Here is a 144179-nt window from a genome sequence, read left to right as displayed (position 1 = left end):
AATAACTTTCTCGGGTTCGTACAGTTAGTAAGTGGCCCAGCCACTCCAGTGCAGACATGCTTTTTAGACACTCTAGTCGTTTCTTTATTGGGAGACTCTCCTTATTACAAGACTACAGGGAACTCTCAAACTCAATGTTAAGGCTCAAAGAAAATAAAGGAAGACCGAAGGGATGAGGGTGAGATCTGGGAACCATTCCTAAAATTGTATCCCCGAGCTTCAATCCCAGCCAGCAGATGCAGGAAGTGACCAGATGTGGGGTTCGCCCAGCTCTTGGCCACCCAGTGGGACCTCGGGAGAGCCAAAGCTCTCAAAACCAGGGGAAAGGGTATGCTTCGGAAAGCATTTGAGTTAATGAGAATGGGGCAGAAGTTCTCCTTCCCATCAGCCTGAGGCTTGCCTGCTTTGTGCCATTTACCTGGACCTAGAGCCTGAGAGAAGCCCCCTGCAGTTGGGCATTGGCTTTCTCTTTTTTATTCATCTCAGCATCATGGGAAATTCGGAGCATCTGAGCTTGAGTGCTCAGAAATCCTCCTGGAAAGCCAGGGGAGCTGGGAGCAGGGATGTGTATGCTCCATCTCCTTTTAACAGAAGACGCGTATTTCTTAAGTCCCCTTCGGCTAAAGGAGAAAGCACAGCTCCCATATATTGAGTCCTCTGATATGTCTGGTAGTATGCCGAGTGGTCTTCGTTACAGCTTTGTGAGATGGAAAGTCCACACGTTTCATGGACGAGGATCCCGGCCATCAGATCTTTGGGTAACTGTCTAGAGGACGGAGCACTGAAAGAGTGGGCGTGGGATCAGGCCTTCACCTGCTGACTCCAAAGCCCATGCTTTTGCCCATGCTGTTCTCTGCTCTAGGCTTGGAAGTGAAATAGACAGACAACTGTCACCAGGCTGGCCACAATTAAGTCCACTAGCCACCCTGTCTTTTCTGGACATTTCTAGTCTTAAAACTAATGATCTCTTTGTTTAATTAGTGTCTTCTGATTACTCAGAAACATTTGACATGCTTGACTTCTTAGGATGAATTTTTTTTTAAATTCTGAAATCTGAGCTTATATTGGAATGTAAATAAGCAATCATTTACCTGGTGGCAGAGGCTTACTGGAATCAGTGTCTTTCAAACTATGAATTCATCAGTTAGGAAATCACTTTAGTGGGTCATGACCAGCATTTTAAAGACTAGGATAGGAGCAGATAGCAGAGAACAAGAAACTATCAGTGCGCAGCACACAGCCAGGATGAGTATGTTTCGTGTGTGTGTGTGATTTTTATTTCTGTGATATACATGTACGTGTGCACTAATGTAAAATGCATTGCTTACTCCAGGTCAGTTTTTTTTTTAAAGTGAGCTTTGAAAAGAGAAATGTGAAGAGATGTGTAATTCATTAAATTGTTTGTTGCTGTTTTCTGGGCATAGCTTGCCCTGTAGTTACTGACAAAGCACCCTTAGGCCATTGGCACAGACGGATTGCAAGTTGAGCTTTCTGGACGTATCTGTGTGTTAATCTTTCCCCAGATCCTTGATTAGATGGATGTGCCTGCCAGATTCAAAACATGTTTTGGACACTCGGGGAGGGCAAAGTGACATTTCCCAAAGCTGTAGTGAGTTAGTAGCAGAAGTGGGACCAGAATTAGATTATTTATGGATTCTTTGCAGACTGGAAAAAAAAAAAAAGAGGGCTGAGCAATGGCTGTCATACTGAGGTCAGTGAGCAGCTGTTCCTTCATTGATGGAGCTAGAAAACAAGGGAAATGGACTTTGATTGCAGCAGCAGGGATTGGGCTAGACCTGGGGAGGGATTTCCTCACCGTAAAAAGTAGGGTGTGTGTGTATCACCCCTCCTCCAGAGGTCTTGAGAAAAGCAAGATAAATTCCCTTCTGCCGTGGGGTTTTGGGGGGACAGCAGTAGGGTGGGCGAGCCTGAGTTTTTTTCCACCCAAATGTCCTTATTCCCTTGGCCATACCCGCCCTCTCTCCCATGAGCAGGCGTGGTCTGGAGCTGGCTGTGTTTCTGTCCTCAGCTGAGGATGGTGAGGATGAGCCCCATGGTGTTTAGCTGGGTTGCAGTTAGCTTTGCATTTCTTCCGGATGACAAACCAGGCCTGCAGCAGCTGTGATCAGCTGTTGGAAGAGAGGAACCGGGTGGGGGGGGCAGCTCCTGGCCTCTTGCCCAGCCCTAGTCCAGCGCTCAGCACCCACCTCTCCGCTTGCCTCTTTCTGCGGCTGGCTCTTCCCACTATGACTTCTTCTGCCTTTTCCCCTGCATCTCTTTTCATCTTCCTCTGTTTTTTTCTCTTCTCCCCTTATCTCTTCTTGGGCCATCAAAAGCCACGGTGCTTCTACGTGGATCTTTTAGAGCAGCGGGTTCATTCAGCACAGGGGAAGGTTCAGAGAGCACCCACTGCTGAATCCCCTCCCCCGAACAGCAGCTGGTAGTCAGGAGCTTTCCGACAATAGGAGAAAAGCCCAGATTCAGGCAGACTTGGATCCTCACCTTGACTCCACCCCTTGCTGGCCAATCATTGAACTTCTCTGAGCCTCAGTTTCCTCCTGGGTTATACAGGGATATCCATGCCTTCTTGAGGATCTTGTTGTGAAATGAGGAAACCTCCAGAAGAGCCCCTTGCTTGGGGATGGACGCACACTGCACGTTCAGTCTATGCTTGTTTTCCTTCTGGGCCCCTCCTGAGACAGAGTTCCCTCCCCACCTTCCTCAGCAGCCGTGCACCCCGCTTGGTGGCCTGATGCCACCCCACCTCTTGCTTTAGCCCAGGACTTGTTTTGCTTTTACTGAGCATCGAAGATTGGTTGAATTCCATGGAGAAAACAGTTCCGTGAAGGGGCATAATTCTTCTGTACCAACTCTTGTTATTTTTCCAGGATTAGAAAAAAAGGGAGTCTGAGAAAATAAGCTGTTTTTAACATGAGTCATCCCAAGATGGGGGGAAAAGGCAACAGCTCGGACAAGCCCTGGACCTCACCATGGTCTGAGCTTACGTCAGGCACTGACATTTTATTTCTTAAACCACATGGGCAGGTGATAAAGATGGTTAGTGAAAGGGGATATTGCCCAACCGAGACTCTTACCACTGCCCTCCTCCCAAAATTCACTCAGCCTTCAGCTTGCTCTGAATCAGCCATCAAGCGAGGCTGGCCCCTCTCATAGCCGTGGTCCCAGAGCAGCCGGCTGGGGAGGACACCCTTGACCGTCTGCTGGCACCTGCGTCTTCACTGAGCCCTGGGCTGCGGAGCAATGTACGTGGTGTCCGGGGGTCTCCCCGCCCCTCAGAGCCCACAGGCTAGTGGAGCCAGGATGGCTTCCTAGTCCTGGGTTCCTCTCATGATTCCTGGGCTCCTCTGGAAGGAGGATCCAGAGGAAGCTTCTGGGGATGTTGGAGAGAGTAAGAAAGCCACTTCTAGGCTGATGTTGACTTTTTTGGACGTTGTTGGCTGGGCCGTGGACTCCTCATCTCTGCCTCCTACGCCCCCAAGTCTGAGAGCCAGGGCTTTGCCTGCTGCTTTGACCTTTGAGGCTGCACCAGAGAAGGAGCTCCTTCTCTCCATTTCCTCCCAGTCTTCACGTGGCCTTTCTTTCTGGACAGGTTTAAGGATTACCGGGAGCCGCCCTGGGCCCCGAACCCATATGAGTTTTCCAAGCAGTACTGGTCCGTTCTGTCTGCCCGTCTGGCTTTTGTCATCATCTTCCAGGTGAGTTGTTCAGATAAGGCACAGCGGGTCAGGATCCGGGCTGCAGGGGTACCGATGGCCCCGTCTCCGGGTTTTCAGGGCGCTCTGTGACTCAGGGGCCTACGCGTGCGGCCGGCAGCCCTGAGACCCTTCCCTGGGTGAAGGCTTTCATTAGCGGCTGGATTTGCAGAAGGAGGATAAAGCATAGAGTAAGGTTACAAGACAGGTGTGGAGTCAGGTGCAGGGTGGAGACTGATTCCCATTTAAACTGAAGACCAGAAAGTGGGGAACAGCATGGGAGACCATAGCCTCACCTCGAAGGCAGACAGACCGTCCCGCCTGGTCTCTGCACCCAAGAAAGGCCTTGAGTTCTGACCCTTTCTTCCAGCTCTCGCCTCTCCTTTATTGTGTTGTTTCGGCCCCTGAGACACCTGGTGGGAAAGGCCCCCAGAGCCCCCCGGCTGCCCCGGGTGAATAGCAAACCTGAGCTGACGATTCCTATCTCCCACAATAGCTGAAGCTACAATTGCGTCGCCGAGATTCTCCAGGCTCGAGGGCCCCGTTCCCACTGGGGTCCTGCCAGCCTTGGAGCAGGGCTGGGGCACCAGTCCAGATCCCTTTCCGGTCACCACCCCTACCCCCAGGCTTTTGTAGTCCCTGAAGGCAGGTCCCTGGAGGGCTCTAAGGTATCCTGCCCCCGGCCCCCAGCCCAGGAAGTAAAGAAGCTCCCCAGCTAGTCTTTCACCTGGAGAAGCAGGCATTCTTCCTCTTGGAGAGATGAGGCAATATGTGTGCCCAATCCTCACCTGTCCCCTGGCTGCCCCGCCTGCAGAAGCCCTCCTTACTTTACCACGTGTCACGTGTCACTTTCACTCCCCGAGAGGACTTGGTTTAAAAGGCCAGCGTCTGACTTGACCAAGCAGCTCCAGATCGCTTATGGCACCCGGCAGCCTCTGGGAGCAGCCCTTGGTTCCCAAGTCTTCCCTGGGCCCTGGGAGCACGCAGGGTTCAAGGTTGAGCTGGGGGTGCGTTCAGAGCGTGGAAGACAGATGGCAGGGCTCTGATATCTCTTGGGCTGTCACTATCCTCCAGGTCTAAGGAGAGGGGGCGTGCGAGCCTAAGATGGGCAGGCAGAGGAAGCTACAGCTGGAGGGTGAGGGACAGCCTGCAGAAAGCCTGGGATCCAGAGCATACGGGGAGCTGCCCTTTAAAGGGCGGTGCTGGCACTGCCGAAGTATTCACCCACTTAAATAGGAAACGCCCCCAGGAAGGGAGGGTCTTATCCTACCCTACGGGAGGGGAGTGGCTTACTGGGGGGAAGGAAGGCACTTACAGATGTGCACAGAACCTCAGAACCGATGCAGGCCTTTTGAGGCAGGGCCCAGGCAGGCAGTGACACCAGAACGTGGGGTTGGCTGAGGTCGGAAGTCAGTGCAGAAACCAAGGGTCCACCTCCGATATGGGGACGGAGGGACAGCTGGGAAGAAGAGAGGGGCGGTTGGTTCAGAGATAGCCCTGCAGGGGCCGTTGGGCGTTACGGCTGCTTTCTGAAAAGCTCTGGAGCCCGGATCCTGGAGGCAAGAACAGGACACACGGGGGCAGGGGGGGCGGAGGGGAAGAAGCCGGTGAACACTGTCTGGCCGTGCGTGGGAGGGGCGCTCGGGGAGATGGGCGCTGTCCCTACTCCACTTTCACCCGGGGACCCCAAGGGACAGTGATGCTCGTTGGCTGAGGTCACCCACTAGTCGGCCGAGGAGCCAGAGGAACCCAGAGGCCCCCTGCCCCCCCGGGTCTGGGGTCTGTGCCCTCACCACTGCCCACCCCGCCTGCCCCGGGGCGGTGGAGCCCTCCCGCCCAGCCTCTCCTCTCACCACCCCCCTTCTGGTTCTCAAAGAACCTGGTGATGGTCCTGAGCGTCCTTGTGGACTGGATGATCCCTGACATCTCCACCGACATCAGTGACCAGATCAAGAGGGAGAAGAGCCTGTTCGTGGACTTCTTCCTGAAAGAGGAGCATGAGAAGCTCAGGCCGAAGGAGGAACCTGCCTGGAGGAGCCAGGGCACCAGCCGTCGCAGTGCGGGGAGCCCGGCAGCCAGCCCAGTGCCCTCGGGCTGGAGCCAGCTGGGCAGCAGCACGTCCCCAGGGTCCCAGCACACCAGTGTGTGACCAGCTGAGACCAGCACGGGGCTGCGCACCCGCATGGGTGTGGTGTCCGTCCTTCTGCAGGATCTGGCCTGAGGGGCTCTTGAAAAGGGCGTGTGTGTGTGTGTGTGTGTGTGTGTGTACAGAGATTGGAGACAGGAGGCAGAGAATGGGTGCAGGAGGGAAGAGAATGATGCTGCTTCTCAGAAACTTCAAGCTTGGGTTTCTTTTAGGTCCTCTTTTGAGCTGTATCCTTTGGGCGATTGGTACCCCCTTTTGCATCTATTGGTGAAAGAACTGGGTCTCTCCAGCCCAGAGTCCCAGGCACCTCGAGCCTTGCCCTGTGCCCCCTCAGATACCATCCCCGAATTTCGGTGGCCACGGGCCATGAGAAGCACAGTCCGGGCCCTGTTTCAGCCCCATCATAAGTGATCACCACCCCCTTTCCCACCATCACCCTGAGAAAACCCTCTGCATCGCTGTCACAGCCTCAGTGGATGCAAATTAAGTTCCGTGGCTGATTGCTGTGGCCTCTGGACCCAGTGGTGAGGGGCAAAGGTCCAGACCTGGGCTTGTCTCCAGTTCATGTCATGGGGATGCTTTGAGCTAAATGCAACTAGCCATCATTTTATGCAGGTTTAGGTTTAAAATAATAAATTGAAACATTCTTTATAAAGATGCATCTCCTTGTCTTCGGTTCTCTCTCTCCTACTTCCTACTGATATTTATGGAGCCCCTACTGGGTGCCAGGCATTGTTCTCAGACTAGAGATACAGCAGAGGACAAAAGACAAAATCCCACTGCACGGAGTTGTGTTCTGGGGACAGTTACATCAGACAGTGAGCTGATGAATGCACAGCATTTCAGACGATCATAAGAAATATGAAATAGGATAAGGGAGACAGGAAATGTGAGGGCATGGGGGGAGGGGGTTGCCATTTTATACATGAATTAATGACAAACCCAGGATGGTTCGGAGATCACCTCTTGCAAAGCTAATGTCATTGATTGGTAGCAGCCTCCCGAGCTCTGTGGGGAGATTTTCTAGTTGGAAGCAAAGGCCAAACGTCATTTATCATTGCCTTTCACACACCTCCACCCACCTGCTGACCAGAACCAGTGCACTGGCCCTTCCCTTGGGACCTGGCCCCAGTTCCCTGCAGGTCAGTCTGACTAGCGTACAACTTGGTCACAATGGAAGCTGCCAGGAGGGCCACACCCCAGAGGAGGTGTTGGTTACTTTAAGGACACGCTGAAGTTTTAGGTTGGTTTTCCAGTTTTTGATTTTCATGCCCACCATCTTTTCTCAACATTTTACCTCCTTGTCCAAATCCTTTAAACTTTAGGAACATGCTCTTCCCAGAATAATATGCTACTCTCCCCCCACCCCTCCATCCATTTATAATCTACGGTATATGAATCCAGCAGCTTCTAAACTCTTATATGAATCTGTCACGGATAATCTGGAAGAGAGGTGAAGGCTCCCCCCAGCCCCCTGTAACCTTACTCTCTTGCATTTCCTGTGCTGCCGAAGGCTGTACCTTTTTCTGCAGTGTGTGTTTCCTGAGATAAATTTCTTGCTAGTAACTGAGGTCGGACTCGTCCATTCCTCTCCTGACAAGTACAGTTCTGCAGCTCCCAACAGCATGGCACAAATGAAGAGTACGGCTCAGTGTGGATGACTGAGCTTACCTTCCACGGATCCATTCTACTCACCTTTTACAACCCCCGGCCCTGGGCAACCGTGTCTCGGACTCCTAAACCCCTTCAGCCCAGGTAAGCAGTGTCCAAATTTCCACTCCTGCCCCGACCCACGGGGGTATCCGCTCTGCTCAGCCACAGCAGAGGGCGCCAGAGAGCAGAGCCCACCCTTCAAGGCTGAGCCACGCGTTCTGGAAAACAAAGCAGATGTTTCTTACACACGCAGCCCTGTTTGCACATCTGGCTCCCCTCCTACTCCCCTCCCTCCTCTGCCCTGTCCCCTGCACAGCAGCAGATGGCAGTGCCCGCAAAGCCACCTCCCATCAGGACCAGCCGAGAAGACGTTCTGCCCGGGACTCTCACCCAGACACAGTGGATCCCACCAACCCTTCTGGCCTCCCCGGGGCTCCTGCAGTTTTACCTGCAGAAAGGAAGTGCAAGGCGAAAGCCAGATGGGAATTCCAAAAGGCAGCTCCGCATACGAGTTCAGGAACCTTCATGTTTCATGAAGCTTCTTTCTCTCCCTTCCTCACAGAGGCCCGAGGCTTCCCAGCCAGGATGTCTTCGTCAGTTAGGGGGATGAAGCCACAGGCCATAAGGGAAAGAGGCAGACTTTTGATATGGATCCCACATCATAACCCGCTCTTCGTTTTCCCCCAGCACAATGGACTCTGGTTGGCCTGTCTCAAGTTCCTCGGAGAGTATGTGTCATCTTCTATCAAGAACCACATCTGCCTGGTCTGAGTGAGGCTGCTTGTTGGGAAACAGGTGAGGCCCCTAAAATAGGCCCCGTCAACCCTATTCCCCGGGCCACTTTCCTGCTACGCTCTCAAGAACTTTGCTGGGTGTCTCCCTTATCAACTTCAAACTTGGTTTTCTCAGCTGTCAACCCCAGACTTTACTCCACCTGCCTCTTTTGATTCTTTTCTACTTGCTTCCATTTATTGCCCACTGCCTTTTCACGAGGCTGAGTTTTTCCATTTTATCTGTCTTCTCAGTGGCCCCTATCTCTTTTCAGAAAGCCCTCGGAAGCTCCCCTCCACGTAGCTGGGCAACATATGTAGAGTACTTTTCCATATCATTATGTCAAAAGCAGGTGGTGTTATTAACATGGGCAGATCCTGGCTTTGTGGGACCAGACGCTTCTACAATTTTAGGGACCCTCTTTAAGAAAAAAGTATCCCAGATTATGAAATAAAATTAGGTACAAAGGTGAATATTTATCTAGCATGAAGAGAGAAATCATAACAAAATATACATTTTAGGCTAACACCAGGAACACCACAAAAGGGACTTCCCTGGGAGCCCAGTGGTTGAGACTTTGCCTTCCAGTGCAGGGGGTACGGGTTCGATCCCTGGTCCTGGAGCTAAGATCCCACATGCCTCGTGGCCAAAAAACCGAAACATAAAACAGAAACAATATTGTAACAAATTCAATAAAGACTTTAATAAAATGGTCCACATCAAAGAATCTTAAAAAAAATTCTTAAAAAAACTGAAAACACCACAAAAGCCGTAAAAAATAACTTCATGTTTTATTAATTAACCAACTTGCTCACCCTTGTAATAATACTGCTCCCTCCACACCATGGGCTGCAGGCTCTTTAATTGCCTTTTCATACCAATATTTCCAATAAGAAGAGAAAGGAATCCAGTCTTTTCCTCTAGCAAGTTTGATCTACATTTACTTTCTATTTTGATTAGAAACTTAAAAATTTTCTTTCAGTTCCACAACTCACTGTTGATTATCTCATGTGAATTTTAAGATTACGGTCCAATTTGGGAAAGCGTCTATCAAGTTCCTTTCATCGATAAGCTCTAAGATTGAAAAAATGTTCCAGACATTTTGAAAGCAATTCCACCTCTATTCTCTGTATATCCTTCTAGGGCTGGGCACCCTTGGAAGGAGCCTTGCAGCTAAAATTGCATTAGCTTTAATGTCAGTGTCCGTCTCATCATTAGCCCTGTTTTGATAGCCACTGAAACTGAAGCCTGGAGTTCACACAGCTGTAAGGACTTCAGTGCCAGGGTACAGGCTTCTGTTTTGTTGAGTTCCCTGCTGATGCAGGCATGTAGGGGATCATTGGTCCAGGGGATATTTTTTCATGCGTGTTAGAATCTCATCTTGCTAACCTATTAGTTGACAAGTCTGCACTGAGCATCTGCTCTGTGCGTGGTTTGGAACAAAGTGTTAAGGGGGTACAGAGGCATGAAGGTACTGGAATTTAGATGGGCCATTAGACAGATGCATTTGAGAAGGCAACATTATCAGGAAGCAACACCAAGTGCTAAATTTGTGAACAAGGAAAATCTTGGTGGGCAAGGAAAGCTTAGCTGTTGAGGTGCCATTTGAACTGAGCCAAGGAGGGTGACTGGATTTTGGAAAAGTGGTGGGAAGTTTCCAGTTGCCCATCCAGCTAGCTGGGCCGGGTGGGACAGTAACTGTGGAGGCAGAGAGGGAGCTGTAGATAGACAGTGAATAAGATATGAATTAGGGCTTGGTGCTTTGTAAAACTCTAGAAATCTCCGAGAAAGGGCTGTGAATCAATCAACCAATGAATCGGCGTTTACAGAGTTCCCACCATGTGCTAGTTGCTGGTGGTTCTGAAATGTGTAAGACGTGGTGTGGGCTCTGATATGAAAAATAGAGTAGCTGGTGGGACTTCCCTGGTGGCGCAGTGGTTGAGAGTCCGCCTGCCCATGCAGGGGACATGGGTTCATGCCCCGGTCCGGGAAGTTCCCACATGCCACGGAGCGGCTAGGCCCGTGAGCCATGGCCACTGAGCCTGTGCGTCCGGAGCCTGTGCTCTGCCACGGGAGAGGCCACAACAGTGAGAGGCCCGCATACCGCAAAAAAAAAAAAAAATAGAGTAGTTGTTGAAGAGAACATTTTGCATAATGAAGCAAATCTGGATAAATCAAATGGGAAGCTGTGAGTCTTGGTGTAGAAATGTCTGTGGTAGACCAAGCCATGCTCCGCCGCCCACCCCACCTGCAGTCAGGTGTGGCTAAATAACAAATTTTCCTTAGTGGATTAATGTGAGTGACTCCCAGGTCAAGGTTTTAAAAGGAGGGTGTGCCTCCTCCACTTGGATGTAGAGCCACAAGTAGAAGGAGGCTGAGTCCCTGAGTTGGAGTCCTGCCATAACCAGGAGCGCCTTCGCTGGACTGTTAAGAGACTCAGAGATATGCTTCTATTGTGTCCAGCGACTGAAGTCTTAGGGTTGATTTATTAGAGCAGCTAGTACTTTCTTAGCTCTTTTCATTACGCATCCCCTGCAAGGAGATCAGATAATCCCTTCGCAGCATTTTCTGGGACCCTGTTCTAGGGCTGAGGACACACAGATGGGCTTACATGACAAGTGTGTGGAGAATCAGAGCTTAGGTTGAAATGACTGCATCTGTCTCTCAGGGTGTTCTGACTCTTCCCTGCTCCCTCCCGTGTGCCCAGGGGGGAACGCACACTCCTGCCCATCTCTTCCCCCTTAGCGCTCAGAATAACCCAGACAGATCGCGTGTTCCTCCTCCTGTTTCCCACAGACCTGCTCATGGGAGAGTCTGTAATCTTGTATTTTCTGCCAGTTGACTATTAGAAGATCCTTCATTATGTATAAATTTACTACTGGGTCATAAATACATTGAATACAGTTTCATAATTTAAGATGCTACTTGCACTATGCAGCTTTCCGAAACGATTTGCACCATTTCCCAAAAAAGGCATAATGAATGAATTGTGGTGATTAATTATTACTAATTATTCATAATTAATGAACCAGAAGTAGACCACAAGGAGAAGGGAAATAAAGGATGTGAGTGAGTGAGCAGAGGATGAGTATGCTCAGGCTTGAAGGGCCTCCCTACCCCACAGGCAGAGGGTCTGCGGGCCTCTCTGCAGGGCCAGCCTTGGTGGAATGGAGCAGCATGTCTCTGGTACCCTTTCCCTTCCTCATCCCAAGCAACCCTCTGGACCATTCCTGGTCCAGCTGCTCCCCACTGCTACTCGGAGCCCATAATATCCTATTCCTGGTCCCAGGTAAGCATGCTGATGATGGTAACTGTCCCAGGCTTAAATTATTTCTCTTCTCAAGATGAAAAAAGTTGTGTATAAAAGGGCCTTGTGAATTCTGAAAAATAATTAAGGCTCAAAAGAAGGAATTACTGTATAATTCAACAGTATAATTTAATACAACATAAAATGGTGTAACCGCTTTAGAAAATTGTGCGCTGTTGGTTCCAAAGCTAAAATACACATTCCCTAGGGGTCACTCCTAAGACTCCACTCCTCAGAATATACCCAACAGATATGCATATATTTGTGCAACAAAAGACAGTTAAAAGAACGCTCATACCAGCACGATTCATAATAACCCTGAACTGGAAACAAACCTTGTGTCCATCAACAGTACATGGATAAATAAACTGTGGTAAATTCACCAATGGAATACTATACAGCAAAGAAAAATACAAGCTCTGGTACATGCAACAACAGGAATGAATCTCTTGGACGTGACACTGAGCCAAACAAGCCAGACATTCTAGATATTGACAGTATAATTCCATTTACAACAAGATCAAAGATGGTAAAAAAAAAAAAGAAGTATTTTTATGAAAAACAAGAGTCCTGGCTATTTTTGGAGGTCAGTGACTGGGAGAGCAGGAGGGATACTTCTGAGGGCATGAGGTGTATCCTCGGGACCCAGAATATTCTATGCCTCTGACTTGGGGGGTGGTTTCATGTGCTTCAGATTAATGTACCTTATTGTATATATGTTGTATGTACTATAATTTTTCAATGTTAGGATAAAAGAAAGCTTTGATAGCAGGGTTGCAGTCACTGTGGCAGGGGGCGGCTGAGGTATCTTAGGGCTGGGGGTCACCAGTGGAGCAGCAGGCACTGGTCTGTATGTTGAACTCTGGGCCCATGGAGCAGTCGGGGGCTCCATCATCCTAGTCTTCAAGGAGCTTTGGACACCACGTGAGAAGCTCTGTGCTTTACCCTCTGTTCCTCCTGTGTGAGAACTCACCACATCTCCAAAGGAACCAGATGTGTGAAGACTTGGACCACCCCATCCTGGACAGGGTGGCTGTGCTGTTTGCCTGATGTATTCTCCTGGTCCGTTCACTCTCCCACTTTGCTGAGTAACTATTTTATTTTCTCTTTTTTCCGCTCAAACCTTCAGTGGCTGCTCCCTCATCCTCACCCTCCTCCACTGAGAAGGTAGGAGCCATTGGAGGACAACCTCTACCCCACTCCTGCCCCACATCCTCCAGCCCCGGGCCTCCAGCACTCTCCCAGCTGGTCACATCCCTTCATACCAGGCCCCACCCTCTCTTCTGCTCAAGTGGGCAGCCAGCCCCTCCTGCAACTCCGGTTTTCCCCTCTTGGGTCATTCCCATCAGCACACAGACAAGGTGTAATACCTCCTATCTTACAATAAAAATATAAAACGTCCTCCCTCCAATATTGTCCCATTTATCTGCTCCCCTTTAGAGCAAAATCCCTTCAAAGATTTGTAACTTAATTATCTCCACTGGGAAGAATTTTCTCCTTTCTCTCTTGAACTCTCCGCATCTGGCCCTTATCCCCACTACTTGTCAAGGTCACTCCATCCAATGATGGCTCTCAGTCTTCACCTTAGTTCATAACCAGCAGCATCAGTCGTTTCCCCCTCCTCCTCCTTGATGTATGTTCTTTATCTGGGTGCAGGGCATCCCTTTCTCTTGATTTTCTCCCTTCTTCACTGATGACTGTTGCTCCAATTCCTTTCCGCCCCCCCCCCCTTTTTTTTTGGTTTTGTTTTATTGCTTACATCCACCCCCAGGCTTATTCCTTGGATCTTTTCATTTCTCTCCCTCCCCTTACTCCATTATTTCTCATCCAGTGTCAGGGTTTTAAATACAAACTCCAAACATTTATCTCTAACTGCCCACTGGGCGTGATATAAATATCTAGTTTTGTCTCAAATTTAGTATCTCCCAAACCGAATTTCTCTTGCTGGATTCCCATCACAGTATGTAGTGAACCTGCCCTGCAATTGCTTAGGTGAAAAGCCTTTCCTTGTCTCAACCCTCGAGTGCCTTTCTCAGTCCAAAGAGTCCGTCTTTTATCCAAATGCCGGGCCAAGACTGAAAGGCCACCCACAGCCTTTCTGATCTCTGCTGATGGAAACTCCATCTTCCCAGTTACTCAGGTCAAACACTTTGGCCTCACCCTTACCTCCTCTCTTTCTTTCGTGATCCACATTTGCACCATCAGCAAATACCGTCAGCTCTGCTTTCCAGACTCCGCTCGCGTCTTGCCAGCTCCGCCACTTCTAAACCGTTGTCACCTCTGCAGGATTATGAAAACAGCCTCTCAGCCTCCCTGCTTTGCTGCGTTGTCCCCCTCGCAGCTGGATCAGGCATTTAAACCTGGAAACTGTCCGTGCCTTTCCTCTGCTCAGAACCTCCAAGGGGCCTCCCTTCTTGTTCAAAGTGAAGAACCAAGCAAGTCCTTACCACCCGATCTGGAACCTGCTTCCTCTCTGACTTTGTCTGCTGCACAGGGTGATATTCAGAATGTTAAATAGCACAAAAGATGCCACGTGGGCACTAACCTGAACAGGTGCCCACCACAGGGCTGGAAGAAGGACCAGAAGGTGTCCTGCTCTGCCAGCCCCCATAGCGGCTGGATATGGGCATTCCAAGGGGGAGGGCTTTGTATCTAAGGTCGTGGTGGGTGGTATTTAAGAGTTTGAAAAGTGGCCATTTACCCAACCAGTTTGGAAGGTTTTCAATATTTCAATGATCAGGACTCCTGTATATAGGTGCCCGTTGGCTGAGTATCAGCTTTGCTGCTCCATTTTCTTCTCTTCGCTCTGCGCCTGCCCTGCTGGCTTCCTTCCTGCCATGGGCCAAGCATCTGTGTGTGGGATGCGCTTCTCCACGTGTCTCTCCCCTCAGTCCTGCAGACCTCTGCTCAAATTTCATCTTCTCAGAGAAGTCCCAGCCCCTCCATCTCCCTGATCAGTATCGTTCTCCAGAGTTTTCTCAACAACCTGATCTGCCCTCTATCTATTTGCTTATTTTTTATTTTCTGTCTTCTGCCCTGGAATGTGGATTTCTGGAGGGAAGGAGCTTTGTCTTTCTGCTGCAGCTCTAGTGCCTGCTCCATAGGAGGTACTCAATAAAATTGTTGAAGAATGAATAAATGATCACTCTGTCATTAAATAAGACGAATCATCAGTACCAACTGTCCCTCTTGCTAGGTAGGCTAAAGCTCAGAACAAGGAAGAACTTGAGAGTTGGAGCTACCCACAGGTGGCACGAGCAGTTTCAAAGAGATGGTGTGCTTACGGTTTGGGGAATCTGTGCGTTAATTTGGGAAATCAGGCTCCACCCATCTGGGCTTCAAGTGATGCAGCTTAAACTCTCAGGGCCTCTGTGGCCACATTTGCAAGATGGGGTAATAACCCCTGCCAAAGGGTTGCGGTGACAGGGTGTGCTAAGTCCATATCATAACGTTGCACACGTATTAGATGTATACAGTTTGTTCCTTTCCTCTTCCTTCTCCAATCCTTGCAGGGGTGTGGCGGTCCTCGGGTGGACATATCCTTGCTTCAAGGATGCAAGGGTAGGTGGGGGAAGTGGAGTCAGGCAGGGGCTGGAGACGGGGGTGGGAGCAGGGGTTGGTACCATTGCTCCTGCTGGGATGGCTCCCAGGCCTGCTGATTTGGAGGACACAGAGCCTTCTGTGGTGATCTGGGAGAAGTGACAAGCACGAACCCAGATCACGCACATTCAAAGCCCAGTCTGGTTCCTTGGCACAACAGGGCAGAACAACCCAGCAGGTAACAGCTTGCCTCCTTGACTCAAGCACAGAGTAACTGGGTCATTTAGGTCTGAACTGATGGGGCGGGATGGGATCCCAAACACTACATCTTTTCTTTGAATTCAGGTGAACTGTCTCTAAACAAAGGTTTCTTATCCAAGATTCCATGACTCCCAAGGTATGTTTGAATAGAACTCACCCAAGAACTTGGATGGGAAAAGTACTTCTTTCTTTTACTAACCTCTAACTGAATTGGAGCACATCCTTCTATTCTGAGTCCAGGCAACAATCCACATTACTGTTTGTGGTACTGGTGACTGTGTCACCAACAGAAGTCACAGTTTCATGTCACACTCTAGTTGTTGCAACTGTGACAAAATATCAACATACTCATCATTACTTTGAAACAATGATAGTTTTTAGAACTGGTATTTAATGCATTACTAAAGACATTGTTTATCATATTTTTTCATCATATCTTGGTAACTGTGTTTCAATATCTTTGGTTTCATTTGTAATCCTTTGTGTTTCATTATATTCCTTGTTTTGTTAAAGGTCTACTCTGAGAAGTGTCTATGGATTTCAAGACACTGCCAGAATGATCTATAGCTCAGAACCCTTCTCTAAACCATCTGGAAGAGACAGACATTTGTTGTGCCGTGTCGTGTGTGGGGGTGTCCATGTACCACGTTCACACATAGATGTGTTTGTGTTCCTGACTCAGAATCAACCTTCAATCTAATTTCAGAACTTTGATCCTTTCCTTCTGACACAAAAACAGGTTGCCCTGACAGCAGGCCTGGAGAAGAGCTACCTGGTCTTCCCCTCACCACGATGAAGTCACCTGGAGCCATCTCCTCTTGCAGGTGATTGGCTGGGTCAATGGACCCCTTATTCCTGAGCCCCATTTCCCTGCCATCATCCATCCACCCAGGACCCAGCTGGCACTGATGATCTTCCTGAGCTGTCTCCTCTTTCCCCATCTGTTATTCACAGAAGGCTTGAACTTCTTTTTAGGTCCAAAAACTTCATTCTACTAAGAAAAACAGAACACAGTACCCTTAGCTGAGAATTAGTGAATTGTCAGGTCCCATATAAAGAGGCAGGGGCTTCAGAGGAGCCCAGGAAACTGCTGATGTCAGCATCCCGGTCCTCTGTTTCCACCCCTACTTCTCCAGTGACATTGGCAAGACTCCTTGGTCTGAAGCTACCGGAGGAGTCGCCTTTGCTCTTTCTTCATTTTAATGAGGTAGGTTAGGTCAGTGGAGATAGGAAAGAAAGAGGGCAGAGTGGGATGTTCAGAATTGACCAAGGACACCCCTAATTTGGAGCTACTGAAGGCCAAGAAGTTCCCTCCCCTGTCTCTGTCTTGAGTGGCTTGACTCTAGAGGCAGGAATGAAGAAATAAAAATACAGACGTGCAATGAGCAGATACTTTCCTTGGCCCTGAGGATGCAACGATGAATAAGAGGATGACTCTCCTCAGACTCTGGAGAGGAAGATGAAATGTAACGAATGAAGAGAGAACAACATGAAAGAGTATATTAATGATAACCTTTTAAGTTGCACATGACAGAAACCTAATTCAAACTAGTTCAAGGAAAAAGTCATTTTTTGGCTTCTTCATTAACTTAACAAGTGGGTTAGCTTTCCCTAGATTTTGTTGCAGTAACAACCAAAATCTCAGCATCTTATACTTACGAAGGTTTATTTCTTACCCATGGTATATGACCTCCAGTAGGGTAAGAAGGACCCAGACTTTATTACTGGACCAGATTGAGAGAGCAGTCTTTTTCTTGGTCTTGTGAAAGAGGAACAAAGCAATAGTGAAACCAGGGAAGTCTTCTTCAAGCTTCTGCTCAATAGCAGCATGTATCACTTGAGCTTGCATTGGTCAAATACCACAATGGTCAAACCTGGTATCTGTGGTCAGGGGACATATCCTCCTCCTACAGGACAGAGCCTCATGGAGGGACCTGTCAGAAAGGGGCCAGCCCCAAAGGGCAACAATATTTTAGAGAACACTATTGTCTACCACAGTGAACATGTGTCAAGCATCTATTTTGTGCCAGGCACAGTTTTAGGTGCTGGATATACAGCAGTGAAAAATACAAACAAGGCCCCTGCTTTCATGAAGTTAACTAAATTCTTCATGGTGGTGGGGGTTGTGAGATGATGTAAAAAGAGACTGGTAAACAAGCAAAAGAATCAGATCATGGTAAGAATCATGAAGAAAATAAAGCAGTTTGATGAGATACAGGGCTTGGTGGGCTACTTTGGCTTGAGCTATCAGAGAAGGTGATATTTCATATCAGATCTAAATGAAAGGAAATACTTAGTCATGTGAAGACCCTTAGGTCTTTCCTAAAATTCTGGGGGGCTGGGGAGAGAGAGTTTGACCTTCTCCCTCCTAGCTCACGTAACAATTCCTGCAAAGGACTCTGAGTGGCCAGATGTGGGTCACATGCTCACCCCCAAACAAACTGTTCAGAGTAAGAATGCAGTCTTATTGGTCAGCATGGGTTGTATGTTTACCCCTCTGAGAGTCCCCCTAGATTGACAGCCCATCAAAATCACATGGAGTGGGGTGAGGAGCAAATCACAATAAAGAAGGAACTTGGGGCAGGAAAAAATACCAGGTGTCTCCTACAGGGGACTGTGACAAATGCTGGTTGGTCAGTCACAGATAAAATGACTGTGATTCCAGACAGGAGACCTGGATGCCAGCCACTGCTCTGACAGGAATTAGCATGGACCCTGGTCTCAGTTTCCTTACATGGAAAGTCTTGCATTAGACACTTAGTTCTTTTCCACTACACGACTGTGATTTTTTTTTTTTTTTTTTTTTGTGGTACGCGGGCCTCCCACTGTTGTGGCCTCTCCCGTTGCAGAGCACAGGCTCCGGACGCGCAGGCTCAGCGGCCACGGCCCACAGGCCCAGCCGCTCCGCGGCATGCAGGATCCTCCCAGACTGGGGCACGAACCCACGTCCCCTGCATCGGCAGGCAGACTCTCGACCATTGAGCCACCAGGGAAGCCCCCACGACTGTGATTTTGAAGTACTCCCTCCTACTCTGATTCCACTAGGATGTTTTGGTTACACGTTACAACCTTGACTCAAAATTTTTAAGCAATAAAGTCATTTATTTCTCATGGGAGAAGTCACAGCAGAGCCAGCTCTGTCGGTCAGGTACATAAACTATTATTTCATTCATACAGGTTTGAAAGCATGAAGAATTGAATGATTTACTATGTAGGGACACATAGATATGTGAAAACAAGGAAAAGTGAAGAAATATTAGACAACGTTTTAGATTACCTTTGGGTGTTAAAGGAGCATAATGGATCAGGGTGGCTAATGTTCTACTGTTTGAGCTGAGTAGTGGCTTCATGAGTATATTTATTGATTTTGACACCATTTTCTTTGTGTTAGAAATATCCTTTATATATACTCCAAATATAAAAATAAAGGTATGGAAATATATATCTCAAGCAAATATATATCAAAAACATAGCTAGGGTGTTAGTTTCTTTCAGACAAAATTGATTTTGAGGTGAACTTCAGCCAAAGGAACAAAGAGAGATTATATTCTATATCAGTAAAATGAAAAAGATAATACAATGATCACTAACATATATGCATCTAATAACAAAGCATTGAAATATATAAGTTAAAAAACTGAGACATAACTATTGAATAGATAAATCATTTATTGTAGTTGTTAATTTTAACACATTCCTCCATGAAACTAATCAAACTGACAAAAAAATTTAAAAAAGAAAGATATGGTAGATTTGAATTATACAACTATGCAATTAATAAACCTGAGCTAATACGTATGTATTTCACACCTAATAAATACAGAATTCATATCTTTTCAAGAACACTTGGAACATTCACAAAAGTGAGTATTAAACTTGAATGACAAAGGAAGCCTCAATAAATTCCAAAGAACCCACATTGCACAAACTACAGTCTGACCAGAATGCTGTAAAATTAGGACTCGATAACAAAAGGATAGTTTTTAAAATTCCTATATGCTTGGAAACTAAAAAGCACACTACCAATAACTCTGGTTAAAGAGGAAATCACAGGGGAAATTATGAAGTACTTAAAAACAAAACGAAAGTACCATATGTCAAAATATGTGGGACACAATTTCTTTGAGAGAAATTTATAGCTTTAAACACATTTATCACAAAGCAAGAAAGAACAAAAACAAATGAGCTAAGCTTGCAACTCAAGAATTTAGAAAAAGAGCAATTGTGTAAACCCAAAGGACTGAGAAGGAAATAGAACATTAAAATGAGGGCAGAAATCAACAAAATGATGAACTAAAAAAAGTAGAAAAATTAACCAAACTAAAAGCTGGTTTTGTGAAAAACTTATGTTTCTGAAAAGACATCAAAATTTTAAGAAAGGAGACAAGGGAATTCCCTGGTGGTCCAACACCAATTCCCTTGGCGCTTTCCCTGCCAGGCAGGGTTCGATCCCTGGTTGGGGAACTAAGATCCTGCAAGGCACACAGCACGGCCAAAAAAAAAAAAGAAAGAAAGGAGACAAGACACAAATTTTAAAATAGAGAATGAATGAAAAAATAACTTAGACACAACTGAGATTTTAAAACAATAAAAGAACTACCATGAAAGATTTCAGAAAAATATTTGAAAATGTAGGTATAATGAATGAAGTTCTGAAAATAGCAAAACCAGCAGAAGAAAAAAATCAGAAAAATTGAATGAATCGATTGTTCTTTTAAATGTTTAAATATCTAATGCTCCCCCCCAAATTCACACATGTGCCAACAAAGCCCCAAACTCAAAAAGTTTTATAGGAGAGTGCTATTAAGCTCTGAAGCTATATATAAAATCAGTTATGTATACTAGTTCAGAAAAGAGAGAGAGAGAAAAAAAAAAAAAAACTTCAACTTTTTATGAGGCTGCTATAACCTTGATTACAAAGCCAGCAAATGACCATTCAAAAGACTCATTTCATTTCTGGACATATATATGACTATTCAAACAAAGAAAAAGAAGTGTTTGTTAACTGGATCCAACTGTGTATTTAAAATAATATATCATGATCGAAGTGAATATTTTCAAGAAGAAGTAACAATATAAAAACTCTTTCAAAGTAATTCACTGAAATAAAGGACTAAAGGAGAATCAAATGTTATGATTATCTTGATAAATGCAGAAAAGGCATAAATAAATCTCAATGCCTTTTTAGAAAAATAGTAATAATTCTCACAAAACCAGGAATAGAAGTCTTTTTATTTGATTAAGAACAGACACCGGGCTTCCCTGGTGGCGCTGTGGTTGAGGGTCCGCCTGCCAATGCAGGGGACACGGGTTCGTGCCCCGGTCCAGGAGGATCCCGCATGCCGCGGAGCGGCTGGGCATGTGACCCATGGCCGCTGAGCCTGCGCGTCTGGAGCCTGTGCTCTGCAACAGGAGAGGCCACAGCAGTGAGAGGCCCACATACCGCAAAAAAAAAAAAAAAAGAATCAATACCAAATTCTCACAGTGAACATTATTCCCAAGAAAGAAATTTAAGACTTATTCTGTTTAAGCTGTGATTCAGTATAAGAAATGCTCCTTATGACCACTTCTCTTTGATGTAGTACTGGAATACTGGCAATCCAATAAGACAAGAAAAATAAACATTAGAAATAGTGATAGAAAAAGGAGATAAATTATATTATTGGCAAATGGTAGAATTATCCACATAGAGAAATCAGTAGAGTTATCAGCCTACCTATCAGAACTAACATGAATTCACCAACATTGACAGATGTAAGATCGATTTATAAAAATCAGTAGCATTACATTTCTGCAAAAACTTTTTAATATTATATATATTTTTACATATTAAAAATATGTAAAAATAAATGACTTTATCAAAATTGCAGCAAAAACTAGAATTAGCTTTAAGTAAAGATTCATAAGATCTTTATGTAGATAAGTTAAAAACTCAAATAATAAGAAAACGTTGAAATAAATGAAGAAATGTATTTTATTCATGAATGATCAACCTAACTTTGTAAATATGTCAATTCTCTCTAAAATAATCTATAAATTTACTGCAATCCCAGTTTAAATGTCATAAGGATTTTTTTGAGGAGCATAATCTTATTCCAAATGTGTATCAAATAAGATAGACCCACAAATAGCTAATTAAATTTTGTGTAAGAAAAATAACTCAGGAGAGTCATTTTACTCAATAGGAAAATATGAAAATACTACAAACCCACAGTAATGTAATATTAAAAGAAATATAGTTTTGGTTCAGAGATAGGCAATGAGACCAACACAATAGAATTCAATTCTAAAAAAGCCTGATCACATCCATATTGTATATTCTTTTCCTAAATATATAGGTATGAATCACCACAAAATCTTAAAAAAAAAAAATTGGAGAAAAATAAAATTGTATGCCTATCTCACCAAGAGTAAATGTGAACTTTTGAAAGATTGATATATATTTGAAAAGCAAAATTATAACACCATAAAAGAAATATATAATATATTTATTCTTTTATTTTTTTAATTTTTAATTAATGTTATTGGCGTATAGATGTAGAGTTGCTTTATAATGTAGTGATAATATATTTATAGTTTTGGGGTAGGGAAGGATATATTAAATAACACTTCCAAAGCACAAAGTACAAGGAAATAAGAAAAGGCAAAATTGACTTTGTCAGAATTTTTGTTTAATCCAAGGCATCATTGTCAAAGACAATAAACCAGTAACAGACTGGGAGGAGATATTTGAAACAATAAAAAAATAAACATGAGATTAGTATCTAGGTTGTTCAAAAAAACACAAATCAGCAACAAGAACATGGGTGCCCAATGGAATAATGGGAAAAAGATATGAATAAGCAACCCACAATGGGGAAAACCCAAATGGCCAACGAGTATATGAAGAGATGTTAGACCTCAGTAGAAGTAGTACTAGTAGCTGCAGCAGCAAGTAATACTATTACTAGTAGTAATAGTAGTAGAAGTAATTACTAAACAAATATGCACCACACCTCATTAGTTCATTTACTCCTCATGATAACCCCATGAGGTAATTATATTATTACTCCCATTTTATAAATGCAAAAACAGGCACAGAGAAGTGTCTTACCCAAGGTCATATAGCTAGTAAGTGATGGAGTGAAGATCTGAACCCACAAGCTTAACTACCACAAAACCCAAAACTTTGCTTTCATCAGATTGTCAAGGATGCTGGTGAGGACCAGGGAACAGAAAGCTTTGACACTTCATGCACTGATGGCAGGCGGGTAGACTGGGGCAGAGGTTCTGGAAAGAAATCTGGGAATAGTGAGCACAAAGTATGCTTTTACCCAATGACTCAAGCCCTGGTCACAGGAGGACATGAACAGAGTTGGATGGAGACCAGGTCTACATCCCCAGGGGCCTGGACCAGTGAAAAGGGTGGGGCACCATGGAACACCAGGCCGTGGTAGTCAGAACCAAGACTTCAAAGGACATACAGCATCCCGGGCAGACCTTAAAAACAATTTTAAGTTATAAAAAAAAATAAGAAACAAAGTCCACAGTACACTGCCATTTATATAGATTATACATACACACTTACACAATGTATTTAAAATGTATACGTTCCTATTCAAGGATTTATACCTAACACAGCAGGGGTGGGTCAGAGGACTGGGGCTCAAGGATTAAAAGGAGAAAGATTAATAAAACAAAGCCAAGGAGAGTTTTGCATGTGCATAGCTTGCCACGGTCTGAGGAGGATGAGTCATGTGGCCTCCCCCATCTCCCAGGCAAGTCCTCGTTTCCAGATGCTGCCTGACCTCAAAGCGCCAGTCTTATGGGTTCTGCTTGGTTACTGTGGCCAGAACTCAGATTTGCCTCTGTGAGACCATGACTTCCCTCTGCTGTGTACTCCCTGGAGCATGGAGTTTTGGCCAATTCCAAGGTCTCATGCCCCGAGGCCGGCATCTGGTGCTCAAAGGCCAGTACAGATACGGAACTCGGTTCCAGCCAGTGCGATGCTTCAGGGGAGCCTGGGTCCTCCTCCCAAGGCCCACCCTACTCCATCCCACCCAGTGCTGAGCTCAGCAGGGCCTCCTACCAGAACGCCTGCCCTGTCACTGCTGCCAGGCTCAAAGGACCACAGTATCCCGACACGGAACCTCCTTTACCCTTTGCCTCCCCAATATGAAGGGAGACTCCTTCCCGTTCCTTTGCCCTGGTGACACTTCTCCCAGACAGCCCAACCCTGCTCCCATCCCCTGTGCACCCAAGGCACCCTGTGCCTTGGGCCTTGATGGTGTCAGGGTCAGACTTCCAGGGAGAGCCCAGTGTCCTTTCCCTGTGCTGCAGTTGTGTGGGCTTTCAGCATTTGCATTTCTTTCTAATAAGGTCATCTCCCATGTATGCCTTTAGTATTCCCTGCTAGAAGGATGGTTCTCGAGGGACAAGGCTGTCCACCCTCCAATTTCCCAGAAGGGTGTAATGTGGGCCTTGGATTAATGTTAGTTTTGCTCTTTTCCTGTAGCAGATGCCCTGGCTCTGAGTCAGGCGTACCTTGGTGTCACACCAAGCCCACCAGACAGGGATGTAGTAGGACCTGATTAGGAAAACCAACACAGCAAAGCAGGTAGAAATAACAACCCCTGCAAGGGACCTTACTGCTTACGAAAGCCCTTTCACATACATTTTCGCTTTTTTTTTTTTTAACATCTTTATTGGAGTATAATTGCTTTACAATTGTGCGTTAGTTTCTGCTTTATAACAAAGTGAAGGGAATAAAGACACTTTCGCTTTTAACTGTTAAACCTCCACGAAGCCCAGGCCTCCAAAGACACACAGCTATGGGTGCTGAGGCAGGGTGGAGGTCTCATCTCCTTGCATCCATCTTCAGGATTCTTCCAGATGAGCTGAGGCCACCTGACTGTTGCCTTTTTGTCATGCGTGGGATCCCAGTGGAGTTGGGCCCAGGCCTCCAGCCAGTCCTGCGGGGCAGAAACAGGACATTTTCAGGGCCACCTCACCAGGGGGGAGGAAGTGACCAGCTTCAACAGTGCTTTCCCCAAATGGCCTTTCTCCTAATCAACCACAGAAACTCCCCCTTGGGCTGCAGGAGATGCTGACCTGGACACCCAAGAGCTCAGGGCCAGACGGCAGCAGCTTCAGCTGTAAATACCCCAGACTAGGTTTAGACATCACTAAAGGCTGGGTAGCAGCAGGAAGCCGGTCTGGGTCCTGACTCCATCCTGGTCTCGCTGGCTCTCTCCTCGCACGCACAGGACAGAATGAACACGTTTCCTGTGGCTTCTCCCTCGATGGCCCATTCCATGTCCCCCAACTAGTGCCTCTCTATCCTTTGGGACATAGCATCCTAAAGTAAGGAAAATATTTTCTGCATCTGATTTCATAGTAAAGAAGACAATATGTCCCCATAGCTTTTATGTAGTTTTCTGTTTGGAGGCTGAAATAAGCACCAGCCCTCCCACTCCAAGTAAAAAATGAACAAGTTTCATAGTTTACAAAGTGCTTTCACATACATTATCTCTCTCGGCCCTCAAAATCCTGCGAGATAGGCACTGTCCAATCACCATCAGACTCTGCAGACAAGGAAACTGAGGCTGGGTTTAAGGGGCTAGAGGTCCTTTCTTCCACCGCTTTTCCTCTGAAGGCAGAGCCGGCCCTCCTGGGGTCAGACCTGCCACGTTGGTCCTATGTGGTCTCAGGACCCTGCTCACCCCCTCCCTGATCTGTAAGTCCCTTGCTCTGCTGCCAGCAGCAGTTACTTTCATTTCAGCTGTAGTATTGGCTCAAGTTTGGGGAATGCCTACTGTACCTTGTTCAGTTTACACACATTGCCCTATTTTCCTCATACAGAAACTTTGCTTTTTTTGAGTAAATCCACTGAGACCTAGAGGACATTCCGTAGCTTTTCCATTTGTTCCTACAGATATTTTCTCCACCCTTCTTCACCCTGCTCTGGGCTGCAAGGCTGCGCCCCATGAACCCACATGGATGACACCAATGGGCTCCCTTGCCCACTGCCATGCAGATGGGTCCAGCCCATGCAGAACTACTGCAGGAGATGTGAGGTCAGGATGCTCCCTCCCAGCCCCTCCCTGTGGAGTCCCAGCCCCTGTCAATCAGCCCTCTCCACATCACACTCTCTGTCTGCAGCTTCCAGTAAACAGCCCCAAGCCTTCAGGCCAAGTGGTGGTCATGGCAGTAACCTGCAAAGCCATATTGGAGTCCAAGGCAACAGGAAAACTGGGTGCCCCTGTATACCTGTTTTTATATTGTTTTTACTGGCTACATTTTCTATAACTTTAGCTGAAAAAATATTGAAAAATAGAGAAGTGGGTATATAAAAAAAACTCACATTATTTTAAATTTAAATATTTTATTTATACTCCAGCTGAAGGTATTATAATTTTATTTCTGGCTCTAAAGGAAGCAAATTTATCATTAGCACTTTCAAAATCTATTTCTTTGCTTATCTTATTTTCAGTTGAGTATTGTGAGAACAAATGAGGGAAATAACTTTGAAAATATGTTTGAGGAATATAAATCTTTATCAAGAGATAGGAGTATACTTTCTGAATTTAGAAAGAAATGAAAGAAAAAGGGAATTAGAAACATATGAATCATGGACAAGAGTATTAATTAGGATGAGACCAGTACATATCAAACAGAAATTAAGATTTTAGACGTCCTCATTTTGTATTTGAAATGGAGATATAAAAATTAAAGTAACTTTGGATTTTGAATTTTTAACTGTAAAAAGTTATTTTCCATGAATAGATCTGATATACAAAAAGAAGCCACTGACTTAGCTCTTAAATATATTGATGTAGAGATTTCATCTGAAATAGTTAAAACTAACACACAATATCAGTCATTTACAATGTAAAATCAGTATTGTATTTGCGTCTTCTAAAATTAATTCATACATTTTGCTTAGTGCAATCTTGTCCAAATTTAGACATAGGCTTCAGAATTTTTTGTAAACAATACCAGTAGTTGCAAAATAAGTTTTGGTGAGCTGAAGTTAATAAAAAATTATTTAAGATAGTCACTTGGTCAAGAGATATTGTCAAATGTGGCAATTCTCTCAACTGATACTGACATAAATCAACACGTGGATACTAAAAACATTACTGATGAGTTTGCTTCCATTTTAAGCCAGGAAAATAAAATTATAGTACAGTCTGGTTTTGATGTAAAGAAAACATTTAAACTTAAAATAATGCTGTGAGTTTTATACACATACTTTTAATTTTCAATATCTTAAAAACTCCTTGTATGTTCTGGAAAATAATTAACCATTAAAACTGCACAGAAACATGTATATATAGGGATGCACCCTTTCCCCTTTTGTTTAAGATTTCTCCAAAATCTTAAATAAAAATAGGCATTGCAGGAGCCTATTTTTATTTAAGATTTTGATATTTTGTTCACCATGGATTTTTGTTAATTTTAATTTGAAAATACTGCTTTGAAGTATTTTTTAAAAATCTTGATTGTGGCATTTTTTGACGTCCCCTTAAATTTTTTAAAATTTATTTATTTATTTTTGGCTGCATTGGGTCTTCCTTGCTGTGCAAGGGGTTTCTCTAGTTGCCGCGAGCAGGGGCTACTCTTTGTTGTGGTGCTTCTCATTGCGGTGGCTTCTTTTATTGCAGAGCATGGGCTCTAGAGCGCAGGCTCAGTAGTTGGGGCGCACGGGCTTAGTTGCTCTGTGGCATGAGGGATCTTCCCCGACCAGGGCTCGAACCCGTGTCCCCAGCATTGGCAGGTGGATTCTTAACCACTGTGCCACCAGGGAAGCCCAGATATTGGTTTTTAAGAGACCAATGCAAGCTGGTTTTTAAGAGACCCTGAAAAATAAAATTACATCATGTAGGTACTTGCATGTGTGCCATGATGCATACTTAGAAGAGGGAGGTTGTATTTTTAAGAAATAATTAGGCAGTGCAGAGTTAGGAAGGGCAGGCCATGGGCAAGGGTGCTCCAGGGTGCAAAATAAGGGAGGGCCGGGATGCCATGGGGGAAGATGCAGGGAATTTCATCAGTCAGCTACTGCTGCATAACAAGCAACCCAGAAACAACCACTTAGCATCCCTCACAAGTTTGTGGGGCAATGCACTGTTCTGCTGGTCTGATCCAGGCTTGACTGATCTTGGCTGAGCTGTTGGTTCACTTGTGTGTCTGGTGCTCAGCTGGCTGTTGGCTGATCTAGAATGGCCTTGGCTGGCCCGCTCGCACTGTGCCATGTGTCCCATCCTCCAACAGGCTAGCCTAGGACTACCTTCGTGTCAGTGACAGGGACCTAAGAAGGAGAAAGGATTGTGCAAGGCCTTTTGTAACTCGGGCTCCAGATTCACACGCTGATACTTCAAGAGCATCCTTTTGACCAAAGGCACCACCAAGCCAGTCCAAATTTAAGGATTAGGAGGCTAGGCTCCACCTCTTGAAATAGGTGTGTGAATTTACAGTACATTGCAAAGGACTTGGATACAGGATTGGGTGAACTGGGGCTGTTTTTGCAGTCAATCTACCTTGGGCGGTAACTCTGCTTTTCCTCACTTGTCAAACAGGGTCCTCATGATGTGTTGTAGCAACAGGGGATGGACTAGCCTCAGGGGACACCAGGGGCCTGGACACCCTCTGCTTCCTGTAATTCCTGAGGATGCTGGGTCCTGGGGCTTCTCCTCCCTTTGTGGATGTTCCCTGGGCGTGGGCATCAGAAACTCACAGCCCTCTGGATGGACCCTGAACACCAGCCAGCAGCATCTCCTCGCTTTACAGAAAACTGAGGCCCAGAGAAGGGAAGTGACTTGATCAAGGTCACACAGCTACTGTTCCCTGCAGGAGAATCTAGAGATTTTTGGAGGGATGGGAAGTCTCTTCTTTTTGACTTTTAAAATGTAAAATGACCCCCCCTTCCAAAGTGAGGAAGGAAGTCAAACTTACTAGGCTGTAGGAAAACATTTTAGAAATGAGACACAGATTTCAGGACTGCATAGGGTATGGATGTGATTTACAAAGAGAGAGAAAACTAAGGTCACGGATGTTGGGAGGCCACCCCAGTGTCTCCGAGCTGCCTGCCTGGCAGGAGCCCTAACAGCATCTGATCTCAAAGTACTTATTTTTCAGAAGGTTATACTTGAAGGAAAAAAAATGGCATTTTTCTTTCCTGATTCAGGTCCCTTCCATAAGGCCCCACTCCACTCCACCATGTTACATTTTCTCCATCTCTTCATCAAAGAAAATGCACACCCCAGGTCTTCAACACCATTCATTTGTTCAACATAATAAAACGTATTTATTGAATGCCTGCGATGTGCTGGATAGTCTTCAAGGTGCTGGTAATAATGCAGCCAAATGAGCAGATACAGTCCCTGTTCCCAAAGTGCCTGCATTGTCACCGGCAGAAAGATATCGGAAGGGGGAACAGCGGGATGGTGGCAGTGACACTGGGTGGTCAGGGAAGCCCCCTGGGGGAGGTGACCTTGAAAGTTGCAATCTGAAAGACAAGAAGGAGATGGCTCCGTGGAAATCGAGGAGAGAGATTCCAGGTGGACAGACCAGCCAGCGCGAGCCTCCCTAACAAACCCAGGAGGGAAAGACTCCATCCGCCTCTCAGGCTAACCTGTCACCTCTAACACGGAGCAGGTTTTGCTCTCCAAACAAAGAGGTGTTTTTTTCTTTAAACTTTGTTCTATATGAAAACAGACTGTCAGAGTTGGCTCCGAACCCATTTGCTAGGCTGATGGGGATCAAACAGAAGGCCCTGGTGTCCTGATGACCGTGAGTGGAGCCAACACCCTGGTGTGTGGGGCAAGAAAGGGTTGGGACCTGGGACCGCATCTAATTTCCCCTCCACCCCAGTAACAAGATCTCAGCTACTTGACAAGCGGTCCCTCTCCCCGCCCCATCGTCCCTGCCCCCTGGAATTCTTGGGCAGAACAGCTGCGCTGGGGTCTCAGTTTTCAATGAAACCGTAAAATACTCCTGCGGGTCCTTAAGAGGATGGCATTTATGACTGGGGTGGGCCAGCTTCCATGCTCAGACACCCCCTCCCCAATTCCCAGGCTCACCAGATGCCCACAAGTCCCCCAGCCTGCTCTTAAACCTCTGGGAATGGCAGCATGGGTGCCTCAGAAAGTCCAAGCCCAGAGCACGCTGGTGGAGGAAAATGACAGGCAGATCCAGGGAACAGGAGGACCTTTGCCAAGAAGCACAAGAAGCCATCCAGCAGGGCACCCGCTTTTGTCCTGCACCTCAACTAGAACACCCACCACCTAGCCCAGGCACACAGCTGCCTCGGGGAGACTGCTCTCTGGCTTGAGGACAGGAAAGCCTTCACTGGCTCTGAGAGGGGCAGCGGGTGTGACCCACATTCCTCTCACCCTCCCTGCCCCTGCCCTGGGCTCTTCTTTTAACGGAGTCTTCAACCTTGGCCAGGGCCGATTTACCAGGAAGCTAAGAAGCTTCAAATCCCCTCACTTGCTCCAGCCTCTTCCAAAGGCTGGGAGGGGCCTTAGCAAATTATTCACGTGTTCCATGGTTTCAAAAACCTTGTAAAAGTAAGATTAAAATTATTCTGATATTAAGAAACAAATAGTAACAAAAAATTTCAGATCACACTAAAGTATTAATTCATTAAGAGGAAGAAATAAATTTCCAATAGAAATGATATTTCCTATAGAAGTGATGAGTAGGCTCCTAGATTGTTATATAATCCAATTAAAGGAAAGGAATTAGTTACATGTTCATATTGGAAAAAGGATTTTCCTTCCTTTGCTGATTCAACATAAACTGCTCTCGCTGATAAAGATAACATAATCTTACCGTAGGAACAATGATGGCAGACTGGTTAAAATGAGTGTTTAAGATTAATCACCACATTAAAAAAAATAGAGACATCTTGACATTTTTTTTTTTTTTTTTTTTTTTTGGTACACGGGCCTCTCATTGTTGTGGGCTCTCCCGTTGCGGAGCACAGGCTCCAGACGCGCAGGCTCAGCGGCCATGGCTCACGGGGCCAGCCGCTCTGCGGCATGTGGGATCTTCCCGGACCGGGGCACGAACCCATGTCCCCCTGCATCGGCAGGCGGACTCTCAACCACTGTGCCACCAGGGAAGCCCCATCTTGACATTTTTCAGCTGCTATGTGGAAGAACCTTAAGAGAGGTTTTCCTAAATTTGGTAACAATTCTGAAAATGTACTGTTACTACCAAGGATACAACCTGAAAATAACTTTCCTGAAATATTAATATTAAAAAACAAATTTTGATCAGTCATGTTACAGGAGAAGCTCAATTCTCTTTCTGTCTATAGAAAATAATATTATAAAACTTTGTCAGATACAAAGAATATGCAGACAAAAAGTAGGGAAAATAAAGTATTATAGACGTATTGCCAGGCAGTTAATGAAACTCTTAGTATTCGGTTTTCTATATTTTCTGATTTTTTAATTGTACCTGTAAGATTTTAACATTTATAATTTACTGTGATTTATTTTTCTTCTTTAAGTACCTGTATTCATTTGCTAGGGCTGCCATAACAAAGGGCTTGACTTGGGGGCTTAATTTAGGGAATGTATTGTTTTATAATCCTGGAGGCTAGAAGCCCAAGATCAAGGTGTCGGCCGGGTTGGTTTCTTCTAAGGGCCATGAGGGAAGGATGAGGCCTTTCTCCTTGGCTTGTAGATGGCTGCTTTTCCCCCATGTCTTTAAATGGTTCATTCCCTCTCTCTCTCTCTCTCCCTCTCTCTCTCTCTCCTAACTTCCTCTTCTTATAAGGGTACAAGTCAGATTGGATTAGGGCCCACCCTAATAACCTCATTTTAACTAAATCACTTCTTTAAAGACCCTATGTCCAAACACAGTCTCATCCTGAAGTACAGGGGTTAGGACTTCAACACTTGAATTAGAGGAGGGGGCACAGTTCAGTCCAGAACGGTAATCCCATCTTGTGTTATTTATTCAGGGGAATCCACATATTTTTATAAAGTTTTAAGCACCAGAAAAATCTGGATCCAGGCACATGGGTATCTCTTTTGTTCTTAGAATCACCTCTTCTGAAGTTCATAACCTCTTGCATACGAGAAGTCTTTGCAATTCAACAGACATTGTTGAGGACCTACTGTGTGCCGACCACTGCTCACACTATGACCTCAGCAAGGATGGCCACGCCCTGCTTCCCCAATGCGCAGGTGTGCTGAGTGCTGGGAGGGGAGGCACCAGGTGCTCTGGAGCCCAGAGCAGGAGCAGGGTCAGCTTCACAGGAGCGGGACCTGGGCGGTGACACCAGGCCCTGCATGCAGGAGGGCTCTGTACTTGGGGTTTAATGTTTGCTGTCACCATCTTGAAATTCTTAATTATTTGCCTTTTGCATGGGTCCTTGCAAATTCTGCAGCCAATCCTGGGGCAGGAAATTTATGCAGCTTCTGGTTACGGCCAGATTAGCTCTAGAAAGCTGGTTAGGGTTTTCCCTTGCAAAAAAGTAGGAGATGAGCACCCTAGGAAGGAGATTCAGCATGTGCCAAGACGTGAGCAAGAGGCAGGGAGCACTGCGTGTGTAATCTAGAATTCTCCCTCCTCGTGAGTCAGAGGAAACGAGCTGTGTGTGGAGAGCGTTCTGGTTTGAGTGCCTGCGTTCACTCTCCCCAGGGTTCAGCATCTTCATCTGCCAAAGGGGGAAACTCACAAATCCAAGAGTCCAGACGTCACACACATGCCTCCTCTTCTTTTCTGGCATCACTTTCGAGTCAGAGCAGGGAGAGATCCTGTGTGGGATGAAGGTTGTGGTCAGGGAAGGATCCAGAAGGACAGGGGAGCAGAAGTGCCACGCCAGGTCGTGGAGGTGAGCAGGTCTGAGAGATAGGAATTCAATCAGTGGGGCCGTTCTCAGTGTTCCTGAGAGAGGGACATGGCCAGAAAAGGGGCTGGGCGACACCGTCAATGACCCCAAGTACCCAGCCAGAGGGCTTGGGACTCTGAACAGTGGGGGCTCCTGGAAGCGTCTGGGTGGGACCTGATGAAAGTGGCATCTGATGAAAATTCGTGTCTGGGAGAAATCCCACACAGCTCCTTTCCAGGTTGGATCACAGAGAGGAAAGCCAGCTCTGCTGAGGGCTCCTTAGGGTGGGGTGAGACCCGGCCTCGTCTGCCCCTCAGCACAGGACACACCATGCAGAGGAATCCACGGGGTAGCCAGGAGCCTCATGCTCCCAAGGCCTCCAGAGCTGAGCTCTGTCTTCTTCCCCCTGCCCTCCGGAGGAATTGCAGCCCGGCTGCCCTGGGGTGAGAAGGGAAGCCGAGGTTGCCAGCCCGGAACAGGGCCTGTGCGTTCCAGAGGCTGAGCGAGGTTGCACAGCCCACCCCAAGGAGGCTGACTCCACTGTGCTGACGGTCACACGGACACACACGAAGTAGGGTTATGTCAAAAGTTCAGGAGGAAGCATGACAGGATGAGGAGGAGAGGAAGCAACGCGGACAGCGCAACTATCCCGGGACTGAGACCCAGCATCCAGACTTCCAGCTGCAGGAAACCAGGAAGGGTAGGGACTAGAGCTGGCCCTCCTGCCCGGCCAAGGGGACCAGGGAGTGTGCAGAGTGATGCTGAGTGACGGGTCAAGCCCAGATGAGGGATGGAGTGGCCCCACTGCGTCCCGAGTCTCTCAACTTCCTGCTCCAAACCTGGCTCTCAGCCTGCCAGGATGCCCCCACCCCATGTCTTCCCCTTGGTGACTCCAAGCAAGTCCATCCTCCAGAGAGGATGTACCAGAGCATCCTCGGATCTGCAGTGGGACCACTGCAGGGCTGTTCCCACTCCAGGCAGGCCTGGGTCTGCACAGATGCAGCGGGGCAGCCAGTGCCGGTGGTCCAGGGGAGCAGGGCACCAAAGGGTGGAGAGACGAAGCTTGGGGTCCTTCCTGACAGATGAGACACATCTGTTGAAGGCCCTTCCCCTGATTAACTCCCACAGGACACAGGAGCTCCTCTTCTGTACGACTAGGTCCAAGCTGCCATGGCTTGGCCCTGGATGTCCTCAACCTTTATATCCCAACAACACGAACCTACCAGTTGGCTTGAGGCAAAGAGCCCTTTATTTGTGCCCTAATGACAAGCTGTCATGGAAGCTGTTGGAACCCTGATCAACTCCCACAGGACACAGGAGCTCCTCTTCTGTAGGACTAGGTGCAAGCTGCCACGGCTTGGCCCTGGATGTCCTCAATCTTTATATCCCAACAACACAAACCTATCAGTTGGCTTGAGGCAAAGAGCCCTTTATCTGTGCCCTAATGACAAGCTGTCATGGAAGCTGTTGGAACCCTGATCACATTGCATCACGGCTGTATGTGTCCATCTCTCCAGGAGGCTGCGCTGCATCTGTATCCCCAGGCGGGGTTCCAACATGGAGCTGGTGCTGGGGAGGACGGAAGGGACATGGCTCATCTGAGGCTGTGCAGTGGGACCGGGGTTCCAGGGTTCATACCCGCAGCTCCTGACGGGCATGCTGGGCTCTGCTTTTCTGCTCTCCGTCTGTCTCGCTTCTTGCTAAACTGAAAGCACCAGGCTGGGGCAGTGCCTCGCCAGCAGCTGGAGCACGGGCAGAGGAAGGGGGATGCAGCAAAAGAAGCCCTGGGACATCAGGACTTCTTTGCTTCATGACCTCCTTACCCATCCCATTGGACTGCGCTTTCAGAGCCTAGGGTATTTTTATAAGGGCTTTAGTAAGCTTCCAGATTCGGTCTGCACTTAAAAATCAGAAGTGCTAGAAGATTGACTTAGACTGCAGCGTGAAGGATCTGGGCAAGAGAAAGAGAGACTTTTCCCTCAAATGAGGGTGGAGATGAGCAGCCAGGCGTGTGCGTCTGCGTGTTGGGGCCAGCTGGCTGGGTCCCATCTCTCCGGGGGTTGGGTCGGGGGAGCCAGTGTCAGGGGAGCTTCCGGGATGCCACGTGGGCCGCCAAGTGCCTTGCGTGTGTGTTTGCCTTCCATCCTGACGACACCCAGTGAGGTGGGCAGAGCAGGTGTCGTAAACTGAGCAGGAGGCAGCCAAAGGGAGCGGAGGACAGACGACCAGCACCCAGGCAGAGGGAGTGGCGTGTCTGGAAGCCCCGGAGCAGAGTGGAGCTTGGCTCCTTCCAGGATTCTCCTAAGAGAGAAGGATCTTTTCTTTTCCTGATTGACCAATAAGCTTTCAAGGAGCCCAGCCAACAACTGGCAAAGGTTCTAGCCCGGAAAATAGAACCCCGCTGGGTCCTTTTGGGCCAGAATCTTCAGAGTTTGGCTTCCCAACATCTGATTTTTCCTTTAAAATGTAACCTGACATGTCTCCAACAGCCGCATCCTAGAGCTGACCACTGAGCAACACTGCCATGGAGTGATGCTGGTGATGCATATTATTTCCATCTTCTGTGTCATCTCCAGTGGAGGTCCTTCCACAGACCCCTAGAGGAGTCCGGATTCCACAACCCGATTTGCTTCCACTAAGCTTAGGCTAGACCCATTTGTAAATGGAGAGGCTCACCTGTGCTGGATTATTTCGAGATGAGTAAGAGATGTTCTTTGATAATTTCAAGCATGCTTCTGTCTTGACAATGAGTTGTCTATTGTATATCTCTACTTTACTATCCCATGGGTACCTCAAACTCCTTACCTGTCATTCCTGTCTTCAAACCCACTCGTCTTGCAGTCTTGTTGACTTTGATCTAGAATCATCATGCTTCCAGAAAATAGTGGTCATAGTGGTCGTCCTCCTTATGTCTTCCCCTCTCATCTTCCACATCCAACTGGTTACCAAATCCGACTGATGCCATCTGAAAAGTGCTCCTCTCATCCCAAGTCTCTCCCTGCTCCCTCTGCCTTGTCCTAGTCCAGATCCTCCCTTTTATAATTCATTGCTGATCTTCCAGCTCTCACTCCATCAATCTGCCTCCAGTCCATCCGTCAGTTATTCTACCACCAAAATCATCTTAAAAAATCAAGGAAAAAGCTCTTGTTGATTCCTCATTACTTAATAAACTAGTGATTCTCAAAGTGCACAAAAACATCTCCTGGGAACTTGTTAGAAATGCAAAATCTCAGGCCCCACCCAGACCTCATCAGTCAGAGGCTCAGGTGATGGACCCTTCAGGTGATTCTGACGCTAAAGTCGAGGGTCCTCAAGCAATCAAATCCAAACTTTATAGCCTTTCACACATGGCCTTGAGTTATTTGGTCCCAACTTCTCTCTCCAGCTTCCTACCGTCATAAAATTCTCCTTACCCCAAACCTTTTACTTTTCTCTACATGTGTTAGACCCCTTCACCACCCTGCACTTTTGAAGGCTGTTCCTCCATCTGGAATATCTTTCCCCTCAATCGTCCCTGTCAAACTCCTACTCATCCCTAAGAGCCAGCTCAGAGTTGCCTCCTCAGGGAAGCCTTCCGTGACTGTTCCCAGCAACATTTTGTTGCTCATTTTGTGGGTTCCTGGAATGCTTTTGCTGACAATCTAGTTATATCTGTTTTATCTGTAGATTTGGCTTCACCATAGGGAGTGAATTTCTATCAGATTATTAGAGCTGTTATAAAATAGCACCAACTCCTGGTGAGCAAGTGCTTATGGAGAGGATGTGAACGGTATCAAGGGTACTCTCAGTGGCTATACCTGAAGGTCGCATCTTTTCTACTCACTGTTCTTCCAGGAGGGATGACATCTCTCGTGCTGAGTCCATACAGTTGAGCTGGGTGCCAGACACCTAATAGGCATTCAATGGATTAAAGAATGTATTGAATGGGTAAAAGATGGATCTCTGATATAAGAGAGGATGAAAAGTTCCATCCAAATGTGAAATTCCTGTCTTCTATCCTTTTGCAAAAGCCCCCAAAGGAGATTACAGCCACATTGATCTTTATGTTTCAGGGCAAAACTACAACCACCAATCCAGCGAGTACAGCAGTTGATAAGTTACTGGGTGTGGGATGGATGGTTTGGGGGGTTTGGGTGGGAGACCCGCTCCTCTTTCCCACCTCCTGAAAGTCCCTGCTGCAGGGAGCCTCTGTGCTGGTGAGTCTGGCATCTCCCCCAGGTAGGTCGATTGCTGTGAGTCCCTGCTGTGTTGACCCTTTAATTGTTCCTTGTACCCCATGCCTGCCACCCTCCTCACTCCCCCACCTCACTGAGATTCAGGTCAAGGTCCCCTGAGGCACTCAGCATCCTCCCCATTGCTGTCTTCCTCAAAGAGTGCAGAGCATGTGCTTCCAGACCACCCAGACCTCCCGGGCTCCCATCTGGACACGTCCCCTTACCAGCTGTACCACCTTGGGTAAGTTACTTAACTTTCCTTGACCAGTGTCCTCAACGGCACAGAAGAGAACTACTGGGGTGTACACGGAGCCTTACAGGGAAGCAGCAGCCAGTACATGATAACCATTACTATGATTATTTATTCTTCAGTCTGACCTTACCTTCCCACCCCTCACCCCAGCACCAGCTTCCAGCACTTTCCTGCCCAACCAGAAGGCCCACACCTTCAGCCCCTGCTGTTTTGGCTGCTGGAATCTGCCTGATGCCTTTTCTTCCTGTAAATCCTCAACCCCGACCAGCCTGTTTTCCAGCCCCAAGAGTGTTCGTGTTCCATATGCTCCCCAGCTGGCTCCCCAGCTCTGAAAGGTTAAACTAGTGTTCTAGAACATTCTTTTCAAGCATGACCTTTCCTTAAAAAAAGGCAATACATCCATGGTTGGGAAATCAAAGCAGCTACACACACACACACACACACACACACACACACGACTACGTGCAAACACGCTCATGGGCGCCCACCCACCTCCCTACAACTCCATGTGAAAAGCCATCTAACTCATTAAGCTGTGCTTCACCATTTCCCAGTAAACTTTTCTGTTTTCCTGCCACGGAGGTTTCTGTCACAGCACACGCAATGTCATTACTGACCCCTGCACCAAGTCAACTCAGCCAAACTCCTCAGAGGTAGCCCGCCTCTAGAAAATTCTCTCGATATGCTTGGGCCTTCGCCTCTCCACATCGTGGGCCCTCCCCACCCCTGGCCCCCACCTCAGCCCATCTGTGCTCATTTTGTCGGCCTTTTGTACCAAATACAGGTCCAGGATGGAAGGAAACAAACCCGTGGTCCTTCAGAGCGCTTGCGTGCTTGCCATGGTTCTGCTCGTCCGAGCCGGGACACCTTCCATCTGGAGCCAAACAAAAGCCCCGGGGGTCCCCGTCAACCCAGAGGCGCTTGCCTTTCAGCCTGTGGTGAAACACGTGTGCCTCGTGAGCAGCCCACTGGCCTGCTGTAACCTGAGAAGTGAGTGCAAGGAGTTTGGGAGGTCTCCTTAGATCTGGGGCTGGGAACCTGGAGGACGAAGGTTAGGCTGAAGAAGAAGGCTCCAGGTCAGAGAATCAGTCCTCGGGGGCTGCGGCTCTTCCTGGGTTTGTGGAAAAAGAGCAAGGCCAGGCCTCACGGGGCAGCCGGCATGGCTTTGCACGGCCGGGGCCATCCGAGTTCAAAGCCTGGGGGATGAGTCTTCCTGGTGAAGTCAGACAAATCTCCAGGTAGCTGGGAGGTGTCGAGACGAATTTCATTCCTGCACACATGTTCGGAGGTGATAACATACACGCATATGGTTTCTCCAAGCCCTGGTGGAGGGTTTCCACGCCGAGTAAATGAACTAAAAAGCAGACGTACACACACAGACATGCTCATGCATGGATGGGGAGGGAAAAACAATCAAGATCTTCAAAAATGCCAAACCCTAAACACCAACCTGGAGAAAGCATTGTTGGACATGAGAGACAGACAGACAGACAGACCTATAATACAAGAACAAAGCTGTCCCATAAATTTGCAAGAAGGAACAAACCCCATAGCCACCCATACACACACTCTTCAGAAAATCACGTGCGTTGCCAGTAGTTTTGCTGAGAAGGGTTCAAGAGATCTGTGGAAGGGAAGTGGGTGAACAGGGGACTGCCTCCCATGGGGTAGGTGATTAAGACTCTTTAATTAGGATCAATCCTCCACTGTGAAGTTGGGAAATTCCTACCGGAATTCCAGAGTGAAGGCTCCTGAAAATTTCCCCAAACCTAACCACCAGAGGTAACCCAAAAGGGGCTTCTGATGGGCCAGGAACTGGATATTTTCATTACATTGCAAAATGATCTTATGAAGTAGGCACTATCCTCATTTTATAGACAAGGAAATAAAGGCTCAGAGAGGTTAAGTAACTTGGTCAAGTTCACACAGCCTGTAGAGGGGGGCGTCCTTATGAAAGGGCAGAGAGAAGCCCCCACCAATGGCCAACAGAGCTTCTGAACGTGGCATCCATCCAGGAAGAGAGGACTGGCAGCCTGGATACTGCCCCTTTCTGCAGTAGGAGCTCGGGATGCTGAAATGCCCACTTTGGGACAGGTGAGTTAGCCAAGGTCATGCCACCACTGGCAACAAAGTCGGGCCAGAACGGGCCTTCCCTCCAGCCAGGCTCCTCTCCCTGCAACACACTTCTCTGTTTAGCGAAGCTCCAGCAAGAAACCAGGCAACAAGGGAAGGTGACAGAGAGCAAGTACAACTCCAGGAGCCAGACACCTGCCCTCCAAGGCCCTCCTGTCTCAGAGATGAGTTGAACTGCCAATCATCTCAATGGCAAATGTGTGCATCAGATGCAAAAGGCCTCCTGCGGACCTTGTGGAAGGCTCTGCCCTGGCCCGTGAGTCTAACACGTTGGCTTTGGCAGACCTTGGATGCCCTCTTATGCCAGTATAGCTGCTGAAAGGGAACTGTGTTCCCCAGCATGGGGACGGAAACAGAGCTGCCCCACAGCCTGAAGCCCGGAGCTCCTTTCAGGCCTGTTTTCATCATCCCCAGGTTCAGCTCTCCCCTGAGCTGCACTTACCCCGGAAGCAAGCAGCTCCAGACTCGCTCTCCACATGTAGGCAAACTCCTTCCATTCCAGGTGGGGTCCAGGACTCAGCCCTGCTGTTTAGGAACTATGCCTTCCCAGGCTGGACTCTGGGGTCTCCGTCACCCAAGCCTGTCTCCCCAGGCAGCCAGACCTTCCAGACAGGCCCTAAACCCATTGGGAGTAGAAGTTCCAGAAGAGGAACATAAAGGCTCCTTACCTCCAACCTGAGAGCTGGGCTTGGGTCAATCATAAGACTCCCAGTATCCTACTGGCATGTTTACTGTGTTCTTGACATAGGCTCATGAAGCAGGAGCTTCCAAAGGTTTCCACACAGAGAACGAAGCTTTCCATTTCCCTAGGCCTGTGTGGTTCATTCTGGAATGCGAGGATGCAGGAAGGGGACGGGAAGGTTTTAGAGATGAGGAGACAGGACAGCGTCAGCACTCAAACAGGGATTTCCACCCTCCTTCTGCTACTTACCTGCTCAGTGGCCACGGGCAGGTTAAATCCTCAACCCTCAGTTTCGCCACCTGTAAACCGAAGATGGCAAGTGCTACCTCAAAGGATTTGTGACAACTTACGGTGGGTGGCAGCATTTGAAAGTGCCCAGCATGGGGTGGGTACATGGTAAATTCCGCATTTCCTGCCCTCATGTTTTGGTCATCCAGAATCGAGTGCGATCTGACGATGCTCATCCCCAAAGCCATGGCTGTTTGCTGAGTCTGCTTCAAAAGGGTCCTATCCCATAAGGGACACATACGCTATTAGACATGTGTGTCTTTTATGGGAGGCCAGATCTCGGGGCACAGGCTGCTCCAGATATCGAGGGCACACACGGGCCTTGGACGGAGGCAAGGCAATCCAGGGAAGAGAACAGACAGGGTTTCAGGGCAGTAATGCAGGGTCCATAGTGGTATGGTGGGTACCTCGTGTCTCCGACCAGATGGGAGATGGGAGTCCTTAGGCGCCACACCCTGGAGGGTGAACTGCTTCCCAGGGGGAAAAGCACTTGGAGGGCATCACTAGTGTCTTCCTTGGCAGGACAGGTGTGGTCATCATCAAGTGACCCCTTGGCTGTTGTGGACCCCTCCTGGGATCAGTAGGCACCCGGAAATTTCCCTCCAATTGGGGTTTTTACATCTAAGGGGATGAATCAACCAAAAATGATACAGAGCTCATGTATAGTAGACTCTAAAAAAGCTGAACTCACAGAAGCAAAGAGTAGAACTCTGGTTGCCAGGCGCTGGGGATGGGGGAAGAGAAGATGCTGGTCAAGAGTACAGGTTTCAAATTTTAAGAGGAATAGGTTTGGGGGAGCCAATGTACAGCATGGGGGCTATAGGCAAAAGTTGCCATGAGGGTAGCTTCTAAATGTTCTCACAATAACAACAATGACACTTGTGTGAGGTGAAGGATGTGCTAACTAACCTTATTGCGATAAACATTTCGCAATATATACGTGTGTCAAATCATCACACTGTACACCTTGAACTTATGCAATGTTATATGTCAATTATATCTTAATAAAGCTGGGTGGCGGGAGAACAAAAAAAACCCCACCAAAACCCAAAAATGATACAGAGGAACACAATACCTAAGTAAGGAGAGGGAGGGAAGGGATAAGGAACTTCCATTCTTGAATATCTACCCTCTGTTGGGACGCCTACCGCAGTAATATAGCTGAATCACGGCAACCTGTGGGGTAGGCAAGACCCATACCTACATCTGAATCTCTGACTCCAGGAAACCTGGGCTCAGGGAGCCTTCAAAACCCTGCCCACAGTCACAGGGGGTAGCTGGAATTTGAACCTAGGTCTGACTCCAAAGCACCAGCTTTTTTCAGTTCCCCCTGCAGCACCAAGAGGGAACAGCAGAGGAAAGGGAGGCGGGGCTCCAAGAGAATCTCTTAGGAGCACATTTCTCTTCTGTGTGCCGATGACTCATGATCCATTTCTGCTTCTGGGTAACCATACAATTCTTTCTTTTTTTTTTTGTTTGTTTTTTGTTTTTGCGGTACGCGCGCCTCTCACTGTTGTGGCCTCTCCCGTTGCGGAGCACAGGCTCCGGACGCGCAGGCTCAGTGGCCATGGGTCACGGGCCCAGCCGCTCCGCAGCATGTGGGATCTTCCCGGACCGGGACACGAACCTGCGTCCCCTGCATCGGCAGGCGGACTCTCAACCACTGCGCCACCAGGGAAGCCCCCATACAATTACTTCTGTTACAAATAGTTAAAAAATGTTTCCTATGTGCGTCAGAAAGCCACTTACAAAAAACAAAACAGGGCCTCCCTGGTGGCGCAGTGGTTGAGAGTCCGCCTGCCGATGCAGGGGATACGGGTTCGTGCCCCGGTCTGGGAGGATCCCATATGCCGCGGAGCGGCTGGGCCCGTGAGCCATGGCCGCTGGGCCTGCGCGTCCGGAGCCTGTGCTCCGCAACGGGAGAGGCCACAACAGTGAGAGGCCCGCATACCGCAAAAAGAAAAAAAAAAAAAAAAACAAAACAAAAACCGAAGCCAAAAAAAAAAAAAAAATTCAACCCTTAACAATCTCAAACCCCCAAACAACAAATGTGCTGAAAAGAAACTTCCAAAACGAAAATTGCCAGGTTCAATGTTATTGTTTCGGGACTGTAACATTGTAACTCTAATTGGCAAAACTGACAGCAGAGAAAGGCAAGTAGGTTCTGGGCAGTGAGCTTGTTGGTCAGAATGAAGGGTGCGGCTCCGAGCTGCCCAGCATCACTGCAACAGAGGTGGTAACAGTTCTTTTAGTTAATGAGTCAACCAGGAGGCATCCCGGAAGGGGGGATATAACTGTGTCTACACACAACTCTGACATCAGCCGATTTTAACAAGTTTACTAAAACGACAGTCATGGCCTTGACAATACTGAATGCAAAATACTGGTGTACACAGATTTTACAGGGCGGTGGCTCCCAAGAGCCAGGTTACAAGGATCAGGTTTAACAGATGGGAGAGGCCTGAGGGGAGGCAAGCACACGGATTTTATTGAGAAAAAAAGCTTATATACTGTAGGGTTGCTGAAGTTTAATAAATAAAGGTCAACTTATAATATATAAAAACAATATAAACATTTATATGCTACGTGCATATTGTATAATTTAAAGTAATAATTTATATATGGGGAGAGATGCCAATTTATGTTCTTCCGATTTTTCTCGACAAGGCACACACACAGGATGTGTCTATCCGTATCCACCGCCAGCCGACCAGCTTGTTGTTTTCTGACGTCAGTGCCCGGACGTAGGTTTGGGAGGTTTTGCACTGTGAGTTCCAGTGTTTGTCGTCAATGCCTCTGCAACCGTTCTTGACAGGCCTGGCCTCTTTACATCTCGTCTCATAAAAATATTGTTTGACGGGAGAGTTTCCGGTTTTGATCTCCCCCAGCACCGTGACCTGGTGTCCCCGAATGTCGATGGCCGATGACTTGTCGGTCACCCACAAGCTCTCGCTGTCACACACGGAGTACTCCCCTCGGTGACTCTTGTGCTCCGCATACCTCTTCCTCCGCGCCGTCCTGTTGGTCGCCACGGGGTTGCCCACGTCATCCTCCATGAGGTACAGGGGAGGGGGCTCCAAGGGGGCGCTGTCACTCAGCAGGACCCGGGGGGAGTTGTAGCGTCTCTGATGCCGCAGCAGTTCGGGGCCCATGGCCGTCATGGGCTGGAATTCCGACTTGGCGGGCTCCCGGGGGGCCTCTGCTTTGGGCAGGGTGCTCTGGTAGTTTTCCTTCACGTCCACCATCTGCTTGGAGAGCTTGTTTTTTAAGATATCTGCCTGGATCAGCTTAATAATCAGGGAATTGAGCGAGTCTTCCGGCAGACTCCTTTGATCCATGCTGTTACCTTGGATGCCACGGAGATAAGCGAGAAATATCACATAAAACAAGATGGACATCACCTTGTTCACCTGTAAGATCTGAAAAGGAAACATAGGTGTTAACAGAAGGTGGTGGCCGCTGGGTCTGTGTCATCCTGAACCAGAGGCTGAGGATCCCTGTGAGGCAAGAGAGAGAGCAGGGTACCACCAACCTAGGGGAGCATCAAAGCGCCCCTGTACTGGCCAGATACAGAGGCTGTCTAGTTCTCTCCCCTTCCCCTGGAAATACTGCCTTTTACGAGCCCTCCTTTCTCTCCTAGATGTCCAAGTGCCTTCACCACAACAATCTTTCCTCCAGCATCGTGGCTGTGTGAGAGGGAAAGAGGTGTGTGTGTGTGTGTGTGTCTGTGTACGTAAGAGAGAGAGGGCAAAATCATCTCTTTCACAAGGAAACCAAGAACATCACTGGAAGCCTACAGCCTAGAAGAGTCAGGTCTTTCCCGAAGACCCGGGTCACAAAGAGGCAGGTGTGCTTGACTCCAGGCTTTCAACCTCCATCTCTTTGCTGGACAGATACCGCCTGTCACCTTTGCACCTGATGTCTACCATCTGCAGCCTTCTGCTGTGTGTAGATGACGTCCTGCCACTTCTTTATTTTATTTATTTATTAAAAATTTTTTTCTTGGCTGTGCCATGCAGCATGTGGACTCCTAGTTCCCTAACCAGAGATGGAACCCGTGTCCCCTGCAGTGGAAGCAGTGGAAGCGTGGAGTCTTAACCACTGGACCGCCAGGGAAGTCTCCTGCCACTCCTTTAAAGGTCCCTTGAACCAGAAAAGATCACATCCCGCTCCACCTCGGCAAAATACAAAGAAATGGAACCTGAAAATTATAAATGCGTACATACATTTTTAATTAAAACAATATCGGTGGCCGTAGCTTTGCAATTGCCTCAAGAATCATAGTTCTCTTGCCCCCTCCAGTGCAGCGCCTGAGATCTCTCAAAGGAACAGATACCCCAAGGCTGGGGGTTGGGCCCGTTGCTTCTACATCCATAGCATCAGAGACGGCTGGTTCTTGGCCAGCCTGGCAGAGCTGTTCTCTTGCCCTTGTAAATGACCATGTGGGCTGCGACCTATGCTGTGAGAGGGCCTGAGTGTCCGGTGCTCTGCCGACCTCTCCAACGGACATGCTTGCCAAGGTGCCCACCTGATCCCCAGAGACCCTCTTCACAAGACAGCAGCCCCCCCAAAGCACCACCTGTAGAAGATGGAGACACAGCTCAAATTAATGGGCTACACTTGCCCTGAAGTGCAAGATTCCCTGTTAATTTTTCATGTTTGACTTTTTAAGTTTCCACTATGAACTGTTTCTTTCTTTCTTTTTTTGCAGTACGTGGGCCTCTCACTGTTGTGGCCTCTCCCGTTGCGGAGCACAGGCTCCGGACGCACAGGCTCAGTGGCCATGGCTCACGGGCCCAGCTCCTCCGTGGCATGTGGGATCTTCCCTGACCGGGGCACGAACCTGTGTCCCCTGCATTGGCAAGCGGACTCTCAACCCCTGTGCCACCAGGGAAGCCCCTGAAATGTTCCCTTTAATGGTTCTGTTTCTAATTCAGCTGTCTCCTTGTTTCAATGGCATATTAACCTATCAATGCTCTCATTCTGCTGCCCTAGTAGAACCTCGACTTGGGGTTTCTGCTGAGTCCTTGTGGAATTAGAGGGCTGATCCTGACATACCTTCATTGCTGGTCTCTCCCTCACTAGAGCACAGCCCTGATTTTCCGAGGGTTGGCACGGGAAGGAGATTTTTCCAGTGGGGAGGGCTGGCTGCACTAATGACCCCTCCTGTGCCCCGTGCTTCACACCACTCGCCTCGAGGTGCTCATTCTGTAATCACCATTGAAGCCAACTTACTGTCCCCAGGCCTTTCTCGTTTCCTCTTTAAAGCTCTAAACACGGAAAATAAAATCCTTCCCTTGGTTCACCTTTGGTATTTCGATAAACCCAGGGGGAGAAGAGAAGGGAAATAAACACATGTGGAACAAGACATAGAAAATCAGCCCTGCTTACCAAGTACCCGTGTCTGAGCCTGCCCGAGCTAACTCGCTCCCGGGACTCAGAGGCATCCTCTTTCCCCATCTTGCTGGAAGAACTGCGCTCTCGTCCCCAGAGGCCAACAGCACTGCTCTCACTGTCTTCCAACTTCCTCCTCCTGGCGCCCAGCCTGTCTCTCTGATAAGGGGACCTTCTTCCTTGCATGGGAACCACTCTCTGGACAACTGACTCCTTCAAGGTCAAGGCTGAGAGAAGGATTCTAGCTGTGCTGCTCACCTCTAGAGGTTGCCTCCAGGAATTCCATTATCCTGGGAAAACGGTTCCCACAAGATAACTGATCTCCCCTCCAACTCTGCATAAGAGTGACATCCCCTTCAGTCTTGCAGGCCCAACAAAATCAAGCTTGAACACAAAAAGTGTGGTGTACATGCAACTAGAATTACACCCACTTCTCCCTTCCAAAATAGAATACAGCTGCAATAAAATAATTTGGGATGGAGAGGCTATCGAAAAACAATTTATGAAACCCCCCAAAAGCCCAGCCACTATTAACTAAGAATAAGCAGGCTACCTGCTCACAGGGAACTCAGTCAAGTGTGGGGAGTGGAGGGAGGTCCCAGGTCCAGTAAGAGTCATGCCTAGATGAGTAAGGTCATTGCAAGGGTGAGTTGGTAGGAAGAACGTTGATGGCTTGGGCTGCTATATGGGAGGTGGCCTGGATATGGAACCAAAGGATGTAAGAAGGAGAAGGGTATTTAATCCAACTCCTTCATTTTATAGATGAGGAAAACCCAAACTGCAGTTTCAAGAAGAGGAGAGGCACACAAGGGCCAAGAAGGGGGCTCCGCACTCTGGGCCCAGCATTCCTTTTCATCACATCATGATCGGGCTCCCACGCCCCACCCTTCAGCCCTGCTCACTCTTCACGAGCCGCTTGAATAAGTTTACAGCCCTTGTGACCCTTCACCTTGTACACTTTCATAGCCTCCTCTCCTGCTGAAAATTTGCTCATTCTTCAGTGCCTGGTTCAGAAGCTAACTTTTCCACGATGCTCCCCTGAGAGCGGCAGCCCGGCCTCCTTTGCATCTCCGTGGCACGGTGGCAGGTGTCACAGCCCTCAGGGCATGACGTGGTTTACTCCCTAGACTCTCTCCTCCAAGGCCAGGAGCCCCTTCCTTCCTGTTTGTGTCTGCCTCTCCCCTGAGTCCACACCACAGTGAATACAAAGTGGGTGCAGTGAGTCAGAGATGGACCGAGGGTGGCTGGAACGCCTGCCCTCCACGCACAGAACTGGCTACCTAGTCTGCAGGGTCTAAGGCAAACATTTCTCACAGGCAGGATGGAGGCAGGAGGCGTGACCACATTTGAGGCAAGGCTTGGAGCCCCCAGGTGCCTGCTCCATGGTCCTATGGGACCTCGCTTAGAAAACCCACAGTCAGGGCTTCCCTGGTGGCACAGTGGTTGAGTCTGCCTGCCGATGCAGGGGACACGGGTTCGTGCCCCGGTCCGGGAGGATCCCACATGCCGCGGAGCGGCTGGGCCCGTGAGCCATGGCCGCTGAGCCTGCGCGTCCGGAGCCTGCGCTCCGCAATGGGAGAGGCCACAACGGTGAGAGGCCCACGTACAGGAAAAAAAAAAAAAAAAAACAACAAACCACAGTCAAAAATAAAATTCCTCCAAATTTCAAGATGGTAACCACAGAGCGTTACACCTTGAGTTTGAGGTCCCCTCTCTGAGCGCCAGACTCTGTGTGATGCCCCGGCTGCAGGAACTAAGACAGTTCGTCCTGGTGAAGTTGTTTGAAAGTAAGGGCGGGAAGTTATCGTTGGTCAAAAGGGATGTGCAAAGCCCACAGGGTGCTGCGAGGCAGGGTGCAGCGTGCAGGGCCATGGACGGGAGCTGTGACTTTAGTGCAACCCGGCAGGGAGGGCCCGGGGTTGTGGACAATGAGAAAGGCTCCTGAGACCGCCTTCCTTGCTCCCCTGGGCAGCGGGGGATTGGGGGAGAGGTCAGGATCATCAGAGAGGAAGACTTCATCACTGATATTGCGAAGAATCGCCAAAGCACAGTGATCAGATCATACAAAACAGACTGACTTGTAGTTGATTTATTATTATTTTTCAATTCTCTACGGAGAATTGTAGAGGTTGGACTGTTCCTACCATCCCATCTACCTGTGGGAGCCCCAAGGCAAACCCCAGTACCCCCTCGGGCCCCAAGCACACAAATTCAGCACAGAGACATCAGGCCAGCACTGCTGGTGGTAGGGTGGGACAAATGAACAAAATGAATTATATAAAAATTCCCAAATGCCCCTTAGCATGGGTCCTACCCATTTCTGGATCTGGATGGTTGCTTACCATCAAGTCGAAAAACTCGTCATGATACTTTGGAATAAGTCCTGGGAGTAAATCATCTGAAGGCTGGTAAGTGTTTCTAGATATCTGCAAGGCTGCGTTAAAACCCAGCAGGCTTCCTGCGGACTCCACTTTGATAATCTGCTTTCAGGTTTTTTGCGGAGAGCCAGTCCAAGAATGTCGCTAATAAAATTCGCCCAAACACAGATGTTGAAGTTGGAAGGGGCCATAGGGAACCACCTCATTTTTACCATGAAGGGCACTGAAACCCGGAGCAGTGTAAAGTGAGCTGTGTGAGGTCTGACTGCTACATGACACAGAGAGGGACAGGGGACCCTTGGTGATTAAGTGTGAGAGAGATCGCCTGGCCGGTGCATAATCAAGGTCATTGTCAGGGGTGAAAAGTGACATCGTTATGAAAGCACTTAGCACCGTGCCTGGCACACAGTGATCCACTGGACAGGTTCGATGAACATGAACCTCAGTTATCTGAAGCAGCAGAAGACACCGCACGCCTGCCCTCCGTGCACACACACCAGGTAGCAAGAGGACTAGTTCCCTGGAGTGGGGAGTGGAAGAGGAAAGGCAGTACCAGGAAGGCGCATCAGTGAATGTTTCAATTTAGAGAGACTTCTATGCTCCTTCGCTAGTGGTGACTGCAGTTTATAGAGACCCCCGTTTAAGCAATGATCCTACTGAGTTATCATTGTCTGAATGGCTCCTCCTGGATGACTAGGCCACGTCTTTCTCATCCCCCCGTCTCTGACGTCCGGCACGGGGCTGCACTGTTGTTGACTCTCCAGGTCCATTTACTGAATGAGCACCTACTACAAGCAAGATCTACCAAGACACAGCTTCCTGGCCTCGGATTCTGTTTGGGTTTCTGCCAAGCCTGGTTTGGAAGCCAATCAACTCTGCCTTCTTCTCCCAAAGAAAATACAGGCCTGGCTCTGAAGCAGGCCAGGGTCCCCAGGCTCTTCTCGGCTATAATTGGAAAAAGACCTGTTAAAAACCTCCGTTGGACCCCTTCCTGCACTCTCCCCAGTGCCCGCTTTCCCCGCTCAGAGTTTTCCAAGATTCTGACCAGCTTGCAGATGCTATTTTGCTCGCTTAGAAATGCTTTCCCACATATGGTGCTTTCCCAGTCCCTGGAGCAACATTCCTACAAGGTTTCACCATCCCTCAAAATACTCAAAAGAGAGCAATTTCTGATTCCTCCTCTTTGGCTCAGTATACAATACACACAGAGGGGTTGGGGTCTGGGAGGAGCAGCTGAAATGGAAGAGAAGCCAGTGAGGACGGTGGTACAGGGTCTGAGGCCACAGCAACCAGGGTCTGTCCTGCCACATGCGGGAGATGGGGGCCATCACCGCTGAGTTCCAAGTCACCTCTCTAGGACTAGCTCCCTGGCACGTGCGAGCCACCGCCTGGCCGTGAACCCCCAGCCCTTGCTTGTTGCACGTGTACCGAGTGAATTCTGTAGCCTGGGCAGAGTGGGGTCACCAAGCACAGAAATGTTCTTGCCGGGAAATGACATACGTTGCATCTTTCATCTTGGTAACAACCCCTCGAAGGTAGGTAGTTACACTTCCCATTTCAGATGGGGAAACCGAGGCATGGGGAGGTTTAATAATTAGCTAACAAGCAGCAGAGCCCCGACTGGATGGCCGTCTGCCCCTGGAGCAGATGCCCTGTGCTGTCTCTCTGTCCCGGCTCTCACACAGTCCAGAGGAAACTCAGTTTCCAAGCCTGGAGCCAGGACAGCTCAACCCGGCAGGCTGAGCATCCCCGCAAGAAGCCTCTAGGCACCTCTCAGCAGTTTCCAGGGGCTTGAGGCCACCACTCCTGCTTCCTCCTCTCAGATTCCCCATGAAAGGAAACACAATTCAGTTTCCTCCCGTTCTTCCTGGGCCTGATGCCCTCCAAGGTCAGGCCCCATGCAGGTGCCTGTCCCACGCGTTGCTTCATACAGAGCACAGAATGTACCACCTCAGACCCATGGGTTTGGCCCCAGCGCTGGAAAATGGGGTGAATAGCACAGAAGGCATAAAGGCTCTGTTCTAGCTTTCCTAAGGGAGGAGGTGTGAGAGCAAAGGTGGAAGCACTTTTTAATTTGCCAAGTGTTGAATATGCAAATTCTAGAGATTTCATTATGTCCAGGGCAGCCACATCGGCTGGAGGCAAGTGCACTTTCTGGCAAGTGCACCGAGGACACTGGCCAGTTGTAGCCATAAGGACCAAATTCTCTGGAGAACTTCTGCAGCGATGACCTGGTCTCTGATGAAGGCTACGAGGTCCGAAGACCACCTCCTGCCAGATAACCCTAACATCTTGTTCAGGGAGTGGAAAGAGAGAGAGGTGGGGAGGCGATAGAGTCAAAGCAGAATGACCAAAAGGAAAGGAATGTGATGGAAACATTAAACTAAGGCCATATAAAAGGACTGGCCAGGCTTGTTCTTCTGCCTTAATTGCAAAATTAATTCAAATTGGCTTTGTTCTGAACACGGGTCCTGAGTCAGCTGGGGCCACATGAAGATGTTCTGACCCCTGACAAGGCTGGGAGCTGGGAGAGACAGGTCCCGGTGGAGCCTCCGCTGGGGACTGGTCTGGTCTTGGTTAATCTCTTTAATAATGATCGGGAAGCAGGGGAGAGGAAAAAGTGGCAGATTAATTGAAACGCACAGATGACGCTTGAAGGGAAGGCGCTACAAACACTGATGAGGACAAACCAACTATTCCCCAGCCCCCGTGTGGGCGGGCAGCCTGGAAGAAGCAGGATGAGATTAGACTGGAACCACGTAGGTTAACTCACTGGGGGCAAGGTGCATCCAAAACCAACAAGGGAGGGAAACGCTTGTGAAAGGATGGAGGGAAGGAGAGACTTGGGGTGCCTGGAAGGAGCGGGTTAGAAATGAACTCACGAGAACTGGGCTGTGTGGGTGTTCATGGCGCTCTTCCCCCGACGGCCCTGCATGCATCCCTCAAACACACCTCTCTCACTCTTATTGCACCTCTGAGGGTGGCCACTCTTCCCCGTCATAGGGGGAACAAGAGCACATACACTGAGCTTTAGAGAGGGTAAGAAATCGAGCCGAGATCAGAGAACCAGTCAACGACTGTCATCAGAGATGCTGGTGAGCGTGGTCTAAATCCCCGCCCCCAACCAAAAAGCATCACCTCTCTGCTGTATTTGGTGAGACCTCATCTGAGGCCCCTGATCCCTGGGCAGGTCTGCATCACATAGCGTCCATACACGTGACAGCAGAGGCAGGGAGATGGATTCCTTCCCTGTTCTCTAAAAGCCCCGCATTCAGCATAGCTCCTCTTAGTGAAACTTACTTCACTCAGGGCTCTGAAACTGACTGACACAGACAACGCTTGGCCCAAGATCTGAAATAGGACCAGGTCCTTGGTTTTCAGGGGATGCTGGCTTCCCAGTGGAAACAAGACAACCTATCAACAAGGAAGCTGTGTTCTAGGATGAAACAAAATGAAATAGAGACCTCAGAAGGGTGACTCACCTCCCTCAGAAAGGAACTGCTGAAACTGGTTCCTCTTGGAGGCCAGAAAATGAAGACAAGAGACCCCTGAAAGGGCAAGGAGCCGGTCTCCCAAAAGCAAGCTAAACACCCTGAGCTGGAAGTTAAAAGCTGGGAGTTTCTTTTTCACAGCTGTTGGAAGAGGAATTTTACATTGTTCAAAGCATCCACTCATCGGGCCCCAAGGTAGTGAGAGACAGAAGGTATGGCACATGTCAAAACAATGTGCACCACAGCTCCGAGAAGAAGGTAGTGCCGTTATTCCCCAGGCCAGGGAACCCTCTGGCTTGGCCTCATCTTGGCAGAGAGATCTGAAAGGAGCTTGGTGTGCCGACACAAGCCCCAGGAAACCCAGATTTACTTTATCCTTTACATACTATCAAGTGTCATTTCATGGCCAGAGGGTGGACAAGGAACAATCTGCAGAGAAAATCTGAGTCAATCCAGCTACTGGCCATAACTGTGTTTACCTAGTAAATTCCATTTTCTTTGTGGCTCATTCACTGACGCTCATTCACCACTGTGCTTGAAGATGTACAGGTATGGGTTTGTGGTGGGCTTGTGTGTGCATGCGTGCACGCACACACACACCTCACACACCCTGTAGCCTCCCAAACGAGGATGGGTTACAGTCGAGTTATTTCCAAATTATTATATCATTGAATATTCTGAGACATCTTGATTTTGGTTTCATTTTCTGCATCTGGGTTAACTCCATTTTTCCAAGTGTGGAAACACACAAGGGAAGGTTGCTTCCATTATACAGACAGTTGCGGGTACGGCTGGCGTTCAACTCTTAGCGTCAGAGAATAACCTCCCCAAGCAAATGAAACTTCTTGTCCTAGATGTACTCCTCCTGTTTGAGTTGGCTTGATGGGTCAAGCATATGTATTACCTGTAAAGTGCCACCCAGCTGTAAGCTAATTGTATCAGAAGGCTGCTGACCTCCAGTCTTTAATAATTATAATAAATAATGATGAGGATGATCAATTATCTACATTGTCTACCCAGCCAAGGATGGGTCTCAAAATGGCAGGATAAGGAAGCTGGCTTTATCTTGAGAGCTGGGAGCGAAGGGGAATCCCAGATGAGGACTCCCATTCACTCTCCAGATGCCTCTTCCAAAGCAAGACCACAGCTGGCTTGGCAACGCCCAGGCCTGCGACTGCACCCGCCAGGGCAGCGGCAGCGAGGCCGGGGTCAACCCAAACCACCCTGGTTTGGCCTCACGAGGACTTGGCCACAGTGAGTGTGGTCAGATGGCAGCCTTTCTCCTCCAGGCTTGGCAATGGGGCCTGTGTCTCCCGCTCACGCTTCCCCTAGACCACAGCCAGCCTCCTTCCACGAGGATGAGGGACTGGCAAATGGTCCATGGCTGCCTTTGGTCTGGACACCCTCTCCAGGAAACCACGCTGTCTGGGGACTTGGAGGGCCAAAGCCTCCTTCCACGGCTCACCCAGCCACCGTCCTTCACCTGAATCCCTGCCAGACCAGGAAAGTAAGGCAGGAGAGGCGTCTGCACGGGAGATTTCCTGAGCCTCTTTGCACCCCCCTGCAAAGGGAGGCTGGAATGGACACACAGAAAGCAAATCCATCTTCCACCCGAACCCAAGTGTGTGGAAGGCACTTCATAAACATTATGATCCAATCCCAAACCATCTACCGACTCTCGCTCTGGGCAGCTGAGCAAGACTAGAAACCAACCCAGAGTCTGTCCTCTGAATTTTGGCACCAACATTGTGGACCCAAAGCTGTCATTCATCACAGACACAGTCATCATAACCACTTGTAATAACAGCTAGTATTTACTGAGCCGCACCATATGCTGAGGACTTCTCCAGACTTTACATGGATTGTCTCAATTAATCTTCATGGATACAATTTTCATGCCCACTTGTCAGCTCAGGAAACTGAGGCTCAGAGGATTAAGTTATTTTGTCTGAGATCATGCATCATTTGAGAGGTGGAGCTAGGATGCAGCCCCCTGTGTGACCCCCAGGCTGTACTTTTAGCCAGTACTGCAGACCACCTCCCAACTCGTTCCAGAGAGTTGAAGGCACCTGCCACTTGCTTGCAGGGAGTGAGGCACCAAGCCCCACATTGATACATTAATGCTTCTTTCCTTGTTCTGAGAAAGCGATCTCCAAGACAGGAGCTCTGAAGTGCAAAGGGAACATTTCACCATCCGAGGCTGAGCATCGCCAATTCACGGTGGCTGAGAAGCATATCTATGCAACACGGGGCTGATGGGCTCACTTATCTATGCCTTAGTTTCCCCAAGTGTCACACATTCCTTTCCTCTGACCTTATTGGATGGTAAAGAAGACCAAGAACCCAGGGATTCTTTTTGAAATTTGCTGGAATTTTGAAGGCGAGACAGATTTCTGATTATTTGGTTTTCATAGATTTTTAGCGTATTGACAAGGAGAAATAAAATAATGCGGACTCTCAGCACATCTCCCACTTTGATTTAAGAATGAAAAGCATCTCTGCCACTGATCAGCTTTGTGGCTATGGGGGAATTACTGCTCGTCTTGGGGTCTCAATTCCTAACGGGCTTTCTCCATAGGGCTGATGCTGGTATTTTGGGCAGGAGAGTTAGTTCTTCATTATTCAGCTTTGTCTCCCACACATGAAGCTCTGCCCCCAACCTACTAAATGTCAATCATGTCCCCAGTCATGGTGACGACCAAAAAAAGGCACTCACACTTTTCCAAATACCATCTGGGGAGGCCTTATCCCTCCTGGTTAAGAATCACATAACATAATGCTGGTGGACTAAAGTGGTTCTCAGCCGTTTTTGACCCTTTTTAGAATGTGATAAAAACTAAAGAAAGTTTCCCCTAAAAAAATGCATGTGCACATATCGGAAACAGTTTGCAAAAAAATTGGAGGCAGTTCACCAGCTCCCCAAAGCCTAACCCAGAGACCCATAGATCCTCGGCGAGGAGCTCTTGAACTAAACAGTTTTTCACAGCTTCTTTCCAGCTTTAATATCCTGTGCTTCTATGACCCTCTGCTAACCCTGGGCCATTTCTTCACCAGACAAATGATCCTCGATACTGGTCTCGTTTTCTGGTCCTTCCTACTTTTCTGTGTCCTTTTGAAGGACACAGAGCCAGGCACTGGCATCCTAATCTACTAGAATTCTCATACAATGGGAAGGTTACAGCAGGAAAGTGGCCTGCCCCAAATGCAACAATCAACTAATGGAAGAGCCAGAACCAGAAGCCAGCTCTCCAGAGGCGCAGAGCCATGCTGCCCATCTGGAACCAACACAGAACCATAAATATAAGGACACCCAGAGGGAAACCTGCCCACGAGGTTGCAGAAGGGCTTCTCCGGGAGGTGCGGCGGAATCGGGACCGGCACAGCATGTGGAACGCTACACTGTGAGAGGGCTGGAGCCCTCGCAGCCTGACTCGGCTCAGAAGGTGGCCCATGAGGCAGAACCCTTCCCTTCCTTTTACAAATATTTGTGTGGCATCAGCACCCTTGTCTAGTGACATCTGCACCCCTCAAGAGCTTTGGAATGTCAGGTCTTTTCTCTTCCATCTCTGGTCCCGCCACCATTCTGGATGACTTCACCTCCAACCTGATGGCTTTTCCATCCCTTTGGTTTCCCTGTTCCTCAGCGTGCTCAAGACCAATGCTCTCCCTTGGCTTTGAAAACCTTGCTGTTTCTGAAGAGCTTCTCTGCGTTCTAGCTGACTGGCCTTATGAGTGTGAGCGTGGCTGCACACTGTCTCAGGAGGAGAAGCTGGAGGAGGGAGGGGTGCAGGACAATCACAGAACATGGCCCGGGGGACACCCCAGAATCCTGAGAGAGGAGGCTTAAGCACCAATAGAGGCTCTCGTTTATATCAGATGGCAAAAGTGGATAAGTTCATTGCTCTGGAAGAGACTGTAGCCAGAAGATACATTGGGATCAAATACTGTGCACAAGCAGGTTGCTAGTTTAAAACATGCTGATTTCTGACACTCCTCCCACCTAGTGGTGGGTCCATGTGCCTTTCTCTTGTAGGTGGGTGGCCTGTGCCCATTTTGATCAATACAGTATAGAGGAAGTAACATTACGTGACTTCCAAGGCTAGGCTGTAAGCGGCTGTGTGGCTTCTGCCTGTTCTTGGGGCCCCAAGCTCCCATGGGAGGCACTGACATTCAAGGCCACCATGCTGGAGACCCCCCTCACCACGGTCTTCCAGCCAGTGCTGCCAAGGCACTCGTCTTGCGGGTGAACTGGCCTGGGTGACCCATGCCAGCCCATCAGTCCACTGAAAACCACCAAGGACCTCTGTCAAGGCCACCTGACACAGAAGAATCAACCCAGCTCGACTCAATTCCCTGAGCCACAACACCATGAGAAATGAGAAAACAGTGTTTTCTTTTTATGCCACCAAGTTTGGGGGAGTTTGTTACACAGTGAAAGATGGAAGAAGCACCCAGAGCTGGAAAAAGTACAGAGGATGAGAGGTGTCACCTTTTAGTGCCAGTGATGACATTTCACTAAGTTTGCTCAGAAGAGTCTGAGTACATTCCTGGAGGATGGTCTAAAATGGACCTCGGGGATCATGACTGAAACCACGAAGAATAGGGCCGTCCCCACGGAAGAGGCAAGCCATCAGACACCTGAGGCCCTGCAGCCAAGGGTCTGACTGCAAAGGGGTGACACAGAGCCACCTCTGCTCCTGGGGACCTCAGGGCAAGTGACTGTGGGGGGCTGGGGAGGAGGAGGGAGGGAGGGAGACACAGAGAGAAAGAGAGGATGGAGGGAGGAAGGCAGACAAGGCTTTCTTGAACAGGGTTTCAGTTGACTCCAAGGTCCCTGCATGGTGGCTTTTGCCCTGGCTAGGGAAAAACAGGAGAGGAGAGACTGTCCCCCAAAACCACCACGACTGCCGCCCAGAGGGTGTCTGAATCCAGATCCACCCGTGTTAGGAGCCGCTCCACCCCGCCAGCACCCAGAGTTGGATAACCCCACCCCAGGTGACATTTTCTTCCTAGCAGCCAAGGACATGAACACAAGCAGGAATGTATGAGCACTCAGGGTCAAAAAGGGCTCCCTGGTGGTGACACAGAACAGGCCACGCTCCTGCGGCCACTGGGACCTTGTCCCAGAGTGGCCGGGGCAGTGCCTACAGCTCTCTGCCATCAGAGCAGAGCAGACAGAGGAGGAATTCCAACCTGTACACGAGCTGCTGGGAAACAGGCCAGCAGAGCGTGTGTGTGTGAGGATATCTGTGAGTGTGCCTGTGTGTGTGTCCGTGTGAGTACGTGTGCATGTATGTCTGTGTGTGAGTGTATAACATGTTTATTTGTGTGTGTGGTGTATGTGTGAATATCTGTGAGTGTGCCTGTGTGTGAATGTGTATGTCTGTGTGTGAATGAGTATATTTCTGTCTGTGTGTGTATGTATGTCTGTGTGTGTATGTCTGTGTGTGCAAGTGTATATAGCTGTGTCTGTGTGTATATGTATGTCTGTGTGTGACTGTGTGTGTCTGTGTCTGAGTGTGTGTCTGTGCGTGTGTCCATGTTTATCTGTGTGTGTGTCTGTATGTGTGTATGTCTGAGTGTGTGTGTGTATGTCTGTGTGTCCGCGTCTTAGTGTGTATGTCTGTGCGTGTGTCTATGTGTATCTGTGTGCGCGTGTGTGCAGTGTGTTGGGAGAGGGATGCTGAGGAGGGGAGACATCCCTAGGGTTGGAGGAACACAGGCTGGATGTGCCTTGCAGCTTTCCCAGTCAGTCTCCATGGGACCTCGGACAAGCCTTGTTTCCACCTCCCAGGCGTCAGTTTGCTCTTCTACAAAGTGAGGGAATCCAGGTAAATCATCCTAAGATCTTCGCAGTGTCTGCAGTCTGCCTCCCCACAGATGGGCGGAGACAAGGCTCTGGGCTCCCTGCTCTCTCTCTCTCTCTCTCTCTCTCTCTCTCTCTCTCTCTCTCTGATCCCCAGGGACAAGGGGGTGGGTGGGTGGGAGACGCCTCTGGGGTCCTGCTGACCCCGCTCCCACCCCCCGCCAGCTCTGCCCATGTAAGGAGGAAGGCACATGGGCCCAGTGGCCCTCTCGGGTCCCCAGGAATTGGAAACATGTAAGGACAGGCTGGGGAGAAGCCCGGGAGATAGAAAGAGAAACTCTGGGTCAAGTTTGCATTTCTCATTATTCCTCCAACCCTTCTCAAATTCCTTTTGTTTAGAAACCTCCTTGGGTTTCTGAAGGCTGTTCCCTCCCCCATCCCACCCCTGAAAAAGTCTAGGAGCTCCTCCAGCCTGTAACCCTTCCGGATAACATGTTCCATATGTCGGTCACTCTCTGCATGAGATGTGAGCATTCCCTTTCCTGGTCACCTCCTCTTTGGTCTCCCCACAAGCCTCTCCCTAGAACAAGAGGCAGCGAGGGTTTCCATCAGGTTGGAGCCTGCTGAACCTGGGGATTCCTGCAGCTTTGCCTCCGAGTGCCTGGAGCGTGCCTGCCTTGGCCCCAGCCTGCCCACCACCGACAGCTGCACCAGACCCTCCTTTAAGCTCTGGGGCCAACTGAGCAGCGCTGACCCAGCTTGCCATGTTAGTTGCTGAGAGCGTGCTTCTGCAGCAAAGCAAACAGCCCTCTATTGTTTTCCTTTCCCACCCACCTCCCCCTCCTCCTGTGGCTACCCACTGCGGTAAATAAAGGCTGAGGATTTTTCCAGCACAACTTCCAATGCTTTTTGAGGGGGATGTGAGCACACCTTCCATACCTCTCCCCTGACGTCTACCCCACACCCCCCGCCCCCTCTGATGCATCTTTTGGTGATTGATTGAGTTTGACTCTTGAAAAATACAATGCATGGCTTCACACTAGTTCTGGTGGATTTCCCAACAGACAGAACAAGGTGGGTCTTCACCCCTCTGGAGGGGTTGAGTTGGAAAGGCTGAAGATGACCTCAAGTAAGCACCAGGGAGCCTGAGAACTGTGTGGAGCTCCTCTTCCTCAAAAGCACAATTGTACTTAAAGGCTCCAGGCCCCTGTGGGTGTCCTGGAGAGCAAGCAGAGGCTACCCTGAGACAGGCAGTGAGGCAACCCTTTAATCTAACAAACACAGCCAGGAGAAGTGGGCAAAGCATCCATGAAGAGGCTCAAGGCTTTCACAGACACAGGTCACAGGCAGAAAACATCTGGGGACATAGCAGAACCCCCTGATCTCTTAAAGGAAGGAAGGATGCTACACTAAGCACCTACTATACGCCAAGGACTGCAATTTAAAACTTACATCCTACTGCCTTTAGCTTTTTGGGTGGACATGAAGTTAGGAAAATTATAAAGAGAGGGTATTGCTATTTTAAAGCTGAGAAATTTAGGGCATAGCGTAAGTGAGTGATATGCTCAAAGCTGTCACTGCCAGAACCAGAACCGTGCTTCCTGACTCCTGATCCAGCACTCTTCCTAGAAGATAACCGCTATTCTCAAAGCCCTGAAGGGCTTCCCTGGTGGCGTAGTGGTTTCGAGTCCGCCTGCTGATGCAGGGGACACGGGTTCGTGCCCCGGTCCGGGAAGATCCCACATGCTGCGGAGCAGCTGGGCCCGTGAGCCATGGCCGCTGAGCCTGCGCGTCCGGAGTCTGTGCTCCGCAATGGGAGAGGCCACAACAGTGAGAGGCCCGAGTACCGCAAAAAAAAGCTCTGAAGAATCCAGAGGACAGACCATATGCCTGGGACCACCCAGGAAGTAGAGATCCCCTAGCTCTCTGTGAATTTGGGGAGAGTCTCTAGAGCTACAAAATGCAGACTGCACTTTTCTCTAGGCCCACTGCCTCTTTGATGCACCAATTCATACAAAGTGGATCATTTCCAAAGATGGGCCACCTCTGGCTGCAGGAGCCTCTTCCTGTGCAGGGAGATGGGTGGGGCCAGTCCTTGGCTCAAGTTCTGCACCTAGTTCTTTCTAAGCCTCCCCCAGTCCCCCCTCCCCCATTCCTGGCTCTATTTCGCCTGAAGATTTATTGTATTCTGGAGATCAAACAACTGGTTAAGCAAAAGCCTGTGTTAAAAACAATCTTTCTCAACAATACCTGTTTTAAGAAAATGACAACAATCGTGAAGGAAAATGTGTTTGATGATGGACATGCGACTAATGAGACAACTGAACTAATATAATTGGGGGAATCTCACTTCAGAAGCTCCAATTACGCTTGATGGGCTCTGGCAAGGAACCCTGCAATTTGGTGCTAATGAATGCGTTAACATAGAGGGTACGTTGGAACCCAAGAATGTGCAGGAATGTGTCCTGACACTGCACTGGGCTCGCAGTAGGAGGGCCACCGAGGACCTGATGAGCTGAAGTGGAAAAGGGTAGGAGACCTCAGGACAGGCAGTCATTTCTAGTCAACAGACCAACTCTTCTGCCTCTGGACCAATTGGCAGAGTTTGCGTCATCTACTTCAGGGAGATCTATTTGGGTTTACTAGAAAGAAGGCTCTAGTGAGTTTCCAGGCATGCCGTCGAAATGGCCAGATTCACTGGATTTAATAGAGAGGATTGCAAAACAGTTCTTTCCGGACCTGAGGCTCTGTGATTCTATGTAAAGGCAAAACACTCCACCATGGGGACGCTGATGGGGCCATAGCGATGTGGGGGAACAGTCAATGACCTCCACCCTGAAGTGGGTGAGTCACATGGTGGAGAGGAGGGGATGGCTGCAGACTGTAGTCACACTGAAGGGTCTGGAAATATACTGGCATTGATTCAGAATGTGGAACTTTTGATCCTATAACATTTTACATTTTAATTCCCCTTGGTGATGTTAATAACGCAGTTGGCTAGTGCCACACTGACAGAATTTATGAAGCAAAACTCATCCAAGAACAGGAAGGAATGACCTCAGTTTATACCCTACTTATGCCTCTGAAAATGCTGAGTGCAAATCACATTTCTGTGAATTGATTTGTGTTTTAAAGATACTAGGAGGGTTTGCAACAAAAAATCTTACTGGGAATTCCTATGGAAAGCAGTAAATAACCACTCTTCCATTAAAATATATATACATCAGACTAGTTTTAGCTTAAAGCAAAGCACATCTTTAAATGTAGAGCAACTATGCTGTGAATATATATCACAATTCCACAACGAACACATGTGCTTTGACATTAAATTCTTCACCAAGAGAATAAGACTTAATCCTTTGATGAGCTCTTCAACTATCTGGGTGCCCTGTTACCATGCATTATTCCTTATGGCTTATTCTTCAGGAAACTAGAAACTGGGAGGAAGGAAAGAGGCAGGAGAATTTTCTGCTGGCAGGTCCCATTGTGTCCACTCCCGTGTCCTAAACAATGTCAACCTAAGTGCCCATAAAAAATGACACGTCTGTCTTCTTCTCAAAGAGCCCGATAAGGAAAGGAACAGGAGGAAGAGAAAACAAGCAGAAAGAGAGCATTCGGTACGTAGCGAAGGCTCAAGAATAATTATATCAGTAATGATGATAGCATTTGTTCCTGCCTGGAACTTCGCTAAGATTTAATTCTGCAACAACCCTCTGAGGCAGGTCCCACAGTCGACAGTCACTTATCCGAAACCCTGTGTATTACTGTACATTACCTAACACTCTCCACGGGTCTTGGGGCAGCCCCCGTGATTAAACAAGGTAATATTTCTATTGCAAAATTATAAATACTCACTAAAGAGAGATAAAGATTATGTCAATTCAGGTCATATTGTGCAGCCAAATAAATCTTCTGAAACTTTAAGAAGGGACTCTGGGTTTCCGGAGCTTTGTGGGTTTTGGAATTGTAAAGAAGAGACTGCGGGAGTGCGTTATGCTCTCTACTTCGTAAATAAAGAAATAGGGCCCCAGAGAAAACAACTTGCCTCAGATCACACCACTGCTATACTAGAGCTGGGGTTCAAACCCAGGTGTGTCTGACACCAAAACTTATTTCTCAAACACCGTGCTATCTGTGTGATGTTTCCCATCTAAGAGGTCAAGAGGATACGGAGGCCAAATTAACCCGTGATTGCATACACCCTTTTTATGTTTAAAGAATTTTAAATAAATTTCTCTAGAGATTCTTTTTCCATGTTATAAAAGTAATAAGAGCGTATTGGAGGGCATTCTAAAAACACAAAAATACAGAAAGAAATCTATCAACTCCCACAAGTACCCAGACTTTTCTAAACACGTGCAAAGTTTTTCTATGCATTACAAAATTGAGATTGTTGAATACACATCCTCCTTCGACTGACTTACTTAATCTTATAATCTAAGCATTCTCCCATCATATTAAAATTGTACATAAACAAAGTTTTGATGGCTACATATTTAATATTCCATCCCAGGAAAGTGCCATAATTTACTGGATTACACCCCCTTTGTAGGAAATGTATTATTTCCAATTCTCCATTGTCATAAATAATGCTGCAATAAACATCTTCCTGTGCAGAGGTGACTGTGGGTCTGAGTTATTCCCGTGGTCCTTTGCTTCAGCCCTTCTTTTACCCCACCCCCACCCCCACCCCCCGCCCTGGTCACATCTGCCCTGCACTTCCCCAGCCTCAGGTCAATCAAGCATCCATTTCTCCGGCTGATACTCAGGCTGCAGAGACGGGGAAGGGTGGCATGGGCATTGTTTGGTGCCAAGCAAATTTATGTTCTCAAGTTTGTCTCAGCCCTTGCTGTAGATCAATTTTTTGCTATTCTTCCTATGTGAGGTCTTTCTTCTGTTCCTCACAACAGCTCTCTCAAAACCACATTTATCTCCTGAAGTCTCAGAGCGCAGAAAGCTTGCTTCCTACTTCAGAGAAAAAAAAAGAGAGGGTCCCCCAGGTGAGAACTCCTCACTCTGTAGACACATCTCCTTGAATGCACACAGCTGAAGTGGCCAGATGCTTTATCACCCTAACCAGTAAACTTGTGAAAGTGAAAGGGGGTGCTATTGATCGTTTGGTTGGGGTAATGGTTACAAGGCAGGCCTGCCCTGGATCAACCAGGACTCCACACTCACACGGAGTCCAGCCATAATTTCCTCTGAGTGTCTGGGTTGTCCTGGTCACATTCTCTCTGCAATAGCATCTACAGTGACACGCTGGCCCCACCGCCTCCCATTCACTGAGAAGCCTCCATCCATCAGGGCCTCCATCCCAATCCTGTCTTCAAGCTGCCCCTCTCTGCAGGTTTCCTTTCCTCAGTAGACCCAGGCAGAACTCAGAGATTGCTTGCCCTGCGGGTTCAGTTCCAGACCACTTGCAATAAAGCAAATACCATGATAAAGCAAGTCACATGAATCTTTTGCCTCCCCAAGACATATAAAATTTATGTTCAGGGCTTCCCTGGTGGCGCAGTGGTTGAGAGTCCGCCTGCCGATACAGGGGACACGGGTTCATGCCCCAGTCCGGGAGGATCCCACATGCCGCGGAGTGGCTGGGCCCATGAGCCATGGCCGCTAAGCCTACGCGTCTGGAGCCTGTGCTCCGCAACGGGAGAGGCCACAACCGTGAGAGGCCCGCGTACCACAAAAAAAAAAAAAAAAAAAAAAAAAAATTATGTTTACAGTATACTGTAACCCATGAAATATGCAGTAGCATTGTGTCTAAAAAATGTACATGCTTTAATTAGAAAATACCTTCTGGCTAAAAAATGTTAACCATCATCTGAGCCTTCAGCGAGCTGTAATGTTTTGCAATCGTCAAATCAAAAATCACTGATCACAGATCACCATCACCAATAATAATGAGAAAGTTTGAAATGCTGCCAGAATTACCCAAATGTGACACAGAGACATAAATTGAACAAATGTGGATAGAAAAATGGCACCGATGGACTTGCTCAAGGCAGGGTTGCCACAAACCTTCAAATGTAAAAAAGGCAATGTCTGGGAAGTGTGATAAAGTGAAGCCCAGTAAAACGAGGTGTGCCCGTGATGTTAGCATGTTACCAACCCTAAACAAGGAAAAGAAAATAGTTCTCCCCTAAGGACGACTAGCTGGTCCCAGGCCAGCTTCATATAAAAGCACCTGCACTGGTTACTTCCACTTCCTCCACCCCCTCGAAAAGGGCAGAATTGCCTCCATCCATCCTCACCACCAGCACCGGGCCCTCCCGAAGCAACCCTCCCAGAACAGCCCTGGGTCCCTCATTTGAAAATCAGGTAAATGCCTTGCAGCCCTTTCTTCCTTAGCCTCCTGGCCCGCCTCCTTCAGCTTCTGTGGCTCTCCCACCGTTTTCGTCTAGCCGTTACTAAATGGGATCTTAGTTCCCAGACCAGGGATTGAGCCTGCGACCCCTGCATTGGAAGCATGGAGTCTTAACCACTGGACCGCCAGGGAAGTCCCATTAAATTCCAGTTGATTCTGCCTCCTACTTCTCACAATGCACGCCCCTCTTCCCTACGGCCCGTACTACCTCTCCTGCCGGGATTACTCCCGGGGACCCTTAGATGGTCTCTGAGACCCCACTTTCACCCTCTCCCAGACTCCCTCGCATTTCCTCTCCACACTGGAACTGAAGGATCTTCTAAAGTGGAGCCTAACTGCATCGCTCCCCAGCTGGAGAAATTTCTGTTCTTTTCTAAAACCTTCGAGGTGAAGCCCAAATTCCTCAGCCTGGCATGAGGCCCTTCCCAGTCTGGGCCTGGGTGCGTGCCTCACCAGGAAGGGGTGCAGTTCTGCAAACCCGCCAAGCGCTCTCACCTCTTCAAGGATCTCTTGTGATGAGAACTTTTTTTTTTTGCGATACACGGGCCTCTCACTGCTGTGGCCTCTCCCGTTGCGGAGCACAGGCTCCAGACGCGCAGGCTCAGTGGCCATGGCTCACGGGCCCAGCCACTCCACGGCATGTGGGATCTTCCCGGACCGGGGCACGAACCCGCGTCCCCTGAATCAGCAGGCGGACTCTCAACCACTGCGCCACCAGGGAAGCCCCTCTTCAAGGATCTCTGATGACCCCCTTTGCCGGCAGTATCCCTCCCACCCCCACTCTTTACCTGGTTGATTCCTATGTGTCCCTCCGACCCTACTCCTACACCACCTCCCTAAAGACACTGCCTTTCAGCACATTCTTTTATAACCCTCCTTTTCCTTGTCTTTCTCCCGCACCGGACTGCAAGCTCTCCTTCTAAGTCTGATGTCCTGAGTATCTATAATGGTGCCAGCCTCACAGTCAGTGTTCAGTAAAAGGTTCTGAGAAACATAGTCAATGGATCAAAGGGATGGACCTCTTAAGAAGCGTGATCATTGATGGTTTTGTCCTGGTATAATTATTATTCGTTCTCCCTTTCATGCTCACTTGTCTCCAAAGGCCCTTAACGTGGACTAACTGCACCCTCTAAAGATACTTATTGAGTCAGGAGCAACAGAATGGCTAGTACGACTCAGCTGAGGATGCCGTGAGGGTGGTGAGAGGAGTTCCTGGGCGTCCTGGGAGCTGATGACGACACGGGTGACCTCTCACACAACCCGTGTGCCAGCCGCTGCAGAGGAAGGATTCGGGTGCCGAAGAGGAAAACCAAAGTTTCCTTTCCAGCAGTCCTGGCCCACTGCCCAGAAGCAGCAGTGCCGCCTCTCGTTAGGAAGGAGAGGTGAGCAGGAAGGCAGCTCCCCCGGGGGTACAGAGAAGGACTCCTGCACCAAGACGGGAAGGGACACAAGTCCGAAGCCCCTCTGGACCTGCGTCTCCTCTCTCACTCTCCACCTACAGTTCTGGCAGGATCAGGATTAGATTGGGAATTCCTGGGGCTTGGAGAGAATGCACAAGACTAGAGAACCTGCAAATAAAAGTACGTGGGAACCAGCATCCAACAGGACTCATGAAGGTGAGACTAGGGCTGGCCCCAATTACCCCTACGCTGCGGCCACGGAGGCCAAGTCCAGGGTGGGGCAAGGCTCTGGGAGGCCCTCCAACCAGGTCAGGGGGCCCCGTGGGGCTCTACATGACCACTGGCTTGCATTGTGCCGGAGGGCAGGGCCCATCTCATTCAGCTCTGCAGCTCCAGCCCCTAACACAGTGCCTGGAACAATGTGGGCTACAGGATGACATGTGTGGATCAGAAAGAACTTACTCCCAAAAGACATATAAGGATCTGGGAAGAGCTGGCCAAGCAAAAGGTAAAGAGGAAGCAGGCTTGACTCCGTCACAGTGACAAAAAGAAGGTTCAGGGTCACGTCTTTAGCAAGAGCTCTGAGGGGAGGGGAGGCTGTTTTTGAACTCAGCAGGACAGGAACTCTGCTGGACCCTCCCAGGAATACATACACCTGATAAGTGAACCTCAGAGAGGGTGCTCTCGTCACCCAGAGAAAAACAAGACTGGAGAACTTTTTTTGACAGTTCACTGAATAACAGCTCTGGGGGTAAATTAACACAGGCATCAACATAGAAACCTGAGGTCACTGATCCTCTAGAACAGAAAGCAAAAGCCTACTTCTGAGACCAACTCCTGGTCTCTGATCCCACCCCTTCCCACTGCCGTGGCTCTCTCCCTCAACATCAGCTTCCCAGGAACCCTGGGACCAGCGGGGAAAAGACAGGTACAAATGGGAAAAGAGACCAGCCATGATGGTCACGCTGGCCTTGAAAAACTGCCCAGTCGCCAGGCATCATGGGAGAGCGGCACCTCCCCTCTCCAACCCCAGGCAGGTTCAAATGATAGTCACAGAAGAACTGACTAGAAAGAGGGGCAGAGAGTAAGTAACCACTAAAGGGAAAAAGTGAGGACGTTGGCATTGGTGGCTCCAGATGTCACAATAATAATTCCGAACATATACACTGTTCTGTATATTTTCGAATTGATTATTACCGTAGCTCAATGAGATATAAGGAGCAATATTTTCTTTATTTTCCGTTGAAGAAAGCTGAATCTTAGGAAGATGAAATGATGTGTCCAAAGGCGAACGGCCACTAAGTGACAGAGCTAGGCCTCCATCCACATCCTCTGACATTTATTCTTTTTCCTAAATGCTTACACGCACTCTGTGCCTGATCGTGTGTTGCCTTCAGACCACACCAACCCCCAGCTCTCTTTCCGTCAACACAGTCCTGGGATTCTTACCTATTACACGATATTAAAAAATACTTTCAAGTTATCCCCTCTTTAGAGCCCGATTACATATAGATGGCAACCTGACCCTTAGCTAAATCACATACCTCTTGCGAGGTGATGCTTTCTGGACAGGATCGCAGAGATCACATTTATCAAAATGAAACCAGGTGAACATTGACACTATGCAGACAAAGGTCCAGGCCCCCAGCTCGGTTTTCTGTCTTGTACATAACGCTTTCTTGCACCAGACTTGCAGTGTTCATGTGAAGCACTGGAGAAAGTGTTTCCCCATCTCTCCGACCCTCCTACCGACGACCAAGACATACCCTGCAGGATGCCTAATGCTCACTTTTTTCTTTCCACTAAGAGGCAGAGACTTTCCCACCAGGAGATCCATCCTGGAATTCTATAGAGATCCAGAGATCTATCCCCAGGGAGCAAATCCAAGTCTCATGCAACACTATTCCCCTCTCTACAATGCCTCTTCGTGCAGACTTCCTACCCTCTTCACCAGCCTCCACCAGACGCTCTTCCACGTCTCCAAGAAAAGCTCCCGAGCAGTCCGGCCACAGAAGGAAACACACGTAACAAAGAGCCGATACCGAAGCTGACTCTTCTGAAAGGCCCCTGGAAAGGGCCACGGCTACCATCAGCCATCCATGCCCCTGTGCACCAAGGTTTCCCCCATCCTCTATCCCAAATCTTCCTACTGCAACTTTTAGTCCCTTTTCTTTCGGTACGGTCTTGGTGGGAAAAGAGTACCCACACGATCATGCTTCTGTATTTCAGTGTTAGTTTCTAATTTCAATACACTATTTTATGAGTTTCCCAAACTCACATAGGTCCTCTGGGCGAGAGATGAGGAAGCCCAATGAGAAAGTGACCTACTTAAGGTCCCTCCCCAGTTGATGAATCCAGGTGTCCTGAGCCCTTGTGAATTGCTGTTTCCGAAGGCCGTCTGCTGCACATTAATAGCCTGTGAAACAGTCTATAAAAACCAGAGGAAGTTTAAGTGCCTTCAAGTCAGTGAGTCTCGACACAGACTATACCGGTGGCTGAATAACTATTTAATTGTCGATTGCAGGACACAGTCACAGGGCGGAGAGGAGCCTGGGGATGGAGGAAATGAACTGCAACTCATGTTGCCAGAAGGAAGGGTGGGGACGGAAGCGGCTCCAAGCAGGTGTTGACAACATGCCCAGCTCCTGTGAACACCAGCAGCCAGAGACTCGCACTCTGCACCTCCAAATAGCAGCCTTTATCAGAAGTCATCTGGGCGACATGCTCATCTTACAGCCAGACTTGCTGGGGGAGAGGCCTCCAGGCTGGGTGGATGTCTGGGGCTTCGCCTGGGAGGGGAAGATGAGGCTTCTGGTCTCACAGCGCGGCTGGTCCGGTGGGGGTGGGCAGAGGCAGGGGAAGGAAGGATGGTGTCGAGAGGAATCTCTGGCCCCCGGTTCCCCCTTCTCCAGCCATTGCACCAGGGACCCTGGAGAAGGCAGGGCGTGCTCTCCAGGACGGGAGTAAAGAGGAGGGCACAGCCGCTGCCCTGCAGCTAAGGGAGGGTGGGTGGTGATGGAGGTTTATCCACTGCACAAATGGCCACTCAGGCTCCAAGCAGAATGCCCCAGGAACAGGGATGACCCTGCTTCCACCTGGGCATCCAGACGTGACACGGGATTCAGCAATTAAACTTCAGGCTGAGGGGGTGTTTTCCGGCTGCAAAGCTTGAATGTACTATAGCTACTCACTCTTGGAGCCCGTGACCGTTAATCCAGTTTCCTGCTCACAGTAGAAACAAGAAAGAGCTCTTGGACCCGTATCAGAGGAGAGGAAGAATCCCAGCCATGTGATTCTTCCCCATGAAAACCTCTACAAGTCAGCCCTTAAAATGAACTTGTGAACAAGTAACAACACCAAAGGGAAATGGGGTTCCTCTCATTCTGGTTTTTAAATATGGGGGGGGTCTCAATAAATCAAAGATAGGGATAATTTAAAAAATAATCGATGGCACAGGTCTAAAATTATCTCAACATTTAAAAAGAAATTAAATGCACGGTTTCAAAATTATTTTTATATTATTTTGGAATGTGAAAGAGACACACATTCAGCAAGCTCTGTGACCTTCAAGGTAAGTTTGGCCAATGTCTCTACATTTTGCCTTGTTGGTCAGGGTTAGTTCTAGATTAATTGTAGAATCCCATTCTATGTTCATGCCTAAGCCAGCGAAGAAGTGCAAGCTTCCCCTTTGTCCCGTGCACTCTAAGATGATCGCTGCACCCGGAAGCATCCCTGACTCCACCACCGTGAAGCCTCCCTCTCCCTAGGACTCTGCAGACTCCAGGCCCTCCCCGTCTAAGCCGTGCCCCTTCCCCTCCAAACCCTCCCCTCCCAGCCTGCTGTCTTGGAAAATGGCTCTGATGTCCTTATGCTCTGAATCTTCTAAACTGTGGCTCTAAGAGGGTAAAGTTAAACTTTCAGTATTCACAAAAACTTTTCTCCCTTGAGTGGCTACTCTGGCAATGAAAAGCTATGGCTTGCCATTACTGTCTGTTATGGATTTACAACATTGATTCAGCGATTCAATAGACTTCTCTTTTCTATGTGGCCTCCACCCTCCTCTCTGAGGTTAATGACCCAATAGGTTTTGTTTTGTTTTGTTTCGGGGAGGGGGGCTTCACCATGACCCAGACTGGTGTCCTGTTTCATTGCCTCCTGGAGTAAAGAGGGCAGTGTAATTAGCAGGCTAGCAGAATTCAGTATGTGAGGGGTACTGAGGCTCTACCACTGAGCTACCAGTTCTGAGCTCCTATCTGTGTTGTTTCCTACCGTCTCCGTGCGTCACGCCTTCCCAGGGCTTCCTCACCTCTCTTCCTCCAGATACAGAAAGGACTTAGAACAGACACATGAATGAAGACTTAGGAGAAAATGCTCCGTGGTACCGGGGAGGTGTGTGTCAAACGGACAAGCAAATCTCCCACCTCACTCTTCACGACTCCGTTATGCGGATGCGATTTACACTGGCAGATAAAAGAAGTCTGCCCTCAGTTTGTAACTCGTTTGTGACCCAGATGTACATGGCTGTTCTTAAAAAATAAAAAAGAGCCCCTAGGGTTCTCACAGTGAGTCCAGTTGAGGTGACGTGCATTAAGATATTGACCTGGAGAAGGATGAAAAGAAATTACAGGCCTGATGGAAAATGTATCCCTCTTTCAATACACGATATCCATACATTATATGTAATATATACATATATATATATATGCATTTGAGTGTGTGTATATAAAACAGCTCGAGGGGTGGAGGCCAGAGCGTGAATTACATGAACAAATCAAGGCAGAGTTGATATCACCGAACAGACTGTGATTATGTTGATTGAAACCAGATTTAAAGAACCAGGGGAATTTGTTTGGGAACAGAGAACGGGACCAAAATATTCCCTCAGAGAGGAAATCTCATCAGAGGAGACTGTGGCTGGGGGGTGGGGAGCAGGCTTGGGAGGAGGGGGCGGTGGCTTCGTGGCAGAGTTTGGGAAAGTAGAAAGGAAAGGGCGCATCTCTCCACTTTCACGGTGTACAGCGTACCCGGCATGATGGAGCCAGCAGAGAGGGTGGTGGACAAAGGAAATCTGGGCAGGGAGGGAGGGGGAGGGGAGGAAAGGCAGCCAATAAGGACCGGCCAGTCTATCCCTCTGCAGCCGCGTGCTGGGAAATAAATTCACTCCAATTTGGTGATTGAACAGAGAAACATAGCTCATCTCAAACTGTCAGAATTCAAGGACGGACATTCATCACATGGAGGTTTGAAAGGAGCAAGATTAATAGACAGGTCTAGCAGGAAGCATCAAAAGAATCTTCTTTGGAGGAGGGGTGAGAGAGGGAAGAGTCTGGCATCTGGCCAATCCCTTGAAGAATTCAGAATTCTATCTTCTGAATGAGCCAAGGGCCTTGTAGCAGCAGGTGACCACAGCCCAACCCAATGACAGACCCCTTCAGATATAACACAAGGCCATGCTCACCTGGGGGACCTCCCCAAATACATGCGTTGAAATGATGGTGACATTTTAAAAAAGTCCTCAAGAGCAGGATTTTAGCATTCGGAGGAACTTGGAAATCATCTAAGCCCTCAGGCTTCATTTCACAGATGAAAAAAACCAAGGCCAAGGAGTTATGAGCTGCCCAAGGCTCCACAGCCAGTTAATGGTGGAGCCGGAACTGGGGTATGTGCCCCCAACTATAAGATTCTACGGGTTTTTTTAGGGTTTTTTTTCCCCAAATTTTGTGCTGCTCTTGTGACAACTTTGCAACCCTCGATAGATCGATTAAACCATGGAAGACACTAAAGGGAATATGGCCTAAGAATAGGGGAGTTAAATACGGAGGAGGACCCACCAGCACATGAAAGGCCTCTTCCTCCCAGGCACTAGGACGCTGACACTTGGAGAACAAAACTCTTCTCTTTGGCTACAATGCTCTTATTCCCATCACAGGGAAGGATAAGTGACATGATCTGAGGAAGATCACAGAACCCAAATCCAGGACCAACTCTTCCTAACACTTCCCAATGCTCCAAAAAGGGAGCCTGGTGGACAACACCCCATGCCTGGCTCCCACCCCATTCAAGGGCACAGAGGAAAAGTGCAGTCCTGCTGCTCTCTCCCTTCCCCCATTCTTCCCATGAACAAAACAAACAAGTACAGAGAGCTCAAGTTCCCTGTTCTGTCCCAGGGCAGACAGCTGCCAGTCCTCCTGGGAAATCCCAACCTGCAGGCTTTCTCCCCTGTTCATTTTGAAGTGGAGGAATTCCATGTTCAAGTTTGAACAAGAGACTACTCCGAAAACAAAAAAAGGCAAATAACATTCTGGTGAGCAGTCAGAACTCTCGGGATAGGTTTCTCTACCACATTTGAGCAGATTTAGAGTCCCTGTTTCTCCTCTTATCCCCTTTCCTGGATCTCCCTCAAGCATGTGTGCATACACGTCACTTCTGGAATGAACTGATGGCTAAAAAAGTCTGGATCAAAAGGAGCATTTGTCAGAAGAATTACGAGGGAACCAGAAGTTGTTGTAAAAGACTCTCCTGGGGCTGGCAGTACATTTTTCTGGCATTATCCTTGCAGGCTGGGCTTTGAAGCACAGGGAGGGCAGTGGGAAAGAATACCCAGAGCTGGCCTCACCACGTGCACCTCACCACTGGCCAGCCAGGACAGAGCTGGGCTGGCCTCTCAGAAGAACTCACTTCAAGACGTATAAAGCTCTAGTATCAACCCCTGCCTGGGGTAGGCTAGAGGCGGCTCGGCCTGGAGACTGGGGCACGGTCCCCATGGTGCTCACAGATCCCTGCCAGGCCCTGCTTCTGGCTACCTTGGCTGGGAGACAGCCTGGGATGCTCAGCATCCTTTAGGCAGACTGAGCTGCATATGGTGGGCCAACAGCTGAGTCAGGGACCTGCCTTTTAATCCCAGCCGTGCCACTTACAGGTCAGATGGTCTTGAGCAATTCCTGTCACCTCAACAGGGAGCCAAGTTTCCTGTGACAATGCTTCTTGAGCAGCCCCACCTGGTGCACAGTTCCTAATAGATAAGTAGGGACGCTGGTCTGAGCGACATGGCCGGTGTACCACGAGGGTTCCCTTGATGGAGAAGTTTAGTGGGCCCACTGGTCCAAGACTCAGATCAGTTCCACTAGGTGAGTGGTACAGAGGGGACTTTGGGGCAAGTGGGTGGTCTGTGAGGTCAGACAGACCCTCACTCGGAGCCTGGCTCTGCCATCTCTCTGCCGTCTGACTGTGAGCAATTCACACACTTTCTGTAAGCCTCAGTTTTTCCAACCGTAAAATCAGGTTGATGATGCCTATCCCACAGAGCAGTTACGGGAATCAATGAAGCATTGCATGACATACGCCCAGAGGGCACATGGTAGGCTTTCGATAAATAGTCTTTCCATTCATTTAGGAAAATGTCTGTCTTCAACCTAAACTTTCCCACTGGTACGGGTTAATAAGCCCTGCCTTCTTTCTGCCTCACATGAATTCTGCGCAGATGAAATAACATAAACATACGTTGTCATGGCGTTACTGCCTTACAAGGCGGATGTAAAGAGCTGTCACTCTCAGCAGCCAGGATCATCCCAGGTCAAAGCTGTGTCAGCCCCCCTGCTCCTGGGACAGGCTCCAGCCAGAGTCCTCCGCCACCTTGAATTCAGCTCTCCCTGAAGCTTTCCCCAACCATCCCAGCCCACGCTGGCCTCTCCCGGCTCTAGGATCCAGTGCTCTGGGGGGAGAGGATAGTTCTCAGTGGGGAGTGGGGAGCGGCAATGAACTGAGGGAGGAGTTTAGCTTTGCATCCTGGGTCTTACACTTGCTACTTCTGTGAGTTTGGATATATCGATTCACCTCTCAGAGCCTTGGCCTCCATACTGAAAAAAAAGAGATAAAACACCTAACCTGTCCACCTTAGGGGGGCTCTTTCCAATCTCAACTGACAAATCTCATGAGTTTTAAATGAATACTAAAGAGAATGGTGAGGATGGGAATGATGACGTCACTTCATGTGAATGGCTCGCCTTCCTAATGAGGTCGTCAGCTGTGTAGGAGCTCAGAAGTGGAGGTCTCACAATAGTCTAACTTAGAGTGTCCTTCTACACCCCCCACCTCTGGGATGTAGAGGTCTGTATCAAGTACATAGGAAAAAACCAACATATACTCAATAAATTCAAATAAATACAAGTACGGTAGAACACAGTCATTTTGAGGAACAACAGCTGAGCATCTTCCTTGGACTGGAGCTCCCTAAACTTGGCCCAGCATCACAATCACCTGGAAGCAGTTAATATTACAGATTCTCAGGCCCTACCCCAGGCTTGCTGAGGCAACATCATTAATGAATAGGCCCAAGAATCTATGCTTAAGAAAACTCCTCCATGGTGACTCTGATAAGCATGAGGTCTGGGACCCACTGCTCCCTCCAGGCTGACCTGTCTGCCTTGAGATCGGCAGGAATCTCTATCCCACACAACTCCACACAACGTCTAGCATGGGTACTGCTCAGAAAGTGTCTGCTGAACTGAGCAGAAATTCCAAGTTGGTGGGCCTGCCATATAGACCACTGGGACCTCCCATGGGGAAGAAGCAGCTGTGCTGACTACCTGTGTCAGAGCAGAAAAAAACCAAGCCCAGCTCAGACCAAGCCCAGAACTGGACCCCTGACTTTCTTGTGGGAACGGATGTCACTTTGTTCCCACTCCCATCTCAAAGAGGCATGATTGACAAAGAAAGAAGGGTAGAAAGGGAGAAAAGAAGGAAGGAGGGAAAGAAGGAAAGAGGGAGGGAAGGAAGGAAGGAAGGAGGAAAGAAGGAAAAGATGCTCCCGTCACCTTTTCATTATCATCACAGAATCATAGATGTCAGACCTAGAATCGGCTAAATCAATCTCCTGATTTTACGGGTGTGGAAACTGAAGCCCAGAGAAAGGCAGTAGCTTGACAAGTCCTCACAGCAAGTTGGTTCCCTGGGAGCACGGTATAATGGAAAAGGGACTAAGCCAGCTCTGCAATTATCCAAGCATCCGCAGACCTGCCAAGATCCCACACAGGACTTGTCCTAGAGCCATATATACGTATGCTTCTGAAAGCATATGTACTGACTTCTGCTTCTGAAACCCGACCTCAGCAAAAGAAAGAGTCCTGTCTCTTGGGCCATGCCCCTTACGTAAACCCATCCTCACTACAACCTGCGCCCTTCAGGGCTCTTATGGCCGCATCCTCATGCTGGTGCCTTCTCCTGCCTGTCAGTCCTATTGCCCCACCCCTGCCCCATCCCAGCCCATTCATCTAGAGCTGCTACAAGACTGATCTCAAGGGCTACAGTTGCCGCCTCCTCCATGAGGCCTTTGGGGATCTGCCTCCTTCAAACTCGCAGGACATTCTGATGACCTTCTATTTTGCCACATCCTTTGTGTATTTTTTTATCCCTGATGATAGTTTTTAAGCTGTATAGGGGCAGGGACTACGTGTTACACTTTTCAATGCCTCCCATATTGTCTGGCATACATGCAGGTAATCAATATCTATTTGTTTAATTACAATGAATCTTGCCTTGATGCAGGGATCTGGATCCTACCCCTTTCATTCCAGAAAAAAAGGACCTGATGGCCTTGACTAATCCTTGGTATGAACTGTTCACATGTGAGTGGAAAGATAAACAAGGAAAAGTCCAAAGAGAATCTGAAGCCACATGGAAGAGATCTATTCCACTCTCCTTTTTCATTGCAAATCAGTAGAACGGGAAGTAAAATGCACTACGTATAATATATATATAATGAGAAAGGCATTTGGAAGTCACTGACATCTCAGGATGTGTGAATTTATGACCCTAAGGGTTCAGTTTGCTCAAAGAATGTCCCCTGAGGTTGCTGCTCTGAAAATAACGCCTCCCCAGTCTGAAGGCAGCATCCAGTGCCAGTCTGACGTCATGTTGGAAAAGGCAGTCCTGGGCATGCCCTACACACGGCTCTGCAGTCTTATGACCCTGGAATTGTTGAAGTACAGTGAAACCTCTTCCAAAAAAGCCTGTCCTACCACCTCCATGGGTCCCTTGTTCTCCGTCATCACCACCAGCCAGAACACTAGGACAATGAGTTGTACAAATATCTCAACCAAGATCTCTTCCAGGGCTTTCCTTAGTCACAGTGAGGATGCTCTGCACAGCCAAGGTCTAAAGCAGGCCTGGCGTCAGCACACAGCTACACATGCAGCATGGCAGGTCCTGACACCGGCTGTGAACTCTGTCCTCCCAGGGTATCAAGGGACCATTATATTAGTTCTCAAAAGAGAGATTTAATAAGAGTCTTGACGATGTGAAGTTAAAGGAGGCAGACAGAGCCCCAGCTGTTCCCCATCTGCCTTCACCAAGGACATTCAAAGTAGCAGCAAGGGTGGGAGAAGTACTATCTATTGTCCTCCACATGGGAGAGGGGGCATGTCCCACTGCAAACTCATATTTGGTCATCTCTTGCTGAGCTGTTACAATGTGCCAGGCTCTGTCCTAGACACAACCACACACATTATCTTGTAAGTTACATGTTACCTTAATTAACCCTTATCTCAGACCTCTGTGATAACCATTGTTTTCTTACTAGAGAGGAAGAAACTAAAATTAGATAATCATTACTAATAATTAATTACCAACAAGTAGTAGGTTGCAGAGTAGAATTCAGGTATTCTGACTCTAAGCCTAATGTTCTTTCCATTAAATGAGAGGTGCCAAATGGGTTTCAGTCTAAGTTCCAAATCCAACTGATTGATATATGGCTCCCTGGAGACCTGCGCTGAGGATTAAAAGGCCTTGCGAAGCTCAGTGGGAATGAGTGTAATGATTGATTAGTGATGTCTGCTATGGGCAAAGAACTGACAGTGGGAAGGAGTGCTGTGATTGATTAGTGATGTCTGCTCTGGGCAAAGGGTAGAATGGTAGTACATGTTTTGAATTTGTCACCCTCACATTAAAGCACACTTCAGTGAAAGAACAGGTTACTCTGTTACAAAGTTTTACCACACATCTAATTCTCCACCACAGCCTTTAAAGTGTTCCCACGCACATACGCCTCAAACGTTTTCAACATTCTCTCAATTTTTCCCCCCAGGTCCTCCGAGTTCTCCACATTTCTCTTTAAGTGACTTGCCCAAAAAATAAGTTTTGGATCAGCACGGCTTATGGACACAGATTTCCCTTCTCCAGCCTTCTTCCTGTAGGCTGCCCCAGTTCGACCTTCCTCATTATCCAGAAAGGCCCTTCGGGGATGGAAAACTTTCTCAAAACACAGAGGGGGGATGTTTTACATGACCCTTGACAACTATTCCCTGGGATGACCATTACTGAGGCAGGGCTGCAGCTGCCAGGACACGAGGAATGGAGGCTGGGAGAGTGGGTGTGCCGACAGGGGAGGGGGGTGATGAGAAGGCAGGACCAGCCTCGGGGGTCAAAAGGCTGAATGTGGCTGAGAAGTGGCTTTCAGAGCTTAGGCAAAACGGCACTGCCTGTTTTGAGTGGGGAGCTGATGAAGGCAGAGGGAAAGTTTAACGATCAATAGCCATACAGCCTAGAAGTGATGTAGTGCCTTGTGCAGCCAACCATTAAAAACAAATCAGGAGGAAAAGAGAGGGGGAGAACGCCTCTTCTTCATTTTAACTCCTTTGTCTTAATCGTCAAAGTCATGTGGACATCACGCTACAGGCAGAACTGACCGCCGCGGAGGACTGGGAGAAACCAGATCCCACCCTTGGCCCCCTTTAAAATGATTAAACTCCTATCAGACCAGGCCGGATACCTTGACAGCAAAGACGTCATGCTTGGAGCAGCAACCCTGGGAAAGATCACTGGGCAAATCAAGACCTTAAAAAATAATTACGGTTCACACATCCTGAAGCAATAATGACTTCAAAACTGCCTTCACATGTGATTTATATATAAGCATATTTCCCCCTTGAAACTTCCCCACCCCCCTTCCCCTTCTGCTCACTCCACCCAAAGCCAATTGGTTAGAAAGTCAATATTCTTAGGTCCTGCTAAAAAGTCCAGATGGAAGAACCCTGGTCATATCAGGAGGAAAAGAACTGCTAATACCATCTGCCATTAACATTCTTCTACACCCAGTTGTGCATGAATGTGAGTATGTGTGTGGATTCCAAGAGGTTCAAAGGGAAAAATTAATTAAGCCTCCCCCTCTCTGCCAAGGAATCATATGCTCTCTGGGGCCTGGCTTTGAGGCAAAGAAATGTACTTCTACAGGGCTCTTGGTTCTGATCCAGTTTATTGTAGAAAGAGAGAAGAGGTTAAATCAGGGGCAGGGGCACTGGAATCGACCTTGCCCTCTTTTGTCATCCCTGGGAAGGTGGCCCGAATCGTGGGAGGAAATGATCGCTAAATGCGCATCTGTTACCTGCCAGGCACTGGCCCACGGGGAGGTAGAAAGGAACACATAAAGATGGAGAAACCCCTTGGATCATTGGCCTTGTGGTGACAAAAGAACAAAACGGAGACCAGTTCTGTTTTCAGGAGGTCCCCGAGGGGAATTGACAGGTGGGATCAGGAAAAGGGAAAAAGCCAGAGGAGAAGCTGGCCCCTCAGGACAAATTGCAACTTGAAATGAGCATCTGGAACAGCGAATCAAATATCTTTTCAACATCAGCCTTAAAGACAGAGACCAAGAGCTCATGCCTAGGCAGGAAGAAGAACTAGAGGCCAAGACCCCAAAGGGAAAAAAGGTGGCCCCACAAGAGCCCTGCTGATGAAATCAGCTCTCAGACCACAGCCCCTTCTGGGAAACAACAGCCAAAGCACCTTGATTTTTTTTTTTTTTTAAAAAAAGCACCTTGTCTGGGACATCAGCTGGGCTCTGTCTTCTCATGCTGCAACTGCAGGTGTAAAGAAATGGAAATGAAATTTCACAGCCAGGCAAAGATCCCAGACATATACTCCTCCCTGAAGATAACTGAAATACGAAACAGCTCCAAAGAAGACGGAATCACTTCTAAGAGGTCCGGGAAATAGCCACTTGCTGGAGTGTGTAAAGGCTAGAGCCAGTGCCCATGTGCCACTCAAGCAGGGGGATAACAGCAATGTCTTTGAGAATGAAGGACAGACGCATCCTTAACAGGGCCTGGGGGCTTCCCAAGGCCTCTTGTCAGATGCTCCTTCACCAGCAGGAACTGGCTGCCTCTGGGGAGCCTCCAAGAAATTTTATGGGGGTCAAGGAGGAAGGGTGTGGCCAGTCTCCATCCTCTGACTTCATCCCATCTGAGAATCCAGAAGAGGAAGCGGAGATGAATTCTAAGCACAGAAAGCCAGTTTTGGGGGAGCCAAATCAGGTGCTAACTTTGGGGGAAAGGACAGTGTAACAGCAGCGCTCCCCAAATCAGTGAGAAGTGGGGGGCATAAAGGGAAGCAGCAAACCTGAGCTACAGCCTCGCTGTCACGGTCACAGCTGCTTCCCCAGCTCGCGGGCTGACGGGATGTTCCCTGGCATGCCAAGAGCCCAGACAGAAGAGTGAGTACAGTCTCATCAAGGAGAGGAAGGGCGTGGGCACGTCCACGTGTGTGGGCACGATGTCTGTGTGTGCCCGTGTGTGTCTGTGTGTGTGCGCGCTGCACACTCCCTTTTTCTCCCTCACTGGTCACAGAGAAAGAAGGGACCAGTCCGTCTACTGCCAAAATCATTTCAGAGCTTGTTTTCAGAGGTTTTCAAAAAAAAAGGAATAAGCTCCTTGTGGGCAGAGATTAAACCTCATTCAACATTTTACTTGGCTGTGTGGCATGGAGGGGCTGTTGCCAATGTGAATGGGCTTAGTCACCTGTGCTGGGAATGCCTAATGCCACCCTGAGGAAGTTGGTTTCTTAATCCCAGGCCTGATCTCTGATCCCGTTCCAGGTTTCTCACTGGCAACCCTTTGGTTCATTCATCCTTTCATTCGACAACTGTGCATTGACTGTTCATTTGAAGCCAAGCCCTGTGTTCAGTGTGGATGGAAATGATGTTACGAAGAGTTCCTGCCCTCAAGGAGCCTATAGTCTAGGAAGAATGGTGTGGAACCAGGAGTTAGAATAGGAAACATGGGTGTTAGGAAAAGTTGAGGGTGCTTTGGGAGCATGTGGCAGGGAGCCCTGGTGAAAGACAGGGGATTAGGGACACCCTCCCAGAGGAAGGGGCGCTGCAGCTGACACCGGAAGGGTGACAAGAGTAGGCAAGAGGCATGGTGGGCAGAGAGATTGTTCCAGGTGGCAGGAACCAACACCTAAGTCCTGAGGCTCAGAGGCAAGACGACACATGGTGTATCCTCAGAAACCACTACAAAGTCCAGTAAGGCTGAAGGAGAGAGAGGGAGAAGCAGAGAGGGGAAGGGAGGAGAGAGGACTGGAGAGGTGGAGAGGGAGAGAAGGAAGTATAAAGAGGATGGAGGTCCTGTCAAGGGGAGCCATGATAAGATTTCAATAGGAAAAAATGACCCGGTTAGCTTTGCAAAGTGTGGGGAATGGCAAGAGATGAAGATGCTTTTGACTGGGGCTGTGGCATGGAGATGAGGGGACCTAGATGAACTCAAGAGCCATCTCTGAGATCAGAATTCGGATGATGTGGAGGCTGCCTGATCGTGGGAATCAGCAGCGAGACGAGCTGAGCATGGTGCCCAGGCTCTGACCCGACCAAACGCAGAAGCAGGTGGTTTCACTGACTAAGCTGGGAAACAACGGATAACATTCCCTGGAGGTAGACCGGTGTGTAGCACAGAGGGACCCCATGTGGGGTTTGGGACACACCGAGCTTTCGGTACCCTCAAGACGTCTGGGTGGCCTATCTACCAGGCAGCAGGGTATGTGGGTCTGTAGCTTACAAGAAAATCCCTGTATGTTTGGGAGTCAGCCCCATGCAGATGTGAGAGACCAATGGAATGCTTGAGAGAGACCATTGCCTATGGAGGGCACTCAGAGAGCAGAGCCCAAGGCAGAGGAGAAAAAGTCAGCTAAGAGAAGTGGGAAGAGACTGCCAGAGGCAGGGTGGAAAGCAGGACCGTGTGGGAGATCCAGGGAAGAGAGAATTTCAAGAAGATGACAACATGGAAAGGTGCTCGGAGGCCCCGCCGGAGGAGGCCAGCCTCTCTGGCTTTAGAGACGCGGGCCGTGGAGGCTCTGGGGCATGTGGGTGGTAGGAGCGACGTTGCAGGGCATCTGGGCATCACGGAGATGGCACCTCTGTGAAAGAAGTTGGGTCGTGAAGAGGTCAGAGAGCCAAGGCAGGAGCGGGAAGGGAGGCCTCCCAGGGGGGCGAGAGGGGCACCGGGTTCGCAGAGCCCTGGATCTTCCTGGCAAAGACACTCACGACTGGATTAGGTTCATTTCCACCTTCCGACCATGCCTACGTCACATCCTAATATGCCGTGGATGCGTGCAGTGCCTGTTCTCTCTAGAGTTCAAAACGCTTCATAAATATTTCCTCTTGGCTCCCATTCCATGCCTGTGTAGCAAAAGTAGCAAGACGACCATCTTCCCCATTCTGCAGGTGAGCAAACCCAGGCAGAGGCAGTGCTGTGCCCCATGGGTGGGTGGCAGGACTGGATGGGAGCTCAGTGCCCTCTTCCCACAGCACCCATCTCTCCGACTAGCAGCTGCGGGGTGCTTGGCACACTGGGCCACTAACAGGGTCATTTGGGGACTCCGGGGAACTTGGGTCCAAATCACTTGACCTAAAGGAACTCACTCTGTTTCCCTGTCTGTTCCGGGAAGCCTGGTAAAAAGCCAGGCGAGTATCAGAAACTGAATCTGGTCCTCACCAAGCCATCTGTGCCGAGCTGCTGAGAGGGAATCTTACACAAACCTCTCTTCCAATAGCCAGACACTTAGCAGAATAATGCTGGGGCTCCAACCCCGAATCACCGTTCCAAGAGGGAGGGGTGGAGGTGGAGGTGGGTCCCCAGAGGTCCCAGCTGGACCGAAGCAGAAGCAGGGCCACCTCTGCCCAGAGAGCGAGCTCTCTACAGAGCATGCACAGCCCTGCCTGGGGCGGTGGGGTGCAGTTGGCCCCAGCAGCGGGGAGATAGATTCGACCATGGTGGCGAGGCTCCACCTGGGGCAGAGGAAGCTGGAGTTTGCTGGAAAATCACATAAGGAGGATATCATTCATCCCTTCTCGACTCGCTTAATCGACGTGGGTCTATGTGATTCTCAGAAAGGGCTGGTACTGCCCCTCCTAAAGGGCATTTGGAAAAGGGGGGGAGGCATTCCTGGTTTTCATGGTGACTGATGGGGGAAGAGGCTACTAGAAGTTAATGCCTGCAGGGCATCCCGAACCCCTTAGAGAACCATCCTGTGCAAGTGATCACAGTATCCCTGCTAAGAAACACACAGCACCCCCTGAACACCTGAGACCACCCATTGACTGCAGAATTCCCAGGATACTTGAAGGAAGACGTCATCGATAAGCAAACAGCTTGCCTGCCCTGTGCCACCCTCTTTTTCTCCACTGGACCCTGCAGCGCTGAGCCTTAACCAGTGGGCCACTATGACCCCCAGCTTGCCACAGATGGTCTGATTGCCTAGACTTTGTGGACCGCGTGATCCTTACCATTGACCTTTAGGCCTGAACCTTCTCCCAGGGTACCCTTCACCCTCTCTGTCAGTCATGGAAAGGACTTCAGTAGAAGGGTGAACAGAGACAGCCTCCCGCCCATCAGCACCTTTGAGCCAGCAGAGTGTTCCCAGCTCAGGTGCTGCATGCTCTGAGCAAGACTTCACCTCTCTGAGCCACACTGACCCTCCCCTTCCCCATCATCCATTTAAACAGGATGCAGACCTGGGCCTCCGCTGCCCGGGGTGTAGGCAGACTAAACCGGAGGGCATGAGCAGGGCTCGGGCTCCTCTGAATACAGGGGAGGGTGTGTGTGTGTGTGTGTGTGTGTGTGTGTGTGTGTGTGTGTGTGTGTGTGTGTGTGTGTGTGTGTGTGTGTGTGTGTGTGTGTGTGTGTGTGTGTGTGTGTGTGTGTGTGTGTGTGTGTGTGTGTGTGTGTGTGTGTGTGTGTGTGTGTGTGTGTGTGTGTGTGTGTGTTCGGTATTGAGGCGATTGCAGGCGATCAGGACCCAAAGGTTCATTTAATCTGTTAGGGCAGCACTTGTAGAGTCAGAGCCCAGGCCCTTGGCCCCCTGCCCCAGCTGCAGGCATCTTCCTCCCTGCTCCCGGCTCACTCACGGGGACCAGCCCAGGTAGGCACGGGCTGTGTTCCAGAAGCTTGTAATAGCCTCCCAGGGCTGACAGGGATGGAAGGCAGATGTGTGCAGCCCAAGAGTAATAGGAATCATGAAAAGGAGTAGCCGGCTTCCATGTGGGAAGCTATTGTGGGAAGAGACGGCTGCCATGTGGGAAGAGACGGGAGTCGGACAGGGGGTGGGGGTGGGGGAGCAGGAATCAGGAGCCAGATGTGTGCCAGGTGACCCTGGGCCGGGGTCCCACGCGGAAGATATTTCCACAGGAAGAGGGGCTGCGCTCCCTGCAGGGGCCCGGCCCCAGAGCTCATGAGGTCATCAGGGTGGGTCCCAATCCAGTACGGCTGGTGACCTTATGAAAAGGGGAAACCTGGGCCAAGACAGGCACTCAGAAGACGCTGTGAAAACACTCAGGGAGGGAGGCAGGTGAGGTGGCAGCTTCCAGGGATTTGTCTACAAGCCAAGGAGCACCTCAAGCTGCCCGAAGCCGGGAGAAAAGCATGACACAGCTTCTTCCCTAGAGCCTTCTGACGGAGTATGGCCCTGCCAACACCTTGATCTTGGACTTCTGGCCTCCTGAACTGTGAGACAATAAATTCCCCATGTTTTTACCCACCCAGGGTGTCATGGAAGCCTCAGGAAACTCACATGCTTCCCCACCCTCGTGGTCTTCCTGGGCTGCCTGCCATACCCGAAGCTTCTCTCTGTGTCCACAGCAGATGACGGAAGGTTGAGTTTTGTTAACAAGCCACAGAGGATGAGCTGAGTCATGTATCTTGTGGATCGAAAATGCTCCCGGACCATGTCTAGGAACTCAAACTGGACCCTGCAGGGTCCCCAGCATCCCCCCCCCTCCTCCTGCCAAGAAGGCTCCCCAGGAAGTCTCAGTCGTCATGCCACTCTCAGTGCTGCTGGGCAAGGGAGACCTTCCGGACAGGTGTCCCTGGTCTGTGGTCAGCCGGGTAAAGATCCCAAACAAGCAGGGCAGCTTAAAGGAGCAGGAGGCTAGGCCAGCAGGAGAAGAAAATCCTCCAACCACCGCAAACATTTGTTAGGAGAACAAATACCAGCTCAACAAGGATCAAAGAGATTTCTAAGTCACGGAGAGAACAGTTTGACAATGCAGCACACAGATAAAGCCAACTGGAAAGCTGAGGCTGGGCTCCAATTCCTCCTAAATGGAATAAATGAACTGACAAGGAGGGAAAGTCCAAATGGGATGGGAGAGCAAAGCAAACACATGTGGGCAGATCGGGGAGCCTGAGAAAAGCCACACTCTGTAAAACAACAGTGTCTCAGGGAAGGGTAGAGGGAAGGATAGAAGGACAGGAAAGGAGAGAGAGAGCTGTGGTGGGACTGGAGGAAACGCCTGGCCAGTAAGTCCACACGTGCCAGAGTGCTGACAACCTTGTGACACTTTAGACATCAAAACAATATGAATATAGATAGGAATTATAATAATCTGTTGTCGATTTATCCAGCTTAAAATTTATTTCCTTAAAGCTGCCTTTTATTAAAGGTTTCCCACGTGCCACGCACTGTTTAAAGCATTCTGCATGATATGATCATTTCATCCTGTACAATTCGATGAGTTAGATCTTTATTCCCATTCCACAGGAATCTGAGGATGATAGATGACTTACTCAAGGTCACCCCACTAGTAAGTGAGGGAGTTGGGATTCAAAGCCAAGCTGGCCTGGTTCCCACACCCAAGCGCTTTCCCACTGCACCACGTGACACATGCACTTCGCTGAAACGTACCTTCTAGAAATCTCCTCTAAGAAAGTAACCACATCTGTGCATAAACATTTATGGAAAAGGATGCTTAACTGTAGTATAAAAACAGTGGCCAAAAGGCAAACGTGCCACAGTCATGAAACAGTTAAAGGGTGGCACACGATGGAATATTACGCAGTGAAAATGATCTTATATAAGTAAACTTAAAGACATGGAAGAAAACATACAAAGTAACATTAAGTGGAAAATTCCAGTTAAAAACTGTTTATCAAGTATGATGAGCCCCCTTATTTAAAAAAGGAAACACACACACAGAGTCACATACACATGTACACATGAAAACACACTCAAACACACACACACAGGAAAAGAACTTCAGGGGATATATCCTAAAATGTTGATGGGATTTCTGGTAACTGTCTTCCTCTATTCTAATAGTTCCCTAATTCTCTAAAATGGACATATTTTAGAACAGCTATTTATTTCATAATCGTACAACAATGTCATATGTCACAGCTACTTCTGAAAGGACCCCCAAAGCTTCAGCTGTCATCTTTTCTGTTTCCCACTGACCAGACGCAGGAAAAAACAGACTTTGAGTAACCCCAACCAGCAATGTGGTACTTCTTTGGCTCTGATCTTAACCTAGGAAAAGCCCAAACTGTTGAATTAAGGAGGCGAATGGTTTGCATTTCTGATTAGATAAAATGACCAGATATGTGAACTAAGCCTGGTGATTTAAGAGAGGATGAAGCAAGGACCATGTTTAGAGGCAGAGGGGGATGAGGACACCAGGCAGAGGGGGACGGCCACTTACTGCGTCTCGTAAATGACAACTGTGCTGTTCAATTCCAGCAAGAAAGGTGAAAAGCACTGAAAAGAGGGGTAGAGTGGGAGAAGGGGAATTGTTTATAAACAAACAAGAAGGCAGTGTGAAGTAGTAGTTAGGAACACAGACTCGGGAATCAGAAAAGAGTGATCCCAAGCTTGGCCACCACTTCCTAGCCATTTAACCTTGGGCAACTGATGGGCACAGATACTAACTGAGCAAATGCCACGTGCCACAGAGCATCTCAGGTGCCAGAGATACAGCAGTGCAGCAAGGATACAAAAAAGCCCTACACTCCATGGGATTTGTTAATACTAGGGAGAATAAGGAAATACAGTAGAAAAACAAGTGACATATACAGTTTCTCAGATGATCTTAGGAGCAATGTAGAAAAACCTGTCCGAGCCTCAGTTGCCTTGTCTGCAAAATGGAATGGAAATAAAGCAGCTATTTCCTCAAGTTGGGAGATTTCCTGAGATCACGCATAAAGTACTGAGCATGGTTCCCAGTTCAATAAATATTAACGATCACCATTCTTTTGTGATTAAGAGTCAAATCTACTCTTCTACACTGAGTGATGACACAAGAGTATCATGAGAAATGACTGCAACCATTCAGAAATTGCAGAAGCAAAGGGGATTCAACCCCATGTGATGAGGGAAAATTAAACCAACTACACTGTGGTATTGGGTTTCCTAATGGCTAAAACAAAGAGCAAAATTTTCCTCGCCTTCGGTTGTATACAACCTCATAAGAAGTCAGAGGAATCCCTGACCTTCTTTTGATAAAGGTAATATCTGTTCTTTGGTTTCTCCTACTTCAGGATGCAGTTTAATGAAAGACACAAGATCCGGGGAGTTTCACCTGCTCCTGTGTCTCCTAAAGATGCTACATAGCAAACTGTTCTTGCAGAGGCCAGGACAAAAGGAGGTTGTTTGCTCCTCTAAGCCCACACATTCCCTGGGCCATTTGGGAGTCATGAGATCATTAAAGACTCAGATGGGGTTCTCCAAAAGCCAGGTGGAGCCAGATAACAGAGCACAATGCAGCCTCCCACCCAGGCGTTAGGGATGAACCCCCAGAAATCAAGGGTGCTTCTGATCCATGACCTAACCACTGTCCAATGACCAATGATTCCCCAGGAGAAGAAGGAAAGGATGACATCTTGGTTAGGCAAAAGGAAAAGCTTTCCAGAAGTCATGCTTTAGAAGCCTTGGACTCCAGCCTCCTGGAGAGGAAAGAAGTCATAGAGGCGAGAAAAGGGCATGAAGAGATAGATGTGTGAATTTGTACGTGCACATGCCAGCCAATGCATGTGCAAGAATGTTTTAAGTAACGGGATGCAAGGCTTTAATCAGATGGATTATCCTGGGGCTTCACAAACCAGTGGTTTATTTTTTATGCCCCTCAGAGGGGCTCAGGGATTTGTTTGCATTTGACACCAAAGAAGATAACTTGTGATGCTTTTCCTCATCTGTACAAAACCAGGTTTGGCAGAGCCCTGTAAACTCAGGAGCTGGAAGTGTTAGGTTTTTCTCTGAAGCCCTGCTCCTATACCGAAGGGAGTCCTTCCTTTCCCAGGTAATGGGATGGCAACAAAACAGCAGAACAGGTACCCGATGCTAATTCAGAGAAACACTTCAGGAAGGCAGCATCTCCAACACTACAACCTACAAAGCAGGACCCATGAGATGGAGCAAAGGGTAAAACTGGGAACAGATGAGGAGACGGCCAAGGGGAGTTCCCAGAAAGTTCAAAGAATGCTCTGAAGGGGAAATAACGTAAACCAAAAACAGCAAAAGGGAAGAGGAGCCATGAGGGGACGTAACAGAGCCTTTCCCCAAAACCACGATGCCCTGGAGCGGGGGAGGAAGCTGCTTTGAGATGCAGCTTCTGTTACTTCTCTGCATAGACTTTCTCCCTTCCCGGCATCAGTCAAGCCCCAAAGCTCCATGCCTTTCCCACCTCTGTGCCTCCATCTGTGCCATCTAGAGCTACCTGCTAATTCTCTTGCCCAATCCAGGGGGTCTCCTCTTCACCCACCAGCAGTCTTTGGGACTCCAACTGCCCTCTGTGGGAAACAGTCCCATGGCCTTAATCATTTCTAGCTTGAGTTGTGTTTAGTTGGGGATGTCTTATCATCTCCCCAGATACAACATGAGTTCCTGGAGGTGAGGAATCATGAATTTTTGTATTTCCCATCAGCAAGGACACAGTGCCTTACCACATCAGGTGCTCGGGAGAGCTAGCGGCTGGATGAGTGGTCTTTTCAGCCCCGGAGTTTATGCCCGTTTAGGTCACCGACGTGAGTTCGTTTTTCAGATTAGATAAAAGAAGCATAGTGAGCATTCTATTTTTCTTTCTCTTGCGCTTCTGGCCACAGCACACACAGAGTTCAGGCTGGAAAGTCAGCTCTTTCTGCGGGTCTTAGGAACCCAGCAAGGTCAATGGCATGTCTCCCTTCCCGGACTTGGATTGTTCCTTCTTCTATTGACAGCTTTCTTTTTCTTACACTCTCTTCTCTCACTTGTCCATCAAGTCTTTCCAGCCCTACTTCCAAAACAGACCCCAAATCTTCTGGTTCCTTAACACCCTCTCACGACCACCGGAATCCAGGCCTTCATTCTCTCTTGCCCGCTGTATTGGCAACCTACTTGTCTCACTGCCTTTGCAGCCTGCCCCCGACAAAGCAGGCAGAGCAGCCTTTTACAGATGTTGAGCAGAGGACACTATTCCCTGCTCTAAAACTTCCAATGGCTTCCCAATACTCTCGCAGGGGAAAAGCTCTGGCTTCCCACCATATTTAGAGGGGGGCGTGGCTTCTAATTACACACCTCAACTCATCACAGGAATCAATTCTGTAAGTGGTCTACAAGGCCTTACACGATCTAGCCGGCCTCTCTCACTCTCTGTCCCAGCCACACGAGCCTTCTGCTGTGTCATGAACATAACGATCTAAAATACCCTCTCCCAAAAGAATTTGAAAAAGAATAGATACATGTACATGTATGACTGAGTCATTTTGCTGTACCCTGAAACTAATGCAACATTGTTGATCAGCTACGCTCCAATATAAAATAAAAAGGTAAAAAAAAAAAACCCTTTCCCACTGTCTATCAATCACGTCACTTGATTTTATTATCCATCTTGGCACTAATCCCCACAGGAAAATTTCATTTGCCTATCTACCTATCTATCTATCTACCTATCTATCCATCCATCCACTTGTTTGTTTCTGCATTGAAGACTGTTTCCAGTGGAATCTAAGCTCCTTGCGAGCAGAGGGTTGACCTATCTAGTTCTGTGCTCTGTCGCCTGCACCAACAACAGTGTCCCAGCACATAGCAGGAGCTAACTAAATATTTCTGGATAGAACGCTCTTTTTGGACACTGATGTAAGAATCACCTGCCAGCAGAGCCAAGACTTTATAGCTCTGGCCAGGAATGAAGCAGCTGCTTTTTCAAGTTACCCAGCTGAAATTTCCCGTGGAAAAATAAAGGCAGCTTTAAAGATACACTCAACCAAGACAGATCCATCAGTGCTGGAAAAGTCTTGCCAAATTCTGGGACCCCTCATGCCGCTGGAGTTCAGTTCAGTGTAACCAACATTTCTTACACACTGTACTAGTTCCTGGTGGATACAGTTAGAATAGGGCCCTTACCTGCAAAAAGTGGACAGATATTTGAGCATCTATAATGTAGTACATGATATATAAGAGATATGTTTCTGGCCTCAGGGAAGGCTTTCTGTGTGAGCACTTGTAATGGTCAGCCAGGCAAACAGTGTCAGGAGGTTTGGGAATACAGTAAGTTCCCTACATACGAATGACTTCCATTCCGAGAGTTTGTTCATAAGTCCAATTTGTTCGTAAGTCCAACAAGGTTAGCCTAGGTACCCAACTAACACAATCGGCTATTTAGTACTGTACTGTAATAGGTTTATAATACTTTTCACACAAATGATACATATAAAACAAACAAACACAAAAAATAAAGCATTTTTAATCTTACAGTACAGTACCTTGAAAAGTAGAGTAGCACCAGTACAACAGCTGGCACACAGGGGCTGGCACGGAGTGAACAGGCAGGAAGAGTTACTGACTGGAGGAGGGAGAGGGGGTGGGAGACGGTAGAGCTGAAGGATCGTCAGCAACAGGAGACAGAGGGCAAGCTGCAATTTCGCTCACGCCTGACATGGATGGAATGCACGTTCGAATATTTGAAAGTTTGCAACTTGAAGGTTCGTATGTAGGGGACTTACTGTAATGGGAACAGAAGTCTGGCTGTGAGAAACTCCCATAGAGGCAGGACACTCAGGCCTATCACGTGAGGCAGGCAGAGTGGGTCATGGGGCCAAGTGCATCATGTCCCAGGAGCTCGGACTGTACTTGACGGGGGATGGAGAGTCTCTCATGGACCTTATTTATTCAAACATACATGTGTTGGGTAGTGTGGATGCATTCACTCTTTATTTCCATGGGCAGCAAAATTGCTCACCCACAAAAATCCCAGATAATGTAGGAAACAAAGAGAAGAGTGAGAGGAAAACCAGTTTTTTGTGTTGTTTTGGAACTCCCAACTTTTACTTGGTGTGACAATAAAGAAAATATTTTTAAAAACCAGGGCTGTTTCAGAAAAAGGGGTTAAAAACTTAAACTCAAAAATGAGTCTAACAATTAGATGAAAGATGATAAGAAGAGAAGAATTTCACCAATGAAATTGTGTGTTTCTGACAGAAAGGTGTGTGGTTTAAAGGAAAGGTAAATGGCACCTGGGCAGATGAGGAAATGTGGTGTCTGTGGGCAACATATGAGTTGTGGAGTTAGAGAGCTCTGGCTGCTGATCAAGGCTCTATTGGGCAAGCAGCTGAAATTCTCTGAGCCTCAGTTTCCTCATCTGTGAAATGGGGGAAATTACGTCTATCTTGCCAAGTGGCTAAGGGGATGGGATTGTGCCCTAAAGCACCAAGCACAGTATAATACCCAGTGTCATGACCCCACATGCAAACAAACAAGCCAATAAATCCTGAACAAATCTTTAAAAATCATCACATTAAGAACCCTCTTCTTGGATCAGAAACTTGTTCTCTATCTGCTTAGGATTCAAGGATCTGAATTTTCACCATTTCAGATATTCCTAAGGCCTTCACTGTTTAAACTTGGGTTCAGCTTAGAAAAGGCAGAGAATTAAAGGGGAAAAGCTCACACAAACCAGGACCTGCATGTGTACCGTGAGGATCTCACTTTCTGAATGTAAGAGGCACAGCTTGGGGGGTGCTTTCTTAGAGAAGAGCCTCAGATCTGCACTTGGGGAAAGGAGCTGAGCCAGGGATGGGGGTCTTTCCATGGCAGGCATGCTCCAGGCTCCCTGAGCTACACAGGGCATGTGGGGAAGGTGAGAGTACCCCAGCCAGACCTCACCATGCTTCCCCAAACTGCGTGCAGAATTCATCTCATGCCCGTCTACTCTGGTGAAGACCCTCACCGGATTGTTACCCAAAGACAAAGACCAGGGATGGTCCCGAACATGCCCTAAACTCAACAAGACACAGAGTCTCGCGGGGACACGTAAACCTGTCCTCTTCATCCTAAGGGGATGCTCCGTGAGGCCTACTTATTTGTCACTCATGAATCTGCCCTTTGATCCTTGCTTCTCTACCACCCCGCCTCACACACACTCACAGAAGCTCGATAATTTGGGGGTGAATGCTCAGCCCACAGGCCTGTGCTCTGAGAAGAGCCGCATCTTTGTTGAAAGGGTAGTACTCTGAAGTTACGTGCCGCATGACATCACCGTACTCAATGGTCCCTAGCTAATGAACTAGCATGAACCTGTGACTCCAGCTGGGCCAATCAGATCTCACCCTAAGGAATTTGAAGCGGGAGCCCTGGGAGAGTCAGTTGGTAGGTCTAGAATGAGAAGTGGGGAAGCGGGGTCCAGAGGCAGAGAGAACAGGGCCATGTGGTCCTGTAGACAGAGAAGTGCCTCCAGGCTCCTAGGTTAGTCTCTTATGAAGCGTGGCTACACTTCCTGCCCTTGGATTCCCTAAGATGGCACAGTATCTGGTTATTTCCCCCTTTGGGTTAATTAATAATATCATGATAGTATCAGCTAACATGTATTGAACCTTGACCATGTTCCAGACTCTCTGAGTCTACGTGCTGTGACTTATTTAGTCTTTCCAAACAATGTAATATCTTTTTACACTTAAGGGAACTGACTGAATCTTAGCAATACTGTCAAGATCTCACAGCTAAGAAGAAGCGGAGATGGGATTTAAAACGAGGCTGAGGCTCTATTTTAATTACAATAATATGCAGCTAACAGAACAGTTCTATCTACAATAAGCCCTTGCTATGGAGCAGGCACTGTGCGAAGTGGTCTGAGTTATATTACCATTGTCTCCACCGAGGCTTAAATGTTTCACTTGGATTCTTAAGAACTTTGAAGGGATTCCCATTTCAGGACGGCAGACTGAGTTCCCACTTCAATCCTCCTCCTCCTCCTGTATCAAGTCCATACATACAACAGAAAACACATTAAAACTCCCTTCCTGTTTTCCAGCCTAGGCAGTTATACATTGCCTAGGCTGGAAAACAGCAAGGGAGACTTTCATTGGCTAGGAACTGTAAGGAATCCCTAAAAGAAGGTACACGTTCAAAAAGCCACAGATAATTTAAGAAGCTGAAGCCAAGCACTGAATCCACATGCAAGGAATGTAGAAGAATCTGCCACAGAAGATAACCCGGCAGTGAGAATAACCAACCACCCTCCGAGGAAAACCAGCACCATGGAAAGAAACAGCAAACTCTACTACTGGAACAACTCAACCCCCAGGAGGCAGTTAAAAGAGTGAAGAGAAAAGGACCTTGAATATTTCATAATCTCAAAGATATAAGGCGATGCATCCACACAACAAGAATAGGGGTGTTTCAAGGGTATTTGCATAATGATGAGATGAGGGGAGGTCATCTATGAGCTCTGCAACCAGATCCACGATGCTGCTGGGAGGGAAGCTCCGTTTCACAGATGCAGATATAATGGTGCAGACAGAGGATATCGAGGGCAAGCAGCTGGAGGCAGACTCGGGGGATGGCCTTGCAGAAGGGATGAGGAACCCACATCAACATAACCTCAAGTTTCCTGTACCACATCTTGAATGCCTCATGCCTGTCCGCTCCCAACATGAGGTCCCATCCGCCCCTCACGTGAGCTTACACCCCAGACGACGTCATCAGAAACAGGTAAAGGAATACATGGATGCGTCCAAGCCACAGCTGTAACATTTCTTCCCACGGTGCCCCCTGAAGGCTCCCTCGTCAACTCTCAAGTGCTGTAGCATGTCTTTTAAGGAACATTTTCCCAGACTGACTTGGAGGAGAGCCACCGACCAAAAAGGACAATGTGCTATTAGCATCAGAATATACCAGTTTCAAACCTAACACATAGAAAAGAAACTTACGGTTACCAAAGAAGGGGGAGGAGGCATAAATTAGGAGTTTGGGATTAAAACATACACACTATTATATATAAAATAGATAAGCAACAAGGACCTACTGAACAGCACAGGGAGCTATACTCAATATTTTGTAATAACCTATAAGGGAAAAGAATCTGAAATTGAATATATATATATATATATATATATATATATATATATGTGTACATATTTATATATGTATAACCGAATCACTTTGCTGTACACCTGGAACTAACACAACACTGTAAATCAACTGTATTTCAGTAAAAAATTTTAAAAAGAACCCAGATATAAATGCTTCAGCTCATCTCTTGCCCCACTCCTTGAAATACTACTGTCCCTTGAGTTAAAAGCAGAAAGCCATTGCTGAGTGTGAAGGCTGTGTGATGCAGGGTCGGGGATGGGGGGTGGAGCCTACCTGTTGTCAGGAATGACTTCAGTTCCACCTTCAGGATATGAACAGAGAGCCCTGTGGGTTTCTGCTTCCACTGCTTTTTGCAGGGCTTGTCTCTGTCTCCGATGGGGAATCCCCCAGCAGTGACTCGTGCAGAACGAGACCCCCCCCACCTGCCCACACCACCATCCAGCCTCACTACCACCCCCCCCGCCCCGGGGAACCACCATCCCGGGCCCTACATCTGATCGGCACGGCTCGCTCCATCATAGCTTCCAACTGCACTCAGGCCACTCAGCAGTCTGGAGAATCCCAAATCCAAAGGCTTAGAGACACACGCACTTAGCCATGGGCACTGAACATCCAGCCCCAGCACGACTGCCAGCATCCACAGGGATAACTTCTTGTAACGAGAAACCCAGGGATTGCGACCGTTCCACATGGTCCACTTTACCATTTGGGAACATGTGGTTGGCAATGCAACTGTTTCAGACCTCACTAGTTTTTTCAGACCTTGATTTTCAGCTTCCTTCTCTGACCCCCCACTCCTCTGCCCTCCTGCAAGTCCTGGCTCCCTAACAGGAAAACAGCAAGAAAACAACTGCCTTCTGTGAAGGAGGCCCATCGGTTGAAGCTGGTCCTCAGGGTGGGCCTCTTGGGAGTACTGTCGTCCTAAGCCTGGCGCTTGAGTGGATCCCTCGGACTCGAGAGGGAAGAAAGGTGCTGACTTTCCCATTGAGCCATCGGTGCTGGACATCAACGGCAGCCCTGCTCCATAACTGCTCCAAGAGTAGGGCCTCTTACTGGTATGCAAATTCCCAGGGAGAACCATGGCAGGAAATCTGATCATGCATAGACCACAAACAATTCTGCACTCTGAAAGCACTGTGGGTGCCATGCCCTCCAGCCTGGGATGGAACTGTCTCTCGGGGGCAGTTGGGGGGAATTAATGAGATGACCTGCACAAAGGCACCTGCACAGGGACTTCCCTGCCAGTCCAGTGGTTAGGACTTCGCACTTCCACTGCAGGGGGTGAGGGTTCGATCCCTGGTCGGGGAACTAAGATCCCACATGCTGCACAGTGTGGCCAAAATAAAATAAAATAAAATAAAAAATAAAAAGGTACCTGCACAGCATTCAGGCCCTAGGAACACTGGTCTCTGTCCCTCTCTCTCTGCCCTGCTCCCTGCCCTCACCCTCAACACCGCCTTCAGTAGATGGACTTGAGCTGCACTTAGGAATCTGCTGAGAACCTGTGATCTGCCCTCCTGGTCTCCTCTTTCCGAGGCAGATGCCGGATGAGTGGGGAGAAGGAGATTCAGCTCAAATGAGCTGAGCATCCCTCAGAGCAAGGGCCGACAGCCCCCGCCTTATGACAGTTAGACTTCCTGGACTTTACGATAATGTGAAAGTGACACGAGTTCAGTAGAAACCGTACTTGGTGGATCTTGAATTTTGATCTTTTTCCCTGGCCTGGCTATATGCGTAGATCCTCTCTCACGATGCCGCTAAGTTGTGATGTTTGGTAGATGAGGTGTATTCAATGCATTTTCGACCAACAATATTTTCAACTTATGATGGGTTTATGGGGACCTCACTGAAGGGGACAGATGCCACGGCAAAGCCACAGAGGGGCAGGGACAGTGCAGAGGGGGGTTCCACAGTGAGGTCTTTGTTGAGCAGAGACCTTCGAGATGACACAGAACGTCCTCTTTGGTTCCCTTGCCTCCACCAGGGGGGATTCCTGCTTTCTACCAGGCCAAGTCGCTGGAGGGCATGCCAGGTGTCTGTCTGGGTCACTGTCACACACACTCTTCTTTTCTGTGCTAACCTACGTGACTTTGCAAGTGACTCTCTATAGGGATCCACTACAAGCAAAAGAGGTTCTGTGGAATTTGGTAATTTTCAGGAGACTTTGAAATACACACACACACACACACACACACAAACACACACTAATCCATAGGAATCATCAATAGATGGATCTGATGCCCAGAATCTGGGACCCGCCAGATGCCCCAGAAAACTCAGCATCTGTCCACATCCCACTTTGAGCCTATGAAAAAGTCTGTGAGCAAGCAGCCCCCTGTGGAGAAAGTCACCATCACAGTTTCAAATTTTCTGAGGTACAACTCCAAAAGCCACTTTCATTTTTGATCCGGAATGAAATCAAGTTTGGATGGAAATGTATAGAAAATGTAAACAGGTTGGGAGATCCTCCCACGGCTAACTGATCTCTCAGCATTGTTACTATGCTGGTCCCCGTTTCCCTACAGCCAGAGCCACGCTAATCCATGACCTGTCGCCTATCCTCCCAGCCCGTCCTGTCCTTCATCTCCCCCGGAGCCAGCACTGGTCAGAGTAACCAGTGATCAAGTCCGGCTTGATCAAGTGCCCCCTGCATTTCATTCATTTCTTCGCTCATTAATTCATTCTTCCATCCATCCAACCAATAGTCTTTTTCCCATTGAACAACTATTTAGGAAAAGCCATCTCCCGTATTGAACCAGAGTGATTTTTTTTTTTTTTTTTGCGCTACGCGGGCCTCTCACTGTTGTGGCCTCTCCCGTTGCGGAGCACAGGCTCCGGATGCGCAGGCTCAGCGGCCATGGCTCACGGGCCCAGCCACTCCGCGGCATGTGGGATCTTCCCGGACCGGGGCACGAACCCGTGTCCCCTGCATCGGCAGGCGGACTCTCAACCACTGCGCCACCAGGGAAGCCCCAGAGTGATCCTTTTTTAAAACAAAAGACTGACTGTACCCTCCCCTGTGCCACCTCCACTGGCTCCTGCTGCCCTTGGGGCTGGGAGGGGGCTCAGTGTGGGCCCTCCTTCCTCCCATCTCCCTGGACACATCACCCCACGCGGCTCCCCGTGAACCACGACCTGGGCGGCTTTCGGTTCTTTTAGCCCCGGTTTCCCTCACCTGGGGCCCTATTTCCATCTGCACCTCCACCTGGAGCTCTCCTCCCCCATCTCCTCCTACTTTCACCCACGATTACAAATCACATCACAGGCCATCAGAAAACCTCCCACGAAACTGCCGGGAACTGAGTCTCTCCCTCCACATTGGCTGCTCTTGGAAGAATTTCCCTTTCCATCTCTGTCCCAGCCTCTGCTCGCTCTCTGTCTTTAGGCAAGATCCCAGACATCACCGTGCCACAGGAAAACACATGATAAACAACCCCTAAGCCTTTTAGTAAAAGGGTTTAGTTCCCCCTCATAATAAAAAATCAGACCTTCTCTAATGGCTCCATCCTTGACGGTGCCTCTGTTGAGAGGTCCCCCAAGAATTCAGGAGACTTTCTGCAGACAGACGGTAACTTAATACAGCAGCCCCAAAAGGAGATGTGAACACGGAAGGGGGACTGGGAAGAGACATTCCTGATTCGTACAAGAGCCAAAAAGTAAAAGGGAAATGTCAGAGGTTTAGAGTGACAATCTGAGGTCTCTCTGCCAGTAACCCAACTCCAATCCAACTTGGTTTTCTAGACTCATTAATAGACCACAGTCTACGGTATCTTTCTCTCTTGTTCTTTTTCCCTCCTTTTCTCTCTCTTTTCCCCTCCCTCTCCCTCTCTTTCTCTCTCTCTCTCTCACACACACACACAAACACACACATACCCATGCACCAGAAGACAAGTACATGGAATAAATACACTGAAGGTTTCCTTGATGATCATTTAAATGCTAAGAAAGAGAGAGAAAAAGAAAGAATGGGAGTGAGTTGTGAAAAGCAACTTTTCCCCCATTTTAATCCACAGTCATCAAAAGTCTTAGATACTTTTTTAAAAAGCTCCACAAAAGCAATGGTAGAATGAATTCTAACATGAAGGACTCGTAGACCTGGGCTATAATCTACACTCGGATACTAATGCAGTTTCACTTGGAAAAACTATCCTTGACTCAAGCACTATGCAGATGTATTTTGCAAGGAAGGTCCAGGGGGAGATATGGAGAGAAGCGGCAGGCAGACACGTCCTGAAAGCCGTTCACCTCCTCATAGCTGTACAGCACCTGAGGTTACTCTGGGGACATTCTCTCCCTCCCACTGTGTGTGGGGTTGTCAGGACAGGACACACCTTGAGATGCCCTCCCTGCAGGGGATGCAAGAGGGACTCCGGCTCTACTGGTCCTTGACAAGGTGGAAACGAGGAACCACCTCCCTCTGCATGCAAATGTGGGATGCGATGCCGGGTCAGGGATGGGTGGGCCCTAGGACATTGAAACCAGCCCCGCTGGGTCACAGGGACCTTCTAGGTCCCCGAGCTCCCAGCTCAGAGCCTGTTCCACGATACCACACAGCGATTTTAGGAGGCGCTCACCAAACCCTGGGGCTGCTAAAAGCAGACCCAGTCAAGTGGCCCACACTTGTCTTTCCCAATCACTCTGTCTACAAGGACTCCCCCTTCCCCAAAACCCCAAAGCCTCTGGGGTCCCTGCCACTCACGTGCCACGTACCAAACATATCTTGCCACATCCTAGGGTCTATTTCTTTGCAGGTCTGTCCCGACTTCCAACTAGACTGCAAGGCTCTTGAAGGCATGACTTAGCCTTCTTTGTCTTGGCACTCTACACGGTACCCGGGTACCCAGCATGGTAATTAAGAAGAGTCAAGAGAGGCATGAGGCCCCCTTCAAATAACACTTTCGTTAAGCAGATAAGAAAAACATGTAACAGATGTGTTATGTTTTTTAAAGGCCCCCTTCTAAATTCCAGCGAAGTTACTTAACAAGGACCTGATGTCTATTCTCTTTCTGCTGGTATCTGGACCCATTAAAAACAGGATGTGAAAAAAATGCTGAGGAGCTCACTGAGCAGGAAGGACTCATAGAGGACAAGAGTGGACAGTAGATGGCAGTCTGTCCCTGTGTCAGGAGTGGTCACAGAGACAACACACAGTGCAGCCGGGAGAAGCAGCGCTTAAAAGCCTCAGGCAGACGCACTTCCCCCGCCTGGGCTGACTACAGCCAAGAGCAGGGCTACTTCTGGAAAGCACACACACCTGCACATCCACCCAGACCTAACACCTGTACATCACGCCCCTTCCCCAAACTCTCCCTGGGAAGAACCAATGGCTCCCATTACAACGGGCTCTGAGCATCCATCACAAGAGGCTTGGTCAGGCCTTGGGAACTCAGGGATGAGAAAAAGTGAAGGCAGTTCATGGACCCTCCAGCCTGCTTCTGGTCCAGAGGATTCCCCATCATTATTCACACCAACACACAACATTCCATCCAGGAAGCCTGTGCTTGAACTTCCATGCTCCCACGGCCCCTCCCTAGAGCACAATGATGTAACTGGCCCATTGTCTTCACCAGCTCCTAGACCCTGGAGCTCAGAGCTCAGCGTTCATCTCTGCATCTTCTCCAGCATCGAGCACAGGGCCTGAGACTTGGCAGCCACCAACAGGATGCTTAATGAACAATCTTTAAACGTGTTTTCTGAGTGTCTAGAGATAGATGGCCCTAATTCATGTGCAGTGACACCCAATTTTCCCATGACCAAAACCCACATGTGCAGAAGGACTTGGCAGACTAAGACACAGGGGAGAAGGGGGGCTCTAAAGAGAGCAAGAACAGCCTTTCCTAGTGGGCCGGCAGTGAGCTTCATGACATCAGCCTCGGGACAGGCCGAAATGGGACACAGAGAACATGTATGGCTCTGGACCCTTGGGAAGGAGTATCACTTCTCTGAGCCCAGCCTCTCACCACTGGACTCCCTGATAACCCACCTGTCATGCATTCACTCACCCAACACAGATCAAGGTGCTGGGGACACAGAGATGAAAAGACCAGGTCCCTTTCTCTGCAGAGCCCATCTTCTAGTGAGAAGACAGAATACCGGGTGGTGTAACACAGGGAAACTGAGAGGGAGCCCCAGGCTCCCTGGAGGATGCAGGGAGGCTTCCAAGAGAAGGTAGTGGTGAAGCAAAGATGTGAAGGATGCTTTCAATATCCCTGGTGAAGAAGGGAGAGCCTTCTAAGCCCAATATACACACAGAATAAGCCCTCTGTGACCATCTCAAGTTCAAGAACAGATGTATACTTCTGCTACTCCTACCCTCTTGCAATCAGAGGACGTTTCCCTCTACATTCAAGCCCCTTATCAATCCATCCATCCAGGCTTTTCTACTAGCCCTCGATTCCCATAATTACTGATGAGTCAGGAAAGATTGGGGGGATCATCTAAGCCAGGGGCCTTTCACTCCCCATGGAGCAGAGACTCCCCAGATTGCACAGTGAGGCTCTGGGACAGTTTGGGGTGGAGTCTGGTATCTCTGCTCATAGTTCAGGATCCCTCTGATTTCACTCACCAAATCCAACTAATTTTATCCACATAAACCTTTTCCTATGCTTTCAACTGCCAATCCAAGATCTGCCACCAATCTGGCAAGCTTGCTTCTTCAGCACTTCATAAACATGCACGCCTCCATGTGTTCAAGAACTTACCTGGCACCATATAACTTCATTTCCTCCTCCACCCCCTCCACACCTCTGCACCTAAGTCCTCCAGAGGAGCAGGGATACCCAGAAATGCCAGGCATGGGCCACAGTGAGGCTTAGGGAGCAGCAGAGTCATGGAATATGTGAACGGTCATGACTGGCAGGGTCCTTTTGACCTTCAAGTGAATCCCATTCCCTCTTTTTCAGGAAGAGGAAACAGAGGCCCGTGGAGGGAGAATGCTTTGCTCAAGGTCGCACAGCTAGTTTGAGTCCTTCGCGAAGAGAGGTGAGGTGAGCAGTTTCGGGAGCAAAAGCTGGGTGTCAGGAGAGTTGGGCTCCTTCCCAATTACAGGACGCACATGTTGGGAAACAGGGGATTTCCAGAGCTGCACTCTCCCTCTTGGATCCAGTGGAAGCAGGGGATGGATGTGCCCCATGATCCATCAGGAGTAGATCTGCTAGACACAGAACGGAAATAATCCCAGACTGAGATCTTGAACTATATTCCCTGAGGGATGATTTGGAGCCAGAGGGGGAGGATATTTTTAAATGCCAGGGGCTCAGACCTAAAAACAGAGGGGGCGGGCAGGGCAAGATTGGTCTATCATAAAAAAAAATGATAATAATAGGGCTATGTCCTCTTACAAAGAAGGAAAGCATCCCCCTACACGTGGAATGTTGTTTTAAACAAAGGAAGCACATATCTTTTGAGCCACAATTTCACAGGCATTAGGTTAATGTTGTCCATTTATTAGCACATTGCAAATACTTTTCAGTAATAGAACCAAGTCATTCTCATTCATTGCTTTGAAGATGTATGTGTGGTAGTGGTGACGGGAAAGTCAGTGCAGGAAGAAAAAACAAGAGCCTTCAGTCACACCCTTCAGAGATGGCGGCAACATGCACCCCGAGAACACCTCTGGCTTCCCTACTTCTGGTATTGCCCAGAAGGGCATGCAGCAAGCAAGGGCCAGGGCTGGAAGACTCTAAAACTGCTCTGCTCTGCATCAAACAGACCCTGGGGACCCCAGTCCTCGGTAGCAACTCCTGCCTTCAACCTCTCAGCCCCTGTATACATGGAGGAAGTTCCCTAGCCTTTCAAGGAAAGCCATTTTCCAAATTCTGAAGAGCCCTCACATTCTCCATTCTCTTTTACTTTGATTCTGTGCAACCCTCATCACAGGACTCAAGAACCCTGGGACCCACCACCTCTGGATCAACACCAGATGTCCAGCTCCAATCTTACAGAGTTTACAAGGAGGCAATTGTGACTTAAATCAACACCCCCATTCTGGAAGGGCAGATTCCCTTGTCAACAGGATGGGAAGTGAAGGGGGAGGGTGATGGGAGCTGAGACAGATCTGACATCCAGCAGGTGGCCAGAGAGCCTCAGCATTTGTCTTGCACATGAAAATGAACCTTCCCATGGAGCAGGTTACCCTGTGGGGTGACAGACTTTGGAGAGGGCTATCAAGCAATCTCCCATCTGGATGACATCACAGAATGCAGAAACAGAACCTGACTGGCAGGTGATGGACTTGGGATGGTCACAGGCTTCAGGCTAGAATGTCAGCACATCGAGATCTAGCTGTGTACCCGTCAACATACCCCTTAACTTCACATAACCTCAGTCTCCTCACCTGCAAAAGAGATAATTTTGGGCACTGAGATAACACCATGTGATATTTACAGTAATGCCTGGCACCCAGTAAGTACTCAAATATTAACGATCATCATCATCAATCATCTTCAAGGTGGGTACTTCTCTCAGTCAGAAACACTAATAGGCGTTCATGTGGAAGCTGGATGATTAGCATCGGGTCTACCAGAAAGCCAAACCCCACCCCTTAGAGATCTGTACACACTGTGCAGGCGAAGCCAACTTCAAGAGCATTCTTGGCCAAAACAAAACTCTATGGCAAATTCTTTGCATGCCTTTCTGCCTTTGACTCAGCCATTCCCCAAAGATAAAAACAGCAGCTCATTGAGGGTGTGCCAAGATGCACTCCAAGCAAAGCATATTAGCGCTAATCGAGGAGGAGGATGGGGCTACTGTAGAATCCTCAGATGGTGCCGTTGGAATGGAACTTTGAGATCCTCTAGTTCAATTTCTTCATTTACAGATGGGTATGTCAAGGGCTGGAGAGACCATCCAGGGTCACACAACAGCAGCCTATTAGTGACAGAGCTCAGTGGCAGGCTTGGTCCCCCACCTCTAAGTCAGCAGGCTTTCTGCTGCCCCAGGCTGTTTAAGATGACCTTGGCCTGGGATCTTTTGAGATCAGTAAGCTGCCATTTACTCCTACAGCTCTGGTCTTGAATGAGCAAGAACCTCAACCCTTTCAAAAAATCTCTGACTGAACAAAATCCATAGAAGTCTGGGGGCTCAACAAAAGTGTTTCCTGGAGATGCTGCTGAAAAGTGAGCAATCACAACAGACCACACCAAAGTTCACGTCAAAATCCTTCTCCAGCGAAACCACACTGACAGGCAGAGGCTAGTCCTGTAAGGATGCCCAGAGCCACAGACAGCCTCTGGTGGTTCCCAATTAGGACTGCTTGAGAAGGACCATGGCACAGATGTGGACACGAAACAGCCAACGCATCCTCACCACCCAGACGCGTGTGCACACTTAGCCCCTTGGTATTTTTAGGTAGAAGGAAAGGCTGACTTACGGAAAACTATCAACAACATGCAAAGACTTTAAAGATCTTGGTCCCTCTACATGTGCTTTCATAGGTTCTAAAATGAGTCCTCTGAAAGGCTTCCTTTGTCCAGCCTTGATCTTAATAGAAATGTGTTCAAGCAAGAATGAGGTTCTATCTGCACTGGCCTCAGACGTCCTAAAAGCTCACACATCCTCCATCCCCAAATACAAATGGTCTGAAAAAAAGCTGCTCCCAATTTCTTCCACAAGCTGGCTCTTCTACAAGACACAATACGGTGACGGTCCAGTCTGAACCAGGTGCCCATATACCTGCCACCCATAACACAAGCTCTAGAAATGCCTCCTGCCCTCCCAGGGCCCCTCCTGTGCTCTTGTGTCCCCCAGCACACACACAGCCCTGCTCTCCTCTCTCTCACCTAGGCATGCACACACCTATCTCACCTAGGCGTGCACACACCTATCCATGCACAAAGTACATCCACAGAGCTTATCAGCAGCACCACACGGGTCTTAGGCTGGTCTCCGGTAGATTTGGTCCTTCTCCAACAAACTCAATTTTAAAGAAAACTAAATGGACAACCCTAGCAACGGTCATTAGTTCAGCATCCCCACCACCAGAAACTGCCTGCCTCATTAAAGAGTAAAACAGCAGCTGGTGAGGTTGGGAAGCAGGGTGGTGGGTTTGAAGGATCTTCTGTGTCGGCCTGACTCCCTGCTCTCATTCCAGCCAACCCTGGATTTACATTCCTCATAGTTGGGGTGGGAGCACTGTAACTGCTCAGGAAACAGTCTGGAGAAGCCTGCAGCAGGAGCCGCCTGCTGCATTTGCTGTCCTGGATGGAGGGGCGGAGGGGGGGGGGAGGCCTGCACATCTGATCTGTCTGGGAGGGGAGCTGCGGAGATGGGAAATGTTATGTAATTAAACTCTGCTGGCCTGTCCCGCCTGGGGAATGTGAGAGCCATCAACAGTGACCTCTTCCAATCAACTTAATTGGCCCAATCTCGCCAAGAAAAGCAGCAGAATTGGTTTAGTGCCTCATGGAAATAGCTGAGCGCCTGACTATTTATGGCCACTGAACTCAAGGATGGATGGGAGTCTGACTCTGGGCCAGCAGTTCACAGCATGTGCTGACTTCTGGGAGGACTCGGGAGGCTTGAGTGGGTTTCCTGGTCCCTCGTTTTTGTTTGGTCTCCATTTTTGTCTCTGGGGAAAGCGGCTGCACCAACTTGCTGCATTGGGTGTCTGCAAAGATCCAAAGCCCATGCCCTCTTCTTACGGGCAGGCTCTTGCCTGCCAAGGACTCGTAGCTCAGAGAGACACAGACCTTCATAGTAACCCGGGTTGGCTGGACTTTGCTCTTCTTTTATCCTAACACGCCGAGGACAATGACTATTTTCTCTGTCCTCAGATCACATTTCTTTAGGCATCATGGCCTGCAGAAAAGGGAAACGTCCGTGTCGGAGAGTTAATGACATTGATTTGTGGACCACCTTTCTTCTGAATAGTTCAAAGACCTGTTACGGGAACAGGTTGCCATCAACAGTAATCTAGGCTCGGCTGCCTCCATTTTATGGGTGAGTAAACTGAGGCAGTTATAGAAGGTTCTATCTGCACCATGGGTGAGCAGTATACACTCAGCGGGCATTAAGACTGTTTTACCAACTTGCACTGTAAAGAGAAGGAGGCCCAGGACCCATGTCTACAATGGTTCACATCCATGCTAGCGCCTGTATTCAACTCGGCGTCACCTTTGAGAAAAGCTTTGTACCCCTAAACACACCAAGCTTTGACGGGGAGGGAAGCAGAGTGAATTTTCCTTCTCATTGAGTCACGGCAGACAACGCCATTTTACACAGAGGAACAATGGAGGATCAGAGAGATTAGAACATTTTCCTGAGGTCACCCTGCTCCAAAGTGGCAGATCTGGACTAGAACCGAGCCATTCCCAATGGGAAACCTTCCATCTCCACCACGCCATCCTCCGAAATACTGCCGCAAGATCCTCTGACCAAGGGTCAGACCCTGTATCAACACTCGTACACAGATGAATTTCCCCTACAAATAAGGCAGAACCTCAAAATGGCACAGCCGTCATTTCAGGAAATCAAAAGTGTCATGGGTCAAACAGATGAGGTTTATTTCCCCCAAACATATGCCCTCCCACGAATAGACCTAATCAATGAGGTTCCTGGTCAGCAGGTGTGTGCGGCCAAAGCCCAGCCCTCCCCCTGCTCTGTCCCAGTTACCTCCCCAGCTCTTGCTGGTATGAACCTAACCAACGTCACATGCCCCTCCCTCCCCAAATGCTTCCTAATAAACCTGCAACCCTTCTTTTATCTGTACCTTTTAAACTTTGATACACATCTGAGCATCCAAGACGATTTTCATCCTTCCTCGGCCACAAAGAATTCCTGCAAAAATATACATTCCACTTCCTCCACCAGAGCCAGCATACACACCCTTCCTGTCCTCCAAGCTAGCCTCCCCCCAATTACTTCGCTCCAGACCCACGGCGTGTGTGCATGCACACACGCACGCCCACACACACGTTAGCTTTACACTCACAGCCCAGAAGTCATCAAAGATTAACAGACACTCCCAACCTGCATCTTCCTGGCATCTTCCTGCTCACTGCCTCGCCCCTTCTCCAGCCCCACGTATGAAGCCGCATCCCTGCCATGCTCTCAGAAACTCAGCCCTCCAGTGTATCAGCACCTGCATTCTGACCTGGCTTGCTGCACCCTCCATTCCCAGCCCACACCCCCTACAAGAAACAGTAACAGCCCTCAGCTCCCTTCCCAACACACAAAACTATCCATCACCCCTCTCTTTCTGCGCCCTTTCTACAAAACCACAGGTACCTTTCAAATCAGCTTCCCTTTGGCCTCCGAGATCCATAAACATCTCTAGAAACTGAATTATAGCTCTTGAAAAAACCTCGACTAGCACCGAGCTCTCCTCGTTCCTCCTGGCAAAACTGTGGCAGTCCGCTGAGCCCTGGGAAGAAATTGTTCTAGGGCATCGTGCCACGCCCCAGTACCCAGCAATGGGCTGAGCATCCAGTGGGCATTCCATTTCTTATTTCTTAAATAAGAAACCCATTATACAATGTAATACTATGCGCATCCCTGCCACTCGGCATGCAAAACACATTTCTCCGCTCACTCAGATCTCACTCACACACATCCCCAGCCGATACCAACACACAGAGGACTTTTCCCCTTAAATGTACATCCCTCATCCTAAGCCTTCTCCAATTCCCTCCCCTCTGGGGAGGTGCGGGGGGCGGGGGCGAGGCAAAAACCACCACAGTATCCTTCTCTGCAAATGCCCCATCTCTCCGTAATGCGTCTGAGCCCACACTTTTCTGTTCCCCACATACCCCAATGCCCTCCTGGCCAAATTTCCCAGCACTCACTCATAAAGTTCACACTCTGCTCTTTGCAGATAATCTCCCCGCCCCATCCCTTCGGTAATCCGCAGGCGCCTAGGCTAACCTTCCACACACATCCCCCACACGGGCGCCCTCCCACGCCACACCCACTCCGTGTGTCTGTGCAGGCGCGCACAAGCCATCTGCTGCAACACACCGTACCTCTCCTGCTCCGACACCCTTCGCAGGCACAGATTTCTCATCAGCTACACCTCTGTTCCCACATGCTCTCACCTGCTGCCCGTGCAAGAGAGCCTCAGAAACACACACACCTCCACCTGCACACAGAGCAGGGGGAGCTCCCGCACCCTGGCCGTCCCCCATGCACACCCTCATGCAGACACTTTCCAAAAAACCTCTTTCCCTGACCAAACAGAGCGCCCAGGGGTCCTGATCGCCCTCCACGGGCCGGCAGACCCGTTCACACAGAGCCACAGCCTCCACTTCCAGCTACAAAACAGTCCACACCAGCACAGAGCCGTACACGCTCCTTCCTGCAACCCGCAGACTCCCTGCTCTCCCCCAGCACCGTTCAGAGCTTGGTTTCTTTTCATCGCCTCCTCTCCCAACGCCAAACCCAGGTCTGAGCGTTTGAGCCCAAGGCAGAGGCGGTTGGATTTGATCCCCCGAATCCCACCCCTCCACCTTCTTTGTGTCGGGGGCGGGAGCGGGGCAGGCTGAGGACATGGGAGAATTTCTCAGTGCCGGGAAAACAGAACCGATTGCAAAGTTCCTTCCCGTTCCAACTTTCTCCATCCTGACATTTGGGACAGAGGGTTTAGATGTGTCTCTGGCTCTCCGTTCTGCGGAGCGGGAGAGGACATCTCTTCATTAAAGAGCACTGGCCCAGCACAGTCCTTAAGCGACTAGAGTCCCGGGGTGACACCCACCCCCTTTAGCCCGCCCTCCCCCCCCCCACCCCAGCTCCCGCCCCCTGCTCCTCGGCGCACAGAAACAAGTCCAAGACGTGCAGTCGCCAGCTCTCCAGCTCCGAGCTCAGCGCTAGGGCTGCGTCCAGGCAGCTGCCTGCACTGAGACTCTGAACGTGCCGCCCGCCGCCAGAGGTCGAGACCAGGCTGTCTAGTTCGGTGTTTCCTCCACCTGGAAGCCCCCGGCCACGGATCCAACGAGAGGGATCCTTACTAGTCAGCAGCCCTCACCCGGTGCGGCTCGGGGGTCTCAGTGCTGTGTCTTTGAGGAACGCAGCAGCCAACCACCCCCCACCCCCAAGAAAAAGCGTCTCCTCGCCGCGCACCCACTCGCGCCCGAAAGCCACAAGCAGGGTCCCCTCCCCCACTCCAGGCCCGCCTTTCCCGAATCTTCAACTCCCGAGCGTTCTAAATTTCCTTGGGAGTGTGAGTCTACGACCCCGAGCTCAGGCTCAGGGGCCACGGAGAAATTTGGTCCTTGGGGGTCCTCTGAAGTCCGACCTAGCTGCGCCGGGCCCCGGGCCTCCCAGCCTCCCAGCCTCCCGGTACCTCCGATTCCTAGAGCTGGCCCGGAGGAACCGCGGGGATCTCCCCAGGGACCGCCTGGCCCCCGTGCCCGCCGCTCCCGGCGGCGACCCAGACGCGCGGGCCGCGCGCACGGCTCCAGCATCTGCGCAGACCCAGGGTGGGGTGGCCGCCGGCCAGGAAGAGCCCGGGGTGCGGGGCTGCTTCCGAGAAAGCTTTGAGCGGAGGCAGGGGGACTCCAGCAGGTAGCCACGCCACGCACGGAGTCTCAACTCCCGAAACTGGGAAGCGACTCTCCGGGGCGGGGGGGGGCGGGGGGGGCCGGAGCTCCGCGTCCCCTCCCCCCCCCAGCCCCCGCCCGGCCCGGGAAGGGGAGGAGAGCGGAGAGCTTGGCGAGGTGGCGAGCGGGGCGCGGGGGGCGCGTGCGGGGAGCGACGGCGGCACCCTCGCCTCCCCGCCGCCCCGGATACGACTGCCACCCCCTTTTGTTACGGGATGCGCGAGGAGCCTTCTCCGCGGGAGTAGACGGCTGCGCTGGTGAGGGGCCGGCGGTTTCCCCGAAGCCCTTTCCTGCCCTTCCGTCGGCCCCCTTTCCCCTCGCCTCCGCCCCCCACCGCCCCATTTCCAATCCTGGTCCCTTAAACCTGATCACTTTCCCAGATATTGGGCGGTTTCTCCAGCAGCCGAGGCACGGGAGGGAGGAGGTGGGGAGGAGTGTCCGTGCGCGGGGGCGGGCGGGTGGCTGTGATCGCACCTCGGCCTGGGCAGATCCGGGCGCAAACTTCGGGAAGGCACGAGCGGGGGAAAGTGTGGGAGCGCGGCGCGGTGGGGTGAGGGCGGGGTGCGGAGCCCGGGCCGCGCGCAGCTCCCCGGCCCCGAACCTGCCCGCCCAGCGTGCCCGCCTCCCCTTACCGTGGCAGAAGTGACCATGGCATCCGTGTGACTGTTTCCAGGGACGTCGACATGAAGAGAAAGGTGGACGCGAGCTCGGTCATTCAAAGTCTCTCCCACCCCGCCGCCGCCGCCAGGCCCCAGCAGGGGACAAAAACAGGAGAAAGGAGAGGGAAGAAAGTAGTTGCGCCGGGCTCTCTCGGGGGCCTCGCGCGGAGCTGCTACGGTGGGGAGAGGAGCCTTCAACTCTGAGTCCCGTGAACAGAATCTGCGCGGTTATAACCAGCCAACCCGGCCAGATGGCTCCGCGCTCAGCGCCTTAACCCCTTCGGCGCCGCGCCGCCCGCCCCCGCGCCCGGCCGGCCGCGCGAGCCTGCGCCCCAGCGCCCCTCCGGCTGGGGTCGGGGGCCACTGGGGGCACCGGGTCATTTCCCCTGTCCTTTCTTCAAGAAAAATATTCCCAACCTCCAAGTCGGTAGTATGCTTCAGTTTGCCCCTCCATCTCCGATTTAGAGATCCAAGAAAAAACGAAATATTTAACTTTTCACTGCACTTTACACATTCATGCCTTTAGTCTGTCTCACGTGTTCTTCTCCTTGAAAAATCTCTTTTTGATCTTCTTTTTGCTTTTCATTTAAGGTTTTTCTTTACAAAGCAGAAGGGCCTTTCTTGCCCCTTGCCTCGGGAGGCTTGGGTCGAATGTGCAAACTCCTCCGAACCTGCGACCCTTTCGGCTCCAGATCTCTCCCCACCCGCTACCAAGAGCACCCGTCCGTCCTTCCCTCTCCCCACCACCGGAGCACGCCCCGGGACCCCGTTCCCCAGGCTGCCCGCCGCTCCGGGACCAGCACCCAAGGCGCTGCAGGCGGTCCAGGCGGATCAAGCCAGAGAGGTGTGGGGTCGGGGTGGGGGGGCACGGGGCGGGGGGGTTGGGGAGGGCGGATGTGTGTGCGCGCTTGTGTGTTTGTGCGAGCGTGAGCGTGGAAGGGAGAGGGTGATGAATCGGAGCCTCCCGCCCCAGGCAGCCTTCAACTTCTCCTAAGCCCTTTCCAAATGAGGGTCGGGCCCTGCAGCCGAGCGCCCTCCCAGCACCCACCAGTCTGCACGCGGGGACAGCGCGGGAAGCAGAAAGGCAAGCGACAGACCAACCTTTCTAAGCGCTCCGAAAGGAGTGACGTCCACTTCCCCACCCTTAGATTATTCGAGGAAAGGCCGGGGAATGCAGGGGGCAAAATCTCTTATTTCGAGATAACTTTAGCCGCCCATTAGACCCCGCTTGGGGTGAGCTCGGTCTCTCTAAATTTACCCTAGTTAATGCATTTTGCTTTCGCCCATTTGCCGTCAAGAGAAGTTGGGGGGGGGATGTCACTGAGGGGTCAATGAGAAATCCAGAGCCTCAGAACGGAGCTTTGCCCTCCTGTCCTCCTCCTACCCGCTCCCCGGGTCGTGGCGTGGGGGGATCTCATCTCCGATCCCCTCCCCCCCACTTCTCCCTCCCTGCCACCTCAGTCACCCCTAACCCCGTCTCTTTCCAGGACCTTTGGACGTGCGCGCGCTTGGGGGAGGGGTGTGAGTAGGTATCGCTTCTCCCCGCGGCCCTGCCGTTCCGGGCGTCTAATAAGCAGTTTAGTTGGCGTCCAAGTACAAAAACATCCAAATTCCCTTGATTTGTTTGAGAATTTAGTCAAACACCAAGAAATAAGGGCACCGCACCTACCAGATCAGGCCGAACCCGACGCAGAGAGGGGGCTGCCGGTCCGAGGGGAGGTGGGAAGGGATGGGGAGGCTGGGGGCTGCGTACTAGGTAGATTGTACCTGCCTCATCATTATCCTGGCTGCTGGAGATTGCCACATGGAAAACGGCCAGAAGCGCCTACTGAGGCCCAGGGGCGGCCCGTGGTCCCTGGGGAGAGTAGGGTCCTCCTTCCGTGCCGCCCTCGCGCCAGAAGGTTCAGGTCCTCCTCCGGGCCAGGTTAAGCTGCAGAGATGTCCCCTCTACCCGGAGCACGGCACCATGAAGGTCTGGATTGGGCGTGCTCTGCTGGGTCCCGGTTTTCTCGCTCTGCTCTGGCCCGCCCCCCTGCCCTCCCCCACTGCCCGCACTTGCGCCCCAATCCCCCCACCCCCACCCCCGCTGCCGCGAAGTCAAAGGCGGGATTCAGGCCCACTGGCCACGTTCTAGGGGCTCTTCTCTGGAGCTCCAGGTCCTCAGGTAACCCAAAGACTGCAAGGAAAGAGGGGGGTTGGCTCCCGCTGCAGCGAGGAATGGGTTAAAAACCTGTCCCGGCTGATCTGCCTGCTGCTCTACGGTCACCAGCACGATGGAGGGAGGAGGGGAAGGGAGAGGGGCAAACTTAAATGTGAAAAAAGTCAGAAGGAAAAAAAAAAAAAAAGAAGAAGAAGAAGACGAGGCAGCGTGGAGTTTAAGACCGATTTGCTCTGCAGATGCCAGGCGCTGACTGGCTCTCTCGTTTTGCCAGGACCTAGGCGATCCCAGGAAAAGTTTGTGCCTTTCCCAGCTCGAGGGGGTTTTGTCCTGAGCCGGTGGGTCTGTCTTTGAGTGCAATCAACACGCCTTGTAATATGAGAGGTGACACCTTAATCTTGCCAAATATGCGTGGTGCCTTGGGGGGGAGGGGGGGAGAGGGGGAGAGAAGGGAGGGAGGGGCTGAGAGAGGAGAGCGGAAGAGGAGAGAACAGGCAGAGGCCGAAAGATGCCCTTTGCTCACTTTTTCCCAAATGGAGAGCCACTGGCCCTTTCCTTTGTGGAAGGCCCTTTTCAAACAATCTTCCTGGAGCAGGCAAACTGCCTTTTCCTTACTGCTATCCTTTCTAGTTCAGAGCTAAGTGTCCTCTTCCCCCCTCTAGAGACTGATATCCAGGTCCTCCCTCTGGCTTCCAAGAGAGTGACCAGGTGATCGAGAAATAGCGTGGCCAGAAAAAGGAATAGAAAGATAGAGTAAAAGATTATTGCATATAATATGAAATCGTTTTAGAACTGCGGAGCATTGTGACTTCTAAGCAAATCCATTTTTCGAAATAAAGACAGATCTGAGTGCTGCAGACTGCTAAAGCAAAGAACAGAGCTAGGAAGTAAGCTGGGGAGTTCATGCCCCAAAGGCGGTGCTGGGTCCGGGGGCAATCCATCCAGAACTAGGTCTTTTTGGATCCCTTTCTCCAAGTTGAGCCCGTGGTCGCAGCCTGGGCCTTGGCCGTCCATCTGTTGACTGTATTTTTAGGTTGCTGAACTGTCTTTTGCTCCTGGCTGCATCTGGGTGTCAGGCCCTCCTCCTGAAAGCGGCTTGTGAGAGCGGGGACTGGATCTGGTGTTTGGAGGTCCGCTTTAAAACTCTCTCCTAAAACAAATTTCTGGAGCAAGCCTCCTGCCCACCCTTCTCTTTTGCAACAGCGCCACTCTGTGGTTGAAACACTGAATAGAAACAGAATGAAAACGTTGGCCTGAAGCGTGCCTTTCCCTTGTAAAAAGCAGCACTTATGGCCTTGATGTTGTTAAGTGGACTGTGTATTGGCGAGGTGGGATGCCCAGCGTGTGGTCTTGTGCTCTAGCTGCCTGTGGTTAATTCACTGTGACATGTTGACCCAGGAAATAAGAGAATTGGGCCGAGTGGCCTCCAAGGACCCTTTCCTCTGTGACCCTTCGTGGCAAAGACAAGTGGTGTGATTTTCCCCATGATCAGCTAGCTAGCCTTGAACATTTGTCTTCTCTCATTGTCTTTTGTTTTGTTTTGGTTTGTTTGTTTTTCCTCCTGACTTGGAGATCGCTCCTCCACACCTCATCTGATCCTCAAATATTTGCAGGTTGCATCTTCTGCGGCTGGAGGGCACTGCGGAGAATTTGGCAGGATGCCCGTGACTCCTTTCTTGGGCCCTACCCTGTCCCTCCCCACCCCGACTCACTCAGACTGCTGCTTTGCCAAGGGAGCCTGAAAGTCTCTGTTTGTGAAACAATTAAGCGAATGCAAAAGGTGCTTGCACAGGGACTGGGAATTTAAGGGTCAGGGAAGACCGTGCACTCCCTTCACTCCTGGCACTCAAAAGATTCCCCGTGAGCTTCCTTGGTGGCGCAGTGGTTGAGAGTCCGCCTGCCGATGCAGGGGACACGGGTTCGTGCCCTGGTCCGGGAAGATCCCACGTGCCATGGAGCGGCTGGGCCCGTGAGCCATGGCTGCTGAGCCTGCGCGTCCGGAGCCTGTGCTCCGCAACGGGAGAGGCCACAACAGTGAGAGGCCCGCGTACCGCAAAAAAAAAAAAAAAAAAAAAAAAAAAAAAATTCCCCGCTGCCCACCCATTACTGCACAGGTCCTAACCACAGCGTTATTAACAGCACATCCATGTGAACATCACGCCCATTAGCAACCCTGCCCAAAGGCCCTGAAGAGTCCTGTGTGAGGCATTACTCTTTTTTTGCAAAGTAGGTGCAGCTGTCCACAGAAGCCGTGTGCCCAGGTCTTCCCTAAAATTTCTATCTTGAGAAAGTGCGGCTTTGCTGTTATCAGCACTGGTGTCTGGCAGAGAGGGGATCCCAGAGATCATGTTCTCTGAGCCTCTGTGTCCTCACCCCGCATTGAATAGTTGAGGAAACCGAGGCTCCAGCCTGACAATGACTCTCCCCACGGAAATAGAAAAAGCCTGGTAACAGATCAAGAGCTACGATTCATTGAAAGAGGGGATTTTGGACTCATCCAAACCCAGGTTTCATGCGGCCTTCTTCACTTCACAGCTGTGTGTCTCTGGGCAGGTGCTGAGCTTCTCAGTGCCAGCCTCATAGGAGTGTTATGAGGATCTAAGGAACTTATTTATTGAAAACACTCAGCACAGTGCGTGGTACCATGGAAGCCCCAGCTCCCGATCTAATGGTGCTTGCACTGAAATCCTGCCACCCCACTGGTGGCGGATCAGCCTTTAGAAAGACTGTCCTGTTTTTTGTAAGCTGTCTTTAAACATTTCATTATGGTAACTCCATGGGTATATATTCTCCCCTTTGTACAAAGACAGAAAGAAATCAGCAGAATGAAGTAGTGGACATATTAAGAATTTTAATAGCTTCTTAATATGGACCTCAATGAGCATGGAAGACATAGCTGAAGAATTTAAAAATCTCATCTTATTCATTCTTTGCCTCTAAAACAGAATCACCTCAGCGTTTTAAAGGAAATTCCAGTGTCCTTTAACTCTCAACAGCTTGCCTAGGATGTTCTCAGTTTGTTGTTCTTGCTAATTACGTTCTAGAGCTTACACTGAACAATATAATGAGTTACACTGAACAATAATTGATCAACTCATTTTGTGAAATAGCATGCAGATTCATAATTATGCTTCAAAAAATTACCCAGAATAATAGAGAGAAGGTATGGATTCCTACCACACAGGTGGATATAAAAATCATAATAAAGTCTCCTATTTCACCAGTCATGACATGAATTCCTCACCACCCTATAAATTAGCTTTACGTTGCACCAAACTCCACGCATAAAAAAAAAATGACATGAAGGTTTCCTAGGTAACTAATGCACTTCCAGAGGGCCTAGGCCTCAGGAGAAAAAGGGGGCAGGGAAGGGGGTGGGGGCAGGGAAATGAAGAAAGAGAAAAAAAAACCTTCGATGAGACCCATGTGACATAAACAAAATATTTCATGGGTAAGAACTCATAAGGTTTTATTAGCTGGGTTTGACATAGCTATGGCACTGCCATTAATTCCATCTTCAGACGATAAAATACTCGCTAGACTATCCCCCTCATCACGTGAGCCAGCATCTTCTGGTCCAGGTGCAGAGTTACAGATGCTGAGAGTAACTGTTCATCTGCTGAGCTATGCCCACTCACCAGCCAGCTGTTTCTTGAGCCCTCCAAGGGGTATTTAGACATCACCAAATGCTGGAAGTGAAAAACAGGGTCAATTTGGATGTTTCAAGAGATGGAGATGCATATGTAACAGTATAGACTCTGAGCCCCTTGGAGCAGGGCTGTGAGCCTCAGGGGAAGGCTGGGGTCCACGGGTTGAATGGATAGGGTCCATGTCCGATTTCCAAACCTCCAGCCTGGTGGTCTTTTCACTGCTGCTTCATCTGGGGAAGGGTCTGGATGCTAAAGAACCCATGAATGCTTAGGAGGACATGGAAGGTTGTAGGAGGAGCTTAGGTTTCCATTTATGCTGAAAGAATGTTGGTTCATCCTGAAAGACATACAATCCAGGGAATCCAGGAACAACAGGGAGAAAGCAACACTGTCACTGACTTTGTGAGCTCAGGGGATTCACTGAACTTTTCAGCTCCTTGGTTTTACCATGTATAGAAGGGACTTGGCCTCACTTTCTTGTATAATGGGGAATAGAAATAAGAAAATTAAAAAAAACACACTGACTGGGGTACAGTGGAAGTTTTATATTATCCGCTCTCCTCCACCTTCAGTAATTCGAGTGACAGTGACACTCCAGCTGGTTCCAAGCCACAACCAGGTGACTTCTCTGTGCAAAGCTTGGCGAGTTGCTGATTCCTGTGGCTGTAGTGTTCCTACCCATTACTACAGCATAGAGTGAAGCTTGCCTTTTGCACTTTCCGTGACTTGCTGGCAAAAGGGCACAAAATACAGGTTCTTGTCTAGAAAGGTGACTAGAAAACCAGAGTCCTTTCCATCACACGATCCCTTCCACTGGGTGTTGAAGTCATTTGGGGATTTACCTCTGGTTGGGGACTGGAATGGGACTAGGAATTAGACAAGTCTTCTGGCCACACCCTTCATTTACTATGCTTACTGGGTAGTCAGGGGCGGGGAAAGTCTAGGAGGCAAATCTACAGCAATCCAAAGGTACAGCTTTCCCAAGGATTTAAGGCTAAGTAGGGCAGGAACCCAGGTCTCCTTACTCTCAATTAGGAGCCCCGTCCAGTCCAGCCATGAGTATGACAGCGACATACAATAAAATGTCCTATGAGTACTCTCTTCCTGTACATCTCTCCTCAGAATTCCAGGCTGGGTGACCCAGCAAAGGTCACCTCATCCATTCTCCCACCCCCAAGACCAATCATCATTCACCACCGAAAGGATAGGCTCAAAATGTGCAGGATGGGGTGGGGGGCAAGGAAGGTTCATCCTGTTGTCCACGTCTCCTTGAAAACATTCTTCTCTCCAGCAGTCTACAAAACCAAGGACAGGGAACTAATCACTGAGCCCTTTCCTTTGAAGACCTTGTGCCCAGACTTCCCACGAAACACTCAAAAGGGATGTTAGCAGTTCTTGGGGGCCAAGGAAAGCCGAGTTCAAGTTAAAATAAGCTTACAAACCACATCTCTCCTCAACACACACAAATATATACAGACACACCCCTGCAGGCACTCATCCGATGCTTTGCTATATTTACCAGTTCATTCACTGTAAGGTCTGACCCTGTTCCCACCCTGAGAGCAGGCTGCCCTCAGGACCCCATTCAGAATGCAAGTAATGCTCCAGCCACAAAGAATACCCAAGCTGGGGTCTCATAGAACCATAAACTCCCAGCGCAGGGAGAAATGTAGCAGGTGGGAACCTTCTTTACAGATTGTCATCATCACCATCATCTTATTATTTATTATTATTAACAATAGGTTATTGAGTGCTTCATGGGTACCAGGTACTGTTAATAATATGAGCATTATATACCAGGTACTTTTTTAAGCACCGTGGGTGTGTATGTGTGTGTATATATATATATGTACATACACGTGCATGTACCTGGACCAGCATATATTCATATGTTATAGATATATGTATATCACATGTCCTAGAACTGGACAAGGAGACAGAAAACCTGGTTCATGTCTGAGCTCCTGTGTGATCTTAGGCAAGTTACTTATCCCTTCCTAGTCCTCATTTTTAAAAATCTGTTAAGTGGAGATAATAATCGTGCCGACCTGTAGGGTTTTTCTAGGGATTAAATAATATATAAGTAGGTACGATTATTATCTCCATTTTATTGATTTAAAATATTCAAGTGTAAAGAATATCTTGCCCAAGGATACCTAGGTCGTGAAAGAGTTGCAAAACAGAAGTTTGAACCCTAACCGCTTGTCACCTCTACACCATCCGACCTTGAGAGGGTGGTGTTTTTCCAGATGAGGAAACAGGCCTAGAAGAAGACGAGCAACTTCCCTTGGATCACCCAGAGGAGCTCAGATGTGAGTTAGGTGTCCTGCCTCAGGTCCAGGGCCTAGACCAACAGTATCAGGGTTGCAATATCTGTAGGGCTCATTCTCCTGGGCTCAAGGTCAGCCTAGGGCAGTGAGAGAAGGAAGGAGATGGATGATAGTGTACAGTGGCGTCAAGTCCATCCATGGCCCGGCCCTTCGAGAGCCTTTGTAGATGGAGGGAACTCATTCCAGAACAGTGACTTGGCACGTGGAAGAAAGACTGATTTTAGCACCCTCCCAGCTCCTCAGCAGGTCTCTTTGCCAGGACACAGCCTAGATAACAACATGCCAGCCTTGGGTAAGAGAAATCCCCCAAGTAAGCGGGACAAACCCATGCAGTGCCGGGTTACTATGAAATTCTTCCAAGGGGGCAGGCCGTTGGCTTTGCTCCAAAGATGAAAAGGCCTCTAATCCAAACTACTAGTGCTGACAGCATGAAGACATACAGGCAAAAAGTTGAGCCTTGAGTCTCTAATAAGTACTAAGTCTGTAAATTCCCACTCCAAAACCACAGAATGCTGGATTAGTACATTATGGACAACTGATGTATTGTTACATATGTTTCCTTTGAATCCCATCCAGTCACAAGTACCCTCATGCAAACATCTCCTCCTTTAGTTTAGACCCAGACTTGAATGCCACTTAGAGCTCAGACACAGCAGGCAAGCCAGCAGTCAAAACCTGCCTGTGAATGAGCTTTAAAGTCCGGAGCTGCTGCCAACAAAGTAATCATGAGGCATCAGATTTATATTTTACTGCTCCACCATGTCCAGCCTCTCTGCCTCCAAACAAGGATAAGAGAATTCCACTGGTCCTTCTCCCACTGCTTCAAAGGTCCTTTGCCAAAAGTTTTCAACGATGAGTCCAAAAGTTAGAAAGTAGTTCCTGTGGCGCAAAGAGAAAGAATAACTTTGCAAATGATGACAGTGATGATCTTTCCACCTGTATCCATCTCCTCCCACTGACTTTATGGACAGTTTAAAAATAAAGTTAACAAAAGAGATATATGACAAAGTTGGAAATAGCCTTCTTTCCATACATGGATATTAATAAACCTCAAACCATGTAGTTTTCCCAGGGTTAGCCGGGAATCCATGGTTAAGATGGGAATGGACTCATAACTGGCAGGATATTTACAGTATGAATCACCGGTCCACTCTGTATCTCGAACTGGAAAACAGACCGGCTGTATTGTAGCATCAATGCATGAATGACTTAAGTTCTTTCAGAGTTGCGAGGTGCCTGAGATTCCCCTAGTGCAATTGCTCATTTTACAGAGAACATTATCAAGACTCAAGATAATGAAGGGACCAGCCAGAGAACACACAAAAAACGAGACTTGTCAGTGAGAGTGTGGAACCCAAACTCACAACTCCTAGGATGCTGTTCTTCATCTGCTCTGTCTATACAACCCCCAGGAAATAGACGCAACTCCTGCTTTCCTTCTGGAAATGCCCCTTTTCCCTTTAATTCCTTACCTTTACCTTTACCTCTTTCCTCTATTTCATTATTTACTTCCACTTATTCTAATAGTTCATCGTCTTTATTTTGTTCCCATTGTGCACTACTGGCAAGACAAGAGAAAATTAACTTAACATGCAGCAGGCAAGGTTTCAGTAGGAAATGGAAAAGAGTTTTAATTGCATAGAGGTTAAAAGACAGCTTCAGAAGTGGAATGGACACTTTCCTGTTTTTGATGACATAAGGTCAGTCCTTTCTGAAGAGAGGATTAATTAGACCAACTCTATTTTTCAATAACATTATAAATAACCTTTTAAGATTCTCACCTGAATGAATCTTTTTAAAAAATCTTCTTTCCTTTGTATTAACGACAGCAAAAGTATCTATCTTTGCTAAGGGAATGTTTCTTTGGTATAATTTTTAATTTTATTTTTTTCTTGCAATAAAGCTATCAGTAAAATGTAGGGTCAAGTTCTTTGTTCTCCTATTTACATCCTAATTCCTTCTTTGTAGAAGAGCTGACACCAATATCTGTTATTGGCATTACAGACCTCAGGAGCTTAGGGCCATCCAATAAACAGGAGTTGCAAAGACCCCAATATCTAGAAGGTCATGATGTAAATTTTAAAAATGTGGCTGTTGTGGAAGACCCCAAAGGATAGAACTAGGAATTTGCAGGGGTGCAAATTTTAAATCAAGACAAAGTGATAGTTCTGACACACAGAATTTCCAGAATTAGAATCAACTGCCTCCATAGCTATAAGTCACTGGACAAATTCAGGCATAAGATTGCCTTGAAACAATGTTGTGGAGGATGTACACAGAGATGATACACAGAGAAAAGATCTAATACACATATGATTAGTGTCCCATAAAGAGAGGAAATAGAAAATGGTGCAGTAGCAATATCTAAAGATTTAACGGTCCAGAATTTTTGAAAATTGATGAAAGACACCAGCCCACATATTCAAGAAGTTCAGTGTACCTGAACAAGATAAATAGAAAGAAAACCACACTTGGCACACTGCAATGAATCTGTGGAAATCGAAGACAAACAGAAAAAAGTAAAAGTACCAAGGGAGAAAAGACACATTACGTTTGATTGCAATGAGACTTATCAATGACTTTTTAACAGAAACTGTGGGACTCAGAAGACAAGAAAGTATCAAAGTACGGAAGAAAAGAACTGTCAATCTTGAATTCCTTAGCTAATAAAAGTATCCCTGAAAAACATGTGAAGTTATTTTCAGATAATGAAAATTTGAGATAATTCATTACTGGAAGATCTGCACTAAAGGAAATATTAAAGAGACTTATTCCTGAATGAGGAAAAAGACTGCATATGAAAGTGAGGAAATATAGGAAAATTTAAATGTGTGGCAAATGTGAATGAATACTAACACTATGGAACCACAAAATATCTTGTAGAATTAAAGTCATGGCAGAAACAGCACAAAAGGCAGGACACTGTAACTAGGTAAAAGTTCCAAGGTTCTTGTGTTCTTTGGAAAACCATATTAATACTAATGTATATTAAACTTTAATAAGTCAGAGTGACCTGTTGTAGTTTCTATGATAACCACAAAATGAATATAGCAAATGAAGATGCTAATGTGGGCTTTGGGAAAAATATTAACTCCAAAAAAGTCCAGAAAAGAGAAAAAAAGGAACACGGCACAGGTGAGAGAGAACTAATAGTAAGGTAGTAGGGAATTAGACCCAAATATGTCTATTTATATATTTATGAATGAATATATTGAAATAAAGTAATCTAACTACCTTAATTAAAGAAAAAAAACTGGATTAAAAAAACATTACATGGCAATTACACCAAGAAACTTTAAAAGCAAGATGATTATAAAACATATACCATGAAAATATTTTCAAAATGTAAGTAGTGTAACTCTATTAATATCAGGTAAAATAGAGAATAAGGTAAGACTCATTACTGGAAATAAAGAGGGACATTTAAAAATACTAAGTTTCCATACACTAAAATCTAAACTTCCATGCACCTAGTAACATGTATATATTATACATATATAATATAGCACACACACACATGCACACACACAAGGGAGAAATAGACATATCCACAGTCATAGTGAGAGATTTTAATACATCTTCCTCCATAAGTGGTAGATCAAATAGACAAAAAAATTATTAAGGTTATATAAGATTTGTGCAACATGGTAAACAAACTTGAACTTACTGACAACAAATATTTAAAACTCTGCACCCATAAATTTTTCCCAAGTGCACAAGTAGTAATTAACAGAATTAACAACATGCTGATTCATAAAGTAAGTCTCAAAAAGTTTGTGAGCTTTAAAATCATACAGAATATTTCCCCTAACTACAGCCCAGTAAAGCTAAGAAATCAGTAACAGTGAGAAAACACCTAAATATTTGGATATTAAGGAACATATTTTTATATAACTCATAAATTAAATAATTGCAAGGTCTATAAAATATTTTGAACTGAATGACAATGAAATATGATATGACAAAACTTGTAAGATACAGCTAAAGCCATGATTAAAGGGAAATATATGTAGCATCGAATGTATAAATTAGAAAAGAATTAAAGCTAGAAATCATTTAACTAGATATCATCTCAAGAAGTTAGAAGTGAAGAGCTAATTATAAGCAAGTAACATAGAAGAAAACAATACTCATAAGACCCGAAATTAATGAAAGAGAAAATAAAATTACTATTGATGGAATTAATTTTAAAGTTGTTCCTTTCAAATGTCTTTATAAGTGACTAATCTAATTAATATTAGATTATAATTAATCCTAGTACAGCTAATCAATAAAATTATAGAAGGCACAAAATACTGATATCAAGAATGAAAAGAATCACAGATTCTAAGAATTTAAATAAAAATATTTAAGGAAAGAACATTGTGAGCAAAATTATATCGATGCATTTGGAAATTTCTATAAAGTTTACAAATTCCTAGAAAAAGTACTCATTCCCCGACATGATATAAGAATAAATAGCAAATGTGAACATTCCTGTATCTCTTAAAGCATTTGAATCTGAAATTTAAAACCTTCTTGAAAGAACTCTCTTGGCTTAGATGGCTGCACTAATGAACACTTGTAAGTATTTAATGAAGAAATAACATCATTTTTACACACAATCTATCAGTGACTAAAATGAAGGAATACTTCCTAAATTGTTTTATGAGGCTAAAACCTGAAAAGGACACTACAAGAAGAAAAAGGAGTATAAGTCAGTCTCTCTTACCAATATAGATGCAAAAACTTTGAAATATTAGAAAGTAAAATCCAGGATATTTTAAAAGTATAAAATCATTTCCAATTTTTGTTTATTCCAGGAATGCAAAATTGCCTTAATATTGAAAACCAATCAATGCAATTTACCACGTGAAGAGAACCAAAAAGAAAAACCATATGATCATCTTAATAGATGCAGAAAAATTGTTTGATAAAATTCAAATCTCATTCATGATGAAACCTGCAAACGTAGCAAACTAGGAATAGAAGGAAATCTCTTGAATCTGATAAAAGGCATCTACACACACACACACACACACACACACATCCCTACCTACAAACCTACAGCAAACAACATATTTAATGGTGAAAAATTGAAAGATTTTGCCTTGAGAACATTAACTAGAAAAGGCTATCTGCTTAGTTGGAAGTCATACTCAGGATGATAAACAAATAAACAAATAAATAAAAATAAGGGTTGAAAAGGAAGAAATAAACTTGTCATTATTCATGGGTAACATTATTGTGTATGTATAAATTTCAAAAGAAAATCCTGATAATCTATTTAAATTCAAAAGTGAATTTAGTAAGATCAGTAGTTACAAGGTCACCACACACACACAAAATCTAATTATTTATTAGCAGCAAATGATTAGAAAATGAAATCTAAAAAATAGCTCTTCAATAGAATAAAAACATTTGTATCCAAGAATAATTCTAGTAAATCTATGCAACATAAATAGGTACAATCATTTTAGAAAACTATTATATAAGTATTTATTGAAGTTGAACATATAATTATCTTTGGCCCAGCAATTGCACTTTAAAGTATATATTCAACAGAAGCATGTTGCACTTTGGCCCCCAAAACATGTACAAAATGCAGTAGCAATATTTTAGAAACAACCTAAATGCCCCTCAAATGTAGAAATAAATCAACTGTAGTGTGTTTATACAATGAAATACTCTATAGCAAATGAAACTGATGAATTAATGCTGCATGCAAAAACAGGAAAATCTGGCTACCAAAATGTTAAAGAAACAAATGAACAAAAAAAAGGTACAAAAGATTGCATAATATCTAATTTCATCTTCAATAAGTTTCTAAAAGAAACCAGACTAACCTGTGGTTTTTGAAGTTAAGATAGTGATTACCTCTGAGGACAAAAAAATGTAGTGCTTAGAAAGAGGCAGAATAAGGGCTTCTGGAGTATTAGTGATCATTCCTTGGTTTGGATGCTAATTACATGAGTGTCAAAAGTTTATTGTCACGTATTTATCATCGGGGCACTCCTCTGCATAAATATTAGAGTTCAATATTATTTTGTAAAAAAGGAAACATCCGTTTAAATAAATAAAACAAATTAATCAATTTAAAGAAAAATTAAGTTTATAATAGTTTTAGTGATATGCGTATATGGGAAAATCATTGTGTGGTTTGCAAAAGACAGACTTTCGGGAAATATTGAACTTGTGGCAACTTATGTTCTGCATTTCTTATCTTTTTTTTTTTGTTATCTTTTTGGTGTCTGATTAGGCTGAGGACAAAAGACAGTCTGTCCTGACTCTAGGTATTTCTAACCCCTCACTCTTCTGCTGCCTGCATGGCCACATTACACTTTAGAGATCGTCTTGTTTGATTCCTCTAATTTTGAGGGCAAATGTATTAAGAAACAGGGGAAGTTTAAATTATATAACATCTCCAGTTGCTAGTCTAGCCTTCATTCTACTCAAATTTCAATAACGCTTGGTGAATTTGACATATACCTCCATCCTCCTTCTGTGATATCCCTTCAGCCGTCCATCTTGGATGACCTCCATCCTAAAATGGGCTAATATATGTGAGAGAGCTTAGGATAATTCAAGAGAGAAAAAAAAGAAGAGAGGAAGAAGGGAAGAAAGAGAGGAAGGAAGGAAGGAAGGGAGGAAGGAAGGAAAGGGAAAAAAAGAAAAGAAAGAAAAGGAAAAAGAAAGCAAGAGCTTTAGAACCAAACTTATTTCGAATCCCAACTTTCTTAGCCACTTTCTAGCTGGAGAACTTTGGCAAGATCATTAACATGTAATTGCTTCTCTGAGCCAATGTTTCCTCATCTGTAATGACTATTAAGCAGGATAACATATGTGAGGCCCTTGGCACAGTGCTTAGAATGTAGGTACCACAAAGTTATGGGTTCTGCATTTCCTCAGCATCTGATGCTTCAGTAAGGGATTAAGAGGGAAGAAATGATCTCGAGGTTTTGTGTGTCTCAGGCACAGGGTGTTATTATTCATCACACACCAGGCTGATGAGGGGAAGGGCAAGATTAAACTCTCCTGAGAAAATCTTTAATAGATCCCTCATGGGGTCCATACTCCAAAAGGGCTCGTCGAAGTAAGTTCATGCAAAGACATCATCTCCAGAAGGCCCCTGTCCAAAAGTATACATTGAGAGGGGCAATTTGTGCTCATTTGGGCTCATGGGCACTTAGTGTATCAGATCAGCTGGGTCAGGTAAGGAAGGTACAGCCTGCTGGAAAGAAGCAGTTACCCCTTGAGGGGGGCAGCGTGGCTGGTGTACCCCTAGGAAGCATAAGTGAGCAGGAGAGATAGTTTTGTCCAATGGCTAAGAACACAAATTCTGGAACCACTCTGTTTGGATTCAAATCCCTTAGCAGTTCTGCAGGCTTAGAAAAATGCCTGAACTTTTTCCCTGCCTCAGTTTCATAAAAGGGAGATGCTGGGTGGGTGGAGAGGATGATGGGGCGTAGGGTACAAGGACCATTCTAAGGAATTTCTACAAGAGTCATGTTTGCTTCTATTTCCGGCTCCTTAATTACAATGTCCTTTCATAAACTTGCTTAAAGTCCCATTACTGTTTTGCCAAAATAAGTTGCGCCATTGATAACTGTTTACTCTGAAAAGCCACTTAGAATTTAGAAAAGTGATCCTAGCAATGGAAACAGCATGAGATTAGGAGTCAGAAGACAGGTTTTAAGCTTGTCTCCATCATGAACACACCATGTAGTACTCATTAGGCCACTCCCTACCCCCCCACTGTGAGTTTCACTTTTTATCTGCGAGATGAGGGGCTGTGTTAGAGAATCCCCAGATTCCCTCCCCGTTCTAAAATTTTATGACCCTTTTTAATTTGCCAATCAGTTTCAGGCTCTGAGGTGAGGGATGGCTTTCAAACATGTCATGATCAGATGGTGTGGCCAGCTGACCACATGGAACATTTTTCCCATTCCCCATCCTGGGTCTTGCGTGAATAACGAGAGTTTTCCGTTCTCCTTGATAAACAGATAACGGGAGAGGTTTTCATGTGTGTATATGTGGGAGAAATAAATAGATTCCAAGTCTATTTGCAGCCTCTGTGGGGGAAGAGGCAAAGACACACAAAGAGGACACTTGGTCACTTTAAATTCAAATCTTCTGGCTTCACTAAACTACATATTAACACATGAAGTGAATTAGCATTTATGATCTTAGACAATTGTTTATAACATTTGAGATTCATGGAAAAAGGGACTAGATACTGGAAGAAGGCAAATGTGTTTATTTTCAAAATAGGTGAGAAGGCTGACTCAGGACACTATAGAAGAAACTGAACATTCTAGAGGTTATTAAATCGATGGCTTTGAGTTCTTAGGCTGGAAGGTGACAGTCTCTAGGATCTAGGAAGGATTCACTGAAAATGTACTACAGAAGCTGGGCTGGTCGTCAAAGAATTAGGCTGTCTCCGTGGGTTGAGGTCAAACTGCAGTCCAAGTCTCAAGAGACATAAACAGAGGACTGTGTCTGTGTTCCGTATTTTCCATCAGCGACTTGGAAGAAGATAAACGTTCAAGCTTTCCAAATTTGTGTATTACTCCAGTCTTGGAAATATTTGTTGATATTTTCAATGGCAGAAACAATAGTCCAAAGAATTTGGAGACCTGTAATGCTACGTGAAAACTAGCAATATCCAATGAAAAACGAAGGAAAAGGACAAAAATGTCAAGTCCTGCATTTCGATGCAAAGGCAGTTCTGCTAGGGTAGGAGTTCAACGATTGGGCGTGACCGTGAGTAGTTCCCGCGGACCAGAGTGGGAAGGTCAGTAGAACACAGACAGAACCAAGATGGTGATGCAACCATGGGCTGCATCGAATCATCTTTAGCTCCATTTCAAGGGAGCTAATCCCAGGGACACAGGTCAGACATACTGGAGGTAGAGGGGAGGTCGAATTGGCAGACGTGCTCTGGGTCCAAAGTCCCTCACAAAGGATAGTAGAAGAATCCCTGTGGGTCCCAGTGCAGTGTTTCATCTTGGTGCCTTCTGGCTCTGAGTGCAAGGAATTTCCTTTTCTCTCCACTGGATAGTTTATCTTGTACATGATTATGTCCAGAGCACCCGCCCATTAGCATGACAAATAAACTCCACTGAAATTTCTCCTTTTATTGAATAGTTCCTTTTGAAAGCATTCTAACAGCAGCTCAAAAGAGCTTTTAGAGGCAAAGTGCTTTATCACTCAGAGAATGTGCTCAAGGGTTTGTTTCACACCCATGAGATGAAGCTGGATTCTGGCAGGCAGTCCTAGTCTGGAGTCTGAGACAACTTCGAGAAAGAAGGCAGAATCCCAGCTTATCAAATAAGGGGGAGAGGCCAGTGGTTAAGGGCTAGGCTCTGCCAGTCAAGTCCAGGAATAGGGCCAAATCTCAGCTCAAGAACTTAAACAGCTGTGCGACCTTGGGCAAGTCACTTGATGTTTCTGAGCTTTGATATTCTCATATGTTAAACTGGGATGATCATATTACCCACCTCCAGAGCTGCTGTGAATCTCAAGTGAGACGATGTACAGAGTTCTTATCATAGTGTCTGGCAGCTTGTATGAGCTCTAACCTTGATAGATGTTCCCCAGAGGGAACCGTACAATTTCTCTAGTTCTTTGACACATAACCTATTCTAAAATGAGGACCCTGGTTTCATGCCAAGAAACAAAAGTGTCATCATACCCTACACAGAATAGTGACTGCCTGTCTAGTATCCATTAACTGAGAATATTCATGATGACAGAAGGATATAAAGTCAACAGTTCTTTCAAAGGGATGTTTATTTTGACAATCCTAACATGCCCATGCCCCTGAAAAATAGTAGCACGTAGATGTGCATAGATGTGTCTTCAGCAGCCCGTAATGCTGACCCGGGAGGAGCGCAGGTGCAGCAGCGTAGGGTCCTGTTTCCCTGTGTGCTTTGGGGCAGCGCGGAGTGTGCCCTGCCTCTGCCCCGCTGGAAAAATCAGGCAGTGGTGGGCTTTGCAGTGAGTGTCCCCTCCCACTCGGATACCAGGACGACGGCTTCAGTTCCCGTCAGGGCTTTTCTCCCTCCCCTTCCTTTCCTTATGAAACATACCCTGTGCACAGTTGTCAGAGTACTAGGGAGTGGCCAATTGGACGTGGGCTTTGGAATGACAATGACAGTGCCCCTTGCTGTCTTTGTGAACTTGAGCAACTCATGTCGCCTGTATCTTGACCCATACCATAGAGATGATAATATCTTTGTTTCAAAAATAAATAACGTACTATACGCCAAATTTCCAGTATAATGCCTGGCAGTCACCAGAGGCTAACTCCCTCACTTGCTTCCCTCTCGCCCCTTTACGTGCCTTTCCATCCCCTTGCAGTACCCAACTCCAGTATATTTTAGATAAGAGATGGCTGATAAATGTCTGCGTGACTAATGGCCTCTCAGTTATGTCTTTCCATATCATTTGGGTGAATGGTTATTCGAAGTGATTGAGCTGAAATAGTAGGATATGACTAGAATAAAAACATTCTTGGATTTAAATAGGTCTTCACCCAAAGAATTAATTAATTAATGTAGGAATTCCTGGGACCCCTATAGGTCAGTGAACCATACATTTGACTCCAGCATCCTAGTAAATCATCGCACCATGTACAACATGGGGTGCTCTGCCTGAGGAGAGTAATCACTTGGTTTTGGCTCTTCCACTGTGGTCCCCTTAGCTCATAGTTAAGGTAGGGTGTGTGTTATATGATGTTTTAAGTCATCCACTTGTATCTGCTTGGTCCCTATCAAATAGCACAAGACTTTTTTTTATTTTTGGTGGTACGCAGGCCTCTCACTGTTGTAGCCTCTCCCATTGTGGAGCACAGGCTCCGGATGTGCAGGCTCAGCAGCCGTGGCTCACGGGCCCAGCTGCTCCGTGGCATGTGGGATCTTCCTGGACCGGGGCACGAACCGCGTCCCCTGCATCGGCAGGCGGACTCCCAACCACTGCGCTTCCAGGGAAGCCCAACACAAGACTTCTCTTGACCGGGTCATAGTCATCTCTGTACCACCAGTGTCTGTCATTAGCCCAACATACACAAGGTACTCGACAAATGCTGGGTGAAGGAATGAAAAGATATAAGAAAAAACATCCAGTCATATGGCCCTCTTGAAACAGGACAATGTTCCACTCTTCCACTCGCAGAAGGCAAGGTTTTGATCCCAGCAGTGAAGAAGCCTCATCTGGTCCAGCAGGTGGACCCACCTGACTCGCTTCTCAGATGGAAGGTCTCCAGCACTTTACAGGGCTAGGCCTTGACATTTACAGCTGGACACACTAGGCAGCCAGCAGAAGGTGCAGGCTTCTCTTGCAAGAATGCTATGATGGGAGAGAGGAACTAGATCTCACTTTTCCAATAAGGAATTTAATTATCCAATAGCTGGCATGTCCATGGAGACTCCCCTTAACTTTTGGGGACCTCTGATCTCATTCCTGTCTGCCTTCAGCATGGCTTTGGCTCAAGTACAAGGGAAATCAATGGCATTGTGCCTGTAGGCCAGTGACCGTCTCCCAAATCTAACCTCACTGGCATTTGTCTGTTCTGAGAGATTCAGAAAGTGTTGAAGGGATCCCATATCTTTGCAATGAGGGCAACCGGGGCTCCCACCCCAGTGTCTTGCTAATTTCCTAAAATGGCCTGAATCGCTGCAGTCACTTCCTAAGTGGGCTCTCCGTCTGCACCTCTCCCCACTCTGGTCCTTTGTCCCCACTACTGTTTCAGGAACATGCTTGAAACAACAAAGATCATCAAGTCCGAATAGCTTCCCTTCTCCAAGCATCATTCCTGCTGTTGAGCCTATGGGATGAAATCAGGATCCATAGCATATGTGCCCCACCCTCTCTCTCCCCTCTGGGTTCAACCTACCTTTTCTGTTCTATCTCCTAGCCCTTCCCCGTAAGACACTGTGTGCACACCCAACTGTTTCACTAGGACCTTGCCATGCTCGTGCATGTGCATCCTCTCTTCCTTCTGCCTGGAATTACGTTACATATTAGATCTCTCCTGGAATAAGAAACAGAGCCTGCAGCTGTGAGGATTTCCCCAGATACTCAGAGGAGCTCATTTCAGCAAACTTGTAGGACGGTCCTATTCTGGCCAGAAGATGCATTCAATCTGTTGGTCCTTTACAAGAAACTGAAGTTTTTTTTGTTCATGTGAATTGGCTTACGATATCTGTTTTACTATGAGTACAGGAGCTGCTTTGCTATTATGAGCTGAATTGTGTCTCTCTCAGATTCATATGTTGAAGTCACAAGTCCCAATACTTCAGAATGTGACTCTATTTAAAGATAGGACCTTTAAAGAGGTGATTTAGTTAAAATGAGGCTGCTAGGGTGGATCCTAATCTAATCCAACTGGTGTCCTTCTAAGAAGAGGAAATTTGGACCCACACACAGATACCAGAGTGGCACGCACACAGAGGAAAGGCCATGTGAGGACACAGCGAGAAGGTGGCCGTCTGCAAGAAAAGGAGAGAGACCTCAGGAGAAACCAGCCCTGTGGACACCTTGATCTAGAACTTCTAACCTCCAGAACTGTGAGAAAATAAATTTCTGTTGTTTAACCCACCCAGTCTGTGGTATTTTGTAATGTGAGCCCTAGCAAACGAATACACTTGTAACAAGCAAAATGTTCTTATTCATCTTTGAATTCTTTAAATTCTTAGTGCTTAGAGCTTCTTGGAACATAGCAGATAATCAATAAAGGTATATCAAATGGCAGAAAGAATCTGGGATTAGCATCACCGTACAGGGCTGGGATGTAAGCACCACATTCTCGGAGAAAGGGCATATCCAGCTGCTGAGAGATCTAGGATGTTCCCAGGAGTCTAGGGCAGTAATAAAAATGATAGGGGTTCAGGGCACTGCTGTCCATTGCATATCACCAGCCGGGCACATGCTCAGGGACCCTCTGAAGACATCTCTTCCCTCCTGAAGACCTTCATATCCCTTTGGGATGACAGTGAGTTTCCAGATTCTTGGCTTGGTTTTCCTTTATCATAAGGAAACAAGAGAAGGTCTTCTTTTTTTTCCACGTCAGCATGCATTAGTATAACCTCCACCCCACATACTGCCTTCCACCTCTGAAAAATAGGACATTCCTGTTTAGTGAAATAACATGCCAGCCACAAAGACAAATGGAGAGCAGCAAGAAAAAGAAGCTGGGAGGCTGTGAATTGCTTTTCTTTCTTTCCCATATAAATATAGTACGAGAATGTCCGATGCATAACTGAGCTTTGGAGAAAGATCTCAGCCCATTTGTAGGGGAAGAGTGAGGACTTTTTACGGAGCCAACTTCTCTTCTACTTGAGGAAAAATTGATGTTGGAGCCAAGTTATACCCAGCCTGACCTTTTCCCTCTCTTCCTCCTCAAATGATGACACTTCCAGACTGTTTTCTGGGATTAATGTTCCCGTTTCAACCTACCTATGGTAAAGTCCCTTTATCCATGTCCTCATAACACATTCACTTGCATAGTCTTCTGAGTGCCTCCAATTTATACTTGTTAGTATACATATTTTTCACCAAGTTCACAAAGCTTTCGCTTCAAGGTATGACTGCCTGGCTTAGTGTCTGATGCCCATAGATGCTCTACAAATGTCTGTATGGAGGAATGAATGAGATGACCTTGTTTTCCCTACCTCCACCTTATGCCTAAACACACACACGCACACACACACACATGTACACACATGCACAAATAATTCTCTATTCTACTCCCTTTTCTTGATAGCTGTTGTCAAGTTTGCACCTGCCTGGCAAGCTTGCCTTTAAACAGGGTCTCAGGACTTCTCTGGTGGTCCAGTGGTTAAGACTCCATGCTTCCACTGTAGGGGGCACGGGTTCGATCTCTGGTGGGAAAACTAAGATCCCGCTTGCTGCACGGTGCTGCAAATAAATAAATAAATAAACAAACAAACAAATAAATAAATAAGTAAATGGGGTCTCATGCTCTGGGCTGCTAATTCTTTATCAATCCTACCAGAACTGCCCAATCTCAGCTCTTGTCATGTCAATTACACCGATTCCAGAAAAAGAAATGTATTAGCCCAAAGAAATGAATGGTGGCATGCCAAGTCTTGCCAGAAGGCCAATGGGGAAGAGATTATTTTAAGGGGAAGGGGATTCCTTAGATGACGCCACAGGTGCTTCCTGTATTTTAAGCTGACTCTGCTTGGCACGTTGGGCTATAGACAGCTTGCTGCAGAATTTCTCCTTTGATAAGGGTTTGGCGAGAAGCCTTATTAGATTTAAGTCTTTAGTATAGTGAGGGGACATCTTATCTACTTTGGAAAACCTGTTCTCTTAGAGCTCTATGCAATGCTATAATTTACATATGGATCAATCTGACCGTTATGTGTCCAGTCGATAACTCATTTAGATTCTGATTCCCAGCATCTCAGTGTACAACTCTGCAAGAAAGCAACACTGTGTCTCTGCTCGTCTTTCGGTGCATGGAGACTCACAACCCCAAACCCATGTAAACCATCTAGAACTGAAGACAGCGGGTCCCCTCTTGGACAATGCAGCTGATGAATGAGGCAACATTAATTAATAAGCCTAGAATGAATGGCTTATGGTCATTCATTCACTCAGCATATATTTATTCACAAAGCAGCTTCGTTTTGAGTTTCTCAAGGAGCTTCTGACATTTTCTTGGAAGTCTAGAAAAGTCCAAATCTGTTATTCATAGACATAAATGGCTAGAGAAGAAAGAATCAAATTTAGGCTCCAATTTAAAGTCTCCTGGGTCAAAGCACGCCCTGTGTCATGTAAGTATTATACTCCACTTCTGCACTTCTTGACACTTTCTTACCTGGGCTCAGGAAGCCCTGTTTGTGTTTGGTTGTTTGTTTGTTTGTTTGTTTGTTTTTTGCACAGCTAATACAAGGATCCTGCAGCTCCTCCAAATTCATGGGTCCCAAGCATTAGTGGTAGGACTGATTTTTAAAAACCTAGCATCCTATAGAAGTGCAAAGAAAAAGGGCAATATTTTAAAGGGTCTCTCCCCAACTCAGGCAATTTGGAAACCACTGGTTTTGTGAACAACTCAACCTTCTGAATTAGTAAGACTTGGATTTCAGTGTTCTAGTCTGAGTAAACTACCTCACCTCTCTAAGGCCTGTTTCCCACCATCTCTGAAATGGAGATAATTACACCTACTACAAAGAGTTGGTGTGTGCATATGTGTGTTTTGTAAAAAAAGAGAAAATACCTATGAAGTGCTTATCACAGAACATAGTAGGTTTTCAGTAACTATCAGTTCCTGTATCTTCCAAGTTCCAGTCCTAAGAAGCGACTTAAGCCACACTGACCTCTCCTTCTTTACATCATGCCTGCCTCTTTGGGTTCTCAAAGGCCATTGCCAAGTGTTCCTATGCAGCCTCTAGCATGTACACTCTGAACTACTGATCGGTGTCCACCGAACCTTGAGACATTGTTCAGATTTGCTTCTGTAGCTTTATGTAATTCAAACATGATTATGGAGCTGGAAAAAAAAATGAGTCAAAGAGTCAGTGCACTTCCTTGCATCAAATAGTAAAAGAACCCTTAGTTGAGAAGCATTTTCTGTCAAGGGAAGCTTCAGGCTTGTTCTCTACATAGCTGGACTTCTTTACTTCATGCTTAATCACAACTCAGAGAACATTCTGGAGGGCTGCAGAATCCAGCCAAGGGTGATGATGCACTCATCATCTTGGAAATGCACTTGGAAATGCACTTGGAAATCTCCCCAAAGTATCCATCAGTTTCCCTCCAGTGAGGGCTGCCTGGCCTCACTAATTTAATCAGCCAGGCAGGGGGAACAGAGGTGTTGCATTGGGCTCTGGGGGTCCTCATTGTGCTGTGTCATTAGAAGGGAATAAACACTACCTTATGGGATAAAGTCAGGGACAGACCAGGGCAACATCGGACCGAGGAGGGTATCTGGTGACAATCCAGTTCAACCCCAGTCTTTAAAGAAGGGAAACTAAGGCTCAGAGAGGGAAAGCTCTTTGCTCAGAGTGACACGGATACTGCAGCTGGTGACAGATCTCAGGCAACAACTCCCATTTCTAGTTTGTGCTGCTGCCTGATTTGGTTCTGGCACAACAATTCTGTGGTCTTTGGAATTCCATAGGGTGAGGTTTGTCTTCGTCGTTTATTTTCAAACTTCGGTGATTCTCCTCATGACCCTTATTTCAGCTACCATTGCTTAAAGGTCACATTGAAAAGCAGGGAGAAGTGAATGAATGAGTCGGTGAATGCAGCTCTCAGCCCTCTGTCTGGCTGCTGCAAGCACCGCCCTAAATTAACTACATGTTGCACAATATTTGGCTTCATTTGATGCCAGACAGATAGTGTTCCTCCCCGCTCAAGACTTAGGAAAGCAGGCAGTTCCATCTTTCTGGTCCTCATAATGTCCCTCCTGGAGCAGGGGTTCGGTGACATCTTTCTGAAAGAGGAATAAATGAGCAAAGGAACCAACTGATTCCTACCTGTTGGAGTTCCTCTCTCTTCACCCTCACTCCCTGGTGTCCTTGTCCTTTTGTCCACAGTGCCTAGAATCACAGATTTTGAGAAAGGACTTTTCAGAAAGGAAATGCTGGATAGCCAGATCCAACCCAGTCCCTTTCCAGGACGGATTACATGCCTAAGCAAGGGTCACAGAGTGACTCTGTGTCGGGGCTGGGACTGAATCCCAGCTTTTGTGATTCCTGGTGCAGGAGCTAAGCTTTCCCTGCCCCTTTGTTCCTTCTATTCGCTTGTCCTCCCCAGGAACATCTCAGACCTTGGCTCTTAACCTGGAAGATGTGTTCCAGGAGCCGCTTTACATGCTCACCCTATGATGCGCTCCAAGACGACATCCTCATTAAGAAAGCTGGCATAACAGCAATCAGAGAAGAAAAGGAAATAAAAGGAATCCAAATCGGAAAAGAAGAAGTAAAGCTGTCACTGTTTGCAGATGACATGATACTATACATAGAGAATCCTAAAGATGCTACCAGAAAACTACTAGAGCTAATCAATGAATTTGGTCAAGTTGCAGGATACAAAATTAATGCACAGAAATCTCTGGCATTCCTATATACTAATGATGAAAAATCTGAAAGTGAAATCAAGGAAACACTCCCATTTACCATTGCAACAAAAAGAATAAAATATCTAGGAATAAACCTACCTAAGGAGACGAAAGACCTGTATGCAGAAAATTATAAGACACTGATGAAAGAAATTAAAGATGATACAAATAGATGGAGAGATGTACCATGTTCTTGGATTGGAAGAATCAACATTGTGAAAATGACTCTACTACCCAAAGCAATCTACAGATTCAATGCAATCCCTATCAAACTACCACTGGCATTTTTCACAGAACTAGAGCAAAAAATTTCACAATTTGTATGGAAACACAAAAGACCCCGAATAGCCAAAGCAATCTTGAGAACGAAAAATGGAGCTGGAGGAATCAGGCTCCCTGACTTCAGACTATACTACAAAGCTACAGTAATCAAGACAGTATGGTACTGGCACAAAAACAGAAAGATAGATCAATGGAACAGGATAGAAAGCCCAGAGGTAAACCCACGCACATATGGTCACCTTATCTTTGATAAAGGAAGCAGGAATGTACAGTGGAGAAAGGACAGTCTCTTCGATAAGTGGTGCTGGGAAAACTGGATAGGGACATGTAAAAGTATGAGATTAGATCACTCCCTAACACCATACACAAAAATAAGCTCAAAATGGATTAAAGACCTAAATGTAAGGCCAGACACTATAAAACTCTTAGAGGAAAACATAGGCAGAACACTCTATGACATAAATCACAGCAAGATCCTTTTGGACCCACCTCCTAGAGAAATGGAAATAAAGACAAAAATAAACACATGGGACCTAATGAAACTTAAAAGCTTTTGCACAGCAAAGGAAACCATAAAGAAGACCAAAAGACAACCCTCAGAATGGGAGAAAATATTTGCCAATGAAGCAACTGACAAAGGATTAATCTCCAAAATTTATAAGCAGCTCATGCAGCTCAATAACAAAAAAACAAACAATCCAATCCAAAAATGGGCAGAAGACCTAAATAGACATTTCTCCACAGAAGATATACAGACTGCCAACAAACACATGAAAGGATGCTCAACATCTTTGCTCATTAGAGAAATGCAAATCAAAACTACAATGAGATATCATCTCACACCAGTCAGAATGGCCGTCGTCAAAAAATCTAGAAACAGTAAATGCTGGAGAGGGTGTGGAAAAAAAGGAACACTCTTGCACTGCTGGTGGGAATGTGAATTGGTACAGCCACTATGGAGAATGGTATGGAGGTTCCTTAAAAAACTACAAATAGAACTACCATATGACCCAGCAATCCCACTACTGGGCATATACCCTGAGAAAACCATAATTCAAAAAGAGACATGTACCAAAATGTTCATAGCAGCCCTATTTACAATAGCCTGGAGATGGAAACAACCTAAGTGTCCATCATCAGATGAATGGGTAAAGAAGATGTGGCACATATATACAATGGAATATTACTCAGCCATAAAAAGAAATGAAATTGAGCTATTTGTAATGAGGTGGATGGACCTAGAGTCTGTCATACAGAGTGAAGTAAGTCAGAAAGAGAAAGACAAATACTGTATGCTGACACATATATATGGAATTTAAGAAAAAAAATGTCATGAAGAACATAGGGGTAAGACAGGAATAAAGACACAGACCTACTAGAGAATGGACTTGAGGATATGGGGAGGGGGAAGGGTAAGCTGTGACAAAGTGAAAGAGCGGCATGGACATATATACACTACCAAACGTAAGGTAGATAGCTAGTGGGAAGCAGCTGCATAGCACAGGGAGATCAGCTCGGTGCTTTGTGACCGCCTGGAGGGGTGGGATAGGGAGGGTGGGAGGGAGACGCAAAAGGGAGGGGATATGGGAACATATGTATATGTATAACTGATTAAATTTGTTATAAAGCAAAAAAAAAAAATGAAGGAAGTTTCCATTCTCCATCAGGCTCAGGAGCAATAGGAATTAATGTGGTATTGTCTTTAATGAAACGTAGTGGGGACTTGTGATTCATGTTTGTTTCCAATCGTTTCCTTCTCTTTAAAATGCCATAAAATGAAAAATACAACAGCTGTTTCATGTTAAAGAGAAATGCAGATGTGCATTAATGCAGCTCAAGAAATAGTTTAGATGTTTGGAAAATTTATTATTTATATGAATGTAATCAATCTACATTTTTCCCATTTAATAAAATGGCACTTATTTCAAAAAAAAAAAAAAAAAGAAAGCTGGCATAACAACAGTAAGTGTGCAAAGCATGGCTTACCCCCTACACTGAAAGATAAGCATTGCCTTTCCTCTATCCTGAAGGACCACCCAGCTCAGCTGAGAATGGCTTATAAACATAGGGCTCCACAAGGGTCTCTGAGGACTGGGGCCAAGGACTGGGTGACAAGCATCACATCATGCCTCACACTTGGTACATCTCAGTTTACTGTTCTCATATGATGCTCATAAATCTCCTGTTATCTAAGAATATACCTCACATTTTTAAAGATGTGCAGACAGAGGCTCAGAAATTGTACGACTTGGCCAAGGTCTTGCAGTGGCTATGATGGAGTGAGGACTCTGGTACCTGGTGATGGATCGATGAGAGGATATTAAGGTGGATGGATATTCTTTAGGCCGACCTCAACAGGAACACCCCCTGCCTTCCACATCATATTCCTGGTCACCACAATTTGAGAGTAAGAATTAGGTTGAGAAAATTGTGAGTCTCAATACTGATGTTCTTAGTTCTCTTCCTAAGACTCCCAATAACAAGCCATATAAGTTAGGACATTTGCCATCACAAGGCAACCTGAAAATACAGTCTCTTAAATGAGATAGAAGTTTGTTCTCTCTTTCCTAACAGTCTGAGGTGAGCAGCTCAGACAGGCAGGAAGCCTGGCTCTTAGAGGTTGTACAGGGACCTAGATTCCCTTCATGCTGTGGATCTATTCCCTAGGGTATGAGAAGCAAGCAATTGCCTTTAAGCAAGTGACATGAAATTCACAACCTGTCACTTTTTCTTACTGGCAAGAATTTAAGTCATAAGGCTCCCTCGATCTGTGAAATCCTGAGAAATATAGTTTGTAAATGAGTGGGTGTGCGTGTAGTTAGTTTTGTTTGCAAGTTGGGGAGTGGTTCTATTATTAAAAGAAAGAAGGGAAAATAAATGCCAGGGACAGTTAGCAGTCTTGGGCACAGGGGCTAAGAAACAGGTTCCTCTCTGAGCCTTACTAAGAAGAAGAGAAATCAGAATAGTGCACCTTTATTGACTACATACTGAGGGCCAAAGTCTGGGCTAAGTAGTGGATGCCTATTGTCCTATTTAATGCTCATAATGACCCTACAACATATGTGCTATTATTATTCCTGCATTCTGCATAAGGAAACAGGCTGGGATTACATAGCTAGTAAGGAAGAGCCAAGACTGGCACTCAAATCTAGCTGACACTTAAAGTTCGTGATCTTAATTTGTATGCTATATTTTCTTTTTCCCTACCATTTGAATTCCAAACTGGGAACTCCTATTTGACAGGATGGCCCAGGCAACCTAAACCATTCAGTCAAACAAGGAATATATCCACTCCCCACTGTTCTGTTAATTATACTTAATGTACAAGCAATCCAAGGCAGCATTCACGGATAGATTCATTCATAGAGTCATTCATTCATGAAGGAAAAAAAGATTGGACACCTTCTAGGGAGCAAGTTTGAGGTTAATCATTTGCTTATTCAATGCTGAGAGAATTGGACATAGTGTCTGATCTTTAAGGAGCTTATAAACTAGAGAAGGAGATGGTCCTTAACTCTGTAATGACAACCTATAATTCCACAACTAAATCTGGTAGTAAATATATACTATAAAGAAAATGCCATAAGAGAAAACAGTGGGAGGAAGCACTTACTTTAGACTGAGTGACGTGGGAAGACTTCTCAGAAGAAGCATCATCTCAGCTGTGCTATGAAATGTGAACAGGAGGCATGACAAGAGTGTGGGCTGAAGTCTCCAGGGAGAGGGACCAGCCTGGCAAGGCCTTGAAGCAAGTGAGAACTTGGCATGTTCAAGGCATGGGCAGGGGACCAGCTTAGCTGGAGGTTGGCAGGTGGGCAAATCCCATAGGAGATAAGGATGCTCTGGAAGCCCCAGGTCAGACCAGGGAGAGCCTTGGAGACTGTGTTAAGGAGGTTGGATCTTTATCTTGCTCCACAGGGACATTGGCAGGAGTGAAATGAACTATTTGTATTTTACTAAGACCCCTGTTGTGGATGTCTGGAAAATGGAGGGGGGAGAATCAAGAATGAAAAAGGAAGGAAGGTTGAGAAGCTGTTGTAATGGTTCAGGTGAGAAATGATGGTGGCTTGGATGAGGGAGTGGGGAGTGGGGGTGGAGGGTTGTGGATTTGTGACCCATTTGGGGTTGAGTGATGGATTGGATTGGAGATGGTGGAGGGGATGGGGTCCTGAACCGAGTTAAGAAAGAAATGACTCTCCCAGGTTCCTGGTTGAGAGACTTGGTGGATGGTGGTACCTGCAACTGACATGGGAGAGATGAAGAGAAGGACTAGTTGAAGGCGATGAACTAAGGTGATCAGCAGAGTGCGTGAAGATTTTGAAACAAGTATCGTGGCCAAGGGGCAACAAAATTAGGTCAGACCCACCCTGGGGCTCTGGGTGATTGTTCTATATGCAGGTTACACATGCACATTGAGAATTCCTCCGTGAGGGGCTCTTTGGGGGTGAAAGTCTCTTCACCAGGTCAATTCAGGGATACTGTGGGCAGAGCTGCTCAAAGTATACTCATCAAGGAATGACCCTAAGTCCGGGGAGAGTGATAGGGTACCCCAGGGGACAAATACGATAGGGAAAACAGGCTTGAAATTACTCTGTCTTTTGTTTTCTCATAAAAGTTAATGTGAATTTTTTCTATTCCATAATATATACCTGTATTTATGTGTAATATACATGTATGTGTATATAATGTCTATTGTAATGAGATTAATATTATTAATATTAAATTATGTCTCCAATTACTTATAATCAAGTGAAATTGACCATCCAGGAAAAAGTGTCTCATTTATATCTTGGTTTCATTTACCTCCTGGCATAAAGCCAGGCACTTTCCGAGGTATGTGTCTCCCTTTCTGAGAAATATGACTGTCAATGAATAAAAATCAGAGTAGGAACATGTAAGTATGCCTTCACCATCATCTCCAGTCTTGGGTGAGATTGTTCCCATCCCTCAAACAATGATAATATTGTCCATCTGCCCACCTGCAGTGGCCAACTTCACCGTGTCCCATGCACACAGGTCATTTTAGTCTTTATCTGAGCTGGACAAGAGGCACTGTGGTTTTCTGCCCCAAGACCTCGTGGTGTGTGAAGATCAAAGTAAGGTGATCAGGGACAGCAAAGCTCTGACGATACCCCATGCTCCTGGAACTGAGCCGGGGCACACACCATGGACAGGCACACACGGCTTCTTGTCTGAGGAGGAAGCTCTGTCCCCAGTCCTGGGCTCCTTGCATAGAAGTGGTAGTGGAAGGCCTGCCTGAGAATGACCTTCATTAGCTCTGAACCAGCTCTTCCTCCTCTCCCTTTCCCCCCTCAGAGATTTATTTATTCATTTGCTTTGGTGGAGTTAATGGGGACTGAGGCTGGGATGGCGGGTAGCCAGTAGTGGATGGAGAGTGTTATATATTGCTTCCTGCAGGGTGACACTGGGGGCAGACAGGGCGGGAGGAAGGGAGGGAGGGAGGGCCGGGGCTAGACGGGCGGCTGAGGTCTGCTTTAATTGAATACCTAGAGAACAAGATGGATGGTGCCCCCCCGCAGGGAGCAATTAGAACTTGAGGTAGCGGGAAGAAAGAGGAAGGAAAAAGCTGGGTGGGGACCGAGAAAAGGAGTCAGGGAGAGAAAACCCCCGCTGGTGTTGGATCTCAGAATAAGGCAGATACACCAGGCAACAGAGACGGAGGTGGGGTGTGGGGAGTCCCTGTAGCACACACATCCCAACAGCAGGTCCAGCCCAGGGCAGAGGCGCTGGTGTCATTTAAGAAAGCCCTTCCGGTCTCCCGCTTGGATCTGGCATCTCCACGTTTGATGACGCATGAAATCCATTACTTAGGCTTAGGGTTTTGAGTCCCTTGTGGGAAGCAATAATTTAAGCTGTGATCATTGTTTTACGCCACGGTGTGAATGAGCTGTGTGGTGGTGTGGTGGGTGGAGGGGAGTTGTTAAGAGCAAATTAATACCTGGAAAAAGCAAGTTAGGGGATATGAGAGGAAGATGAGGAGGAACGAATGGGGTTGAGGACCCCAGAAGCTGATCACTTGTCTTCCCTATCACCCCAAGAAAAGTGCTCTATGGTTGAATTTGGAGGGTTCAGTGCCCTGCCCCAGAAACACAGGAAGAGATGCAGGAAGGATGCTTGAGGGAGGGTGGGTGGAGCTGGCATGGGGGAGGCATGGGTAGAGAGTGTGCCTAAAGATTTGGGGAGCTAGGCAGAAGACTGCTTCAGGGAAAAGTTATTACCAAGAGAGGAGGTTTTTAGGGAGAATTTGGTAGAAAAAAATGAGGTTGAGTGGCAGGTGGCTGAGTAGCAGGCAAAATGTGAAGGATCTTTATCACACGCTATGGAGTTTGGGCTTCATTTTACAGATCACCAGAAAGAACCACCAGCACTTTCTGAGCAGGGAGAAGAAGAGGGGTGGTTGAAGGGGAAGGTGCCGAAAACTAGCCCTCTGGACCTCATTTCACTTGCTCTTCCTAACACCCCGGGAAGGGAGGTCTTACCCTCTGATTTCTGCAGCTGAGGACCTTGTGACCTGAGAGGTTATATACCTGCCCAAGACATTCAGCTGCAAAGCAGGAAAGCTGAGATTTAAATCCAGGTCTATCTGAAACCCAAATCTGTGCCATGACAACACATAGGCATGTTGGCAGGTTTTAGTGAGACTGAAATTCTCCATCAACATGCCAGGTTTTGTTAGTGAGTGTATTAGTTTCCTAGGGTCACCATATGCATGACCACAGATTCAGTGGCTTAAAAGAGCAGAAATGGATTCTCTTCTGGTTCTGGAAGCTAGAAGTCTGAAATCAAGGTTCTCTCTGAAGGTTCTAGGGGAGAATCCTTCCTTGCTTCTTCCAGCTTCCAGTGGCTCCAGGAATTCCATGGCTCATGGCAGCATCAGTGGATCTCTGCCTCCGTCTTCACGTGGCCATACCTCTGTGTCTCCACCCCTTCTCATCTCTTATAAGGACATTTGTCATTGGAATTAGGGCCCATCCTAACCCAGGAAGACCTTGCCCTCAGATCTTCAACCTTATTGCATCTGTAAAGACCCTATTCCCAAATAAGGTCACATTCACAGTTTCTGGGTGGACAGATCTTTGGAGGTCACTACTCAGCCTACCCCAGGGAGCTTGAGGAAGGAGAACAGAGACCAGAAGCTCTGAGATACATCTCCTCCCCTTTCACCCCAGTCAATAGTTGTGTGGCTATGGCATCTCCTAGTGCTTTACCACCCACTGTCTTATTTGCTTTTCACAACAGTCTGGCAAGGGGTCGAGAAGGAAGGGATGGTCCTTGTCCTTTATAGGGATGAGGGAACAAGGCCCGAACCCTGAAAACTTACCCCGTGATTCCCCCCTCTGGAACTAGACTTTCAGCCGTCTGGGGGATGAGTGAGTGAGTGAGGGGCCTATTTCTTTACCAATTGAAACAGTTTCTGGTTCCAGACTAACTGAAATAGTAGTGGCATCTCCTCTCCTGATTATCAAGACCAGTTGCTGTCACCGCAGTTTGACCCAGTACCCTGTGTTCAGAAACCCTTAGCTAAAAGACCCTTAGCAGATGGCCATGGTCACATGTCTGTAAGTAAACGAAAAGTTTTAATAACCTTGGCCAAAAGAAAACTTTGGTTCCTGGCTTTCAGAGAGCTAAGGGTTCAAGTGTTCCTGGCTGGCTGGTGCAATGGCTGTTGGTGACTGGAGCCCCTCCTTGCTGGTCACCTTCAGAGCTCACTGCCAATCCCTGCAGGTAGTGATGTTTTACATTTGTGATTGGCCTAAGCAGGCCCTGAGTCCCCGGCTCCAGTGCTGCCTTCCATGTGGCCATAGGGTGAGAGGTGTCCTGAAAGCCGTGGGCAGTGGTCACTGAGTACACCTGGGTGAGTGGACAAGGAGGCCTGCTTTAGCATAAGTGTGTTTCATGTGTCAGGAGAGGGATTTGGGGAATATTTCAGAGGCTCCACAGTATCCAAGTGAGGTGTCCAGCCAGCCCCTCACAGCTGGGAGGAGCTGCCTCTCTGTGCTGGGACGCAGATGTCTGACATGTATTTGTGCGGAAAGGGTGGGGGGAGGGAAAGTGGAGCCGAGAAGGGAAGAGGAGGGGGAGGGGGGAGGAGGAAGAGGGAGTGGATGAAAGAGAAATTGGGGGGAGTAAGAGTCAACCAGAGAAAGGCAGAGAAAGGTAAATAAAAGGGAGGGAGAGAAGAGTGAAAGGAGAGATAAAAGTGGTTGGTTCTTGTGTGATGGGAAATGGAATGACCCTCGACTGATTTGCTCTCAAGGATGGGTGGCCTTTGACCAACACATCCCCCTGGAAGGAAGCTCTTTGAAACCTTAAGCACCAAAAAATGTAGCATGTTCCCAGCCATGTCATTCCAACAATAAAGATAAGAATAAAAAGTAAATTCACCCAAGTTCTGGGGTTTTTTTCATGATGACTTTTTAAAAATAGCAAACAGGATTTCATGAGGTTTTACAATAGCAAATATTATCTTCTTCCAAAAAGTACATTTCGATGACCCTCCTTTGCTAATGCTCCAAGTACAGCCTTATCAGGTAGAGCACACTGAACAGGTGAGCATCAGCAGAATGAGGGGGACGTCATTGGTGAGCGTCCTTGTGTTCATTTGGTAGTTCATTTGTACAAAGCTATTTCACATATGCTATAAGACTGGATTCTATGAGGAAAGATAAAGCAGGTTTTTATTTTTTAATTAGAAAAATGTATGGCTAAAGAAAAATGAATCCTTCAGTCCCAACATCCACCTACTCCAGCTGCTTACATTTCTCCAGCGTATCTAATGACTGTGCATACGTGAGGATGCTTATACAACACGAGGAAGGACGTTCTCCTTCAAAGCTGTCCAAGAATGGAAGACCCTCTTCAGGAGGAAGGCAGTACTTGTCAGTACTGTGGTTTCAAATGCACCCCGCCATCACCACCAAAAGATATATCCACATCCTAAGCCTCAGTACCTGTGAATGTGCCTTATTTGCATAGAGGGTTTTTTCAGATGTAATTAAGTTAAGGATCTCAAGCTGAGATCATCCTGGCTTTAGGGAGGCCCTAAATCCAATGACTGGTGTCCTGATAAGAGAAAGGAGTGTGAGGTATGGGACACAGACGTGGGGGAGAAAGCAGAGACTGGAGTGATGCGGCCACAAGCCAAGGAATGCCAGGAGCCACCAGAAGCTGGAATTGCCAAGGAAGGGTTCTCTCTAGAGCCTTCAGAGGCAGAGAGGACCTGCCTGCTAACACCTTGATTTCAGACTTCTGGCTCCAAACTGTGAGCGTATACATTTCTGTTGTTTTAAGTTTCCAAGATTGTGGTGATTTCTTGCAGCAGCTATAGGAAACTAATACAGAGGGATCAAGCAGGGGATTATGCCTCCTTGGTAAGGATATCTCCAAAGGAATCTGAGAATCAGAAAAGCAGGTCGTTTGGCTGTGTGACTTTCAAGGTTCTTTCTAATCCTCAAATTTTATAACTCAGAGAATTTTTACTCAACTGCATTATGTACTTAAAATTTAATGTTCTACTTTTGTATTCAATGTGATTTTATATGACTGTGTATGTATATAATTTCATATATTTGTCTCTAATGACTACATAATATGCCATCAAATGAAAGTACCACAATTGCCTAACTTCTCTGACTGTTGATGCAAATGGTTTAAATATTTTTTACCATTATAAGTAATGCTGCCTCAGGCCTCCCTACTCAAGCAGCTATTTTTCATTTGATGTCCTATGACAGTGGTTCTCAGCCAGGGGTGAGACATTTGGCAGTGTCTGAAGACTGTGATTATTACAAGTTGTTGGCAGGGTTGCTACTGTCGTCTACTGGCTAGAGGCTGGGGATGCTGTTAAACATCCTACTTACAGGACATCTTTCCACAGCAAATACTATCCAGTCCAAAGTGTCAACAGTGATAAGACCGAGAAAACATGCCTTCGGATAAAATCTTGGGATGGAATCAATAGGTCCTTGGGTGTGACTCTTCACGTGTGTTGTAAGAGTGTAAGCAACTGCCCGACAGTCATGTGCTGGCCAGTGGCAGAGCCAGGCCCACAACTAGGACAGACTGCAGTCCAGCACTGTCATCATCCCAGCCCAGCGACCTCTCCTCCATAGTCTAAAGCTACGGAAACATCCAACAAGGTGTTTCAGGACCGAGAACCAACAAAAGATAAATATACCTGGACTTTGGGAAAGTGAAGTTCACCCCTCTTCTAAACGGAATGTTGATTCCCACTGTGTTAGGAAGACTTCCCTAAACACTTCAGTCCATACCACCCATCTCATCATGAATGCTCCTCATTGCCTGCACTGATCATGAAAGCACTTTAAATGTTCTGGCACATGGTAGGCCCTTAATAGATGCTTGGAAAATGTCTGAATGATGACCAGTTTCATAGCTTTCTGTGAACAATCCTGGGTATGAATACAGTCTGGTCTGAAACAGTGACTGTGGGGAAATACATGCTCACTGAAACTTGAAATGGTCCAGGCAGAACCTGCAGCCTCTCCTTCATCTCCTGAGACTTGGGGGCTGCTCCGCACTGGATGGTGGAGGAACCCATTCCATCCGTGCTCTCGGAGCGTGGTCCAGAAGAGGGCCCCTTTCGTGTCATCTGGGAGCTCATTAATAATGTAGGTGGCTACTTCACAGGTGTACAATCCATCATCTACCTAAAGCCCAGAGCTGTGTTTATATGTGGATAGATGAAGATGGCCCCCCTACCACCACAATAGCAGAAGGAGCTGGGAAGTTAAAGAGAAGTGATCTGGGCAAGACATTCTACCTTGTCAGTGAATGTGATGAAATCGTGTAATAATGCACAGGGCAGGGAAGGGGCACGTACTCCTTTAGCATGATAAGGTGAGGATTATTATCTTGCAAGCCACGTAAAATGAATACAGATTTCTCATGAAGACCAGACAAGAGTCTTGAGAATGACATTAATCCTCAGTATGGGGTAACGCGCTAGTCTCAGATCCTTTATGAGGAACAAGGGTCACAGTCCAGAGAAAAGCCTTTTTCCCTAATTTCTCTTCCTCTGCCCTTAAGCATCATCTAGAACTCCCTCCCCACCCCACCACTTCCTACCCTTTGGAAACCAGAGCGTGTGCCTTCTTTTTACCAAAGTAATAGAGATGGTATTAAAAAAGGTCATTGGGATGAAGAGGGTGTTTCAGGCATTAGGAGGCTGTAGAGATGGGGATTTCATTACTCTATCAGGAGGATGACACGTCCTGGGCAAGGGGAGGGGGAGGAGATAGCAAAGAAAAAGGTCTTGAAGGAAAAGAGCTGCAGGAAGGGGTGCCTGTGCAGGAGGGGTCAGGAAGGGTCACCTGTGCAGGCGGGGTGCCTCCCCTCTTTGTGAGGTGGGAAGGGACCAGAGAGTGAGGCCAGGGGTTAATGCCTGAATCCCGTGTCCCACCCTTTCCCCTAAGGCTGCATGAGTGTGACCAGAGCCTTTCAGTAGGAAGTTG

General features: G+C 47.7%; 2 protein-coding genes across 4 annotated transcripts in view; one reads left to right on the top strand and one right to left on the bottom strand.

Annotated features, from left to right (window-relative positions):
- Positions 1 to 5862, top strand: part of ANO2 (anoctamin 2) — a gene marked incomplete at both ends in the record, with an annotated part of 339298 nt that extends 333436 nt beyond the window's left edge. For both annotated transcript variants that reach the window (XM_081247877.1, XM_081247876.1), the window contains 2 exons: positions 3611 to 3716; positions 5590 to 5862. In XM_081247877.1, coding sequence (XP_081104003.1) covers positions 3611 to 3716; positions 5590 to 5862 — 379 coding nt within the window. The remainder of the gene's footprint in view (positions 1 to 3610; positions 3717 to 5589) is intronic.
- A 36195-nt stretch (positions 5863 to 42057) lies between these two features.
- NTF3 (neurotrophin 3) lies at positions 42058 to 108999 on the bottom strand (the record flags this gene model as incomplete). 2 transcript variants are annotated; one of them, XM_081248775.1, is made up of 2 exons in its annotated part: positions 42058 to 43211; positions 108961 to 108999. In XM_081248775.1, 2 exons carry the CDS (start codon positions 108997 to 108999, stop codon positions 42432 to 42434), a joined length of 819 nt encoding a protein of 272 aa, XP_081104901.1. In that variant the 3' UTR covers positions 42058 to 42431. The 2 variants fall into 2 exon arrangements, with proteins under 2 accessions (XP_081104901.1, XP_081104902.1); XM_081248776.1 differs by lacking the exon at positions 108961 to 108999 and adding an exon at positions 107167 to 107352.
- Between the last annotated feature and the right edge of the window lie 35180 nt (positions 109000 to 144179).

The sequence above is a fragment of the Mesoplodon bidens genome (genome assembly GCF_964165515.1).
Source record: "Mesoplodon bidens genome assembly, chromosome: 11".
Taxonomy (NCBI): Eukaryota; Metazoa; Chordata; class Mammalia; order Artiodactyla; family Ziphiidae; genus Mesoplodon; species Mesoplodon bidens.
Note: the sequence above shows the minus strand (reverse complement) of the source record. Positions and strands in the feature narration are given on the sequence as shown.